The following is a 111,429-nucleotide window of genomic DNA, read 5'->3' as shown; positions in this document are numbered from 1 at the left end:
GAAAAAAGGGATGAATGCTACTGTGACCAGGATAGGTGGCTCCACAACGTCACTGAGGATTGTCAGGTTGGCAACAGTGGGAGATGCTGAGGGAAGGGAACAAATGGCATGAGGAGAAACCAGGAACTTCAATGGAGGAACTCAAGCTCATCAGTCAACTGCAGAGACAGCTCTGTGGCCTTCCCTCACACGGTGGTCCCATCCCAGCTTCATGCCCCAGTGTCATTCCACGGGTGTTGCCGAAGAAACCAGCCATAGTTCAAATTAGTGATTCCCATGGCCCTGGAAGCACAAGTCACCACATGCTCACCTCTGACAGAGGTTACCACAACACCATCAGTATCGTTGCATGCTGATCTGAGGCAGTTGTCCAGCAGCACTGGGAACTGGAGGAGAAACCACGCTGCTGAGGGAGTCAGGGCAGGAGGGAGGAGAGACAGAAAAAACCTGAAATTTGGTGTTTTCATTTGCTTCTTCTTTGATGTCATTTCCAGGGCAGATATCCTTTCTGCATTCTTTTACAGACCATGGTAGTAGACACTTTTTTCTCTACAGTCAATGCTCTTTCTTGGCCCAACATCAGGACTCTTGCCAATGGCTGCGGGGCAGAGAGGGTCAGTTTGTTGCTGGTTACTGTTGTACAAGCATCAGCTGGTATTTCCCTAATATGCTCTGGTTCTCAAGTGTCTTTGAAGGTGAAGGTCTACATTTATTGAAACTCAGGTCTACATTTATGTTCCTCTGAGTAATCTGCCAGCATCTTTGGTGTTCATTTAATGTGGACTTTGAAGGACTCACGATAGTCCCAATAATCAGGGATGACTTGTATTTCAGTGTCCTGTGGCAGACCTGTGCTTAATTTCCAGTGATGCTAGTACACCGTGGGGAGATGTCTAGAAGAACTTTCTAGCTATGAACTTGAAGTAATATAGAAAGTGGGGCTGGCCTGTCTGTAAATGTTGCATTTTAATCTCCCAGTGGGTCAAGCTAGTCCTGTTAAATGTGGGCTGCCTTTTAGGGCTTATTGTTTGCCCACAGCATCTCTGCATGAGGGCAAAAGACTTCACTTGCACACAGCAAATGGAAGAGGTTTTCACACTTAACAGCAATAAATGAATTTTGCATTTTAAAACATGCATCTTTTCTTTAGACTCACTGAATCAGATCTTTGATCTAACACTGCTCCCCTGCACTGGCAGGCCAGCAGGGTCTATCAAATCACCTCCTCCACCCTTGCTGCCCCACTAGTCATAGAGATGCTCTGCACCTTCTGGGACTGCTGCCTGCCTTCACACGTCTGGCAGAGGACGGACAAAGTCTGCATGGTGGAGACAGAATGAGCTGAAGTGAGGGGAGCCAGGAGGTTTGTGGAACCTGGTGCATATGAGGGCCACCCTCCTTCCAGTGTTGTGTGCTGAGCACTGAATAGAGATGCAGATCCTACCTCAGTCAGGATTCACGGGGACTTTGTGGCTGCTAGCAGTTGGCTGAGCAATGATTATGTGAGGGGTACCTGGTCGGGACTTGTGATAAGGTGCCACTCCTGCTGATATGGCCGAGTCAAACTCCTGATTGCTGTGGAGAGTACACTGTAAATATAGGTGTGAGGCAACATAAAACAAATGTGATTATTACTGTGACAGGCAAGAGACGAGGCATCACAGATGTAGAGATCCTCGGGAAAGAAATTTAAAAAATGAAGATAAATCAGTTTTACTTGGATTCTTCCATGGAAAGGACATTTAAATATAGCAAGCAGGATGTTAATAATGCTGTAACTTGGAAGCAAGAACTAAATAAAAAGAGAAACTGAGTGCAAGCAAGGCAGGAACTGAAGAACCACTAAACAAATTACAGGAATCCCCTTAGTCTTGCAACTGAAAGCCTGGTCATGAAGCTACTCATCTCTTATCTAGCATGTTTTATTTGATAATTTTGCTTTATTTGGCAATAGATCAAGGACTTCTATAGGACTGGAATAGTCTGGGTTCTTACTACGGTGCCTGTCCACGTGCCATTGCTGGTGTAACAGTGGCCTCTGAGCCACCCAGAGTGGCACTCAGCAGCCTGCCAGCCAGCCTCAGGGACCCAACTAAATCGCCTGAGGATGCTTTGATGTTCAGAAAAGAAATACATTCGCCATGGCAGCAGAGAGCTGGCAGTGGCACCAGTGATGCTGGTGAGGGCTGGAACATCGGGGATGTTAATGTTGGGTGGCAGGAACTGAGTGCTAGCTTGCCCTTGGCAAGAGTAAGTGGTGTTTCAAAAGCTATAGGCCTCAAAGAAAGCCAGCACAGCCAAGTGTGGGGATCACCCACAAGGACTGGTGAAGCCTCGAGGAGGGTGGAATGGTGCCTTTTGCAGTTATAATGATTGCAGGTTTTGCTTCCTGGAAGTCCTCTGTGGAGTCTCTTGCTCCTCTCCTGCTGTCCCTGCATCCTGCAATTATCTGCCCGTTGCAGTGAGATCAACTGGTACGCAGGAGAGCAGCAGGTCTTATATAGAGCTGCAGGGCATGTCACAAGTCTGCATAAAGTAGGCAAGCTGGGGTTGCCAGAAGGCCTCATTGGATGCATTGTCATTCCTTTTTCGAGGGGAAGGTGAAGGTGGATGTGTGAACTGGATGTGTGAACCGGGCTAGGTGTTTCAGCCAGTGGCACACTCATTGGAGTAGCCCTGCAGGTTGGCTGGCATCCGTAGGTTGGGCTGGGCCGGATGGCTTATTTTTAAAAGTGGAGCTATTATGCATATGGATCTATAAGTGTGTAGCTTTAGAAAGCAACCACGAGGACAGCATTTTCTGAGTCACAGGTGTTACTGGAACATAGTTGCATGCAACAGCAGCCGGATCCCTGCCCCAGGCTGCACTTAACCTCCCCCTGCCCTCCAGACCAGCCTGCAGCTAGGGCTCTCCTCCCTTAGGTCCACGTACTTGCTCATTCCTCCTACCACTGCTTTCTTTCTGCACAGCATATTTGCCTGGTCCTTGCCTCTTGTTCCTCAAGACCCAAGTAGATCTGCTGCAAGCCGATCCTGCTCACTGCCTTACCTGGCTTTTGCATGCCAGGTGCTGTGGCCTTCCATGGCCATTCCCAGCACTGCACCCAGGCACCCCCTCCTCCTACCCCATGCTGTGGCCAGGGGAGCCTGCGGTGCTGACATTGCCAAGCCTTTTGGAGGGTTGAGAGCGCTTCATGGTAAGGAAGAAGGCAGCAGCGTGGATCCGCGGGGAGGGGGAGGGGAGCAGCCTGACAATCCCCTTCGAATTATAAACATATCCTCTTTAAATACATTTCTAAGGATAACATTTGTATTACTGCGTCCTGTGGCTGCTGATAGGGCCCTGCTTATCGCCTTGGTCTCTCCTCCTTTCTCTGGGCCCTGCTGGGAAAGGTCCCTATCTGAAGCCGAGCTGGCAATCCTCCGCCAAGCAATTGTTTCAGTCCAGGGGAAAAATTAATTTCTGCCTATCGTTAATTGAGAGAATTGTGTGGAGAGCTGGGAGGAGGGCTGGCGGGGGGAGTGGGGGATGGAGTGGGGAAGAGAGAGATCGTGTTATTAACAGTGTCCCTTTCATAACCAAATACCCTGATTTTCATCAGTGAGATGAGAGGCTCATTACAGCAAGAAGGTGATTAGAGAACTTGGAGGAGCTATCGGGCTAAGCAGGAGAGTGGCAGGGAATTCGGGAGGGACTCCCAGCAGAAGGGCAGCCGCACCAACCAACCATCCCCTCTCACCCTCACTGCCATCTCCTCCACCCCTCCTCTCCCTGTCAGCCCCAGTGATCCCCTACCCACATCTGAGGAAAAAGCAACGAAGAAGTTCCAAAGATCAGCAGTTTTAGTGGCTGGAGAGATGCTTTATGTGGTGGCAGAGCCTGCACACTCATAACCAAAAGCCCACTGGAGTTGTTCAGCTCCTAAAGGGCCAGCTGACAGCTTGTCTTAAACACCTTTCCCTGATGGCCAAAGAAGATGATGCACAAAAGTGTTGGCGTCCCTGCCAGCTCTGTGGGGAGGTCATGCATGGCTATTCAGTGTCTCTCATTAGCTGGTTCCTCAACAGGTGGCTAAAAACTAGGACCCCTGACTGTCTCACTCACAGAAATGGCATACAAGTGGAAGAAAACTACCCCAGACTGTACTGTGATCCAGCTTTTGCACCACTCTTTCCATGCGTGTTTCCTTCTGAGATATTTCACCTATTTTAGAGGTATCACTGCTGTGATATAACCCACTAGCCCCCAAGCCATCTCATGCACCTTGTTTATGTCTTCATGAATTTGCTGTCCTTCAGCTCACAATCACTCCCCTGACAAATAGCTACAGAATCCCCTTGATTCCTGACATTGCTAGAAATAACTTTCTCCTCTTTGGGAAGGTAAACAGCCTTGAAAATTCATCCAGCCCGCATAAACACTAGGGGATGGGACTAGGATAAAAAGTTGAACTCCTCCCACCTTGCATGTGAATGATGCAATGAAAAAAACCCTATCACTTTAATCTTCCTTCTTTTTTCAATATAAACCTTTGGCATCCTAGACAAATTTGCAGTGGACAGGAAGATAATAAAGATTCTACTAAATTAGAGTAATCTATCTAACCCATTACTACCATAGTTAATATTAGTTAATGCTTTAGTTATTAGGATTTTTTTGTTGTTAGTCTATTACCAATGCTGTACTTAAGACTGTCAAAAATCCTGTTCTGAGATGACAAAGGGGTCTTTGGCAAGGTCCATACTGGAGAGAAAAGCTGCAACAGAGAAGTCAAGGTGTCAGCTAGGCAGCCACAGATTGAAAAAAAATTATGGGGACTGAACTCTCCTCTTCCTTTGACAAAAGCCATTCCTCTAGGCTCGGGATGAGGTGCAGATTGTCTCACTCTGTAGACTGCAGGAAACTCAATCCAGCATGGCACTTGCAATAAATTGATGTGAAAACAGAAATACTTCTCGTCTAGATCATGCAGGAGAATGTGAAGGCAGACAGAAGTGCTCACTGTCACAGTGTATGGAGTACTGCATAAAGTAGCACAAACAACCTCTCCTAACTCCCACCCCAGGCAGATCTCCTACCTCTTCTTAGCCTAATCCCATCTACCCATGACCATGTGTTGAGCTCTAGTAATCTCCAGCTCCTCTGGGAGATCCAGACAGAAGCAGACCCTCCACACAAGGCAAGGCCTCCCATTTAGCACCAAGTTTCATTGCTGACAAGTAGAGGACATGTCCAGGAATATATGGTCTCTTGGAAAGCTAGCTGGAGGGCAGAGTGGTCACCAAGATCCATTCAATCCTTAGCAATTTCTCTTCATTCACTTATCCCCATGAGACAATTACTGGCAAAGAGCAAATTGTTAATAGACAGTTAAGAGTAGGCCCAGAGCCAGACTTAGAAATCTTTGAAGCCAGAATGATTTGTGAGAGTCTGTATATTTAGCCCTTCCTCTTTAACGAAGTGTCCATTTCTTCCTGATTTCTCGTGCAAATCACCAGTAAAATGGAAATGGAGAAGAATGCTTGTCATAAATATTTCATGTGTTGAAATTCTGGGTTACTCATGTCATTGTCTTCTAAAGATGCTGAGGGCTTAGCCTTGAATTTCTAGTATCACCAGTCAACTAATGAATAAAGCAGAAGATCCCGTATTAATAGGTAGCTCTGGTCTAATACAATCGATCATAAGGCCAACATAGGCTTCATGCCAGCCCCTCAGCTAATCTGACCTCTGGCCAGAGGGGTTCTGGAGACAAAATACAATAGCATGATAGGCAGCCTGACCCAGGGACTAAGCACTCAATCCTGAGCAGTTGGACACAAATGCCCTCTCGCCAAGCCTTAAACAGCTGAGACTCCACAGATGCTACTGTAAGCTGGTAGCCTCCAGCTTTGGATACCCAGTCTGAGCTATTGTTCTGCACTCACATAGCCCAGGTTGCCTTCAAGTGGGGAAGTCTAGGCCTTGCATCTCAAACCAAAAATGATCAGGCATTTGCAAAAGCCTCTGCTACTAGTTGTTTTCTTCCTCAGATGGTATTCTGCCACCAACTTTGCAAGGCTGCAGCAATGAGGTCTGAGGAAGAGCTTGTAGGGCTGTTTCTCATCCTCTCTCTCTCTCTGCAGCCCATCAGGAAGTAGAAAAGGGGAGAGACTGCACGGTCAGCCTCCCGCTAAATCCATCCCAATTGATGGCTCTGAAGTGTCAATTATAATGACTAGAGTGGAATGAGACTGGGAAAGGGAACAACTGGAATATGTAAAAGGAACAGAAAGGGGAGGTGGTTTGGGGAAAAAGAGCCAAGTAGTGACAGTGAACCAAGGACAGTGACTGAGATAACACAAGAAGATGGATGGGAAAGAGAAGAGAGGATTACAGCTTCTCAAACAGGGGAAAGCGCTGAAAACGGGAAAAAGAAAAGACAGAACTTAAATATTACAGTGATATAAGAGCTACACAATCATTTCATTAAATGGGTCAGTGAGAAAACAACACAGAAGTTGATAGATAGTATACAAAGAGACAAAAAAAAAAGGCAAATTAACAGAGGGAAGGTGAGGAACCAAACAAGACAGTACATGCAGCTTCAATGCTACTGAGCTAAAATGACCAACGTTCCTATTTATTATTACTTTCTTGGCCATCACCCTGTATCTAACTTCTCTTTGCCTCTATGTGTTTGGTCCATCAGCATGGAATTCAAAAGGGACAGCATGATTATTTTGACCACGTTTCTGTACTATCATACATTAGTCTAGATCTTATAATGAGTCAGCTATAAAAAAGAGAGCATAACTGAACCCCACCAAAGCATGTGGAAGTATTTCAGCAAGTAACAAGAAAGCTCCCTCACACACACGGAGCTAGTCCTGCTGAAACCCTCCCTGGTGCTTACACTGCTTGGGCATTGCTGGGTGATGTAGAGAACCAAACAGTGGTTAGGTGGAGCCCTTGGAGAGAATGGGATGAGGGTGAAAGTGCTGAAAATCAGTTCATAGGGCAACTCCGAGATGCTCAGATGATCTCAGGTGTTCCAGGGAGTCCCAGGGCAGGGCAAGGTGGGACAGACCCTATGCTGGTATAGGGAGCATGCACTTCCCAGCATCTTTCCTCCAGTTCTGCACAGAGAAAGAAGTGAGATTAGCCAAACTCATGGAGTGAAAGAGAGCATGACACCTGTACAAATAGGGACAGGAAAACTGACAGAGCTGCAAGCAGAGAATATGAGAGAATTTCGAGGAAGAGTTTGAAAAACAGAAATGTGACTACAAAGAGAGGAGAGTAAGGGTGAATTAGACAGAGAGAGATGGAGACATGGGCTGTAGGAAAGAGCATAGGGGGAGAAAGGAGGGGGCAAAGTCCGAGGCACTCAGTGAGTTCAGAACAATCTCCATTCTCTACAGCGCTTTCTGTTTAAAAAAATAAAAAAGGAATGATGGAGAAGGGGAGAGAGTCAGACAAGTTTAATGATGTGTGTTCAAAGCTCAGATTGGAAAAATGACAGAGAAAAGCAGCCTGTTTCGGCTCTAATAAATTGTTCTTTGCTGTAAGAGACGCCTGTCGCAGCATTAATACAGGGCCCTAATACATGGGTCAGGGTTAAGTAATTTTCTCCGGCAACTTAAGCGAATAATGAAGCTGGCAGCGGCTAGTGGCGCAGTGGGAGAGATGGCCCGGGCCGCCGGCACTTTGTCTTCATTTATTATGCCAGCTCTCATGATTTGGGTACTGGCTGCAGCGACGGGAAGCCTCCGCCGAGGAGATATCGCTTCATTTCGGCAAGGTAATGAAAGCTGGGATGGGGGGAGGATAAACCAATTTGCTGGCTGACATGGGAAGGAGTGATTTGCAGACCTGGGTAAGGGAGGGGGGCAACCAAGCGAGAGGAAGCACAAGGCTAAACCAAGGGGGGTGCTCAAGGCCCTTCCCTGACATAATGGCACTGTGTGTTTGTGGGGAGGGCAATGGAGCAGGATCAAGCAGGAGGGGATGGTGGGGCTGGAGTGCAGCACATGTCAGGACCTGAGGGTGTGGGGACTAGGGAAGAGCCACCAGGAAGAACAGTATGGGCAGGAGAGGCTGGTGGAGGAGGAAGCAGCAGGAGCAGGTCCAAGGGCTGGTGGAAGTGGTTGGTGGAGTAAAGTTGAAGTAGAACAACATGTAATGGTGGGATGATGGAAGACAAGCAGAGAGCAGCTGTGTGGGGGAAGGCAGGCACAAGAAGCAGGGTGAAAGGGAGAGCAAGGGATGTTGTCCTGGCACTGTGGGGAAGGAAGACCCTCACAAGCAACTTGTCTAAGGCATAGACACTCAGGAACTGCAGTTCTGGAGCTCACTGAAGTTCATCCCCAGTGAACCCATCACTCCTCTCACGAGGAAAAAACTCCAGATAAAGCACAAGGCAACCCTGCAGCCACATCCCTCCCAGGAGAAGAGCAATCCACCTCCAAGCCTACTTCTTCAAAGCAGATTAGCAATGACCAATTTTGTGGCTTAACTGCCAAAATGTGGGTTTCACTGACCAGCCTGTCACTCTGACCAGACTGTTTGCCTGCTCACAGTCCCCTCTGATTACTCCTGCACTGCTGTCCTCTATTCTCAACCTGAGAGGATATATGCCTAGCAGCTAGGATGCCATCTTTTTCCCTGCTTTAAAATACCTGCATTACTCAGAGCACATCCCTACCTCCTTCAACATCCATGCTCCCCACCCCTGAAACAGTGAAGGGAATGGAGGGAACAGAGCCCTGGCAGAGTCAAGTCTGGGACTCTTACACTTTCCTTCCCTCCCCCTCCTCTCGATGTGGGTTAAGGATTTCCAATAAGGACCAAGTGTTGGAGGCTTAACACTGCAGTCTCTGGAGAAGCAGGCCAATTTCACACTAATCTTCCCCATGAAGGGAGAGAGCATCGGAAGCAAGAATTACATCAAAGAGAAGTTAATGCTGAGAAGCAGACGACAAAAAGGAGCTGCTTTCAGTTTCAAATGAATACACACAGCTGGATTAAGAGATCAGGCAGCTCAAAGCCTGTATCACAAGCTTTGGTACCCAGGATTTAGCCAGCAGGGAAGAGTTCTGATCTGGGGGCTCTTTTGAAAGGAGAGGAGGGTCTTTATGGAGCACTGCAGGTATTTGAGAAGAGCTGGGTAGAAGACAGGGAGGCTGATCTCTTGGTCTGGCCTCCGCTGACCTCTTCTAATAAACATCATGACAGACTCAGATAATGAGATGGGTTTGCGCAGCCTACATAGCTCCTGAAGCCTTTTGGTTGGCGAGCAGTTACCCTGTCATTTCCCCCTGCCCTGCACAGCCCTCCCTCCCCCTTCAGTCTGGGGCATTGCAGTTGTGTGGGGAATAGCCCTCCAGGTCCTGAAATGCAGGCAGTCCTTTCCCTCGTGGCAGGAGGTGCGTACAGCTTCAAATGCAACTAGCAAAGGCAGTTGAGCTCCCTGTAATACAAAACGCACCCTCCGGAGGAAAGGAGAGTAGAGGGTGATTGCAGTAATGTGTCTGTTGTCCCATTTTAAGTGGTGCTGAAGTGAGTCCCAGTGCGCTCCCCCCGCCGGGAGGCTGACAGGTGTAAATCCTGCGATGAATGAAGGCACCGAGCCCTATAAAGCTGGTGTCTCTCCACGCATCTCCGCTCTGATTGACTTGTCGGCTCTCTAAGGCTGACTCTATCAGCTCCTCGCTGCCTCCAATTCCAGGTGTGATTTAGTTTGGAGATGAGAGGTGACAGTTAACATTGGTACTCGTCAGTGTAGATCAGACGCAGTCACACTGTCTTCTCCTGGCTCACTCCCTCGCCTCCTCCCCCATGCTCCCCACCCCTCTGGTATCTCCCACTCCTATCTGTTGCTCTCATTCTCCCTGCCTATCCTCATCCAGTCCCTCTGTTTACCACCATATCCTTTTGCCTCCCATCACCATTGCCAGAGCTTATCGTCAGTAAATTCTTCCCTTTCTCTTGTCTTTTCTGTCCCAGAATAACAGACTCCTAATGCCTTCTTCAAGGAAACTCCTCTCGTACAAAGACTAGGAACAGCTGTTTTGGCTTGTCCTTTCCAGTCCCCTGGAAAGCTAAGCAAGCAATATCTAGCAAATGCTCTATTTGCCAAATTTAGCCTATTTCTCCATTGATGGGTTGTTCATTCGAGTTGAATTCTCTCAACTGTATTTGCTGTTTGGAATTCACCAAATGGTTTTGAGGAATGAATCTGGGCTTGAAGACAGAAGAAAAGAGGGATTTTGCACTTGGTGTGCGAGATTACAACTGAATTGTTTGGTGTGGAAGAGCTCTTTGTAGTCCATATGCTGTAATATCCTACAACAGCCCTACAACCAAGGTTTCTGACACAAATGCTCAGATTTCACAGCTGAAACTCCTCCTTGATTTAAAATTTTCAGTTCACCAAACATTTCCTGCCAATACCCACTACCTATAACCCTTATGGAAAAGGAACACAAGGGAAAGAAATCCCACTTTTTATTAGAGTTAATAGTTGCAAAAAATCTTGGATGTATTCACACAGCTCTTTTTAACCCAAGTAACTTTCTACTCTATGTCACTCTTGGTCTCCCATTTCCCAATCACGTTCAGTTTCAGTCCCTAGTACTTTAAGCGACAGGATTTCTTTAAGCCACACTAAAAAAGGCAACTGTTCCAGCATCACCAAATCGGAGGTGACTCAGTGGACAATACATTGGTTAGGTTCATCCTTTTCAGTTCCCAGTCCCCACCCTTCTAATTTTCAATAACTTTTGTAGCCGATTCCCAATGAGGTATAATCTTTTCTTCTTTTCCGGGGGGTGGTCACCCATCATCACAGGCTTCACTGTACCGGAGTTCACTCATAAATTTACAGATTACTTAAGCTGGAAGAGACAGAATGGACATTGTAGGATGGGCTGAGAATCCAAAATGACCTTGACAAATTGGAGAAAAGGTCTGGAAGAAAGGAGGGAGGTCAGCCACAGCACCACAGTCAGCCATCAGGTAGGAATAACACAAGCAGTTGCAACTATACAACTAAACGGAAGGTGAGAGACTTGCAGAGCCACATTGCCTCAGCACAGGACATAGCACATGCATGTTGCACTTGGAAGTGATAAAGGAGATCGGCTAAAGCTCCCTTAGCATACTCCCTCTCCAGTACATCTGAGCCTGAATAATCAGCTGTGCAATCATGGGTCTGGAGAAGAGTCAGGTAGGTAGCAGCACTATAGAAATGGATGTAAGGAGAAACAGTGGGTCACAAGTTGAAGACAAATCTCCATGCCACGCTGTTGTGAAAAGGCAAACAATGTACTGGGCTGTACAAACAAAAGAACAGCCTGTAAGGCACAAGAACTAATCCTTGTGCTCTCCTTAGTGTTAATAAGGCCTGAGCTGGACTTCTTGGCCCTTCCTTGTTCCTCTCTGGACACTGAAGTTCAAGAAAAAAAGTGGACGAGCCAGAAGGACCCAGGGAAGTTAAGCAAGAATGATCAGAGATCTAGAAAACCTGGCCTGCAGGGAAAAGGCTGTAACTGAGTTTGTTTAGTCTAGAGAAAAAAAAGACTAGAGGAGACATGATGGCAATCTTCAAATACATAGCAGGCTGCTTTGAAGAGGCAGGGTCTTTGGAGAGTAGGAGAAATTGTAGCCTTAAACTGCATCAAGGGAGATTTAGAAAGCTCGAAGAACTTTTTAGCTATATGTATAGTGAAGTCTTGAAATAATTTGATTAGAGAGGTTGTGGTAGCACCGTAATTTTTCTTGAAGACCAAGTTAGGTAAGCATTTAGAAAGAATCACATAGGTATCTTTGAGCTGGATTAGATTAATTTTCAGCATTCCTTCCTGCTGTATTTTCTCTGAATCTGCAAATATATTGATGACACTCTTCAAACATGATAGGGACTACCCGTAACACATAGTCCCTTCCAGAAATAAACCTAGCTGAAAGTCTGCCATGGAGCCATACTAGCATGTGAATTATAATAATATGAGGCATTAGCTAAGTCCTGTCCATGCTTCCCAGCATGGCTATGACAAAATGAAGCAGAGAGAAGAGCCGCTATACATGTGCCATCATACTGCTGAGAATCTGACAGAGTGTGTCCTTTTCTCTGCATGAAAGGCCAAGATGCATAATTTGGAGGCTGAACATTGCCTGCTGCAGATATTGCTGAGTTTTGTGATTCTTTCTAAGTTTAGGTAATTTAATGATAAATTAAGTTCTGAGCCCTTGAGCTTCAATGAGGTGTGACAGTAGTTCTGTCCAGGACTGGTGAGAAAGACAATGTTTAGAATACATTTATCCTTTAATTCAGACTGCATGAATAATATTTACACTAGTTTATTCAGTGATATTTTTCCTCTAACCATAAATTATTCCTCTGGCTGCCCTTAGAGCCAGACTAGTGTGGAAATAGTAATGATATGAGAAGCTGCTGAGGCTGGTTGGTTCCTTCTTGTTTGGTCTGTTTTGGATTGGTTTAATTTTGTTTATTTCAGGTAGCTTTTGCTCTCTGACATCGGTATGTAACCACTCATTCTCAGTAACCAGGAGGCACCATGAACAAGATATATCCCTGGCCTGTGGATCACCAAGAAGTTCCATCTCTTCCTCTGAGAGAGGAATAGAGAAACTCTGACTTACATATTCACCCCTTGAGTCTGAAGGGCTGTCATTCCCTGTTGTCCTGGTTTTGGCTGGGATAGAGTTGATTTTCTTCTTAGTAGGTGGTACAGTGCTGTGTTTTGGATTTAGTGTGACAATAACAGGCTGATGTTTTAGTTGTTGCTAAGTAGCGCTTATCCTAAGTCAAGGACTTTTCAGTTTCCCATGCTCTGCCAGCAAGCAGGTGTGCAAGAAGCTGGGAGGGAGCATAGCCGGGACAGCTGACCCGAACTAGCCAAAGGGATATTCCATACCATAGAACATCATGCCCAGCATATAAACAGGGTGGAGTTGGCCGGGAGGGGTGGATTGCTGCTCGGGCATTGGTCAGCGAGTGGTGAGCAATTGCATTGTGCATCACTTGTCTTTTCTTGGGTTTTATTTCTCTCTTTTTTTTTGTTATATTCCTTTTCGTTACAATTATAATTATTATTGTATTTTGTTATTATTATTATTATTGGTAGTATTATATTTTATTTTACTTTAGTTATTAAACTGTTCTTATCCCAACTCACAAGTTTTACATCTTTTTTTTGATTCTCTCCCCATCCCACTGGGAGGGGGGAGGAGTGAGCAAGCGGCTGTGTGGTGCTTAGTTGCTGGCTGGGGTTAAACCACGACACCTGTACTGTCAAAGAATGCTAGTCAAAAGCTCAAAGCGGCACTAGGTACAGCTGTCCACATCACCATCCTCCAACTACAAAAGTTTAGGGGAAGCCCTTAGTGGTGGGGCACATCTGCCTGTTTCATGAACTTGCCTGTGAGACACTGATGACAGCCACTGTTAGAGGCTGGATATTGAAGTAGATGGACCACCTGCCTACTCTACAGGGGTATTCCTGCATCCCTCGATTCTGAGGGCACAACAACACAGTACTGCGTGTTCTTCACCACCTTCCCACAAATAGTCCAAGGTCCTAATACTAAACTTTAGGCTTGTCTATAGTGAGAGATACCCATGCTATCCGTGGCTCACCAAGACAGTTTGAGTCACTGAAAACATGGGAACTGGAAATGCTCCCATGTATACTCTTGGAAACTGGAGACTGGGAGCTCTCAGTCCTAGCCTAGGGAACACCTTGATGAAGTGGTTCCCAGTTACAAGAAGAGCAAACTAGAAATTCAAGTTTAAGTGATGGAGCCTTAGGAAGACACAAACAGAATCCATAGGAAAACTCTGATACCCTGGAATTACCTAAGTCAGATCAGAGACAGAAACAGTGAACTCTCTGAAATGTTCCCATGGATCTTCTCAGTTCTTGCCCCAAAGCTCAGCAGCACTGGAGCCTGACCATACTCATGACTACACTCACTGCTAAGACATTTCTCAACATCATCTTAGCCTCTCCAGCCCCTATCTGCCAGCTAGCATTCTTAATCTTCCCATTGTCAGAATCTAAATTATTTCTGTCATTTATATGGCTATATGACAGCTGTCTTCCTGTTCCATCCAAAATCCTCTTCTCCAGGACAGAGACATGTACCTCTCAATCTGTCTTCATCTACTTTTTCCTCATTCTTTGCTGTGCTGAAGATCCCATCAGCCAGATGGAATACCTTCAGCCAGAAAGGGAACATTCAAAGATAGCCTGCATGGTGTATCTTGGAGACTATTTACCCAGGCAGCCTCATCTTGTCCACAAAAGGCTCCAGACGGGGGAATTGCAGAGGGAAATGGGCAGTGTCAGCACAGAGCACTGGGTGACTGAGCCTGCCAACTTCTCTGTCAAATCACCCCCAGCAGAGCACACATGCATCTCATTTTTGAATGTCTGAAGGCACTCTTGTCTGTGTTGTGTTGTCACTGGTGGGATGCAGCAGTAGAGGGAACTTAAAACATTTTAAAGTGGCCAAAAGGCTCTCCAAACAGAGGGCTGCTTCCTGATCCCAGCAGAGATCCCTGCAGCTTTCCAAATGCCCTTTCTCTCTTTCTGGAGGCTAGAAGTTCAGTTTGGGGAACAGACCAGGCTTTACACTTCCTAGTTTCTCTCAAAAATGGAAAGCCCCTGCCTCCCATAACCCCACTGCCCACTCTCGCCTTGTGTCCATCCACTCCCCCTCCCTGCTCCAGCACCTCCCTCCCCACCTCCAGCCTGGGTGACGATCCATGAAAGCCCCCAGCAGTATGTCACGGGAGTGATAATTACATCCTCCCGCTCGCATCATGCTGCCTGCTGCTGACCTCTCACCCCTCCTCTCTTTTAATCACCCCCTGGCATCAGTCACTCTGACAGGGCAGCGGCACGAGCCACGTGACCTGTCAGCCTGGGGACATGACTTATAGGGCCCGGCTGGTGGACAAAGGGAAGGGAGATAGGCAGCATAAATCTCCAGGGCGAATAAAAGAGAGTGATGGGGCACTCTGCCGGGGCCTGCGTTAGCAGATTCTCGGCCTCTTGTTATTCAGCCCAGAGTTATGGTGATGAGGAAGTGGCCGAGAGTGACACGCGCTGGTCCCAATCAACCTCACGAAACCTGCAGAGACCTAGAGGAGCCTTAATGTCACGCATGGCTGGAGAGCCTCAACAAGGTAGGCTAGGGCCGGGGGAGCAGCCAGAGCAGTCCCCAGCCACCAGCGGCATCTGACCAGCAAAAGCTTCAGCTGTCAGAGCAAGGCACTAAGTCACACAGAACAAGGACAGGGGACCCCAGAGTTGTACCTCTTCATCTCTGCTGAGCACGGCTGCAGCAGGATTTGCACATCAGAGCAGCCACCGCTGGTTCAGGACACAGCTTTCTCCCCAGCCAGCACACTCCTCCAAGCTCCCCACCAGTCCTCTGCTCACCTGCAGGCTCCCCTGCCATATATCTCCTTTCCACCTGCTCCCTTGCACTCACCTGTTGCTTGGTAGGATGAAATTACCGGTGCATCAGTCAGCTGCTGCCATTATAAAGACACAGGACATCTGGGGTTTCCACCAAGGAGCAGTCCCCCATTGTTCCTCTTGGGACTGCAGAGACCTTTTACTCCTGTACAGGGCACAGGAGGGAGTATGGTCCACTAACACCTGCTATGATGGGTGCTGCAGTGGGCAAAGGGCACGAGAAGGACCTATCTGGATCATCAACTCCATCCTATGACAGTCACCACCCAGGGCCTCTACAGGTCATCTTGTCCCCCTCATCCATATATTTCTTGGGAGGGAAAGTGGCAAGGGAGAGCTGATGTTCCCAGTAGTGCTGTAACTCCCCTAGTACCACACCTTCAGAGAAGAGAATTCCAGGAGCTTTAACCCAGAAGGTGTAGGAAGGAGAAGGAAGCCCAGAGATAAGAACTGGAGGCAGTTTTGAATATACTGGAGGAGAAATTAGGGAGAGGGAAATTTTAAGTACATTTTCTTTCATTTGTTTGAAAACTGAAAGTGGTATCTGAAATTGTAGCTCTTCAGCTGAAAGCCATCATGACTGAAAACATCAATGACTTTCCCTTGTGCTTCGAGGAGCAAAGTAATGAAGCCCATTTCCACCTTTGGGTCCAGTTGTTTCTGACTGAACACAAGAAAGGTAAAACCCAGTAACCAGGAGAGATTTGGCTCCATAAACATCTTTATCTGGGAACCACCATGTCTCAGGTGCTTAGAAATGTGAAAGCACTGGGGGCAGAGTGGGAAGGCACTGTGCAGACCTCTTACACTGGCTCCCTGTCCCCATCCTGTCCTGCGCTGGCAGTGGCTCCTCTAGACTTCACGTCTCATCTGCACAGTGAAAACAGCAAAGCCAGCTACCAGTGATGTTGGCTGTTCATGCTGTGCAGAAGCACCACCTTTCACCATCTCCTCTTGCACTTCCCTGAGACTTACAAACTCACAGCACTTGCAGTGCTGCAGCAGATACCCTCTCATTTTTAAGAAATGATGGTTGCTAAAATGAGAGGTGTGTCCAGGCAGTGATGGGTGAAGGTCTGCTTGTGCCATTCCCTGGGCCAGGACCTGCTCTTGTACGCCAAGATGTCCCCACTCATGTCCTAGGTGAGGGGCCCTAGACAGGGCTGTACAAACCGTACAGCTCAGTGCTGCTGTCACAGCTAAATGAGGGGGAAAAGAGAGATGCTGAGACCTGCTCTTGGACCAAGCAGAGGTCTCAGCACAGCCACAGCAGCATCCTACACATATCCTGTACCCTCCTCCCCAAGCGAGTGCCCACTGCTGCTGCCCTCCTCGGTTTTCCCGTCTCTGCCTGCAGCCCCTCATACCCTGCACAGCACAAGGCACGGAGGGCTGCCGCCTGCACAGAAGAGACTTCATCTAGGCTGGGACCTGGAGGCAAAACTGCTCAGCCCTGGAGATGAGACTGAACAGGGCCCCACACTTCCCTCTCCATCCTTCCTGAAGGCCTCTTCTCTACCAGCGACTTCCCTCTGGGCCGAGGGGGAAGCCCCGCAGCCCCCAGCCTCCTCACCAGTTGGGTCCTAGCCTCCGAGACAGGCGCACACAGCTCCCTACCCTCCTCCCCCCCATCTGCCTTTTAACGATGATGGAAGCTGCTGTCAGCGTGCAGCGACAGTAATAAACACTCTTCTTAATAACACAGGGTGTCCCTCTTATTAAAATGAATAGACTTCGGTGGTGAAGCCAGGCTGCCTGCCTTGCAGCCTGGTGTGGACAGCAACCCTCAAGCAGAGCAGTTTATCTGCTGTAATTACTACAGCAGCTTCGGCTCCAGGACTTTCCAGGTTATGGCACTATACTGCACCCCCAGGCAGAGACACAGGTACATGGACAGATCGAGGTACCTACCAACACATGAGCACACAGAGAAATGCAGGCAGATAATTGCCTGTGTGCCTGCAAACACATACAGTAATCTCTGAGATGCACAGACACAGCAAAGTAGGGTTAAATGTATCCACAGCTAGGCTTTTAGGCATCCTAAATCCCACTGAAACCAGCAGCAGCAGCTGGTGTCACTCTTTCTGCTTCTCTCAAGCATAACAGGTATATTAACACACGTGTGCATAAACCACACTGCACTGAAAGCAGGTAGAGGAAGGCAAATGCTCGGTCTGTGGGTGAGAATCCCCTCCTCCACCAGCTCACAATGTATGTGCTCAATTTTTCCTGTTCCCTGGTCGATGAGAGGTCACAGGATAAATGTATTTCAGGTTTTACATACCAGTGCAACATGTTGAAAAGAGCTGATGTGGCATCTCTTGTGTCCACCCTTTCTGGGTTTTGGATCTCAGTTAACGTACTGGTTTCTCCCCCATGGGGAAGCTGTCCATTTCCCAAGCACCAAATTCAGAGGATCTCTGTATCCCAAGCACTGAATTTCACCCTGCCTGCTGTAGCCAAACACCAAGTTTGGGATTCATGGGATAGGGAAGGAAACCATCTGACATGATGCTTGCCAGTGGTTCTTTTGGAGGTATGTTTGGACTGGCTATTACGCAGCGGCCTCTATGCACGCTTCCTGGCCTGGGAAACCAAAGCATCCCCCTCCTCTGCTGATCTACTTTATTTTCTCAGCCTTTACTAAGCTGGCTGTGTCTGCAAATGTGCCCAGCGCCGACCTGAGGCTACATGTATGTGGAAGAAAAGCTGCACTGGGAAGCACTGTCCTCCTTTGGAGCTCCCTCAAACAGAGATCATCCAAAGGAAAAATCTATCGGAAAGACAAATGACAGTAGCACGTCCTAACACCCACTCTGCTGCCATCTCAGAGCAGTTCTCTGGGCTGCAGAGACCCAGCAAGACCCAATCTGGTCCACTGCATCTCACCCTTCCAGGAGCGAGCACAGAAGAGCAGTCCTCAGCTATTGCATCATTTCTATGCACCTTCAGTGCATTAAGGCTGGTTTCTGCATCACTGTCATCATCAGGCCCCAAACAGCTCACGCCCTCACAGGACTCCACCATTCAGGAACACCTAACTCAATCTCACCTTGCAGTGCTCCTCACAGAAGAGCCTGCAACAGGCAGCAAAGCTAGTGGTGGGAGATTTAGCAAATTTAGCAATGGGGTAGAATAAAAAAAAAATTGATTCATGTGCAGCCAGGAGAAGCAGTTCGCAGGACCTCACCATGAAGAACCAGACTTGAGGTACATCTGCCTTTATTATCTGTGAGAGACTGGCATCTGTAAGCTCTTCTTAGAAAACATTCCTGGCATGGGATATTACAACCTCACTGGTTTTGCTACTGTTTAGTACAGCAAGAGACTAGAGCAGTGGAGCAGATAGATAGAAAAAAAATGAAACAACAGATGAATGAACCAGTCTTTTTCAGCCGGTGACTTCCTGGGCTCAGAAGTCAAATGCATCACAAGAAAGCTGCAGACGTGCCATTTATTCACATTTCCCAAGTCACTCATATGCCAGGTCCTGAATTGTCTGTCTTTCTGCTCAGTGGAAGGTTAGCAAGGATGTACTGGGGGGAGCAGTTGATGAATGCAAAACAAGACAACAGTCTAATCTAAAAGGCTTCAAAAAGGTCAGTAGTGTCCCAGAATCAGTATCTCTAGCTACGTGTGTCGTGGTTTAACCCCAGCCGGCAGCTAAGCACCATGCAGCCGCTCGCTCACTTCCCCCCACCCCTGGGATGGGGGAGAGAATCAGAAAAAAACCTCGTGAGTTGAGATACAGACAGTTTAATAGGGCAGAAAGGAATGAAAAACAATGATAATGAATTTAGTAATACTAAAAGAATTAAACTATACAAAGCAAGTGGTGCACAATGCAATTGCTCACCACTCGTTGACCGATGCCCAGTTAGTTCCCAAGCCGCGATCCGCCCCTCCCAGCCAACTCCCCCAGTTTATATACTGGGCATGATGTCATATGGTATGGAATAGCTCTTTGGCCAGTTTGGGTCAGCTGTCCTGGCGGTGTCCCCTCCCAACTTCTTGTGCCCCTCCAGCCTTCTTGCTGGCTGGGCACGAGAAGCTGAAAAATCCTTGACTTAGTATAAACACTACTTAGCAACAACTAAAAACATCAGTGTGTTATCAACATTATTTTCCTACTAAATCCAAAACACAGCACTATACCAGCTACTAGGAAGAAAATTAACTCTGTCCTAGCTGAAACCAGGACAACGTGCAAACTGACTACACCACCTCTGTCAACAGTACTGCCTGGCAGGGCCTGGGAAGGTGGAATGCTCCAAAGACCACTTCCCACCACCAGGACTAGCTTTCCAGATCCACATGGCTCACCTTGCTGAATCACTGCCACCAAGGGTTGCAGGTCAGGTTGGGGGCTGCCGGCAAGGCTGCTAGCCTGGGCTTTCAGAGCTGCAAGCCTGTGTCAGTGGAGAGGGCTAAATCAGCAGAAAATAGCTCAGAGGAGACTGGGGGAGCACTGACAGAGCTCTGAGGGACAGCCTGGCTTTGCAGTCTACCTCGTCCTATCAGTGCCTTAATAAGCACAAACATTTCACCCACTTCTCACCTTAAAAAAAAAAAAAAACCAAAACAGAACAGTCAGAAGAGAAGAAAACAAAGGAGAACCTTGCACAAGAAGCTGAGTATAGGAGCTGGGCAGAGCTAGGAAAAGTTGCAGCACACCCTTCACCCCTGCTGCTAGCGATTTTATGCAGGGGACGTGCAAGCTCAACACGGCAGCAGGGCTGAGATGGAAGCCGCATGAAGTCCACTTGCCCATTCCTAAGGCTGCTTCTGGCATGTTCAGTGCCTGCAAGGCCAGGCCAGCTACAGGAGCTGGGTAACTCCTGTCCTGGACAAAACCACCCTGCAGGACCACTTCTGGGGCCAGAGGCTGCTGGAGGGGTCCTGACACTGATGCATTGCCTGTACAGCGGTGACGGCTGCTGCGTACCACCACATACGAAAAAGAAAACACAGTATAGAAACAAACTTTCCTTCCCTTGCTGAGAAAGCAGTTAAAGTTTCATTCACCACAGCACTGGGCCCAGGCCCTCATATCAAAGGGAAGTGCTGGTGTCTGGAGTCACCAGGCTGTGGCTCATTGCCTGTCACCAAACAGTGCACAGAAAACCCAAGAGGGAAAGAAGCCGCAGTGTCCTGAGCGAACTGTTTCTCATAAACGTGGATACCCCAACTTCTGAGGAGGTCTTGTGCTCCAGGTAGCCTGCAGAGGAAGATTTCGCTTGAGGATGTGGTTCATCTTTGATGACCAATCCTCCAAAAATCTTAGCACCAGTAACACTATTCCCCTCCTTCCACTGGTGTCAGCTCCAAAGCAGCATCAAGTTTTGCTGCTGGTGCTCTTTGCTGGAATGCTGGAGGACTTTGCAGCACCCATCAAGCACAGAGGAGTTGCAGAGGCATGAGCACAGAGGGGCAAGCTGAGACCCGTGGCCAACAGCCTGGCCAGAGGATGAGGAGTCAGGAGAGGACCAGCTCTTAACCAGCTCCTGTAAAGCTCAGACCATGGTTTTGGCAAATCACTTTCTGAGCAGGTGCCTGGGTAGGCTAACCGAGGGTAAAGGGCTATCGATGCCACCCAGCTACAGAGCCCTGCAGTGCTGAGCAGGGTGCTGGGAGGAGATGGGAGCTTGGGAGAGCGGAGCAGCAGAAGGCGGATCCCAGACGGAGACACTCGCAAGCAGCTGACATCCAGAGAAACTGAGCCAGGAGAATTCAGCCCTATGACTTCGCTGGGCTTACATGTTCAACGAGGCTGTGACATGTCAAGAAGCAGATGAAGAAATTATTCTGAGCAAGTGTATTTTTCTCCCATTGCCCTGCAGACAAGCACATACAGATAAAGAGAGACCTCTAGTGATGCTGGAGGGACTCTGCCTGTCCTCCCCCTCCAAGCATCCCTCACAGCCAGAAACGAATGTCTCGATTGCTCTGACTAGTGCAGTAATCACCTTCCTCCTGAGCGGGAGAAAAACGAGGGCTGATCACAAGAATATCTGCTCATCTGCGGGGGAGGTGTAGGGGTGGCACTCAGAACAGGCGAATGATTGTGCCAGACTAGGGGGGGTTCAGAAAAAAAAAAATGAAGGTAAATGAAACGGGCTCATGTCTTGCCCACACCCTGTCTCTCCAGTTGCAGCTGCCCAAGCTCCAGCAGCTTGGAGGGTGGCTAATTGCCAGTGCTGGGAGATGATGTGCAGTTCAGCTGTGATTTGGAACGTGTGCCTGAAGTTCGCATTCAGGCAGAGAGGGAGTTCAGCGGCTGCCAGCTCAGCGTGGCAAGACACAGGAGCAAGGAACAGCAGGTCCCTGGCTGAGCCCAGCCATGCCAGGAGATGCCATATCCCCCTTGCACATTTCTGACAATTGCAGCATCTCGCACTCAGCTGCAGGACGGAGGAGCGCTTTTGGCTCTTGCTGAATTCAGCCTCAAAGCCCCAGTGTCTGGGTGTGGACAGAAAGGATGATGGACTGTGCATAGGGGCATGTTCATGCCGAGAATCCCATGCCCAGCACAGAGAGAAGGCAAGCAAACAACACCGTTCACATTCCCAGCTCTCTGCACCAAGAAGGGCTGGACACAGAGCCAAGAAAAGAGTTTAAGTCTACTCAGACACACAACTACTACATTAAACTTTGCAGGTATGAAAAGGGTTTGAGGGGAGACATGAGGAGAAGAGGCAAATGCTAGGGGCAGACTTGGCTGTGGCAGAGGCACAGCGATTGTGCTGTGCAATGTCAACAAGCAGACAAATAGACCTGTCCTGTCGCTCTCAAACCCAGGGCGAGAAAAGAAGGTAAGGGCTCCTGCCAGCCAGAAGAGAAGGCCTCTCTCACCTGCTCCTGCCACCTTCTCCGCAGCTCTGAGCTGCGATTACTCAATTAGCAGCTCGCGTAGTACCTTCCTTCCACTCAGCGGTCTCTCCTGTTGCCAGCCAGCACGTAAATCAAAAAGGAGCTGCTCTTTCCCTGGGCTTTCTTTTTCTTGTTCTAGTCCAAGCCTCGGTGACCTCCTGTTGGGAGAGGGGGCAGTCGTATTTTGCTGGAATGTTTTATTTTCTGTGCTGCATGAAGAGTAATTGTGGAGGGGAGGGAGAGCGTGAGCACGAGAAAGCATGTGCGCTGCCAGCCAGGCCAATGTCCTTGTCCCACAAGGTTATGGATCCATTTTAGCTCAAATAATAATAATAAAAAAGCCTCATAGAAACAAGGGATTCATAAAACAAAACATGAGCTGGGCATTTGGCAGCAGCTGCCCACAGAATGGGAAGCACACATTCAAGTCTGGAGGTAGACAAACTCTCTGTATCCTGCCAGCAGCGCAGAGATTTCAGGGAGCTGGCAGGGTTTGTGATAGCATGTGCATGCACGTGTGCACACATATATGCAGAGATAGCTGGCACAAGCCCACTTTCTCTTTCCCTGCATACTTCATTGATGTGATTTCAGATACTCACTGCAGCAGAACTCAGAGGGGCATTCAGACTGAGGAGCATATCTGACCCAAACAGGAGCAAGTGGCAGGTGAGAACAGCCTGCATGGTGATCTCCCCCTCCGCCCTGCTGCATCCCAACACGCTTCCCGCACAGCAGAAATGCAGCTTTTTAACAGCTGCATGGGACGCTTGCACTGAGTGTTTCTCTTCCCTGTTTAGAGGACAAACATTATGAAGCACAGAACAACAAAACAGCTCACACCTGAGACAGAAGAGCCTCCCCTGCAAGAATTCAGGAAACTTTGGGGATTTGCAAGTGTTCTGATGAAATCCCAACAGGCATGTGAATATTTCCAAGTGATAAATAAGGCCCTGAGGACCAAATTCAAGACTTTCTGAAAAACACAACAATGGTACACTTCATTTTGTTTCATATACAGTGATGTCTAATAACAGTTACTATTTCTTTCTTGTAACAGGCATGCATGATGCTTTCCTGACTGCAGAGGACATCTCACTTGCTCATTTCTAGTGCATCAGGACAGAGACATTTAGATCAAATGCAAAGGGAGCTGGGATGACTTAAGACTACTTGGCACTTTGGAGGAGTCAATTGTTTACTAAATTATGGGTTAGCCAAAAAAAGTACTGAATAGGTTAGAAATTCAGCCAGTGTTATTGAAAGATAAGATCTATTTCTTCTTGATAGGTGTTCTTACATTAAAAAGCCCTACAGTTAACTAGGGAAGCTGAAGGCAGGATCCAAGCAGTCAGGGGGGATTTCTGAGTTTACTGCTCAGAGTGCAAAGGATCAGACCACTGACCAATGTCCACATCAGCCTAGACTGTAAGTGGCTTTTGCACATCAGCTCTCCAAGCTCAGCATCTCCAGGCTAGAGATAACAAACTGGAAGAGCAAAAAGGAATGGAAACTGTGGACAAATCAGAAATGCTTTCCTAAAAGAAAACTAGCCATCCTTAGTCTACTAGAAACCTCTGAGCAAAATTGTGAGAAAAGACAACATTACCTGGACTTCCAAAAAAATAAAAAATTCATCATCTTGAAGATGCTGCTGATGAAGCTAAGCCGTGACCAGGTAGAGGTGACAATGAAGTTCTGGCATGGGATTAGAAGAGGAAGGAGTAGATTGCTAATCTTGGTATAGCTGAGGAACAGCTTTGGGATACCAGGATGTGACCTCCTAGAAATGCTCTTAGATGCATTTGTCAGTGATTAGCGGTGTGGCAAGATTTGTGGGTAAAACCTAGCTGTATTAGCAAATCCAGGCCAGAGAAGCAGTGAGCTTCAGAGAGATGGATGACAGCAGGCACACACAATGCTGGTGGATGCAAGGCAGCACACGTTCAGTTGCTTTTCTTCATCAGGCCAACTGCAGTTGGCAATTTGTGTCACGGAGCAGTGAGGACAGGCTGCTCCTAAGGGAAGATGAGCTGGGAGCCAAGGGTGATCCCAGCCCAGGCAGTGTCCTCACTGACCAAGGCACAGTCCTGCAGCACCTGAGCACGGCAGGCAGAGGTGGGTGCTGGAAACAGGGTCCATCCACAGCCCCAGACAAGGCAAAGTAATGAACCAGGTCCAGGGTCCATCCAGGGAGTCCCATCAGGAGCAGCAAGAGATGGGGCTGGAGACACTGCTGCAGCATAGGTCTGAGGTCCATCCAGGAGATGAGGCCAGAGACAGCACTAGAAACAGGCAAACCTACAACACAGCCCAGGAAGGGAATGAGTGGCCCAGGCTGAGCTTAAATGGAGCCCCTGGGGAGAGGGAGGGGGTCCCAGGTGACACCACTCAGGGCAGTTAAGGCCTATTGGTGCCATCAGGACCCTGACAGTTTTGCTTAATGTACGGACCCCCTTCACATGGGGTGGGATCATCCACGTAGGGAGTTTGTGTGCAATTGCCCTTCTGCACTAGCTGGCCCTTAGTGACAGCCTTCCTTACACGCTCCTGTAACATCTGTCTGCCTGCACTCATGACAGAGAACATGTGTTCGCATCCCTCAGGAAAGGATTTAGCACCATCCAGGCAACAGCATTAGAAAAAAAAAAAGCAACCACAAAAAAAAAGGTAAAAAACACCAATTCCCTCAAATTGCATTAAAAATTATGCAAATGCATTTCCACTTCTGAAGAATTTAAAAAAAAGGGCATATAATGGGAACACCTCTTACTGTAGTGCATATCTAGCCTGTAGGAGCTGCCGAAGGTGTATGGAGGATGTAAGCCCAGAAGAGGCTCAGACACTCGTGCAGATTAGGGGAACACCCACAGTTATGGCAGCCAGGATTTTAAAGACAACATGTAATTTGTGAACCTTTCTGGTCAAGGGCTTGTGGCAACCACTAAATAGCTCGGGAGAAGGAAAACAGTACTCTCTGGGTGGCTTAGCCCCTGATTGTCCATTATGGCGTTTCTTGGCCTTTTTTTCCTAAAGTCTTCAATTGTGGCCACCCTGAGCACTGGGGAGGCAAGTCAGTTCTCTCTGCCTGGGCAATTCACGTGCTAAGGGAGTGCTTTTTTCCCTCGCACTCCAAAAGGTGCTGCAGGATCAAACAATAAAGTGTATTTTCTGTCCTGAGGAGTGAGCTGTGCAGATGGGAAAGAGCATGAAACCAGGCAGGCGGCCGGGAACAGTGATCAGCAGAGAGCGCAAAGGCAGCACAGGGGCTCGTAAATATAATGTTTTGCTGTTACTTTGGAATGGCAAAGACACATCCTTGTAGGAGCAAAACTGTAGAGATTGCTTTATTATTTTCAGTCCAATGAAATTAGCTGGAATGGAGGGAGAAGCGGGGGAAACAGCGGGGAGGAACAGTGGGGACGGAGGGTCAGTACCACGAGGGTGCCCCGTGCTTGAGGCTGCAGAAACCCCAGTCCCAAACCTGCCAAGCTGGGTGATGCCTTTGGAAGCACAGTGTGGCCGGGAGAATTAGGGGTCTGTCCTCACAGCTATGGCAGGCCCGGCTGGCGCCTGGATGGAGGTCCAGCAGCAGGGCCCCTCCGGCTCGCTGCAGGAGGCCACGGGCAGCCTCCAGCTCCCTGCTGCCACTTCACAGCGCTGGAGCCCCACAGAGCCCCATGCCTCTCCCTGCCCCTTCCCTGGTCTGTGGTCCACCCTGCTCCCCTCCCTGGCACTGAGAGCAATGAGAGCCATGCTCGCCCCATCCATCCACCCCACAGGCTCTGAAGGAAGCAGCACAGTGACTGCCATGCCCATAGGCGCGTTGGTCACTTACTCCCCTACTGCATTTAGTGATTTATTTATTTGATGTAGAAGCCTTTGTGTGCTCCCCCACCCCTTGTCTCCTTTCACCATCTGTCTGTTCGTTTGGAAATCTGTTCCAGCTGACCTCGAGCTGACCAGCGCTTCCCTCTTCCCTCCATCCTGCCATGGGCTCCTCCAGACGTCCCCAGCTCAGCTCAGGGGCTTTTAGCTGACTATGCAAATGTTGCCCAGCCAGCTGGTGTCTGCCTCCCAGAAACACATGTTCAAAAGCCCCCTGGACGGCCAGGGGGGAGGAGGGGGCAAGTCCCTGTGCCCCGGCCCAGGGGCTGCACAGAGAAAGTTACTTAGCCAGGAATTATTCAACAAACAGATGGGAGGAGGGAAGGAAGGCCGGGGAACAGAGAAAATAAGAGCATGGTGCATCCGTGTAAGCGTGTGTAGGTGTGGGTGCATGGGGGTCCCAGGCGAGTGTGTGGGAAGTGCGAATGAAATCACTGTGTGAGGATGGGTGGTGGTGGAAGGGGTGTGTGAGAGAGATGTACAGATCAGGGGAGGATGTTGCTGATGATAGTTTTATGGCCTTTTCCTCCTAATGACATCTTCTGCAGCAGGCAAAAGGGGCTCTAATAGCACAGTATAAAGGAGACACAGCTGTTAGAGGGCCAAACAGCAGGCCCACAGAAACAGCCCCCAAAGAGAGTTATTAAAGCAAGGCAAGGACAGGAGGGCTCATTTCAATTCTTCTTCAAGAGCTCTCTTTTCTCTCCATCACCTAACATGTGATGGTCCACCTAAGATCTCTAGGTCTCCATGGAGGAAGAGGGTGGAGATGCTGAAACTGGAGCTGAGGATTTGGGGAGGGATTTGGGACTCAACCAAGGAGAGAAGAGAGCAGAGGAGCATTGCCACAGCACCCCACCAGGGCTGACAACCACTGTAGTCCATACATGCCCAGCCAGAAAGCCACTCACATGCAGCAGTCCAGCTCACTTGGGTATCTCTGCAGGACACAGGCTGTGACATAGTCATTTCCAGAAGTGCTGGCAAGGAACAGGATTAACGTGATGATGCCTGCTAGGTCTTTACCATGCATAAGGTGAGAGGAAGGCTTGGAGAGAAAAGGACAAAGCATCCATAGTGCCTCTTATGGACCTCCTCAGCCAATTATGGGCCTCCTCAGCAGCTCTGCTGCTGCACCCAAAGACTAATGCATCCTCAGTTTCTCAGGCAGAAAGGAAAGGTTGGGTGTCTGCATGTAATTATACAGGGCTTGGACACTTTCTCCACAAAGTTGAGAAAGTCCATTTCTTTACCTCTTTCAGATGCTCTCCCTCATCTGACTTCAGGTGTCTGGGTGTTTACTTCTGGGTATTTACTGATAACATTTGAGCAGGGGGACGCCAAGTCACATATCACTGCCTTCTCTAGGCTAAAGAAAAATCAGGATATTGGCTCTCAAAATTTAACAAGATTCTTCCTTGTCATAGCAATTAAAACTAGAAGAAGCCAAGGTATCTCTCCCCAGCCTAAATTTCTCCTGTCACAACTGCAGCTCTGGCCCTCTGATAAGGACCCCTTGGGCTCCCTGGGAGAAGGCAGGATGGCAGCTCCAGATGTAGCTGACAGATGATGCTCTTCCTGGCCATAGGCATGAACTGTGAAATGGTGAGCTGCCAGGAGCAGCTTAAGGAGGAAATGCAGAGCATGTGTGCAAGGGAAACCAGGAGATTACAGCATCAATGCAGAGCACAGGGGAGCTGCTGGACATTGGAGATGTCTCCTTTGTGTCATGACCACAGGTGACAAAGAAGCCTGTCCCTGAGTCAAGCCTAATGGTAGAGAAAATGTACACTGTGTGAAAGAAACTCAGGCAGTACCACGTGCTCCTTTCCGCTGAGATTAACAGGACACCAATGAAGGTACCCAGGGCTGAGTTTGTTCCCCAAAATGTGCTTGAAGTCTGGGGTAGAGAGACCCAATGTTCAAGGATGGAATGGACTGGTCCTGCTCGCATCCATGTCCATCTTATCTGGATTTAGAGTTGCTCCCAGGATGTCACTGGATTTTAGAAAGACCCAAGTGGAATATGTGAATGGATACTGCCATTCCTTAGGTGTGTGTTTGATGTGGTTGGGTTCGGCATAAGAAATAAAAGTGGTGGTGGGAGTTTTTTTTTACTGAAGAAGAAATTTGGGTTATTTTTGCACTATGGCAAGGCTCAACAGAGGCAAAGCTAGGGGAAATCACAGGGCAGGTCAGCAGACTATATGAGCATAGAACCAGATCTTCTTGTTTCACATATGCTACATACTGTGTCATTGGTCTTGGTCATCCCAGAGATGATGGGGGAGGTACCTGACAGGCTTAGCTCCTTTAGGATCGGGGCTTGGGCTAAGGGGAATGAGGCAGCCCTTGTTGGGTTGGCTGATGCAGTCTTCGGAGCAGACACTTGTGAGTGCATACTTTGGGCACTATAAGACCAGCTGAATGTCCCTGGACAGTTTGAGGCTGAGGGAAGATCTTCATCACCAACCTGCTGTAGCCTCTCTGGGGCCTTTGACCCAACCTCCATGGTGAGCACAGCAGAAGCACGCCATGACAGGCTGTCAGGAGCACAAGATAAACAGGCTGTACTGAGTTAGTCCAAAGGGCCATCCAGCCCACTATCCTGCCTCCAACAGGCAGACTGGGAGCTGTACTGGAGCAGGGCAAGCACAATCATGGGCTTTAACGTGAAAGAAAGAGAGACTGTATCCCACTTCTTCCAGGGCCAAACAAGCATCAGCTAAGCACAGCACGAAGCCAAAAAGAGCAGAAGTTACTTGCACTCAGTGTGCACCCATTTTCCTCAGAGTCTTTGATAGGATCTTTGTGCCTTGTACTGCAGTCCTCTCCTGAGCATGTCTCGGCAACATTTTTGTTGCTACATGGCTTTTTCCTGGTAACTCTGATATCCTGAGATCAGAAGTCACCCACCAAACAGGGCAAGAAGGAAACCACACAGCTGCATCTACACTAGTGAATTTACCAGGGCATGGGCTCTAGCACTCTTTGAACATGGGCAGGCTCCTGGCGGGATGCTGGTCCTCACCAGCTAGTGCCCTCCCAGGCACTGCCTGGCTGTGATTTGTGGGGGGAGCACAGGCAACACACTGTTCCCCATAAGCAGAACAGAGGCGGCCTCATTGTGCTGTGGTGGAAGAGGTTTGGGACATTTCAGCATGAGCCATGCCCTACAGCTTGAGTTTTCTTGAATATACTTGTATAGGCATAACTGCAGAAGCCCATCGAAGGATACCGAAGGGAGCCCTTTCAAAGAGAAACTCAGAAACTGCAAATCAGTGGAGTGCCCTCCAATGCTCAGTGGTTAGCCAGACCCACCGAGCAAGAGCCAGCACCTGGGCCCATAAATCCTCAGCCTAACCATAAAACCAGAACTTGAGCATCCAGTTTAACACGGACCCAGGGAGTCGTTCTCTCCTTGTGGCTGCCAGCGTGCAGTACTGGCTCGGCCTCACAAGCAGCCCTGAGCCGCTGTGCAAGGGAGCCAGCAGCCCTCCCGCCACCCCACCCCAGCCGAGCGGGGTGCGGGGTCCCCGCCAGGCTCCCCCATCTCCGCGGGAAGGCTGCGAGGCAGAGCGCACGAGGAGGGGGAGCGGGCTGCGTCTCATGTCTCCTCTCCCTTTGTATGTACCTCCTGGTACGATTATTAAACACAAATTACAAAAGATGTGACCCAAACGATCTTTATTTCTTCTTTCACCGAGCGGTGCCTGCAGGGTCCTGATTCTGAATTCCGTTTCAATTACCGATGCCATTTTAACACAAAGCGGCTTCTGTCTGCAATTACCGGCGCTGACGGCGGCGCAGAGACAGCTCCGGTGGCAGAACACAAAAGCCTGGCATCTTCCGCCTGTTTAGAAACTTTCATTTGCCGTGATTAAAGGCAGAAGACGCGGGAGTTGTCTGTCTGCAGAAGTGCACTGTACGCCGCACGCGCTCCTTCCCGGTACAGTCCCTGAGAAACCAGCCCTCAGCACTCACCTCCACGAATCACTCAGAAGGACTTTAACTGATGTTCCAGCCGATATTATACAGACAGACTGACAGAGTTAACCCCATCATGCCTTAGCTTAGCAAGGAAACTCTCTGCTGTTACTGCTGGTAAAGCTGAGCAGCCTGAACTGCAGAGCAGAGACGCCGGTACAGGCTGGGGTGCAGGGCAATGCAAAGATGAGTGTTTTCCTTTTACACTGGCAAGCTAAAGCACTAGTTAACAATTAACAAAATACAGTCTCTTCACTTGCAGCTGAAATGCAGCCTCCTGTAAGTACGAGGGCAGGAAATGCTACATGTATCACCAGCACAAATTAACACAGGGAGAGGTGATGAGGAATCCCAGAGACAAATGAAACTGGTAACAGGAGACACACACATCTGCTGGAGCTGGCAATTACCTAAGACAAGAGGGGCTGACACCTGAAATCCGTGGGGCAGGGACCCAGCTTTGCATCTTGTTGCAAAACCAGCAGCTCCACCAGCACAGCATCACCTGGTTCTCAAGCGGAATTCACAGCGACTGCAGTTTTGACAGCTGAAGTCAAACACAATGGAATTCAAAGAGTACATTTCTGTGCAGCGGCTGCACGTCGCTCCCTGTGGCTGTATCTGAGAGTCCCTGCTCTGCCTCGAGCTGGGGCACTGCCTGTGTGCTGACCCACCGACAGCCACACACAGGCCCCCAGGGTCACCCAGGCCCACGATCAGGGAGGCAGACACCGCCTTTCTTTTGCCCCTTCATCCAGGTTAGTTTTTGCTGCTGCTTCTTCAGTATATGTGGCTGTGCCTCTTTGTCCTTCAGCCTCCTCCACAAGCTCATCTTGCTTGTGCATGAGCCTCAAGCTTATTCTCATCTTCCAGACCCTTTCCTTCCTTTCTGTCTAGCCTCCACCAATGACACCTGCTTTGTCCCCCCCTCACTCGTTTTCCCACACCATCTATAACATACCAACCATTTTCCGTGTGCTCTTTAATGCCACTGCTCTCAATGGAGTTTCCACAGACCCAGGAAGAAGCTGACTGCAGGTGCTGCCAGCTGGTGAGAGGTGTGGTTCACATTTATTTTGTTACCCAGTTTGCTGTTTTTCCCCTTGCCTGTTCCTTGACGTGTGGTTTATTTTTCTCAGGCGGTGGTTTATTTCTCTCTCCTGTATGTTTGTTTGAACACGAGTGCACAGCACCAAGCCCATGTGAGCACTGCAGCAACACGTGCAGTGTGAGTGTGCAGCCGGGGCAGCCCTGGCAAGGCCAAGCCCACACGGCAGGCAGAGATGCGGTATCCCAGGGAAGGCCATGCTGCGGCTCAGCAGCAAGGGGTAGGCGGCTGACGTGCCTCGGCTGGGTTGGTGCGGGCACGAGCAACACTGGCCATGGAGGCCTCGTCTCTCAGAGGTGATGCGGTGCCCAGCCAGAGCTGCCAGCCCAGCTCTGTCCCCTGGGAACAGAGGGACCCTCGGGAAGACACTGTCATCCTTCCCCTTTAAAACCCTCCCAGAGTTTGTATGGATGGAACGAGTCTTGAGACCCCGGGCCACAAAATACGACTTAAACAGGTGGTTTGTCGGTCAGGAAGGTGGTTCGCACCCCCTTGTTGCACAACCCCCGTTTTCCAACAAGTCCCTGGGGCCCCTCGGGCTGCATGGCCCCACCGGGGAGTGAAACAGGGACATTAAATCTCACAACCCCAAATGACAGTGCTGGAAAAGTCTCTGCCCCAGCGGTGGCTGGTGTCCAAACTCCCGCTGGTTTTCCCCATCCCACCCTGGGGCAGGGCAGCATGTTTCGCATGGGCCCGGCCGAGCCGCCGTCCCCAGGAGCCGGCAGAGGGTGAGGAGGGGGCAATTTACAGCCGTGGTTATTGAGTGGTGTGTAAGCCGTTTGTCATGCTGAGCCCTGGCACCTTGTTCTACCTGTGTTGTGCGTGTTTTATTGGTGTTGAGCAGAGGGAGGCCGGAGCAGAGGGGAGCCTGGGAGGAAAGGCACTCAAGTGAAAAATGAACCGAGCCAAACAGGATTGAGAAAGAGAGAGAGAGAGACATGCAGGGGAAGGGGGTGAAGGGGCCAGATTATAAAACACAAGACAAATGTCCCCACTGGCAGCAGGGTTAGGGAAAGAGGGAGAGGGAAGAAATGGGGGGGGGCAGGGGAGGAAAAAGAAAGAGAGAATAAAGACACTGCCTTGTGGCCAGCACTATCCTAGTGGGATCAGGGATGCACATGTAGTCAGAAAAATAATTCTCAGTTTAACAAAGCAAGAAGAGGGGGGCGGGAGTGGAGGAAAGCTACAGATCCAAATGGAAAGTGCCCCAGGGTGTCCAATCTGCTGGGTTTAAAAAAAAAAAATAATCATTTTGCCTCATCCCCCTCCTTCCCCCACCCGGGAGCCGGCTCCTTCCCCGTTCCCCCAGCCGCCGCCACCAAAAGGAGTGGAACCGGGGAGAGAGCAGAAGGTCTGTTTAGAATTTCACATCCCTTCCATCCTGCTCCCTCAGTGCTAAACTTTCAAGACAAAAATCATAAAACGAGGTGCTTTGTTGGTGAGGCAGATTCAGAGATCTTCCTGTTAGGAACAAGAAAGGGAAGAGAGAGACAGGGAGCGAGACAGAGAGATAGCTAGATGGAGGGCTGGCTTTGTGCTTGCAACAAGCCACTAAAGGTGCATTTTTAATTAAATTTATACAAAATGTGTCAGTTTTATCTCTATGTTTCAAACCTGACTCTTTTCTATCAAAGTAAAGTATTGATCTTCACTGCCCCGAAGCTACCTGACTGAATTAAACAGAATAAATAGAAGAAGGACTGAAAGGGCTTAGAAACAACTGCAGAGAGGCGAATGTTTAATGGCTCCACAGTCATTTGCTGCAATTAAAAAACAAAACCGTTTAGAGGGGCTGTTAACACCTTGAAGTCTGAAAATCCTTACTTCAAAAAAGCCCCAAAACAGCTTCCAGGCAAAACATTTTAATTGCCATAAATACTTCCAACCTCAGCCATCACTGGTGCGTGTGCACGTTGTACAGATAGACAAACAGATCCCTGGGCCCAACAGGGCAGAACCCACTCAGCTGGTAAAATATAGGTATGCTCTATACGGCACAGAGACACCTCCAGCCAAGGAAAGACGTGTATCCAGTACGACCCAGATACATACCCATGTTATGTAAGCAAAAAAACCATTTATCTGAGAAGTTAAGGATGGACATTTTCGACCCACACATGTATTCCAGGTCCATTTGCCTAATGTGACGTTGCCTATACTGAACATTATTCTCCAAACCGGTCATACTCAATTGCATGTCATGCAAGTCATAGGCATCTTACAAAGCTCTCTCTGTGCCTGTCTTATGTCACAAGAAGCCGTCACAGACTTTGCACTGCAACCAGTCCCACTCAATTAAGAACTAAGTGTGTTGGGGCTGGAGTACCCTGTGACAAGAGCCTATAGCCCCTGGGACAGACAGGGTCCACAATTTTGTTAAACACTGGTGACCATCATGTGATTTAAAAAAGAAAAAAAAAACCCACATTTGCTTGGTTAATCTTAAAACAGTGTGGTACTGTGTGACTTACCAAAGCCCTTCTGAATGGCCTGTGCATCTCCCAGCATGGAGAAGATTTCCCATCCCTACTTTGTGGTCCTCTTCTGCTGAGCTCAGCAGAAGAACTTGATTTGGGGGACTCTGTACATCAGCAGGCTGAAGAACCCTATCGGCTTCAGACTTCCAGAGTTTGCACTGGAAAATAGTTTGGCGCATTCACAACTCATCCCTTTCCCTGGGTATTTCTGGGACGAGGGGAGCAGGCTTATGGTAGGGAGCCGTTTTTGCAGGAAATTATTACAGTTTCCTATCTATCTCAGCGGGGGTACTACCAGGTGGGCAGTGTGCTGTGCTGTTCCTGGGGAAGGTGTTTTGTACAGAGACTATGAAATTTTACTTTGTGTTTTTGAAAATCTGGAAGGAGCTCTATAGCCTGAAACCAGCTTTTGGTTGAAAATCAAAATAAACAAATATACTGGCCTTGTGCATAATTTCAGTTAGTTAGTGAAGTAACGTGGCTGCAGCACTGGATGGATGCTTGGAGGGGGTGGATTCAGTTCCTAGCTGTGTCACAGTCTCACCGTGGGACCCTGGAGAACTTGCATTACCAGCCGATGACCCTGGTCCCTGTGTATGAAATGAAGAGCATCCAATCCCCCTCACACAGGGACAGACAGGGTCTTAAGTCTTGGGCACCATGGGTTTGAAAGCCATGAAAGTGAGTAAGAGTATCTCTGTGGGGCATAGAGCAATACAGAGGGGCAATACCAGAGATGGCTTTAAAAGAGCTAGCTCAGATCCCTGAAGAAGAGGACCCACAGCACTCAGCTGGGCAAATCCAGGCTGCTTCTCATCCCTCTGGGTTAGATGGAGTTTGCTATCTGGACTAGCTTTGACTGAGCTCAGGTATAGCTACCATAGCCTGAACTATTATCACCCATTTATTTAGCACGTTGATTCACCAAGCCATACAGCCATCTGTACACATAACCCCGCAGGCCACAGGGAGCCACAAGCTTAACTCCAGTTTGGCTTTGGAGCTTGAAGCACTGAGAATGTCGCTTGACTTGGACCAAATTCTTTGGCAATTTCCCAAGGCACTTTTCTAGCTTTGCGAGTAGTTCTGCTGGTTGGGGTAACGATCAAAGCAAGACTTCAGCCTATCACATGGACTGCAAGTCCATCTTTTTTGGCTGATTCAAAATGTCCCACACCACCAAAAATGGTGTCCCTCATCACTTCAGGGCCAAAAACCATCCTGAGAATTCTCCTTACTTGGATCTGAAGGGGGGATGATTTTTGCTGAAGGAGCAGGGTCAGATAATAAAAGCTTTGACCAGTTATTAGTGCGTTAGTTTAGGCAAGTGAACCCTGCATTTTCTCATCTTTCAAACATTTTGTTCAACATTAAGTAATGATGAAAAGATTTTCTGTGAGCAGCAGGACATTTCACATGGAAGCAACAGCATGAATGTCACCATGCACAATTCTTGCCTGTGGTTGTTACAGAATCACTTGTTTTTAAAGGATCTGCTAAGCCATGTGCATAGGTTTGTATTGTGGCAGCTCCCTCACCAACATCTAAACTGCAGGTTAATGTTCATCCCAGTCAGCTGAAATGCTCAAAAGCAACAGAAGCACAGGGACAGAAGCCAGCGTGGCTCTGCTTGACAGGATTTCAGAGCTACACTCTCGCTTGAGCATCAGGAAGTTCTGCCCTATACTCTTCCTGGGCCCGTAGCCTCTCAGGGGTGAAACAGCCCTACAAATCTGAGCCAGTTGCCATATTCTGTAGCAGAGGGTACATACGCATTCAGTCAACGCTGCAACTTGTGCATCTGAAATGAACCGTTTGGGAACGAAAGAATATGCATTTTTAGCGCTAAGGTTGAATACTCCTGCTGCTTACGGCCAAGCTCCTGCTGCTGCACTTCAGAGCGTTTTGCTTTGTTACGGACCCCTGATTAACACTTTCTAAGCATTTCAGCCCACACTCCAGTCACTTTACAGATTGCAATGAATGCAGATTTGAGTTTATGGGTTCATAAAAGTGTGAATTAGCACAACAATTTTCCCACAGCCTATTTGCACAGCCCTTCCTCGAGTGACCTGTCCCTTCAGACAACACAAATATTTCAGCTCAAGCGAACTGCCCGGCGAGGCATTTTTAAGAGACTAGAATGAGATCTGTGGCCCCAGGAAGCAATGCAGGTGGGAGCACAAAGCAGGAGCGTCACTGTGAAGCCCAGCACTTGCGTCTCTTGGCAACATTAGAAAGTGCTGAGAAGCAAAGTCCTTTAGCCCCTGTAGGAACTGCAGTGATCCCAGCAGCCCCGGCAGTGCCACCCATACAGGCTCTGAGCCTGGCATTGCTGTTGCCACCCATGCTAAGCAGAGAGGGGTGAGCAGACCTCCCCTGCCTGTCTTGCACTGGTGCAGTGGTGCCTCTCGCCTGCAGTGCAGACGTAGTCGCACAGCCCTGCACCAATACACTGGGTCAGACACAGAGACCCCAAGACGAGCACCTCACGGCGCCCCAGTGCTGTGCTTCTCCGCACACATGCGCCTTAATCTCTTCCAGCCTCTACTCTGACATCCCATGTCTTCGGGCTGTGGAAAACACTGTCACCCAGTAATCTGCCCCTTTTCCTGCTCTCTGCATATCAGTGGTGTGATCAGTCCTATCTCCGCATGGAGGAGGGGCTGGCTGACCAAATTTCTTTAATTAAAAGAAAAAGGATCAGGTTTATTCCAGATAAGCAGGCAGGATTAAAATAGACGGAAAGAATAGACAAGGGGCAGCTGTCAGCACTCCAGCCAATCCAGCGTGATTATTAATAACGATAAGCAGGAGAAGAGGGCTAATAAAAGGATAATGAAGTGGTCCTGAAAGTGACAGGAGATGGAGCCCGATAAGAGGGCCCGTGGCCCGGAGCTGCTCTGGCCCCAGCAAGGTCTGTGCAGAGCAGCCTGCTGGGGCAGACCCGGGTAGCGGGGCACTGAGAGGAAAGGTTTCATCTCCCCAGGGACCATGGCAGAGAGACTAATGGGCTCAGGAGCTTTGGACGTCCATGTCATGCAGCATTCATGACTGAATCAATCAGGATGCTTCACAGGCTGGGGCCACAAGGAATGCAGGTTGTCCCCCGAGATAAAGCATGGCCCTGGGAGGACTGGTCTCACCAGGGCAGCCGATCATGGATCCCTCATGGTGCCCCACAGCTGGGACCCTGCCTTGGCCCTCACTCAGCACTGCACAGTCCCAGCACAGCCCGGGACTGGGATGCCACATTTTGAAAGGGAACGCAAGCGGGAGAAGCTGCTGAGGTGTGGGGGCAGTTGCTGGGAGAGCACAGAAGCAGTGTGGGGCATCTCTGCCCTGTCTGGGGATCACCCACTGCTCCAGTCTCTCCTGGGTCTGTCAGCTCTCCAGGCCAGGAAAGTGTCCCATATCCCAGACAGTTGTCCAAAAAGGTTGAAGGTTGTGGCTGAAGAAAGAGCAGTCAGTGGAGGGTTGGCTCTGGGTGCCCTTTCCCAAGGGAAAGCTCACACACAGAGCATGGAGCACAGGCAAAGACTGCTGCAGCCTGGAAACAACACAGTGCACCCACCTGCAGGAGCTGGATACAGCTCCTGGCCCTGGTGCAGGTCGGTCGAGGGGAAATAAGGTGTGGGAAGTTATTTCCCGGGACCCATTAAACAGAGAATGAAATCCCACCTAACAGCAAATACAACCTCTGTCCTCTCTGTCCAGGAGAGGATCAAATCATCTGTAGAGATGCAGTGGGAAAGAAGGAAGAAGGAGACTGAGGAGTCAGAGCCTCACAGGAAGCCACAGAACAAGTCAGATGGCTGGAGAAGGGAGGACTTGGTCAGGGAATGCTGTGGGAGGAATGAAGGCTGTTTGGGACAAACTGGATTAGTTTCCATTCAGAGTTGGTCTCTTTCTGTCCAAACATCCCCTTCTCCCTCCCAAGTCTAGAGCGTGTCTCCTTCTTCAGAAGGAGAAAGACTCTGGCCACGGGCTGTGACATCCCACGCAGGCCAGCCAGCAGGCGGGCGGGCGGCTGGGTGTGCGCTCAGCCGGAGCGGCCACGCTGCCCCCACGCTCAGCCACGGGCAGGCGGCGAGCACGGCCCGAGAGAGGAGCGGGGAATATGGGCTCTGGCTCGCGCTGCCTGGCGCTGCGCTCCCGCCACTCCGGGTCAGCGCAGCAGATGCTGGGAGCATATGCCATGAATTAATTCCACTTTCCCTGAGACGCTCCGGCGAGAGGAACGGCGGTGCCTTTCCAACTTATTAACATAGGAGCTCCCCCCCACCTCCCATCACTTTGTCACACTTAATAAAACAGCCAGCCAGAGTCCCTTTAAGAGGCTCCTGGCTGGCAGGCATGCTCTTTAATGGAAAGTTACTGGGTCTGGCTTTTTTTTCAGCTTTTATTTTCTACTTTTTTTTCCCAGCACTGTGTATGCTCTCTCTGCCCCAATATCCCCCCGCCACCAACAAACTGTACTCTAGTAAAACATCTCCACCAAGAAAGTCTATAATCCACCAAGAAAGCCTATAAATATTGTATCTATTACTATAAGCAAAAACAGAGATTCCTAAAACTGATAGGACCTAGAATTAATTTTTCCTTTGTGCACTTCTTTTACTTCGTCTGTGATGAGGCTCACCATTTGCCTGGAGTAGCCTATTGAGCCCTGAGCCTGCAAGAGGCTATCTGCAGGTAGATATTTACACTCATCCAGAATCCCAGCAAGTCCCTGGGTAGACACCCCAGATCAGCTCACTGATGACACACTTCGATGGGTTTGCAGCTCTCCCTCAGCAATGTATGAACAGAGCAGAACAAAGAGCAAGCAGGACACAAGACTGGCTACATTGAATTGCCATCTTCAAATTGAAGATGGGAAACACTCACCAGGTATATGAAAGCCATGGTTCAGTCAGGCACTTGAGGTTCCTCGTTTCTAACCCTGATTCTGCCACAGATTTGCTGCACCTCGCTTTACCCCTCTGTGATACAGGTCTGTGGAGACTGACAAGGCATTATTGCTCTATTCCTTGGCTAGGCACAGCCCAGAGTTCCCAGGAGCCAGGTGCACTGTTCTGAGAACTGCTCTCACTTCTCACCTCACCTGAGGATCAGCCAGAGCTACACCTTTGCAGGTTACAAGAAAAAATTTAGACCTGCCATTTCTTCCTTTGCACAGTCTTTCCACAGGACTTTTCAGAAATGCACGTTCGTGAGGCAGCTTTGTCAGAGCCAATACACACTGGTGCGTCACCACAAGCCAAAAGCTGGCCCGGGCATGCAAAAGCACCTCATCGTTTCTTTTTAGCAAGGAGAGTAACAGGAGCAGGTTCTCCTCTGACAGCACCAAGACTTGAGACAGGAGAAGCAACAGATCTCAGTCACCTTCCCAGCGCTACAACCAAAACACAACTGTGGAAGGAAGGTGGGTGGGAACAGCTTGCTGGAGGAAGGCCAGGAGCCAGACACTCACCTCCCCTCCTCCAGCTGGGGAAGGAATTGAAAAGACATGGAAACAAGTCTCAGTCTATTAAGTTTATTGAAGGAAATTAAAGAGACAACTTGATCACAGTGCACATAAATACTGAAGCAAGGAGAAAATATCTGACAGCGTGGCTTAACTGGGAAGGTGAAAGCATAAGCAGGCTCAGGCAACAGAAGATGAAACTAAAAAACTGAGTCTAGAAATAAAGCAGATTTTGAACCAGAAGGGCAATTATCTATTAGAAAAACTAACCAGGGAAGACTTTCAAATATACTGTCTGCCTTTCTAAAAGACAAGCTAAGCTCAGCCACATCTCACTGGACTCTGCCATGGCCTGTATTATAGCAGGTCAGACTAAATGATCAAAGCCACCTCTTCCCGCCTTAAAATAGATGAGGCTGTGATTTTTTTAAAGCCCTACTCTCAAACTCTGCCCGGGTATTTGCTGGGCTCCCAAGGTCCCAGAGCGGGTACAGGCCTGGCCCACACAAACTTGCCTCCCACCCCAGAGCATCCCTGCCCAGGGCCCCAAGCCAGAGGGGGGTAGCCAACAGCACCCAGCCCCAAGCACACTCCTCTGGGAAATTTTATGCAGCTTTAGAGCAGCTCCTCCAGCATAACATGACCACAGCTCATCAGCAAAGGCCTCATTCAACTCCCACTATGCTTTTGTGCTCTGTTCGCTCCTGGCTCTCCAACCAGCACCTGCTCTGGCCTCACTCCCCTCCAAATTTTATGCATACTCTGTTCCCAAATCATTCAACCTCCTTGCTCCTCTTGCCCCTACCCTGCCCCTCCCACAAACCCCGCTCTTGCTCCTGGCCCCCTCCTCCCCACACCCTGCCTCAAATGGCCCTCCCCAAGCCCTCCCCCATTCCTACCTCTCACTGTCTCCAGGAGGATCTCTGCAGTCCGATGTCCATCCTGCTCTTGTTTCAAGGGGTGCTTACCTCTTCCTCTTGACTCCTGAAGGGCCCCGGTGGCCTCTGAGGGGCTGAGCACCACTGCACAGCCCAGCTCCACTTCTCATTCCCCCCTGCTGGGAGAGCAGCCAGACAGGAGTGCTCTGCCCGCCCAGGATGATCAGAGCAGCTCTTGGAGGCAGAAGATGGCTCTGCAAGCCTTCCCTGAGACAGCCCAGGATTGTTGGTGCAGCGCACAGCTGCTAGAGGAGCAATAGGCTTGGCACGACTTCTGCACGGAGCACTCAGTGGCTACAGTCCTAACTACTGCTTAGTTATCCGCTCTTAATGCTCCATGTGGCCAGCAATGCCACCTCCCCAAGCCCCTAAAGAAAATGCAACACATAATATGCCACATATCACACACCATACCTCAGGCTGGGCAGCCAGAGATGCTGGATTCATAGTTCACCCACTCTTTGTGCCTTAGGCCTGGACGTCTTCAGCTTTTGTGGTCATTGAAAACTGGTTGATTTGCACTGGGTGACTGCGTGGTTTTATGAGGTGACCCAAAAGTGCAAGGCCTCCTATGCTTTGCGACAGTGACTGAAGGGAGGAAGGTGGGCTCACCTCTCAGCCTCCCTTTCTCTCTCTGCACATGTTGTTTCCCTGCCCTCCTCAATAAACCAGAGGCAAGCACAGCATCGTAGTAGGAAGACAGTTACTTTGCTGGCAGGGACATGGTGCAGACACCCAAGTTTCAGTGGGGTGCTGGTAATCTGTTTTGGGCTGCTCCTGCAACCACCAAAGTTGGTCCTCTCTTTCTCAGGGCACAGAAAGTTATGTTCGCTTCATGCTTCAAAGAGGCTAGAGTCTCACTGGAAGCAGGTACCACTGAATAAGGTGATACCAGGCAAGCAACTTATAGGAGCAGTGTGGATTAGAGCCTCAGATCAAGTAGAAGGGAGAGAACTCACACTAGATGGTCCTACAGTTTGCAACTGAGAGGTGAATGAGTGCCTCTGCTTTCTCTGTGATCTTTGAGGGATGAACTGAGCAAATCCATGTCCCATCCCCTCCTCCATTTACCATGCTCTTCCTCTCAGACTGGCTTGTTGGGTTTGTCTGATTTACTAAACTATTTTAGTTTGCTGAATTCCCCCCCCCTCCCCCCCAAAATGTAAGAAGCATTCTAAATTCTCTTTGGCCAAGAACCATAGATGTCACAGAAAAATAAACGCTAGCTCAGCTGGGAAGTTTGTTCGTACCAAAACAGGAGACTCTGCTCAGAGAAAGACTTTGGATTATCCTCCCTACACTGGCCTCCCAAGCTTCTGTCTCACCTAGTTTTCTAGTTATAAGGGAGATTTCTTGGTTGTAAAAAACTTAGTGTCTCCTTGAGACAGATGAGCCTCCCTTATTTTGGTGGCTCCAGACTAGGACCCAATTGCTTCTCTCTTGTTGGTAGAATTGTTTGGCATATCAACTCTGATCTGAAATTTTGCAGAGTACTGAATTCACAGTGAGTTATTTGACCTGTCCTGCTGTCAGTACAACAGTGGGAATGCAGTGCTCTATTAGACGGACCAAACAAGCTAAGAAAAGCAGCACAGCAAGCCTTCCTCCCAGCACCTGCACTGCCCCCCAGAAGTATATAGCAAGATTCTCCAAGGGGGGGACAAGGCTTTGAAGGACAGTGGCCTAGAAGTAACGTTACTGTTTCCTGCAAATAATGACCACAGTTCTACAGGGACAAGGCATTAACAGCTAAATGGGTTTTTCTTTAGATGACAATAAGAGTGGGTTACTTGGTTCCAAGGAGACATCCACCAGGGAGTTACCTTGTTTCAGAGCAGCAGGCTCCATTCTTTCACATGCGTGGAATAAACAGTATTTTCTTTGCAAACTACCTATTGCCTGAAGCTATCTCCGTTCAGGCTGTGATCTCATCTGATTGCAAAAGCTAAGCGGGGTTAGGCCTGGTCAGAATTTAGCTGGGAAACCTCAAGGGAAAGAAGAGGTGCTGTAAGAAGTGGTGTTGGCAGTTTAATAGGTGATGCTGCTTCCTCTGAGTCAATACAGAGGTAATGTTCCAGGAGAGAGGTTAAACTAGCAGGGGATGGCTGGAGGCTGCTGGATGAAATGTAAAACGGATATCCTGACAACTTGTGGCATCTGTTGTGAGGAAGATGGTAATCTTGATGTCCTAGGCAAAAAAATCATATCAGCCTAAGCCTCTCTGATAGCCGTCACTGAAAACCACACTCCATTGTAAGATGGGCCACTCCCATAGAGGAAAGAACGACCATTGCAGTTATCTGCCAAGGTGCTAGTGAGGTGGAAGTGACTGTTCATAAGTAAATATTTTATTGCGTGAGAACAAAAATTCTTATTACAAAATACCCAAAACTTCTCCCAAGCCAGTTTTCCTATGAAGCAAGGTCCTATTTATTTTCATGTCTGAAATAAATTCTCAAATACAAACAAGTGAATAGAAAATTAAAGTGCTAAACTATTCGCAGCGGGTGCATGTACGAGATGTCTGGTGTGCCAGTGCTCTAGGGCATACTGAGGTGGTCCTCTCTCTCAGACTGGCCCAGGTCCCACTCAGTCACTAGTTCTGAGGACACCTCTGTGAAGAGATGGTCCCAATCCCAGCTGACATCATCCTACCAAGAGGAAAAAGACAAACGTGCTGAAATGTTACTGGTGACACCCAAAGGTATCTGAACAATGCCAGACAGTCAAGGTGAAGAGCAAAGAGAGAAACTGCCCCGGCCAGGGAAGTCCCAGATTCAGTAGGCTAGAACAGGAATCCTAGCCAGAATGAAATGTGAATCCCTGCTACAATTTAAAGATGTTGACAGAATTATTCATGTTCCAAAATTCCGTAAAAGACAGATTTTTTGATACTTGTTAATCTTAGATAGTCCCAGGCAGGGCGTAAAGAGGAGCCATAAAAATCTTCTACCCTTCTGCACTTCTGCTGAAGCATCTGCAATTCTGAGCTGCAGAAATCCTTTGTTGCAAGTCCTGAGCTCCTGCTTTCCCAGTTTTACTGAGGTTGTTCTGTCCTGCTTTAAAACATCCCTCTGCCCAAACCCCAAATGCTTTCTATCTTTGCCCTCTGCACTGCCCTGTAGAACCACCTGGAGCTCATGGTGGCTACCAAAAGACAACACACAACAGAACACTGTTTCTGCAGAGATCTGTGACAGTGCTAGGCCCTTCACATTTTCGTTACTAGCTCTTTCATACTGAAGGGGGCCAATCATAGCGATGCCATAATCTCACACAGAGAAAGCCCTATATATCTTTAAAATAATCTGCTGGGGAAATCAAACCTCCATCATCTTGGACAAGCTCCTCCTCACTTCTCTCCTCCACCCCACTGACAAAGGCTTACTTTCCAAGTACAGTCTGAGACACATAAGAAGCTTTTGCCTTGTTGGTGTTCCCACAAAAGAAAGACTCACCTCTCGTAGTTCATGTTCTGGAGCCAAAACTTTCGTGAGAAGCTTCAGGTCAACCTCTCCATCCTATGAACACACACACACACACAGAGTCGCAGTCTTACAGAGAGTGAGAAAGTGGACACCGTCATTTCACCAGGTAGGTCTTGCTAGAGATAGGCACATTTGCCTCATAAGGGACATATACTTTGCCCAGGACAATAGCAGGAGCCTCATCTGTGCAGCAGATACCATACCCACACTATTTACAGACACAAACAAGCATGAAAGCCACACTGCAGAGAGGAACAGACTTGCAGGCAGACTGCAAGTTGTTTGGATATTAGGGCTGTGTATTTTATGCAGCCGAGTATCACTGTGGAGGATGATAGGAGCCTGGAAGGAGAGGGAGTCACATCGGTCACCCCATAGCAACATCCACTTACCAGAGTCTGAAAGGCAGCATACTTCATTAGATCTCTGTCCAGGTCATGGTAGGTCAGCACTCGGTTCACCTGCACACTGCAACCAGAAAGGGTCAAAGTACAAGCCCGGGTTAAGCGTGGAAGGACATCTGAGGGGAAGGGTGGCATGAAGAGTAGTCTGGTGACACCTGTCTTGAGTGTCCACATCGCCCATGTGGACTCTTGAGATGGATGTCCCCAGATAGAAGCACATCTCATTCAGCAAATGAGCAGTCATTGACAAATCTGTGTGCCAGGTTGCGCACATGCATAAAAACAGGATGTGGAGCAACCACGGACTCCCTCAGACAAGATAGCAAGCCAGAGAGAAGATCCACAGACTAGCTGCAAGGGCCAGAAAGAAAACAGGACTGTAGTGAACATTCAAAGAGCCTCAGCGCTGTAGCAAAGCAGGCTCTGAGAGCCCCACCATACAAGCTATAGAATAGCAGGGACTTTGTGATTTCCATGTCTGAGCTGAGTCACAGATATCAAATACAATTTCTTAAAATGTAGCCTTCAAAGAGAAACACGGTGTAGGGGAGTAACATACTGTTGTGCCATGCTTCCCTTCACAGGTGATGCAATACTATAGAAAAGACCTATATTAATTTAATTTCTGTTTGTGTTTGTCCATGAAAATCACTTGTCTTCTATTTCAGGGAGACTATGGATAGAGGAGGAACAGATGGGATTATAACAAAGAGAGAAAACAAAGAAATGAACTCTGGTGAGAGACAAAGTAATTTTAAATTTACTACTGTAAAGTGTCATTCATTTTTGTTAACAGCTATTTAATTACAATAACTACTCCATACTTGTGAGAGAGGCATCTGTGGTCAGGAGTAAGATATCCCACCCCTCCAAATAAGGGTCAACAGAAATCCCAGTCTGCGATCTTGGCAATAGGCCCAACAGAGGAGAGAAGACTTTCCTGATATGTTTAAGATAAAACCCCCAAAACTTTCATTTTTTAAAACTTGCTGGTCTCCCTTGAGCTAACCCCAAAACCACTCTGATAACACCTTCAAACAACAAGATTGTACTTTGCAAATTAACTAGGCACTTGAGTAAGAAGGATATCCTGTGGAGGGCAAAGCAGCCTACGACCATGCATAATCAAAGTGTGTGTGGTAATGCATGTGTACTGGAGGCATTTGAGGTTATACAGGCAACCTTAAATCAAGCAATTCCTCACTTTTGAGAGTTTGATTTTGCAACATCAAGTATGTTACTCTAATGTAGAGGTTTTTATAGAGAGAGAGAATATGTAGTAATTGCTTTCTCTGTGTAATAGGAAACAAGAAGTTTGTACTGTTCAGCTTGGAGTCCTGCTGCCACAACACACAGCACCAAATCCTGCTGAATGGCACTGCTGCTGACATCCAGAGAGCATAAGATAAGATGGAGTTTAATTTCACCAGCCATTTCACACTGCTGATGAGAGCCTCAAGAGCACCTGGCAGAGCTCTTACCTGGGGGGAGCTGCCACTTGCATGGCCAGATCTTCCTCCTGGACTTCCTCCAAGTCAGGGATCACAGGAATGTCTGCAACAAGAGAAAGCAGCAGCAGTAAGTGGGGAGTGTTGTGCTCTCCTCTCACTAGAGACAAAGGTTCCCTTGCTTCACAGATATGAAACAGCCTGTTTCTTATTAGAGGAAAACACAAGAGTTATTTAGCAATGATTAAAAATATATTGTTTAATATTAAAACAAGGCAATAAAGCTTTGAAGCTTGGGGTCAAAAGAAATCTTGCAAGAGGAGCAGATTTGGACTGGGTAGGACTCCATAGGCCATGGACCATGCATTTGAACACAACCTTGAAGCTGAAAGAAGCCAGCTGCACTAAACCCTACTGCCTACTTGCTATCATCCTAAGACTGGCAGGAATTTGCTTCTTATGAGATGTGTTATCGTTTGCTCAGCTCAGCTGCCAGTCACCTAGACTCTGTTAGAAATGAAATGCGGGGTGCAAAATGAGAGAAGCCATGTAAAACTACACATTGAAGGAGCTGCTGGCAGGGCCTCAGGCTGTGCAGAGGCCTGTGACCTTCCTGATAGCTGAGGAAGGAAGTGCTGGTGGTCTAGCAGATACAAAGGCTAGGGAAAATGCATCTAGTTGTAATGTCATAAACCTTTTCATGATTTCCAGTGTGACCCTGGAATGGCTGATGTCTGGGTCACTGGGTATTCCCAGCACAAGGACTATGGCTACTCCACCTAAAAAGGATACTAGAGACAAAAGAATGGAGGAGAGGAGGAAAAACTGGGTGTACACTGAATCCTGCTGAAGGACCAAGGCTCTGACAGCATTGCATGCTTTTTGTTTTGACAAAGTGCTGTAAGCAGTTAGAGATGGAGAGCGCAAAAAAGGAGAGAGGAAGAGAAGGGAAAGTAACTGGAGGTGCAAAGCAAGGACAGAGTACACCAGCACAGAGCTCCTTTAAAGACTCAAGGCCACAAAGGCTCTCCAGAGACCCTAAGCCCTCAGACCGCGGAGAAGCTGGTGGTTCGGCTCTGGGAAGAGGTTTCACTTGCACAGTGCGCGGGCAGAGCTGGCCCCTTCGGCGCTGGAGCGAGCAGGCTGCTCCCGGTTCTGTCGGCAGAGCGGCCATGCTACTGCTGGATGGCAGCAGGCAGCTGGGCCTGGCTTTGCCCGGTTTTGCAGCCCAGGCTGAGACGAATATTCAGGAGCTGGAGAGACGTTCCCAGCTATGGCATTCAGGGCTCTGGGCAGGGTCTTCCTGAAAAGCCCCTTGTCCGGCCGCCTGTCAGAGCTTCACAGGCTCTCAGCTGCCCTCTCCCGCTGAACGTCCACTGCGCATCCCCCCAGCTCGCCGGCCGGCAGGGCGGGAGGCAGCCCTCGCCCAGCTGCGGCAGGGCACGGGTCAGCCCGGGCCTTGGCACAGTGGCCATTCGGAGCTGGCCACACAGTGGGATTTCTCGCTAATTGGCTGCCTGGCGGAAGGCCGAGCGGGACAGGGGCTGCCGCGAGAGCCTGGCCACAGCAAAAGGCAGTGACAGCTTGGCCGGCCTCAGCAGAGCTGTGCCTTCTAGCTCCCCAGCCACCCAAGGAGCAGGTGCCTGCAGAGTTGGAGAGCTGGCTCTCCAACTACGGCAAACTATCCAAAGACATTTAAAGGGAAACTGCAGCAACACGCCCCAGGCTGTCCCTTAGACGGAGGCGGCACGTGCAAGGAGTGCCTCACCAGTGCATCGCTGGGCATTTGGGGCAGATCTCTCCCCCCTCTGCTTGTCAGGACAATACACAGTAGAAGCTGCTATCCCGCTGGCTCTTCCCTGCAGGGGCTCCCAGCTCTTGGTAAAACTTGTAGCAAAATGCAATTACGGGACAAAAACATCTCCATGGACAGACAGACTGACCTGTGGAGGCAGCTGGTAAAACCTGCTCAGTGATTATGTGGGAGAACATCCCTGTATATAAGCAACAAAGACCAAGGAGGGAACAGACTGGTCCAAGGGGAGGAATGAAGCACTGTGCAGAGGTGCCCTGTTAAGTCCAGGCAAACGAGCATGGGAACGAGAAACAGTCTAATCTCTCCCGAGCTAATTTATCTTTTTCAGCAGGAGACTATGAATGTTGCTCAGCAAACACAACTAAATGAAGAACTATCTGGGAACAGAGCTGCTCTCACCCACGGAGCAGCATTCCCTGTAGCAGGAGGTCAGATCCTTATCCTCTTTTGACAGCAGAAATGTGGAAGGTGTTTGCAGCAAACTGAATTTCTTCACTCAGTGCTCATTTTGGCAGCTATTTCTGGGGTCTCCTCTTCCCAGTTCCCTTTTGCTTTTGTTGACCTCTTTTTCCACTAGAAAAAAATGGTAAACTTAGGGCCTGGATCAGTGATGTCCCTTCCATTTTGCAGGTTCCCAAACACTCCTGGATTCTCCAGTGCTGATTTTATCTCATTGCCATTGAATTCCATGGAGAGATTCCCAAACCCCTTGCAGAATGCTACCTCTACTCTGTATTAGCAAAATCCAGGCAATCATGTAGAAATTCTTTCCAAAAGAAATTCAAGGCTCCAATATTTTATAGACACTTTGAAAATATTTCAGACAGAAGATCTGGAAACGCTCTGGGAGCTCCTGCCAGCCTCTCCAACAACGGCCAGCGCATGCTTGTTCCTACTGCAAAGTGCGGATGATGTGTCCATTTCTAGGCAGAAGCAATGCCCTTTAGGACTGTCAGAGACTGACAGGAAACAGAACAAAAATGTCACAAATTCTAAGAAAATATCAGCTCCCCAGGCTAACTGCTATCAGTGGCGAATCAGCCCTGAAATATTTGGGTCTTTATTTCACTTGTTACTCATAATTTCCTCTTCCCTCTGCCAATTCCCATGGTGCCACCTCTCCACAATCCCTCTCCCGTCTCTCTGTGTACAGTTTGCAAAGTGTCTCAGTTCTCACTTTATCACCAAGGAGCCAACCTTTCCCCTCACTCAGTCTCCAGCCCCCTAATTGTTTTTGTTGCTCTTCTTAGGACTTATATCTTTTTTTTCCAGTAAGCTCTGGTAACACAGCCAAGTCATGGCACTATGTCAACTGCAGGGGGAAGAAGCACATGGGCTATTGTGCTGCAAGAGTGCAGGCATACACTCTACTTTCAATATTACCGTTAGCTGCAGTGAGGCTACTTACATATAACATTAGTACCTGCAGAAATCTTTGCAGGACCATATCCTCCCACACTTGTACTGGAGCTTTTTCCCAATGACAAGGTTACATTACAAACGCCCACTCTGTGTGCTTTGCTCTGTGACACACATTTTTCCCCCCCTGTTCATTGTGGGGGCTTCAGATCATTTTCCATAAGCCTGTGTTTTTGGTGCAGAATCTTGACACATACTTAACCGTCCAGGCTCTCATGCCTGAATTCAGTGCCCATGTAGGTAGACCTAAGAAATGACTGCACAATGTACCTACATGCTAAGGAGCTGCCTGTGTGCAAAAGGAAATGCTTTCACAGCTACCAGGTCACTGCAATGAAGTGAACAAATGGCCTGTGCATTACAAAAAGAAAATGTTTTGCAGCTGAGAAGAAGGGTTAGCTTCAAAACCTGGAAACAAAAAGTGATTCTCGGCAGTCTAGCTCTAGGGGGGGGGAAGGTTGCATTACTCAGCTGCATTTTGGAGGAGAGAGCAGCTTCCATAGTCTTTAATACCAACCGATTTTAATCACAACTGTAGGCAAATCTCAGAAGCAACATGAAAATCTTACAGCTTCAGCTGTTCTTCTCCCACTTTCCTGCTGACTTTGAAATCAGAACAAACTGATATGACAATAATAAGAAGAAACATTAAAATAAAAGTTGAGTTACTAGTAAAAAATTTTAAAAGGGGAACAAATTGAGTACAAACCATCTTACCAACCTTGGTCTCCCAGCTGGCCTCTGAACACTCTGCTGCAAGGTACTGTTACCTGTGCCACCTCCCTCAACCAGTCTCCCCCAGACAGAACTCCTTTGAATCTCCATTTCATATGGCGGATAACATTCCCAGAGTGAGTACTCCTAAAAATCACACTCACTCTCCCCCTGAGAGTGAGTATCCTGCTTTCATTTTAGCTGAAGGGAGGGGAGAATAGGTAGACACACACATCAGGTAGTGTTTTACAAGCAGAAGAGATGAGTGTATGCAACAGAAGATGGAGGGGGGAACATAAAAACTTAGTGCATGCAGTGACCTTAAGGAGGAATGGATGAGGCTTCTCTTTATGGCTCAAAATGACTGGGAATAGAGTAAGACAAAGCCTTTCCCCATGGATTTCTCAGCCCATAAAGAAACAAGATATTGGCTTTAGAAACTGCTCATGGTAGAGATGTGAAAAACTCAGTGAGCACCAAATACTAGGTGACCAGTGCAAACTCCCCTCCATCTCCCAGATGATGGTGAACAAAGAATGAAACCAAAATGAGTGTATCCATGCAGAAGTTAAGGTGGGGTAGGAGACACCAGTACCAAGTGTTGGCTAACAGGCGAGTTATACTGCACCAAACTGATTGTCTCAGAACATCTAAGCCCCAGCATATAAGTAAGAATAGTATTTTTGTTACAATAGCTGGACTGGGCTAAGTCTTACAAAAAAAAGAGCTTCATGGCCAAGTTATGGCAAGACATCAATAGCATAAGGCAGAAGTGTGTGGATGGTAGGAGGAAAAGATGGAGGGGAAAGACTGAGGGTGACCCATGCTACACGCAGATAGCCAAACAATAAGCCAGGAACAGCAGCTTTTAAAGTACATGCAGTAACCATCACCTTTTTTACCTCTTAGCAAATAACTTACTGACAGCTGAGGAAGACAACCACAGAAAGCAACAAGCAGGAGGTAGAAGAAACTGCACCACCTTAACACCCAGTTGCTCCTGCAAGTTGGTGAGTTGCACTTGCCTCCCAGGCAGAGCTGATTTTTGGTTTAGTAGCAACACCTGCAGGCTGGGTCCCTTAAAATCCTGCAAGCTCACAGTAAGATCTGGTCCTAGCCCCAAAGAACTAAGTTCTCTGTTAGATACAAGACAGCATGTTAGCAGGGACAGACAGAATCTGTTCAAGGTCAGGCAATAAATCAGTGGCAGAGCTGGATCTAGAAACCATGTCCCAGGTTAGGCCTGCAGTTAGCAGTGTGGTTGCCACTTTCTCCCTGAGCTGCTTTAAGAGTCTCCCGAGCCAACACCCTGATACCTAAAAAACATGACTCCATCTCACGTAGTCTGATTCACTTCCCCCAAGTGGGTGAGCATTTCAAAGGCCAGTTCAGAGTGGACACTTTTGTAGTGGGGACCGTGCTGCCCTCCCTGTCCACACACCACCATATCGAGAGAACACAAAGAGGGTAGTGGCTTCTGGAGCTGGCAGTCCCCTGCCACTAAGCAGGCATAAGAATGAAACTAACTTTAGTTTAAGTTGCTTGCTCATAAAATGTAAAACTGAAATAATTATAGTATCTCTGCTGCTGCAAAACTTTGTTTTACTGAATGCTGTTACCTTCTACATCACGTTTGGGGAATTTTAAACAGGCAAATGGAAGAAGGTCTGATTGAAGATGAAGTTAAGTGAAAGAAATTGGTCTCATTTAGCACATGACAGGATTCATCTGTGTTCCCAAGTCCACTGAGGTAGCATCATGGGCGTTTCATATTCATGAGCTGCTGCGACACTGTGTCCCCTCATTTACAAAGCACCGTGTTCAGCAAATTCTGTCCCTGTGGACACTCCGTGCATTTCATGGTCTTGTCAGAGAGACATCAAACACTTCAGTAACCAAATACCAGAAAATGGCTTTAATTAGCGCATCTCAATGCAATAAATAATTTTTCTCTCTAAGTGGAAAAATGGAGAATTAAAAAAAACAAAAGAAAAAAGTGGAAAGCAACAGGCAAAAAAAAATCTTCAAAAAAACATAAGGAACAAGGGACACAGACAGCTTCTGCTGAACACACAAACAAGCTTGAAGCCTCTTGGAAGCTTTCTCAGGAGAGCAGCAGGCAAACGGAGAGGATAAAGAACACTTCTTTGGATGCTTGGACATTAATTTCATAGGGATGCCTTTCCCTGACTGAAATTGCCCTACTGGTAGGCCAATACGGAACAGCATACCTGCCAGATCAGCCAGCAGGGAGGTGAAAACAGCAGAGCGAAAAGCAGGCAGTACCACAGCTACTAGGGCACTGCCTTAAAAGCTGAGACAAGCAGAAGATAACATGAGTGTCCCATGTCCTAAAGCACCCTTTTGAGAAGAGAATGGTAACAGCACAACCTGGCCAAGCTGATGGGAAAAGTCACACAGTCAGTGGGTGCTAGAGGATTCACAGGATCTAGGGGAGGTCATGCAGCAGATTCAGTACTGACCCTCCTGCCTTGCCTTAAAAGATTATGCATTTGCCTTGCATCAGAAAAAATAATTTTTTCTTCAGCCACCAAGCTCTGATGATACTGTCAGCGAGGTGGCTGACTGGCTGGGAGGACGGGTGGTCCATAAGACACTCTACTTGCTTCAATAGTGTTGTGCTTTCACAGACTGCTTGGCATGGCATGGCTTCTTCCTCACCTGAAAGCTTGCTGGGGACAGGCTTCAGGCATATTTGCTACTTCCCAAGGCTGCTACTGACACAAAGCCTCTGCCCAGTTTCAACCCCTGGGAAGTGTGAAGAGAGACAGGGCACAGAACAGCCCCATCAGATGAGTTGCTGGGCTCAGTGCAGGGCTTCAACAGGCAGTAATCCATGGCTTGTATTGTGCAAGAAGAGCAGACACTGATGGCTTTAAAGATGAGGAATCTCTTAATGCATAGGTTTGTTCACCAGCAGCAGAAGACAGGAGAGACTGGAGGCCAGGCTCAGGACCTGGAGTCCACCATATTTCTGAGGTTATCAGCATTTAGAGTGGTAACACACCTCCTAGCCTTACCAACAGCCCCCTGACAGAGCACTATGCCTGCCCTCCTTTTCAGTAACATCTGTTTTCCTCTTTTCAAAGGCTGTTCCCTGTTCCTTTGCAGTATTCCCCTGCTGAAACACACTCAGAAGGTGGTGGGGCAGCAGATGAGAAGGCATGAGTTGCCCAGGGAGGGTCTGGTGAACTCAGAAACACAAAACCCTCCTCAACAATGCTGGAGATGAGTGATTTTGCATTAGAGCATTACTGTGGCAGGGAAGGCAGCTTCTCAGGATGCTCCTGTGGAAGTATGTTCGGGAGCAGGCGTGTCTGATTCTATTTCATCCTCTTCATGTTATGCTGGAAAAACAAGACAAACTACATTTCTTTTATGCTAAATCCTTAGGTTTTTTATTTTTTCTTATATATATTTATTAAAAAATGCCTCTTTGATCGGCAGCACCCATGACATTTCCACATCCAGCAACTCCTCAGAAGCCTCCCTCCCTCCACACAAGGCCACCGCTGCTGACAGCCAGCCGGGTTTGATCAGAGCCACTCAGAATCGGATTTTCATAAGACAGATGAGGAATCTTACTGCTGCTCTCTCTCATATCAGATGAGAAACTGAGGGGGAGGGGGGACGGGTCCTGAGGGAACGACACTACAATCAAGGGCTACGCGGTTCTCTCTCTGTCCCTCCACTGCTGCAATTTTCAAAGGAGTTTGCCTCAGGCAGTTTTAAATGACGGTGTCTCAATTCTGTAATCATCTTTCAAGAGCTTTTTCTTAAAGGGTATTTTAGGTAAACCTAGTCCGTCAACTACACTTACGGACTCAGCAATCACAGACCCAATATGACTGTGTATCTACCATATCGCAGAATTTAGTGATGGAAGATGCTTACCCAGACCATCATTTTCAGCCCCCAACAAGCTTTGTGTGCTCCCTTGCAATTAAGCTGCCCACTGTCCCTTGGCCAGCGGTCTGCTGTTTCAAATAGGACTTCAGACGTATCCCTTGGGACATATTCTCTGCTCCCCCCTGCCCACTGTGGCTGTTCATTCCTTGAACACCAGAGGCTCTAGATTACAATGCCAGCAGTCACTGGAGGAGGTCAAACTGGCCTGGACCAACAGCTCAGTGGAGACCATCAGGTTGGGCTGAGTCTGCCCTTCACTGACCTTGCACAGAGACTTGGGGTAGCGCATTAGGGGAGCAGCAAAGGGTAGGACTGCAGTGTGCTGACAGAGCCACACACAAAGCCACAGCGCAGAATCCCAGAAACTCAGCAGTCACTGTCACTCTCTGCCCCAGGTCCCTCTCTTCAGCCCATTCACACCACTTCCAAAACACCATGTTTTTCACTCCGTCTCCATTTCACTGATGCTCAGAACTTTTCGTCCATTTAGCCTTTCACAAACCACTCCATCACCGCCTGCTGAGCCTATGAAGTACCCACTGGCCACCTCCCTGACTATTCCTGCAAATTCCGCCCTCCTCTTACCCTCATGCTCAGCCAATGCAGCTGTCCTTGCAGCTCATGGCCCCTGGAATCCACCAGCACTTTGTGTGTTCTGTAAAAACAGCAGCTCACCAGGGAAGCAACTGGCAAACTTTATCAGGAATGACAGAGCCAACAATAACCCACACCGTGCTCTATTCTCAGCTCTTTTTGGAACAATTTTATCATTGGTGCATATTCGCATGCAGCTCAAGAGGTGTTTGATATTTTATAGCTGTGAATTCCAGGTGCCAGATATCCTGTGAGGGCTGTCTCCCACCTGACAGACAGACATCACTCCCCAGAAGGATGTGGGGCCCATGGCATATGCCCACTTCCTCCTCTGTTGTGCACAGAGCCTGGACTCCTATCCTGTTCAAATGCAAAGGAGCTGCTGGCACATGCCAGAAGGGTAAGAAGTCCTTCTAGAGATTTGACATTGTATAGAGAGGTCTAATCGTCAGCTCTGCTTACTTGAGGAGGCTTCCCAGCAGGCAGGAAGGGGTTTTGCCCTGAGGGCACAGATCTAGTGACTATCTCCTGGCAGCTTTCCTCACCTGCAGGTCAGGTTTGGGTTGTCTGTGTAGCATAGTCAGGCTTTCATTTCAATCAGCTGTCTCATTCACACACACTACCTGCTTTAAAATAACAAGCCGTTGTTCCGGCAGACAAAGAATCACACATCACATCCCAATCCTCCAAGAAAAGCTCTGTTCTAGGAGCTAGGCATCCCAAGGGTAACAGAGATCCAGGGGGGAAGGGACTTCTGAAGATGGGGCAATAGTCTGTGGGGGGAGGATAGCTGGGAGAGAGATGACAATCTTAGCTAACAAGCCTCCACAGAGTGCTGAGGAGAAAAATCCAAGGGCAATGTAGTGAGGAGACAGGCATCTGGGGGAGTGCAACTCAGCAGTGCAGAACTGGTGGACAAGAAAGGAACAACAAAGAAACTTTTAGCCAAAAGGACAAAGCAGTTTGCTGATGGGGGGAGATGCCAGCATTTCTCACCCCAACAGGAAACAGCCCTTTGTAGCTGCATGCCAGAAAGAGACACACAAGCAGAGTAAAGCCAAATGAAATGTCCAAGCAAAGTCGAAGTGGAGACTCTACTGCCCTGCTGGAGAAAGGAGCAAAGGGAGGGGAAAGCCCTTCAATGTGAACTTGGTTGTTCTGTCTTCCCTCCCACCTCATGACAAAGAATAGTCTGCACTTGGGAGAAGCTCTTGGCTGCTACAGAAAAGGAAGCAGTGCTCTGCAGATAGCACTTTTTAAATTCCACTGATACTCTCACATCTCCCATCTCATGCAGTTTCCCTGCCATACAGAGCTCAGTCACTGCTGCCCATTTCCCCTGTTGCCATGGACAGAAAATTGAGCAATTACCCTTAAACTCCTCTCTCTCAGATTGCCCAGATTGCTACATACACAGCATTAAGCCCCCAATTGCCCCTGGCCAAAAGTGACTCAACTAGGCCTGTCCTTTAGGAATTAAACACTTTTGTGTTGCTTGTGAAGGTTTATTATTCCTCAAGTTGTGATGCATTAAATCCTGCTAAAGCAGGTTTCCCACCATCCAGAGGACCCGGGCCCCCCCATGACAAGGTTCAGCAGGACACACATCCACCTAGCAAAGGTCCGTTATCCATTTGCTATGCCTGTGTACTAGCATGTACCAGTGTGTGTTCAGGAGGATGGACACTAAGCTCACAGCGGGTGCTATAGGAAACCCCAATATCCATCAACTAGACACTTCATACCTATTTCTGGAGAGACACTGCACTTTTTCAAAACAGCCTTTCCAGCCTGGAGTTTTACAGGAGCAAATGGTGCTTTTAGTCAAACACAAGTCTTTGCTTTCCTATAACTCAGAACTGGTTCCTCTTTAAAGTGGCTCTCTTGTCCTGGACTAGCCTCTATGAAGAAGAAATATGGATTAGAGAAAATTAATTTTGAGCACGACCTGAGCCAAGGTACTTCACTGCTAGTATTTCAACAGTTTGTATTGCGCAGTATGGATGACTTGCACCTTCTGGGTTTCCCTGTGCAACTGTAAGGAATGGCTGAAATTGTAGACAGTCCCATGCATGTCCCTGTCTGGTCCACCCACTTACAATCTCCCATATTACTTCAGTCTTTCCACACAGCCTGAGAAGCGACTGTCCTTCTCTCCCAAACTCCCATGCAGATGAGGAATCAGATGCTATTATTTCATGCACAGGGTGAATGGCCAGGAGCAGTGAGAGAATTCTACTTTTATTTCTGAAACTACAAGGCATATTAAGCTCAAAAGTCTCCACTTGGCTGTACAACCTTTCCTCCATTCTCCTCATGCCAAACTGGGTTCTCTCCAGGCCCTATGCTTTTTTAACACTTTCTCCAATGGACTCCAAATTCTGAGCCTCTGGGTGTTACTGATGTACAAATGATCACAACTGAGGACATTTCAAATACACAAGAATACCTTTTTAAGGGCATATAGTTTTGTCCTTCATTCTGCTATGAAAAGGTTGGATGGGGGACAAACAATGTTAATGGAATGGTACAGCTCAGCTTTCTAATAGGTTAAAGAAAGGCGATCCAAATGTATTGGTTGACAGCAGCAATCATTACGCAACTGCGCCTGTTCATATTAAGGTGTACAAGCTAACACATTATGCAGCACAAAATAACCGTGACCCATCCTTGGGGATCCATACACCAATGTCTTGATTTTTGTATGTTTAGAATCTGAGCTTTACTGTTACAGTTAAGGACACAAGCCCAAGTGCAGTTCTGTGTGAAGGGGAGGCCGATGTGGCTCAACTTACTGCACAGCCACAGCATACTACTCCCTGCCTTCTACACTGAGCAGTTATTTGTATCTCTCTGCTTATTCAAAAAAGTAATTTTATTTAGGTTCTGGAGTTTGTTGATATGTCACTTTTCTTCACTGCAATTTCTGAGCCCACATAGAAAACTCCTCTCCCAGAACAGCTTGCTTAATCTCCCTGTAGAAATAGGACCACAAGCATGCAATGCACTGATCCATTTAGAGATTTTCCATATGCAAATTAGATCCACCACCCAGTGTATCCGACTGTACCAGAAACTGCCTGGGTAGGAACCGTAATCAGATTAGTGGGATCTTTCTTCTAACACATAGATTTAATCCAAAGCTGAACTCTGGTTTGCAAACAATCCAAATTCAACTGTGAACCATAGGTTAGGCACAGATAAAGAAGTGAAGTGTATTAGGACTTGCCATGTCTTCATACCACATTCTGCATCAATTCTATTCTGTATTTGTTACCCAAGGTCTTGGAGCACTAGAAGTCACATGCTGCAAACATGTGGCAAGCATTTTTATGCCTGGTTAGCAAAGACAGTTATCATACGCTGAATATAAGACCAAGGTTCAACTAGAAGGACAGCACGTATGCAAACAGTCAAAGAGCTGTTCAGAACAGACTATCAGCCTCAGTGACATACGCTGAAATTTAAGAAGCCCAAGAAACTTCCCAGGGGGAAAATTAAGTCTATTCTGAAGATGCCAATGCTATAAAGGTGCCACTTCTGGCAGTCATATGTTGCAATGCTTAATCTGTCTGGAAGACCCAAATAAGTCTTCATTTAATCTCATTAACCATGCTGATGTCTGATCCTTTGTGACTCCTGGTAATTCTTCTGATGCTTGGTGATATTTTACAGATGCAACTTTTTATACACTGTATAAAATTTATACACTGTATAAAATTCTTAGCCCTTGAAAACTGAGGTAGCTCCTAGAGACTTTAATGAATTTCTATGCTCCCCACAGTTCTCTAGTGCTCGTCTCAAAATTCATACTGTGGAATTTTCCTGAGATTTCTCCTGGCTCATCCAGTCCTAGCAGAGCAGGTGATATACACTATAAAGAAAACTAGTGCTAAGTCAGGAGTCCAGTAGATTTCACAGCAGCCTGCACAGGGATGGGATGGGATTACCCACCAATGCCTATGTTTAGCTTATGATCTATGATCTTGGGTTAGGGCAAGCAGATTTTTTAAATTAAGAATTCCCTCATGACAGAGACCTGAAGCAAGCGGTGCAGGCACTTGTCCTGATGGGAACAAGACAATGATGTTACCATAAAACATGAGAGGCTTTAAGTAGAGCATACTATCACCCAAACTAGGGGACAGCAGTGATTTCTTTCCCTGCTCTTAACCTTTTATTGCTCTTTTAGCTCTCTTTTTGCCCCAGTCCACTATTCTCCATGTGGAGGTAATCACAGAGAAAAGCGTGTCCTTGACACTTCCCTTCTTCCCAAAGGTGCTTTATCATTCTGTGTTAATGAAGAGCCAGAGTTAGACAACAGGTTGACTTCCTCATCCTCCTCTCCATCTCCTTTGTGCTCTCTCCCTCATTCAGCAGCTGGGGAGACATAAGCAGCTCCCACATTTGTTTACCCCCAGGGTGGTTCATTTCCTTGCAATTTCTTACAAGATGCCTCTGCTCACTTTACTGGAGAACCCCCAGACATGCATGAAGGCACTTCTTGCAGTCAAGTAGGTGATACCTTACCTCCTCCATCATCTGATGCCTCCAGGCTCTGCTGTCTGAGACGATGGCTGCAGCAAAACACAGCGAAGAAGGAATTTCAATTGTAAGCCCAGAAAAGCATCTTGTTGTGTCCCCTTCCTCCCCACAAGCCTCATGGCCTGTCAAGGGGAGAGTTCCCAGGTATGCTTAGCCTGCAGACTGACCTTCTTCGATACCCCTCTTTGCTGGACTCAGCAGAAATCTCTGCTTAGAGTGCTTAAGCAAGATGCCTTGTACCTGAAACAAACCCCTAGGCTGCAGACAGTAGGGCCTGGGGTGGGTCTGGGAGGAAGGCGGATGCTTTCTACTTCTTTCTGTCATATGGGAGTGACAGAGCCATCACCTACTCCATATCCAGGGAACTATAGAGTGACCAGCCTTGCCCCATCCCAGGACACATGACATGAATTCATGCCAGGCTCTGCACTCTTCCTAAGTTCCAAATCTTGGTGTACTGGTGGTTAGAGTTGCATGTCCCATCTCCATGAGATCAGATGTAAAAGTTGTGGAAGAAGTCTCAGCAACAATGGGAACTTACTCTTCTACTTCTTCTGCATGCTTTCTTCCTGACCTGCAAGACAAGGAAAGGCTTATGCTTAGAAAAGGCTAGAGAAAATTTAAAAACTGCACCTTTCCCTGTATCACTGTTACAGTGCAAAACAGTTCCTACACCAGGTCTGATATAACACATCACACCTTTAAAGAGTTCTTAGTGACCATTAAACCAGTGTATCAAAAAGTCCCTGAGTGCCTCAGATTGAAGCAGAACCATTTGGGTCCAAAAAGACAGCCATGCCCAGATACAGCAAGAGCCATACTCCCTGATTTTTTAGCTTCTCAGATACTTTTTTATCCCCTCTGCCATCAGCTGCAGGTAAAGCTTGCCTTACCTGAGTAGAGAGGTCGGCACATTAAGGAGTGAAGAAGATGCTATACTTTGTCTACCTACCCCTGAGAGATCAACAGGTCCTTCCTCCCCCTGGTCGTGCATAAAGATTATCTGGTTGCCTTTGCAGGTTAGCAGCCCCACCTGAGCTGGCCAAATTCAGGTCAGACATGCTGTCGCTGCAGTAAATCAGGGTTGATCTGGCTGAGTTAACAGCAGTTCATAATAATAACGTGGCGGGGAGGCACTGGCAAATGGCAGCTCCTTTGCTCTCCACCCCAGCAAGCCCAGAAGTAATTCAGTCCCGATTAGGGACGCTTGTTCAATATTCAAAATGTAAAACATGGAGGTTGCTGAACCAGCACTTTGAAAAGTTAATTAAATGCCAGGTTTCTTTTTAGCAGATACTCCATCACTCACTGATTGCTTTGGCCATTTTGCAGAGTGAAGTTTCATCTCTATGCGTTGGGAATAAATATTCTCCCCTCCCTTGAAGTCAGGGTGCCATGACAAAGAATACATGGGGCTCTCCCCCACCACATGCACTGTCCCAGGACACACCAAGATGTAAGAGAAGTTGCTTCATTGCCTTGCACTGCTCCTTTCAAAGCACTTCCATGAGATGGGACAGGCCTCTCCTCATCTGCTCTCTGGTCTAGCAGGTTATGGTCCTCATCTAGCTCTCCTGCGAATAATCTGCTCTTCTAAGAGCCAGGAGCAGGGCACAGCGGATGTCTAGCTATGAGGAGAAGAAAGCCCCTTGCCTCCACTGCTCTCCCTGGAGCTTGCAGTCTGTGAGAAGCTAAAGATTACACTGAATCGGTGATCTGAGCCCAGTAATATCAACTGCTATAATCAGAACTGCAGCTGTGTAGGTGACAACTGCATCTGGGCTTTCAGCTATATCTGCACCCTTCTGTTCATCAGAAGAGGCAGAAGTGCAATGGAGCTGGGGAATTTAGGAAAGAGCTCTTCCACTGCGGAGTAATTGTCCAGCTCCATCCTTCTCCCCAGTGGCAGTGCAAAGCACTTTTTGTGAACCCCCTGATACTATGGAGAAAGAAAGGGATGGCTTCAGAGAGCCCACCACCAGCTCTCACTGGAGTTTAGAATCTGAGAAGACAGAGATGGAAAGATGATGCAAGATTTATCCTATTTTATCCCTCCCTTCTGCCTTCACAGAACTGCTTCCCACACCCTGTCTTCAGAGCCTTGCCCTCACTGAGCTGAAACATCCAAAATGATGGCTTTGCACAGCCCTGCACAGTGAGATGATTTCCTGGAGGTTCAATCTAACCTCTTCTTAGCATGATCCCATTACTCTTGATAATTGTCCAGCCCCAAATAACACTCTGTTCCTCAGTACTTACACTCCTTCCATCTTTGCTCATCTCCTGTCCCCAGGCAGGAGTGAAACACTCCACATGTTTATACTTCCCAGGAGAGGGTCACTCCTCCTATCCCTGTAAGCAATTTCTGTTTCTTCTTCCTGAGCTCCCTGTCATGACAGGTATCCAGGTGGCCCACAGGGAAGGCAGTCATATGTTAGTCCTAGAGGCAGAGACTACTTCACTCATGTTCCGAGACTTAAAGCTGTCTCAAATTTTCCTTGTTATGTTAGGGAAGGACTTATTCAGGGCAATAAGCAAATACTTCATTATGAAATAGCTGCACTATATTGGAAAAAATAGTAATTTGGGGAACAAATTCATAAACCGGGAGGGGAGAATAGTACTGACCCCTTTAAACCCAGAGCCCAGGTGTTAGAACACTCTCCTGTCAAACAAGACAGTTCCCCCCTCTCTCTGGGGCAAACTAAAGCCCCACGGTCAGCCCCCCCCAGGGAGAACACCCTAGTCCCTATGCCACAGGGTCCGAAGGTGGCAGTGGGTGATGCCAGTCTTTCACGCTGACAGTACTATGGTTTATACAGAGCATGTAAATACCAACGGCACTAGAGCAGGAGCTACAAATGATACTTGTTCTGTTTAGGTGAGACATCCGCTTCCAGTTACCTGCACTAGATATGTTTGTTAATATATGATTTGGAATAGCATTATTTGATCAAACTGGCATTTCAAACCAGCTGATAAGCTCACGGGAGAACTGTCTGGGAATATAGTATGAAAACTCTGGAGCACAGGAAGGAATTGCATGTTTTACACTCTCTGTGGCCTTAATGATTGAGCTATTAGGTAAAGAAGATACCAACTAGCCTACTATTTACTTTCTTTTTTTATAAGGCTTCCTTTCTTTTTTTTTGATGCTAAATTACTTTTTCATTCCTTGTTTCAGATTGAAAAAAAAATTTTTCACAAAGTATGTTTTGTTTGTTCCTGACTAATCTTGCTTTTTTGGCCCAATTGCATTACCTAAATCTACCTAACAAAGTGACCCTGAGAGAAAAGACAAGCTTTGCCTCATGTCCTAAGGTTAAAAACCTTCAAGGCAGTAAAGGAAGTCATTAACAGATCCTCAAAAGGTGCCCTACCTCCAACCCTGTCCATTCCATAAGCTTAGCCAAGGGCTAAGCTATACATGGAGATACTATTTCTGCAGAACCAGTCACCTGCTTGTCTCTTTGCTCTCCAGATGCTATGGGAAGCCCCACAGGCATTCTTCATGAAGTTAGCACACTGCTTTAAGCATCGTGGAGTACCCCTTCCTGAGAACTGGCTCAGCTTATCAATGCCAATTGCAACGTGTTCAGACCAACATTTCATCCTTCAGGAATACCAGGCCTGGGTACGCAGCATCCTCTTCATTCACCACATGGGTGCAGCTTTCTAGTGGCGAGTGAAAGCAGACATGGAAGAAACGAGACCGTAAACTCAAGCCAGCATAGACAGATTTCCTACTCTTTTCTTATGTTCTCAGCCACAAGAAGTGCACTGCCCTGGTTTGTTTGCTCCAGCAGGAGGCACAGCCCAGGGAGGCTACAAGCGCCTACAAAATGAGCAATTGTGTATGAACTATAGATACAGCCACCCAAGTAAGGGCAAACAAAACAATGCAATCCCGGGAGCGGTGCTCAGAAATGCATTCAGTCTGCTGTATTATACACCAGCCAGCCCCAGTTTTTGTGAGACAGCGATAGCTCTGTTTCTTTTGTTTCTTCTGATAAGGCCATTGCATCTGGAGGGCCGAAGAACATGGACCAACCCCATCATCTGGACAGCTCCGTTTAAACTCCCTTTCACTGCAAGGCTGTCTGTGCTCCCAAACATAACCAAAATCCCAGAATATTCCCTCTGGCTTTGGCCAGCTGCTGACACCCCCTCTATTTCAGGGTGTTGAATAGCTGAGAAACTGGGCAGAAGACGCCGACAGACCCCATGTAACCCCATGTTATGCAACTCCTAGTAGAGAATACCTGTCTCTCTCCTAGCTGTGTCCTGGGGCAGAGGATATAGATCTGATCTCGCTCTTGAGTGTTGTCTTTGCTCAGTTCTGGCCAGCAGGAATCCTCCCTCCACATTAATGAGAGGGGGTTAAACCTCAAACCCAAGGCTTCCCCCCCCCCCATCCCCTAATGTACAGCTGAGCTGCCTCTGAGCTGCCTGCAACTTCTGTGCTGAAGGGTGAAAGGCAGTTCTAATGTAGACATCATCTCTGTTAAACTGTTTCTTTCTCATTTAATGGACTACCACGGAGATCTAAATGGAGATAAAGTAGCAGGGCTCAGAGAACAGCCAGGATGCTATCTTTATGCAGCATGACAATGGGCAGTGGTTAATTAGACACCGTTAACCTATTTTAGCAGGGGACATAACTGGGATGAATGGGGGGAAATGTCCTTGAAATCTTTTAATGTCCACAGCTCATGAGAGCTCTAGACACACTTGCATCCTGCACCGACCCACAGTCAGGTGCCAGGAGGCCAGTGCGCAAGATCCGAGGCTCCCTTCTGCACTCCCAGGGAGGCGTGAGGGCGGCAACACAGCTAAGGAAAAGGGAAGCAATTATGGTGGCTTGTTAAAAGGAACATTGAGGCGGCTGGACAGGAATGCCCTGTGTAGCGTAGCGGGGGCGGCCGCCGAGGAAGAGAGAGGGCTAGGGGCGCGGGCAGCCCCCTCGCCCGGCCCGGTTGCCCTCTGCCCGGGCGGGCAGCTCTCCGCTGAGGGCCGTTTTGCTCTCCCCGGCCCTCCCGCACCTCGGCGCAGCGCCCTCCCCGCTCCGCCCCGCCGCCGAGGGGGTCAGTGCCGCCGAGCCGGCGCTGCTCCGGGCCGCGGGGCGGGCCCCGAGGCGGCCGCGCTCCCCGGGGGCCGCCCGCCGGCGCCGCAGCACTGCCGGGCCGCGGCCGCCCTCTGCCGGGCCCCGGCGGCGTGGCGCCCGGCCCGGGCTCCCCGCGGAGGCTGCGGGTCCCCGGGCGGGTCCGCTGCCGAGCGAGGGGGTAGGCGAGCACCGGGGCTTCGATGTGACTGTTTGCAAGCGGCCACACCTGCAATCTGCAGGGGTTGCGGGCTGTCCCCGGGAGGGTGGGCGCGCACCGCAGGAGCGGTGGGGCCGCCAGTCGAGATCGAAGGGTATTTTAGGTATTTTACGGAGCCCTGGCAGCGGGGGGAGACTTTCATCTGCCTGCGTGTTGGCGTATTTCCTGGCGTGTCTCAACCACTTCTCTTTGTGAATCACGTGGAACGAGAAAACTGCTTCAAGCTGCCCTCTTGCTAAAAGAATGAAATGGAAAAAAAGGGAACGTCCTGATGTTCAGGGATACACTTTGTTTTGAGAGAGTAGGGTGATCAAAGGGCGAGCAGAGAGATGGATTGTGTGCGCAGGAAGCTAGTCACTGGCCAGCGTTCTGCCTCTGTGCTTCCATCCAAAACCATACCTATCCCAACGCCGAAGGCTTGGCTCAGCCCACAGGGAGACATGAAGCCTTTTGCCTCTAGGGCACAGACTGTAATTCAGGTCTAGGCCTGAGGGAGATAAAAAAGGACATTGTACTCTCTTGCTCAAGTATTTTTTTAGTGCCCATCACCACAGTGAGTGGGCGGTGAGCTACGAGTTGCAGCTTGTTCAATAGCCTAAGGCACAACTAAGTTACACATCCAATATGACGCAAAAGTGCTAACGGATCAGTTCTCCCAGCTCTCCAAGTGTGGGTCTTGGTCACTGCTTGTTTGCTGAGGCACAGAGAGAGAAAAACACTCATCAAAGCTGTATGTAAACTAGAACTGCAGCCCGTGCTGGAAAGCACTACCAGCAGCTGTCTTCTCAGCTATTCCATTGCACCTTCCTTGGGGCTCTGATCAGTTGTTTAAGTTTCCATCGCCTCTCCCAGGACTGTGGCAGCCTGGAAAAGCTAGAATTGCCTTGATTAAATCAGGGAGTTCAATCTTCACATCTCCTAAAATCAAGGCGAGTTTTGCCACTGACTTCAGCAGAGCGAGGACTACTATGAACCTTTATTTCTGTCATAGGATGTCACCTCACAGCCTGCCACTTCCAAGCCCTGGGGCACATGGCTATCTATATCTCCACAACGGGATTTTGGACAGACACACGTTTTTTTAAACTGTAATGGTCCCACCATCCACTTTCTGGCCCCTCACAGGCTCCCTGGGCTGCCTGGACCATATATTGAACACACTGCCCTAGAGCATGGCACTGGGGGAAGAAGGATGCAGCGATGAGCAGGCATGCTCTGTGGGACGGGATCTGACAGACGCTGCAGCTAGCCGGCTCCAGCTGAAATGGGCTTGTGAAGCACTAATCAATCTCTAGCAGAAGTGGTGTTGTTTCTCCTTATGGCCTAATATGTGGGCTTGCTTAACAGAAACAACAAAGGAGGAAAGCTCTGGCAAGCGACTTTAGGAACTGGCACGAAAGAACAAGCTGACAGAGAGAGTTCACGGGGGTCACTGAACCTCAGCCTACTCACTGCATCGTCCCTGTAACAGATGTTCTCAGGGTTCCCCCACTCGCTCACTGGCAGAGAGCTGACCAGCAGAGCTGTTCAGAGCTGCCACTGAGCAACAGAAAAAACAACAACGCTCAATACAAATTCCTGCTGTGTGGGAAAACAGCATTGCAGTTTCTAGAGGTATCCACCACACATCTTCGGTCCCTGAGAACAGGAGCTCCTATCCAAGTGATCACGTCTTCGGTCTTCAGTAAGCACCAGGGCCAACTCTCCCACCAAATGGCTCTTGAGGTTACAGGAGCATTTCAGTTTCCATTTAAAGGGAAAAGCACACTTCTGATCCTCATGGTTACATGGAATAACTGACTGCTAAAGGAGACAGAACTAGAATGCAAAGAAAAAGTATCTAAGGTTGGTTGTTTTTTTTTCAAATCCCACAACAGAGAACAAACTCGTGATTCTGAAGTACCAGGCCAAAGACTTTTTGTGATTGGCCTCACTGAAAACATTTAAATTAAAAACACTAGAAAGAACTAAGTGTTTATTACTGAATGGCACCTTGTGTTGTCATCTGAGAGCAACAGCTTCTGAAAGAAGATATTTTAAGAACTTGGATTAAAAACTTGAGAATAGTGGAGGGGTTATATGGGGAGGGGGACTGGGGGAGGGGGAAATAGGGCCAAGCAAGTAGATCAGGTCATCTTAGGTCTCTTTCCACAGGTAAACTGCATTAAGCTAGACTTCACAGCCAATTTAGAGGTGACCTACAAAGCCAGACAAGTTTTTAGCCTTGGCTTTGACAGATACAAAAGGGTTGCAAGTTGCATGTATTCTTCAAGAGGGTTTTGCTTTTTTAAACTAGAAATATTTGGGACAGCAAGGACAGTATCCCCTGAATTTGCTGGTAAATTCCTTGGAGATGCAGAGAACTAAGGAAGGAAGATGCTTTGTCCTCAATCAAAAAAATCAGAGACTTCGCCCTGAGCACACCCTGCCACCTCAGCAGCTTACATGGACTGTTACCAAAATGTCACACTCCTGTTTCGTTTTTGTCATGCAGGCTTCATTTTCTAGGGGAGCAAGAGGCTACAATCCTACTAGTTCTTCCATTGTCCAGTGTCTTTCAGGAAAAAGAAGTCAAAGAAAACTTCACTAACAGAGAAAAAATAAACAGAAATCTAGCTTAAAAGAAAAAAAAAGAAAAAAGGAAAAAGAAAAAAAAGGAAAAAGAAAAAAGCAAAAAGCAAAAAGAAAAAAGAAAAAAGAAAGGGGAGGGGGGGAAGCCCAACTCTTTTTCCAGGCTCCTCTGGGCACTGCAAAGACACAGGAATGGGCACAAGTCTAGCATTTTCCCTTTGCAGGAAACCCTTGCAAGTCACACTAAGCAGGATTAAAAGGAAAAAAATCCCCCATCACAGCCATGGTACTGAGGGATTCTCAGGTGACTCTTCTGTCTTTTAGGGACTTTCCTTTTTCTGCCAGTTATTTTTACTGAGTCTAAACAGAAACACCAAGGAGAGCTCACCCCAGCAATGACATGGAGGGACAAGAGGACAAGAGCCTGTTAGCATTCCTGGAACATCCAGTCTATTAAAAAAAAAAAAAAAGAAAAAAGAAAAAAGAAAAGGGCGGGGGGAAGAGAGAGGAGGAAAAAAACCCACCCTGGGCCTGCACGTTGCAGCTTACCGCCATCTTGATGTCCTTGATGCGTGCCGATGGCATGGAGGCGGCTGGCACCAGATCAGCCCAAGAGAAGGAATGAGAGGCCAATGGAGATTTATGTGAGGAGAGTGAGATGGACAAGGTAAAATTGTCAGGAGGAGTTGTTAGAAAGTAAAATATATTGTGACAATTCCACTCCTGCCGTTCATCAATAAACTGACAGATCATTTAGTGTCAATTAGGAGTGATAGATGGACAAGTCCCCATGATCCTGGGCCAAAATTAATGGCTGGGAGGGAGAGGGTGATTGAAAATGACGGCTGACATTGAGAGGAAAGTCCTGAAGGTCCCCAAGGGGCCATTACTTGCCTCATTCCCTTGCAGATCAATGCAGGGACAAACCCAAAAACAGACACTTCAAGACAAAACTTAATCAGACTTCCTTTTCTTTCTTCTCCTTCTAAGTTGTGCCCCCTCACTTGGCAGCCTTGATCCTTTGTGCCTATACTGTTCAAATCATTGAGGACATCCACAGATGGCTGCAAGATGCAGAGTGAGACTTCCGTCTTCCCCACAGCCAGGAGCCTGGCTCTGTTCCTAACATGGCAGTGTCATAGGGAAGCCCAGCCTGAGATTTACCTCAACACTATTGGACTGGGAGTAGAGGGCAGAAGCAATGACACAAGCTTCCCCCTACCATGTCAGATAGAGAAACTCATGAGCACTTTACTACTCCCACTTGCAAGACAAGGATGGCTAGAGGTTCTATAAACCAGGCACTCTCAGGGGTCATTTTGTATAGATAAAACACAGGATAGTTTAAGCCCATATTTTTGAAACAGGAGGTTTTTAACTTTACTTACCTCTAGAGACCTTGAATCATAAAACCCCTTAATCTCTTAAATAACTTTCCTCGAGCTCCAGGGTGCAATCTCACCATTGCCCACCCTCCAGAGCCCTAAACGATATCTACACAGAGGCTGGGTTACCCTGCTGTAAAGGTCACCTCGACTGCATCCCCTTCCTTCCTACAGGCCCTTAATATTCACCTTCTTGTTAAATGTATTCCTGGATACAGTACCACCACTTCTGTTCCAAAATACTTCAGCATAGTCGTTTTCCTAAACAAGCCTTGATTATTCCTACTCTGTATGACCTATCAGTCAGAAAGGAGAAATTTCAGTTGTAGCTGGAGTACCTGTTGCTAAACTGCCACGATCCCTGTAGAAGAAAGGAGGTACACGTCCAGGCACTGGAAGGGACTTCCTACTGAAAGCAGCACTTGCGTTTGCTTGCAGGGTCACCTGAAACGAGCTGTGTTTATTCCACAACAACCCTAGCTGCTGCCTGCAGAACTGTATGAATTTTAAGGGGCTGATTGAAGGACCAAAGGGGATCAAGGACCCAAGTAAACTGGAAGTGTCCGGAGAAGCAAAGATATAAAGATACTAATACGGAGCAAAATGGAAGAAATTCTATAAGGAAAGTCAGATAGATGAGATCATCAGAAGCTGGAATTAAATGGATCCTGGAAGCACCTCTCCTTTGTCAAACCCTCACCAGTATGCAAAACGGAGTTCCCTTTTCCTTTCCCATTGGCAGGCACTTTGTGTTTCTTTCTTCTGATGCATGAGATAACCTGACAATAAACCTCTGCTTTGCTTGCCACAAGTGTCAACACCGATGTCATTAAGGACATCAGCACGGCGTTCAGAATGGCACTTGGGCTCCATCCAGTGGTTAGAGAGCTCCTTCTGTAGCAAAACCAGCTGTAATTACTATTATTTATGTAATCTCAGCAGGGTACTAGGCCCCAAGTGGCTGCCCAGGTTCTTGGCTGGTCCCCTTTCCTCTAATACTGGGGCTAGAATATTGCCGGGGCAGCAATGTGACTGCCTCTTCTCATAGACTGTGATCCTTCTCTCTGAGTACAAATGTAAATAAATACAGCAGATTCAGGTGCAAAGGGCCGTGTCAGCAAGGAAAAAAAGATTCTTCTGTCACTACTTTGCACCATTTATTTGCTGATTGCAGAGGACCAGTCTGAGGGTTTGCTCAGACACTTACCTGCAGTCCTCATCATTATCCAGATATACAAAATGGGACTTCTAGCAATGACAGCTGTTCTACAGAGGTAGTGTGAGTCCAAAGTAATCTTTCCATGCTTGACGTTTGAAAACTTATCAGTAAAAGAAAGCATTTTGATAGTTCTCGGGAATTTAAATATCTGACACTTGTAAATGCTATGGGAACTCATGATAAAGTACTTTATCTTACTTGCACACCATCTGTGCAAATTAATTTCAAAATTAATTACAGGTTGGAAAACTTTAAGGGCCCTCCTCCTCCTCCTATCTTGCAACAGTCTGAGACAGCAGTAGTCTGATGGAAAGAATCAGCAAGATGGTGGGAATATTTGCAAGTTTACCTAGGTATGACAAGAGCTGGGCAGGTAAGGGACTAAGAGGGAGCAGCAAAGGTAGAAAAACAGAAAAACAGGTTGCAAATTAAATTCTACTTTAATGTGCCAAATGGAAACAAAAAGAACAATTTCAAGTGATCATTTCACATTGATAAGGTTCTGAACTAGAAATACAGCAGAAAAGAGGTTAAGTATCCCTGCAGGAAAAGCAACAAGTGTGCAGTTGCAACTGGCTGAATCCGTCAGAAACAGAACTAAAAGCTTAGACCTCAAATGGGGAGAGAATAACACATAAACAGCTACAAGATCATTTCACAAGTGGCTGCAGTATCCCATCTGACCCACAATACATTTACATAACACAGAAAATCTAACTGTAGCCACTCTGCTCATCCTTCCTTTCTAAGTAAAAAAAAAAAATCACAGATTTTAACACTGTCAGTTTTGAAAACCAAATTACTTAAAGCAGTACAACTCCCAAGTGTAGGCTCAGTTACACTGGCATAAAAGTGCTTATACCTACATCAGATATATCAATAGAAGCATGTTATTCTAATTACATCTACACCAGTGAAATCGGAGCAAGTTAACTTGATGGGCTTCCAAACTGAGTCAAAATGGTTGAAAAGCTGTGGGGACATAGAGCCTGAACAAACAGAAACAACAAAGCTACAGCAAGATTGGTATGACATCAGCCGATGACTCAGACTTTTCACATGAAGGCTTCACTCTGGGATATGTCACAAAGACAGCTTTACAGGCCAGCATCTCAGACTTTTTTAAGGGAGAGAAGGAGAGAGATCAGCTTGGGGACAATACACAGCTGAAGGAAGGAAAAGGCAGGGGAACTAGTTGTACAAAATCCTTGTACCTCATATGACTAAAGAAAGTCAGAACAAACCTCCCCTTCATAAAATTTATTCAATAGAAGCTCTTAATACAAATAAAAAGAATACTATCATATATGACATAATATTGTATGCATGACTGAGCAAGGGGCACATCTTCATCTCATGTCCCATTGGGCAGGATCTCACAGGTAGAAAGGTCTACAGCCCTCCATCTCCTGTTCTGCTTCTTCAGCTGAATTGCATCCAACCTCATAGAAGCATTTACTCCAGACACCTGCTATATCTGTAAACCATGCAATTGGGATGCTGGAGAAGCACCAGTGATAGCTACTGCTCCAAATTTGTCAGATGAGGCTAATGTCAAACAATGGAAAACATCCTAAAGTAGCACATGGCACACTGCTGTTACATTAGGAACCTGTACGCTGTTCTTCAGGGCACATTAGGCACAGCCCTGAATAACTGTATTACCTCCAATCCAGTCCTTCACCTAGCCAACAATTATATAATTTATTTTTCCTAAACAATGCAATTCACCCTTATTCTCTGCTGTCGCATTTCCATAAAGCTTCTGCTTGGTCCTACAAAGATCCAGGATCATTGGTGGCATTTTTTTATAACCCTGAGGTGGATGCATCTTTGCAATGGCAACTTCTAGCTTCAGCCAGCCTATGAAAAATAATACCATTATCAGAGTTAAACTGGAGAGGAACAGAGGGAGTTCAGAATGAGATCTTTACTCCTTTGCTTTACTCCAGTCTCCAGATTTTCAGCTGATTTATTCCTGAGAGACAAAGAGTGATAATTTTCCCAGAAAAGTACTGTTTTCCAGAAAGGCTACCCCAGAATATAGACCACCTTTCTCACCTCCCAAGAAACTTTATAACAGATTTCTGGATGTCCTCTCCCATTCTCAAGGTTCCAGGAAAGAAAATACATAACTTTTCCATAAATCAGAGTGCCTCCAAAGTATATGTCCAGACATACACACTCTTATTATAGGCCTTAATGCATACAAGCAATCTCACACCAGTCCATGACTGAGCCCTTCAGCTCTGTGAATAGGAAATACACCACCAGCGTAACTTTACAGCTTGAAAAATAGCAAACAGCTTGAAACCAAGTCATCTCCTCCCAGTCTGAACTGTCCTTTAGTTTTCATACCCATTCTATTACCATGTCCAGGTATTTCCTTTCGCTTAGGTGTCCTTCATAAGCATCAGGCTTCTCAACCTACACTCTACAATTTGTATACTTTTTTCCTCCCATCTCTTCTTGCTGACCATCTCCATCCATCTCCATTATACCATAACCCCATACACACATAAACATTGACAAATTTCACCTTTACTGTCAAGGCTGATCACTAAATCCTGAACTGTTCATTGCATTCTTGTCAGTGGGGCAGTCATGTGTCACTCTCCTGGAAAGGACGCAACCAGTCAAATCCCCCCCTCCCAGCTCCTACGTTTAACATGCTTATTACGTTCTTGACTCGTTCTAGTTACTGTACCAGGTAAGGAATACACTGCCGCTGGCAGACAGTGACATGCACACAGTTCTGAGCCCTGCCAGGCCAATTTATAAAGAGCATTAGCCAGCAGAACCAAGCAAGAGCAATACTTCAAATGGGTTGAAGGAGTTACAATGATAGTGGAGAGACAGGCCCCCTACAAGATCCAGAAAAACTGTTCCAATGCCTGTGACAGCAAAGCCTGACTAGTGATGTTCACTTAATCCATGCCTAAGCCCCTCTTAATAAGGAAAGATGTGAGGACTCACTTGGTAGGTACCAGTACAGGATCATCTGCCCAGCCTCCTTGCCGGCGTGGGGGTTTAGGTGGTGGACCCTTTAATAAAGAGAAGAGACACGTTACAGCCAGCTCCAGTCAAGGCGAAGTCAAGCCAATTGAGACACCAGGTCCACGCATACTAATGTAACACTTTACCAAATAATAGATGGAGAGATAGTGTTTAAAATGCTGCTTATTCACAAAATAAAAGGAAGACAAATATTGCAGGACAGGTTTTTAAGCGTCTCTGTAAGCAAAAGATGTATCACTCTAATCAGTATCTTGACAAGTTTCAGGTCTGTGTGCCTTTGACTTGTCCAAGACACACAGTACAGTAGCAGACTGATACACAGAGGATGCGCTCTCCTGGCAAAATATGGTTCACTGGGAACTCGTTCATTACTGCTGCCCACATTTCAGTGGGAGGTATCACGTTACATCTTTCCTAGGGTACAAGTCAGCACGTTTTAGACATCTTGTTTTACATGAGGAATTGTTCCTAAAAAGTGTCTGCTTTTGTCCACTGCCTAGAATAGGAGGTTAGATGCCAAGTTCAGACACAGCCAGCCATACCAAACACCTCTAAATTTAGTTGAGATGAATCCCACCACTACCACCACTGAAATGCTGAAGGGGAAGTTCATCTGGAGCTTAAAGACACTCCCTGCTACTTTCTTGCATTGTCTTGTGTGGCACTCTGCCACGCGGCAAGAGAAAACACGAATTCAGCTTGGGGCTTACCATGGGAATTTTCAAAGAACGGGGCCATGAATTCTAACCGTGTGGGAGCTGCCTGTTGCCTTTTGCAGTTTTGGGCTTGGTTCCCCCTGCCTGAAGCACCTCGTACAGCAGTGCCTTCAGCATTTTGCGTGACAGGCAGTGGTGAAAGCAGAGGGGCAAGGTGAACCCAGTGGATGAATTTCAGTTTATATCGTTCCCTATTGATGGTGCCCAGTGAGGGAAGATGGGTTACAGGGACCTGTGAAGGGACCATCATGAGAAAGGATGATTGGGTAAAAGATGTCCCAAAACAGGGAAAAATCATAACTGCAAAGGAGTCTAAGCTGGAGCGATGGTGGGGGGACAGGTGGCTCCCACAGCTTTTATTAAGAAAGGGAACGGGCTGGGTGGCTCCTGAGGATTTTTGACTTGTCAGAGGGGACCTTGCATGTGTGGTGAGGTCAGCTCTGAGCCAAAGCCAAATTACCTCTTGCCACAGATGAGGAAGGGGTTGAGCTAACCCCTGATGGTAGGGGTCTCCCGTGTTTATTTCTTGAAGCAGAAGCATTGTTTGTGAGTGTGGGAAATGAAGAGATGCTGCCAGAGGCAGCCGCTGCCTGCTGCAGGGAAGGGGCACGACCCTGCATAGCTCCCTGATAGGAGCAAAAATAGTCATCCTCCAAAAATAAACAGGGAGCAGGAATGAGGCAGGAGCTGCAGTCCCAAAATACCAGCTTTCTTCGGCAAAGGGAGCACAGGAGGGCAGAGGGACAGGCAGGGAGCGTGAAATGCAGGAAACAGCCTCCTTATATGGGCTCATCCGCAGGGGACAGAGCTCAGTCGACTGGAATGACCATGTCACAGAATGTGAAGCCTTCAGGGGCCCAAGTGAATGGAGTTTTCTGATCTTTAAATGATTCCCCCAGATTCTTAAGATGCCAAGCCAGAGAAGAGGCTACAGTGCCAAAAAAGGAGCATTTTGAATTCAGTTGATCTGGACACACCCAGAGCCCAGGAAAAAGGGGAAAAACACTCCACATATGGGCGTGCATGCCCACATAAACATCCCTATTCCCATTACACACACCCCTACCTCAAAAACACACTCCCTCCCACATGGATCCTTCCCATGCAAACAACCCTCCTCCCTCCTCCTCTCGCACCATCCCTCTGATATCCAGCAGGCCATGGTCCCAACACACAGCCTCACAACTCCTCGCAAAGGTGCATGGAGTTACACAAACATCACCAAAGAACCTAGGCCATAAGGCTGAGGGAAAACGCAGCATTTCCAGGGCGTTCCAATGCACCTGCAATTTAATTCCCTCATCATCAAAACTAGCCTTCAGATCAAAGGTATCTCAAGTGGGGCACTCCAGATCAGAGGGTGATGAGAATGACTGCCCCAGTCTTTGCACAGGGCATGACTCCATGGCATCTAGGGGTTTAATTCCAATGTCTTGCCAATATTATAACATCTTCCCGTTGATCACACGCACCAGGCAACCCTGAATATCTGTCAGACCCTGACAAACACCTCACATATACCTACAGGTCTTCTATTTCTCTTGCAATGAATCAGGTAATTCTTTTTGAACTGCCTACAGGAGCACTAGCAACAGGAAAGGCAATGTTAACTGTCAGCTGAGGATAAATAGCTTTTCTTTGTTAGTTGCCTGGAAAGTGCTGTAATAAGGTCACATGCCACATGCACTTTTGTCAAGTAAATAAACTTACCTTCTTATACTTTCACATTTCCAAAACCTCAGCATAATTTACAATTGAGAATGCAATGTCATGCATTGCCATAATATGGTGAAAGGTAGGGATGTTGCAGCTGCAAGCAAGAGCTTGAGGCAGAAAGCGGGAAGAACGCCAGCCCCAGGGGGAGCAGAGCAGAAACAGAGGACATTGTTCTTCTGTAATGGAGCAAATGTGCTCCTGAACACACCTTTTTGGTGAAAAAGACTGGGGGCTTTAACTTGTTGGTACCTATGTGTTATATTCTGGGCAAGATTTTTATGTATGTTCCCAAATGCAAAGCTAAGCTATACACCCAAATGGTTTGGTGTTCAAAACACTGAGATTCCACCAGCTCCTGACAACTGTTCTCTCTCAGCTCTGGCTGCTCAGTCTCCTTCACAGCATTAACTACTTGCTTGCTGTGGTTTGCTTTTCCACTTAAGTTTTGTCAGTTATTTATCTCCAGAAGATTTCCTCTACCTTAGTTTCTGCAGATCATCCACTTTTTCAAGGAACACTGCCATGGTCTGAGCTTTTTTCCCCCCCCTCAGAAATTCTGTTCACCATTTCTGTGATGGCACTTTTTCCAGTATTTCTCAGGCCACCTTCCTTACCAATACTTTCATACTACCACCATAATCAGTATTTTATCTCTCCCTTTGAAAAATGACTGGCCTGAATTCCATCTCTCCTGCATTAAAGTAGAAACTCTACCTTCTTCTTTATCTGTAGTCAGGCCTTTCTTATCAGACAGATGTAGAATTCTAATTTGGCTTCCCATTAAGGCAGAAATTTCCAGGCTACTTGTCAGATCACGTCTGCAGTTCTGAAGGTGCTAGCTGGATGTTGCTTCCCTCATGGAAGCAACTACCCTGTGTGTCTCTGGATCCTCAGGGTCCAGCAAAGTTTCTTTTAGGACCTACCATGACACAGGCAGATTACAGACCTGTTGGGTTCCTCAGATTCTCAGGCGGGTCTGGAAATACAGATTAATTTACCTTCATCAACATGACAACTCCTCTGAAACAGCGAGCACTCTGTGCAGGGAAGCAGGGACTCAAATGACATTGACAGCATGCAACAGAGGACACGAAATTTTTCTGTCACATAATATATCTCCTGAAATGTGTGGGATCTATGTTCTGCCCAATATACAAACACTGTGAGATTTTATACAGTATGTAGGTGCCTTGTTTTTATCCAATATTGACCATGGAGCAGAAAGAAAGTATGGCCAGTCTTGAGTTTTCTCTTCTCCAACAAGTTGCCTGAGGCTCCCTTGACTGAGGAAAAGCAAATCTCCACAAACAGGCCTGATGAATTAGTTTTGACTGCTGCCAATTAAGGAGCTGTAAGTCAAATAGCCCCACTGCTTCCAAGCAGCCACATAACACTTACAATCTATACCGATCTCAGAGCATATATGATATGAAAAAGGCCTGAATCCCCAGATCTATGCAAGCCTCGGCTTTTTGCAAAGAATAACCCATCTCTGCTAGCCCTCTTTATCATGTCCACAGACGGTTCAAGTAGTGCATCTGATTTTAATGAATCCCCTCCAAGGAATTCTGCATGTCTCAAATGCTTAGCAGAAAATACTGGATTTCCATTTCATCCACAAACTGTCCTTCTTCATGGTCACTGACCTTCCTTTACTAGGGAAAGTGCTATTGAGACAGAACAAGTTCTTGGGAGGCTTCAAATATTCTCTGTCATCTATCACAGCAGGTAAAGGAGCAGCCCATATTGTTAAACAGCTATCAAGAATTTCTTCCCTAAAACAAGGGTCAGCTATCTAGCCAGCTTACATGTGCACCTGCTAGGAAAGCTGTCATATTGCAGCATTTGGCACCTTAACCCATCTCAAGTTACTGCTCTCCCCTGCATAAAAACAGTGAAGCAGCACACAACAATCTGATTCTCTGAGCAGGGGGTTACCAGGTAGAATACTCTCACAACCCACAGTTACAGGGAAGTGCCCCTCCAGCCCTCCTGGGCATGAACATCTCTCCAACAGTTTGCTACTACCTTGTGCTACGTACTGTCAGACATGTTCCCATCCATCTCCACCACTCCTACAGTTCTTTTGTTGCCTTCAGGTGGGTCCAGGAGCACTCAAAGCATGAAATAAATGTGTAGAAAAGGAAAAGCTTTTAATAAAATTATTGTCGATGGCATTGTCCCTAATCCACATCAAGGTAGCCAAGCAGGGAGGATACTACTAGAAAGGCTTGGAAACATGGCTGACTAGAAATGCTATTTCAGTTGATGTCATCAAAAGGCTAGTAGATAAGCTCAGAAAGCTGAAAATAACTGCCCTGCTGGCCAGCCACTTGGGGTGCACGGGAGAGAGGCAGCACAAGGCCTTGGGGAGCTGTAGGCCATGCAGTGCTGGGGCTCACACTGGGGAAGTTGGCCTAATTAGGGAACAAAAGTTCAGCTGCATTTTTGAGATTCCTCCTGGAGAATCTGGCCAACTTCCAGCTAAGCGGTCCCCAGGAACAGGCTGGGAGTCCAGCATTTCTACAAGCAACCAGAAGACCACTGGAAAAAAAGAAGCAATCCCTGTAAAATGGAAGCAGGTAAAAAAGCCAGTGCTTCCTTGGATGCTGGTTGCCTTTGGTGGAGGGTGTTTATTAGCACAATGCAAGAATCCAAAGATGACAGAAACTCTGGGACATGGAGAGACAAATTCAGCTCAGCCCAGGACAAACACGCAGATGGGAGGGCATTCACAATGTGCAACAGCTACAGGAAATTCTGCCTCAGAGAACCCTCCCAGGTTCTCAGAGATGCCAGTCACTTCAAGAGCTATCTACTGCCAGTCCATCCCACTCCCAATTGCATGCCTAAGAAGGCCAAACTCTGGCAACATGCCATATATGAAATGCAGCTAGCCCCCCGTGAAGGCTCTCCTACAAGCTGAAGATCACAGGGGAGAACAGGATGCTAGAGAAAAACAACACAGTCAGACCATAAGGTCTTTGGGACAGGAACTTTTTGTCCAGGTCACACACCAGCATTCTCTAGATCTTACTGCAATGCAAGTTGTAGACACAAAAAGGGCTATAAGGGACTGCATTGCAATTATACATGACTTCTTAGGTCATGAACTCTCTGAACTAGAGTGGCTGGACAGTGCCAAAACCACCGTGATTATTTTTACACAAATAAGGTCCCCCAGTAAGCAGCCAGCTGAGTGCAGCCAGTACTGGGCTCCTCAGTCGCACGTTTCTAAGTTTCAGCGGATGTGGGGAAGAGCACGTGGGGGGTGGCTGCTGTGCAGATCCAGACCGGACCAGGCAATGGAATGAGAGTTTGGAGCTGGGTGCCAACCACTGTGCAAGGGTAAGAACTGGGTCAGGAAAATACCGCTCTGATTAAAGGCCCTGATCATATCAAGCCCCAGGCCATGTCTACACCACAGGTGCAGACACACCTGCAAGCAGGATCCATGTGAGTCAGCTCGAGTCTGGAAACAGTCTAGCTTTAGGTACTTCTGGTAACCAAGCTGGTACCTCCCGAGGTAGAGTGCAGGTTGCTTCTCAACAGGGGATCTCTGCATCATTCTGCACTGTATTTTAGGATGCAAATACACTCACTCAAACCACCCTATCGAACTTGACAACCTAGCCACATAAGGCCACAGCTGGCTTCACATTTCAGGTACTTAAATTTTTTTGTTGGAAGAACAACTATCAAACTTTCATTGAAAACAATTGTTCCTGACATGTTGTCTTAACCTAAAAAGCAACAGCCCATTTTTCCACCCAAACTGTTTTAAAAGCACTGGGAACTAGAACTACAGAAGGACTTGGTTGCCCCCTCTGGAAAGGTCAGATCCTCAAATCCTCTTTCCAATTGTTGCCTTAAAGCATATCATCACTCAAACTTTGAGTGATATGGAGCCACAGGTCAGCATCCACCTAGCTAAAAGTCAGAAATCAGGTGCTTTCCCCGCTTTAGTCCATGAAGGACCTTGAGACTACCTATGGCATGTCTACCGAAGCACAACTAGAGAACAAGGTCCCAGCTGGACTCATTAGGACTGGAACAGATGTCTTCCCACCCAAATGTTGTGGCCTTCAGTTAGAAAGTCCTTCTCTGGGGCCCAAAAATTCTTTCAGTTCCATCTGCAAAGCAGAGTGGCTTCAGGAGAAAGGACTGAGAGCCTTCTCAGACCCAGAACAGCTCACAGCTTTGTCATTATATATAATACTCTATAGGGAGGTCGGAAACATTACTTGATATGTCTTTCAGGAGGAGGAAGAGGACAATAAAATCAGTATCTCCCAGCGTGGAAAGGAGATGATGAGTTTAATCTTTAAGTTTATGTATAAAGCATGCAGCTTCAACATCAAAATGAACACCTCCATCCCTGGAGGTCCCCGAAGGCAAGGAAAAGCCCTGCTCCACTGCTGAAGGCTACAAAACACAGGATGGGGATGAGGATCACTCACTGTTAGTGCAGGGACATGTGCTCCCAGAGCTCTCAGAACAGGGCCAGAACTCCACGGAAGGACAGGACTTCACACACACTGCAGTCCCCAGGCACTCTTTACCACCTTAATAGATCCACAGGCCCATCCTGAGATTCTCTACATACCACACAGGCACCTAATACAGGCGGTGGATTTTGCTATGAGGATAAGGCATCTAAATCCCCCTGTGGATCTGCATTTAGGGAATCCCCACAGTTCGTCTGCATAAAGCTCTAGCCCTCCTTTCAGACAGGAACTAAAGCAAACTAGAGTAGGGACTTCTCCAAGGCCCCAAAGCAAATCCGTGGCAAAGCCAGGAAGCGAACCCAGCAAAATCTTGGGTCACAGCCATGTACATACTCCTCTTGCCTATTCTGCCTCTACAAATTAACTGAGAGATTAGGATACACCCTTTATTATACCATTGATCAGCCTTACAGCCTTTGGCTAAATGTCCCAGGCAGCCTTGGAAGGTGCAGCCAAATCAGTGATTCAACTGGCAAAAATTCAGATCCAAGATGAGTGGTTTGCCAGGGGATGCAAAAGAAGTCTCAGAGCAGGCAGATGGCTGGAGGGCAGGACTTCAGCAGGTACGTTCACATCGACAGCCCTGATGGGGCTGTTTTCTAGTATTCAGGCAGCCACAAAGTATCTTCAGCGTGGCAAGAGGAAAGGGACCAAATCCAGGAGGAGTTCAGATTGTAACACTCAGCACAGCCCAAAGGGAGTTCAGAGAAGGGTTACATGAGCCATCAGGGGGACGAAGGGGCCAACTTCGGACAAATGATTCAAGAAGCCAAGTATTTCAGCTTGGCCAGGCAATGACTAAGGGAGGGATATACTGCAACAAGGTTTGGATCACACTTTATAATATAAAGTTCCACTAATAATTGGTTTGGAAGAGATTTATGATACAATTAACAGAAGTTTGTAAGCATATAGTATTATAAAGTTACAAGCAGCTTACTGATCAGTTAGATTTCTCAACACTCAGTTAACCATTTTGTTACCCTTCACAGGCATCTACAAACGGAAAAATACTATAAAGTGTGACTGTGATGCTTAAGAGCATAAGCCTGAACAAAGGGTGCGGGAATTATCCAAACAAGAGGGGTTTCAAAGCAGGGATCACTTCATACTAAGGAAAATCTCCTTGCCAGGCACCATTGCATAACATCCCTGAAGCAACAACAATTGCTCATGCGGAAGAGTCACATCAGTTTAGTTATTTTAATGAAATTTAGCAGCCAGGAACAAGAAAGCACCTGTGGCACGTGACCAGCCACCACTCAGTACAGCAGACCTTGGGAATCAAGGATTTACAGCACTGTATGGAGGTGGAATTCATTCCAGTGAAATGACTGTAAGGACTGGTTCCAGTGAGGGGGGGAGGGCGGAAGTTTAGATCAATTATCAGGAAAAATTTCTATTGGGTAACCAGTCCTCAAAACTATACCCATGAGTGGGAAATCTCTTTGCCTGATAAATGGAAAAGTGCTCTGGGCATAGTCCTGAATCATCCATCACTGACGAATAAACCCAGTGGATCTTTCCTACAATATCATCTCTAGCACTACCAAGAGAAAACTGAGCTAATCTGAATAGTCTTGATTCCTTGTGATGAGCATACCCTTCTGAGGCCAGTATTAATGAGATGGGTGATACAGGTTTCTTTTCTGGGCTTTAAGTTTCACAAATTAATCTACTATGCTACCAGTACTGGGCTGGTGCTTCAGCAGAAGGAATTAAGAGTACAGAAGAGGATGCTTTAATTGTCTAACATATACAGAGAGCAACTCTAGCCAGGAAAAATTGGGCAACACCAATTCCATGGTTAGGAAGAGTGTAAGACAGTTACCTCAAAGACTTTCAAACAGAAACAGGTACTAGTTCTCCAGTTGTTCTGAACAGCACCACCCTGGCTTCTAATGCCAAATGAATGCTGACATATATTTTAGCTTTGCTGCAGGATGAGAAAGGATATGTGTATGCCTTTTCTCTGTATAACGGGAGCCTGGTAAGAAGCACTATGCCATCCTATTAACCACAGATATTAGCATTCCAGTGATGGTGCAATAAAAAGGAAAGACTCATAGAAAATACAAAGGCACATCCTTGTTATTACTGGCTGGCGTTCTCCTCTGGGGCACAAGCAAGACTTCATAATCCCTGAAGACAAGTTTTCATGTTGTGGGAGCAAGCTAACCATACTGGACAGCAAATCTAGGCTCAGTCAGGTTTTGTACTCTATTAACTAATTGCTGCCCTGACTTTTAAATGAAAATAGAGTATCTTTCCAATGGCCACATATACATCTGTGACCTCAGAACAAGATGCAGCAGCTGATAAGAACAGCTGTTACAAAGATAATAAAAAAACCTGTCAGCAATAGGAACAGGGGATGCAGAAAAGGCACTGCATCTGAGGCAAACTTTGTCTTATTCTCCAATACAAGAGACCCCTCTTAAGGTAGTCTCCAGACACATGAATAGGTTAGTCCTACTAGTCCCCTTCAGAGGAGCCAGATCTACCTAGAGAGCCTCTAGTCTTACATGGTCAACCTTTTCCTCAGGGTCTTCATCCTAGAAGGATCAGGAGGGAAAAAGAGAGAAGTTAAAAAGGAAGAACTATGGAAGCCTGCACAAAATAGCTTGAAGATTGACATGAATGGCTGTCCTGCAGCACATGCTTTGCAACCTTACTCACTTGAACAAAGTACAAAGTTGATCCCACCGTTTTAAGATTCTATATTCACAGTCATTTATGCATACACCAACTGTGATACTATAAAGCAGGTCTGTTTGACTGCAATGGCAGGCAAGTCTGCCAGCAGTCAGACCTTGAAAAGCACGCTAAAGGGAAAAAAAAAAAACCCACAAACCTACAAATGAGAGCAAGAAGAGAACAGACTTAGTTCCCTCTCCCTATAGCATGAGAAAACCCAAATTATTCAGGTGCATAGGATGGTAGAAAGGTTTGTATGGGTAGGCTCTGCAACCATGCCAGAGACCAGAAATGATGCTGGACCCGTCATACTAGGGGGTTATATACTGTAGCAGGCTGCAGCCCTTTTTTCAGGAGCCACTGTTTCTTAAGGCAACTTCAGATCCTCCACTGGGAGCAGGAGCTGTAGCAGTTAGCGTAAGATAGGCATAGCTGACAACAGTGTTAGCTTTAGTAGATGAACTTTAGGCAACCCTATAGTATAAGGGAGTAGCTTGGTTATGGGGCAGATGAGTAAACTTAAGGAAAGCAGCCTGTTAATCACTGTGAAAGCTGCAAACTGGTTGAGAACCTTTCTGATGAGCAGACTGACAGCACCAGCAGTGGCGACAACCAGTTGTCAGGCACCAAATGCAAGAAGGAGGCAATTAAGAACCCGGTAATCTCTACGCTACCCTAGAAATGACAGTGTTCATAATCACTCAGGGAAAGAATCTAGGCTATCCCATGACCGTGCACCAGGAGTACGCACAGGATGGCTGGAAACACTACGCTAACCCACCTGACTTTTCTTCTGGACTGCATCATCTCTCCTGTGGAACAGGGAAGCCATGTGATTCATAAACTGCATATATCTCTGATTAAAGTGGTTTCGTATCTGAGTCCACTTAGTGTCTGTGCTGTCATCTGGTCTTATGGTCTTACCATGACAGGAGCAGAGGGAAGCTACATGCAGGTTAGGGCAGCTGGGGTACAGAAATGTCCATATCAGTGAGCAGCATAAATGAAATCAGATTTTCCCAACTGGTGAAATCTGTTGGAAGTATGTATCTGTCAGCCAGGGACCCACTTGTTCCCACACCCAAGAGCAGAAAGGCTTCTGCGGGGCCCAGCATGACCTAAGCTTCTCTGGATGTACAGAGCCCAAGTGGTACAGGACTCGCAGTAGCACAGAAGGAAATCCAGCTGGACAACACATGTTGGAAAAGCATTTAAATAACCACTTCTTTGAGCAATCTTCCACGTGGATTTCACCCTCAGCAATTGATTTGTAGTTGTTTATTCACTTGGGTTAGATAACCAAGTCCTATTTAAACGATGCCTGGATGTCAGCCTGAAGAATCACTGCCAGGCGTGTTTTTAAGCTGGGTGGTGGAAGTCCAAACAGCTGCTTTGCAAAATTCACCTGTGGGAACATCCTTCCAACACGCAGTGGAGGTGGCCCAAGCTTTTGTCTGTCTACATGAATCTATCCTGAATAAGGTATTTTTTACAGCACAGAGGCTCACTTTTTAACTATCACCCAAGGACCACAACTACATAGGCAAGCTTAAAATATCAGGTAGGACAACAAGAGAAGAACAACTTTCAGAAGTGAAAGCACAGAGCCTTTCCCCAGGCTTTGGTGAAATGTGGGGAAGAGAACCAGCAGGGAACTTAGATGATTATTGGGCAAACCCTGATATAAAGTGAAAGTGAACCTGTCCTACCTGTGTGGAGATATCCTCAACATAGTCTGGAAAACCCTCATCCTTTAGGCTGACATACTGCTCATTAAAGCAGTCTCCACTCAAAGGATCTACAAAGTGCTGCCAGAGAGACGCCGACAACATCATATTGAGATTGTAAGAGGTAGAAACCAGGGAAGTCTTGAACAAGGTCCCAAAGGAATCCTGTCACTGTAGGATGAGGAGAAAACAGACTGTGGAAGCAGGATAACATTACAATATTTTTGCATACTGACTTCTTACAGAACAGCAAATACTTCACTCTTGCTGAGAGGAGACACAGAAAAGGAAAAATTTGCTGATACATTTTAAAAAAAGGCTTTTCCACTCAGCTTTCCAAATCAATCTTCTCAAGAGCTCCAAACCTGGCCAAACAGCTTCTTTTGGTGGATGTCATCAAGCCAGCATTCAGGCTGTTGGATGCAGTGATGTTAAAGCCAGGAAAAAGGTTTGACTTTTATTCTATAAAAGTGTCCAAAAGTCCTGGTAGGATGGGACAGCAAAGATCTTCAACAGATCTCATTATACGATCTGCCCCTCCCATTATACAAATAACATGACCAGCTTGAGTTTGTCCCATTTTGTCAGAAACTTGATAGCATCAAGATGAATAAAAAGTAACACATCAAGCCAGGGGATGGGAAAGGCCTCCCAACGGAAAAATGGATACATTACCCCTCTGAAAATGAATGTTTGAAATGTGGAGTTCTGGCATGCAGCAAGCAGATTTATCTCTAGGAATTCCCATTTACAGCATATTCCCCTGGGTGCCCAAGAAGTGCCTGCCGATTTGCCAAGGAGCTCCAAAGGCCAGGAACACACACAGCCATTGCTGCAGGAGGATGCTGACTGCACCAATTACAGCAAATAATCATGTTCCTTCTTGCCTCATGAAATAATACACAGCTGCAGTGTTGTTTGTTAGTACTTGTACTTCTGAAAAGACAGGAATGCTCTGCATGTCACATGGCAGACGGTGAGCTTTGTGACCCTTAGTGAGCCCTTTGAGGAGACAGAGGTCTAAATTTGAAGGTAATGCAGACACTTCCACACAGGAATGGGAATTATCAAATAGAGATTTGGGTAGAGGAATTAAGAGATACACCACTACAGTTAAGGAACTTATTGTGGGAGACATATACACACAACCGGCACTGAAAAGATACTAAGATATCATACTGTTTTCATAGAGCTTTGGGGAAGTGTATTAGGCTACAAGGCACAAGAGATTGCAGTTGTGCCCTAGGAAACAAGGTTTTAACAACACATTTGAGAGAGAAGACACACAGTTGAGGAGATGTACCATTGTTTGGAGTCTCTTTCGGAAGACAGAGTCCAGGTCAAGGAGAGATCAGCAGTAATCTGATAAGATCTATGCTCCAGGTCAGATGATTTGCCTATTGACTTCAAAACAAGGATCTTTTAAATTATGTTAAATGAGTTGTTCACCCCTCAAAGTGAATGTCCTTGTAATAAGGCCAAATGTCGAAACATGGATAGACAGGTACTTTTTGCTTCCTTCAAGCAAGCTGCTCTGACTGGAAAACACTTCCTGGATGGTTCTCAGTGTCATGAAAAGACCAGAACAATAGCACAAATGGTATGTTCATACCAGAAATTTGAGCTGGGTGGAAAATGGGTAGATTGACATGGAATTAAAAAAAAAAAAAGTCAAGGTGAATCTTAAAACAGTTTTGAAACTCTGAGGAACTACTGAGGGCAGAACCACCACCCTGAATGTGAAACTGCACATGAAGGTGTGAATATGGCAAAGGTTTAAGACAAACCCCTTTGTCTTCAAAATCAGTAATACGAATAAAACCTCCTATGCTGAAATTAATTACATGGGGCCTCCTCCACTACTGCCAGTTCCAGAAAAAAGTACTGTTTTTTTTATTTTGCGTTTCTTTTGGGAAGGTTCCTTGAAAAGGTTTCAAGATGACCAGATGGCTGAATGAGACATCCATTGTAACAGCTGACCCCACCACTTGGAGGCAAGCCAAGGCCAAGCTTCCAGAAAAGTAAAAGGTGATTGCCAATCTAGGGTGAAGGAAAGAACAATATTACTTCTATTAAATGCTTACTTTGGTATCAAATATGATCGTGTATGAGAAGCCTCCAATTCTGGAGCAAAGGAAAAGGCTGAGGATTATTTATAGTGGATTTTGTCTCTTCTCCAGTAGCTCCAAGGTTTTCAGTTAACAGCAACATTTAGCAACAAAGAACTGACTGAAGGGAGACTATTGACACAAACAGTTCTTCCTGGTGGTTAAGATCCAGTAATAACATATTTGAATCTTGTAAGGCGTGGAAGGCCTCACCCTTCTGCTGCTGAAAAGCTCACTGCTTTCAAACAGAAGACTGTAACTATTTCTTAGTCCTCTCCAGGGGTGCCCCAGGACTGGAGCCTTTATGATCTCTTCCCAGCTATTATAATGGCTACGATGCGAGACACACCAAGGACAACTGCAGTAAGTTGCAGTCAGTCAGCTGTACCCCTACATCACGCCCCGGTCTCTTTCTAACCAGGGAATCAGTCCATGAACTAGGACGGCCAGTTCCAGTAAGAGAACAATCTGACAGTGAGCCACCCTAATCTGGAGGCTAACCAATGATTACACCCACTTAAACCACCAGCTGGCTTCTTTAAGACTTTCTTTACCTATGAGGCCCATGGTTATTTCGATTTCTTAAATTACACCTTCTGCAAACTCCCTCACGGAACCCCTCCTGAACTCCTGTAGCATACCCAAGGAGGGGAGAATGCCTAGGTGGGAGATGATTCTCTGTTATGCCTATCAAGAGAAAAGAGCATACTTTCTCCAGAAAAAAAGCCTGTTCTATGAAGTGTTACTGTAAGCTAAGCCATAACAGTGTATTTTCAACAGCATCGCAGGGACTCCAAGGAAATATCCCCCCACAAAACCATTTCGGCACAGATGGCCGGGACACAACTACTCAGTGTAATAGGAGAGTTTTGTCACGGCACAAGGATCAAGGAGTAGCTGCTCCCAAGACAGAAGGTCCCAGGGCTCTGAGCACAGTAGCCTGAAGCACAGCTGGTGCCAGGGTGGCCAGCAGGGCAAAGTGAGTTTGCAATTTAAAGAAGCCAAGAATATGGTATGCTGGAGACCACGACGGGCACTGCAAAAAGCTAAGTATCGCCTCATTTAAACAAATATCACTGTCAATAAGGTGGAAGTCTGATGACCCTTTTGTCCATCTGAAGGTGTCAGGGAGCAAAATCTGTATGTCATTTCTCGACAAGTGCTCCTTCCAGCAGGAGATGCCTGTGGAGAAGCCATGCTAACATCAGAGAGCAAACTTCCAGGTAGAATTTGACCATTCTGCAGCGCTAAGCAAGAAAGTGAATCGAAAGGGTTCAGAGCTCATCTTTCTGGGTATTAGAGGATGTTGCCTCACTCTCCTGTGAAAGAGGAGTTCCAGACCATCTTCTGCCTTTTGAAGACGTACTGACAGAACAGACTCTGAACATAAGCTTTTCTCCGAAACCAAGTGGGAACTGAGTTTGCATGTTATTACCCACAAGACAAAGTCTCAGATGCTGCAAAGCTGGCTCCTAGCATGACCTTTGTCGCCTGTGCACAGAGGAAAGGAAAAAGAGTGTCACTATACAAACTTGATACTGACCATCTCAGACACTGTACTCTGGCTCTAGCAAAAGCAAAGTGCAAAAGTCATCTGCTTACCTGTACTCTGTCTTGCTACCACAGATGGTGCTGAAACTGGTCACAAAATGATGTGCCTGCTCATATGTTAATTCCCATGGAAGATATGCATGTACAGGAGGGAGAGGCCCCAAGTCTTGTTAGATACTACTCTCCATACCTCACACGTGAGAAACCATAGCCCCAGATACAACCCTGTGTGAAAACTACACATCATGCAGAGGGCAACACCAGGAAAGGGACAGGGCAGTCACATGGGTCTAACGACAACTGTCACAAGCCACAACTGTAACAGTCACAACTCTAACGACAAACTTCAAAGGACAGAGCACACCATGTGGGAAAGAATCTCAGAAGAAAAGAAGAATCCTCCACTGGAGACAGCAGCAGGATTACAGACAGGTTCTCCTGACAGGACACCCACCTCTCCAAGAGAAGCCGACGTGGAATTCTTCCTGCTGAGATTTTCATCCGGAAGGAAGTCCTGGCGGGCTCGACGGCCCATCTTTAGTACCTGTAGTGCAGGGGGAAATGTGAAGGAGCAGAAGGCACACGGTTACTGACAAAAGCTGCTTCAGAGCAGGGGGGAAAAACACAAGCAACAGCTCTGCAGGTATGCTAAGCCCTGTAAGCCCTGCAATGAGACACGTTCCCCTAAACAGTGCAAAAGCATTACCAGCTGCAGGTGTTAACCCTGCAGCCGCCTCCCAGCCCGCGGCCGGCGCGTGGGTCACGCTCCTCGATCTCACCCGCGGGCTGCTCAGCCCTTCCTGCTGCACGGCGTCCCACAGAAGCCTAACCCCGCGGCGGTACCCACGGAGAGCCCGGGCAGGCCTCCCGGGGGACGGACGACACCATTTCCCCGCCTCCGCCGCCGTGCCCAGCCCCGAGGCTTCCGCCGGCCGCGCTCGCGTGCGAACGGACCGCAGTGAAAGACCCCGGAGCCCCTGCCCAGAGAGACTGGGACTGGGGCTGGGGCTGGGGCCCGGCCCCGGCCCCGGCCCCGGCCCCGAGGCGGCCGCTCGCGCCCCGCGACCGTCAACGGCCAGCTCTCGCCGCGGGCGGCAGAGCGGCCTCGCCGCGGCCCGGGCCCGCTCACCCCGGCGACGCCCCCCCGCCGCGGCGCCTCCGCTCGCTCCGGCTCAGCCTCCATCCGCCGCCGCCGCCGCCGGTGCTTCCGGCAGACAGCCCGCCCCCGCGGCCCCGGCAACCGCCGCCGCCCGCAGGGGCCGCGCCGCTGACCCCCACCGCCCCGCGGGCCTGGCCTGCGCCGAGTCCGTCCCTCTCGTCACTGCGTCCGCCCCGGGTGCCGTCCCCGCGGGGCCCGGCCTGCCCCCGTGGGGGCCCCACGGCCCCTGAGCGCCCGACCGCTCCCCTGCCCGGCCCCTTCCCCTTCCAGCCCCTCCGGGGCAGCCCCGCTCCCGGGGGCCTGGCCCTGGAGCCAGGGGCAGCCGGCAGGCCGCACACCTCGTAAAGACTGGCTCAACACAGGCTGGGTATTCCTGCCAAACAGCCGGCAATGAGTTACAACACTGGGTACTCCTGGTAGCCATATAAATATCCAGCCCCATTAGCAATCTTAAAATCTTGGCCTGACTAACGGTGACAGCGGTGCTACAATTTCTCAGCGCAATACGTCATGTAAGTACTCTTTTATCAGTTTTTAATTTCACATGCAGTAGGGGCAGGTTAAAAACAGCCTGCCACTCTGTCTTCTCCAGCCCTTTACTGTATACGCTTTTTAAAGTTCCCACTAAGGCAGGTAATCCCAGCCTTGTAGATCTGTCTCCTCATAGAGGGTCTTGCCAAGTCTCCTGATTGCTTCTGATGCTCTTCCCAATCCCCTCTAGCTCTCTAACACTGCTTTCCAGACGGGGCAGCTGGTCCCCAGAGCGCTCGGTGGAGGCAGTCCCAAGGATCAAATATAAGCGCAACGATCATTACACACATGCCTCTCAGGCGTAAGTTGTGCAGAGATTTCCACTGAGCTGCATAAAATGACCCCTGGTCCCTTTCTTGGCTGGACAGATGCATAGATTAATTGTAAATAGATCTGTTTTTAGCTCCACATGTTAAATAAACATTCAGTTCCCCAGTGCTTTGTCCGTTTGCCTGTATTTTTCTGGTATCTCTGACATTCCTCACAATCTTCACCCATCCTCACTAGCCTAAATAATTGTCATCCATTTATTCTGCTGCTACAATCAAGAATGGTACCACACCACAAACTACACTGTTTACACTTTGCCATGATGAAAATTGACTGTGTAACCCTAAAGTTTTAAGCCTTCCAGGAATATCTTTTACTAAAGGCACCAGATCTCACTCCATACCTGCTTAGCTTTAGTAGAAGCTCATGGGCTGGCTGAAGAACTTCAAGAAGTCTACATAAATTGTGTCAAATAATTCTCCTTTTTTCCATTCCTTACTGACATTTTCAAGTAGTTGCGCTGTGACTGTGATGATCTAAGGATTAAGTGAAATAAGATTTGTGGGCAGAGGTAATAACTTTTTATTAGACCAACAGATATAGCTGGAAAAAAACATACAAGAAGTGTTTCTGTGCCTGAAACCTTGTCTGTTTTTTCCAGCTGTATCAATTGGTCTAATAAAAGATACTATCTCCCTTTACAAACCTTGACATGTTCAAGGAATTCAATAAGTGAGACGTGATTTTCCTTTTTTGAAGCCAGGCCGGTTAGGCTCTATGAAATTATGATCTTCCAGATACTTTGTTCTTCTCTTTTAATTACAGATTCAAGTATTCAGGAGGTAGAGAGGGCAGTTTTCACCTAGCCCCATGCTTCACCACCAGGGCCACGGCAATATGGCCCTGCATTTCCCACTGCCCACCCACTCCTCTGAAGAGCTGCCGCAACAGTGCAGCCACGCAGATACCAGGAGGTGGAGGGGACTGTAGCCCCCAGGTTGCAGTAGCTACTGCAGGATGTCCGAGTACAAGCGTACACTTAGCGCTGACCTTCTTGATCAGAAAAAGAGCATCCTGAAAGGAGCGTGATAGCGTCCAGAGCAACATCTGCTAAAGCAGGAGGGCATCCCTGGGGCGGGAATCCTTGGGTAGGAGTGTATTGCCAGCTGCGGCCCCAAACAGGTAAGCGAGGTAGGAACAGTACGGGGTGCCACCCTGGACGGACAGATCACGAAGCAGCAGGACCCATGGGTTCACTCGTCTGGAACTGACCCCCCCCAGCCCCTCCTCACAATTTCCCCGGGTCCCCATCCCAGACACCACCCCACTAGCACATCCCAGCTCCCCCCCAAGACACGCTGTGCCGCTTGCTGCCCACCCCAGTGACAGGAGTCTCAGGCCGATTGACGGAGGGTGGAGTCCACGTGCGGGAAAGAAAACATTTAAGCACTGGGGGAATCGAGCCTTGCCTCAGAACTTTATCTTCCGACTTCAGAGATTCTCGATGAGAGAGAAGAGCAGACGTGCAGAAAGAATGAAACCTAAAATCTGTCCTGCCGTGAGTCCCTCTGGACTCCTCCACTCATCGGAAGGGGGTTTGTGACCCACCCTGACACATTTTTGCCTGCTTGCGGAGGGCAACAGGGGAGAAAGAGTTTTCATCCATCGTTTCACGTTGTGGCTAAAATGGACCTTGCTTGCTTTAAACGTTGGGCTCACCTTTTCTGAAGAGCTTAATTCTCCTCTGCCCTACTGGTGACACTGCAGGCAGCATTTGGTCCTGGGCCGAGAGCAGCCCCACTCAACTGAGAAGGAGACAGTTAACAGGACAAACGTCTGGTGCTGCTGTGGCTGTCTAAAGCCATTTTCTGTGCTTGCTTCCTGTCCAGTTCAGGTCCGTGGTGCCAGGGTTTCCTTCCCTGTGTACGGTTTCAGGCGTATTCTCAGCTCTCAGTCTGCCTTACTTGTTCAGTTTTGTCCTCACTATAAATCACACTGCTGCCACCCCCTCTCATCTGAACAGCAAGTAAGAACTACGCAAGCATTCCTTGCACGGACAAGTTCTCACACCTAAGCATGGACTCTCTCCATCTGGTTTCAACCCAAACCCAATCACGCAGAATAGGACTAACAGAGTCCCCCACTAGCACTGTTTGCTGTTGATTACTCCTTGACCTGACCTGTGAATAGAGCTTGTGTCTGGTCCTCCTTCCACGCAAGAGAAAGCCGGGAGAGTCTGGGAAAGCAATCACACTTGAGCACTCCCACATGCCTCTGGTCCTAGACCACCTCTACAGCGAGGGCACACACGCGTAGTTAAAGCTACCGCTATGGTGGAAAGCCCACATGGTAGCACTACTGTGGGAGAGAACAATGACCACCTTATTCAGAGCGGCCAAAGGTTTTGTTAAGCAGCTCTCTGGCAGCAGTAGAATTTATGGGATGCAGGGCAATTCCAGTAGCAACCAGTGACACAGCGCTGCGCCTTTCTTCCTCACCCAGTCCTCACGTGAGGCGGCCAGCCAGACTCCTGATTTTGACATGGGCCAATTCATTGAAAATATTAAGCTTCCACTGGGAAGCAAAGCGCTCAGCGAAGACTGCTGCTGCCGTAGCCTGCTCCACACTAGCAGCACACTGGCAGCTCCAAGCACCTGAGTTTGATTTTTCTGCACTTTTTTCTCCACGCACCTCAAAGTATTTACCCCATCTCTAAGGGTTTTTGGAGGAGGGAAACAACTGCAAATATTCCGTTACTTGTGCGGGTTCCAGGACAAAATCACCTAACAATTGCAAAGCTTCACACAAGAGGTTCCTCCCTCTGGAAGGCGGAAGGGGCTTTGATAGGCAGAAAAGGCCCACGCATTTGCCTGTCTTGATCTCCATGAGAACAGACGCTGTTCGGGTTACATCAGCCCCAGCTCAGACTGTCAAACCCCGGTCAGGGTTGCCAAGTGTGAAATATTTCCTACGGTACTCACACGTTCAGTAGCCCTGTCGGGTTCTCCCTCAGCCCAGCTGGATTCCAGCGTGTCCAAGACGTACAACCTGTTAGCGACTGCTGCTCGCAGCCACGTCAGACCATGGAGCTTCCCCACTTCTTCTCAACCCAGAGAGAGCAACGTCCAGAGCAGAAAGTGAGTGGCCCAATACTGGAATCGGCACCACACCTACATCCTTCTTCTCCACTATTATTTCCAAGCAGTAAGTCCCCACTGTCAACTCGTAACAGAAAAGTCTGCTCTCAGCCATTAACAACATAACCTTACATTTTGCACTATTGCATTTCATCCCATTTCTACTGTCTCAGCCATCAAAATTGCCTACCCCCTCCTATAGGATATCCCAGTCCTCCCCTGTATTGACAAAGCCTCCCAACTTTGGATAGGCAGCCAATTTCATTAGCACATCCATTTTGGCGTGCCAAGATCATTAATGAAAACCGGGCCTGGGACCAGCCACTGGGGAACTCTAGTAATCTCTTATAATTCCTGTACTTATCTCCATCTTAACTAATAACTCACCATGCGGCACCGTAGCAAATGGATTACTGAGGTCCAAAGCAATCACTTCTACCGCATTTAGCATGACCTCCAACCTAACGCAGGGTGGAGGAGGTCCCAGAGCAGAAAAGCATCCAGAATTCATTTCAGAAGTGCCTGGGGAGCTCTGGAAACATTCATCCCAATCTACATAAAAATATTCCATGGATAGTTAACGCCAGCGCTCAGACTTTGCACCTTACTCCAAGTCGTGATTCGCCTGACATCATCTTAGAGCCACTAGATCTTGTTACATCTTTGTCTGCTCCATCAAGGAACTCAAATTCCTCTTCCCCAAGCAAAGCACACGCAAACTGTGAGCAGCTCATCCTTCGGTCTCCTCAGAGCTGCAGAGAGTGGGCTCACCGGGCGTCCAGCACCCCCAGCTGCCCCATGGATTTCCTCTGAACCTCTTCCACACTCCGTGTCTTCAGTGAGCCGCTGGCCTCCGAGCTGGCAGTGCTCTCCCAGCCCCAGACCCCTGAACATGCAGGCAAGGGAAGGCTTCCCGCAGCCGTGCCCGGTGTTTCCAGCCATGGATGAGCTGCGCTGCTGCCAGACACCACCCCCGCCAGGCGCCGGGGGCCACGCGTCCCCGGGGCCCACCTCTCCCAGAGCAGAAAGCCCCCAGGACTTGCTTCCACAGAGAGCTCTGCCCAGCTCCCGCCTCGCCCACAGCCCCGCAGCAGCTCTCCCTGCCGCGTCTTCCCAATGGCACGGCCAGGCCGCTGGCTTCTTCGGCGGAGCGGCCGGTGCTGCCAGCGGCTGCACTGGGTCAGGAAGGCACGCAGCCGCCATCCCGCCCCAGACCTCCTGGGGCCCAGGGGTGTTCGGCTCCCGCTCTGCGGGCCCCCAGCAGAAGGGCCGGGTGGTGGGGTGGGGTGGGGAGTCCCTGCGTGCCTGGGGCAGGGTCCAGGTGAGGGCAAGAGAAGGGTGCTCGCTCCAGGGGCAGGGAGGAGGGAGGCTGGCGTGGCAGGTGGCCATGGTCAGGGCACGCCCCAGGAGAGGAGCCCGCACGGGCCCAGGTCATGGACCCAAACCTCAACTGGGGCCGCTGTTTTGTCTCCCGCCTGTGGCCCTGGCCCCCTCCGAGGACAGCGGGTGCCCGAAGCCGCCCCTTCCCCTCAGCGAGGGCTGCCACGGCGGAGGACGCCTCTGCGCTCCGGTGGCCCCCTGCCTTCGGGCCGCAGGGCTTCACCCTGCCTGCCCGCTGCCCTCCCTCGGCGCCCGGGGCCTCGCGGGGCCCGCCAGCCCCGCCGCCAGCCTGGGCCCCGCCGGGGCCGCCGCAGCCCCTCGCCCGCAGCGCGGCGCCCGGCCCCCGCCGGCCGCCCGGCCCCTCCCTCCCTCGGAAAGAAACCACATCAGGAAAGTATTCGGGGTATTTTTAGCCGCTTTTTATGCGACTTCGCAGCTGGAAACGGGAGGGGCCTCCCCGCGCCGCCCGCCAGCGCGCGGCGGACCACCGCGAAGGGCCCGGCCGCCGCCGCCGCCGCCCCGCGCCCGCCGCTGCCCGGGCGGCGCCAGCAGGGGGCGCCCGCGCGCCGCCGCGGCGGCAGTGCGGCGGCCACGTCGGAGGGCGCGCGGGGCCGCCCCGCCGCGGAGGGGCCCGGCCCCGGGGCGCGAGGGGCCCGGCGCCGCCGGCCGCGCGGGGGCGGCGGCGGGGCCCGGCGGGGGGCGGCGGCGGCGGCGGAAGAGGGCGGGCGGCGGTGGCTGCGCGGCTGCTGAAGCCATTAGCGTGGTGCTGCGGGCGAAGGCCGGGCTTGGAGCTCCCTCCCCCGCCCGAGCCCCGTCCCGGGGACGTCATGGGAGGGAGGTATAAAATTTCAGCGGCGAGGCCGAGGGAGAGGCAGTGTGCGCGGGAGGGGCGGCGCGGCGCCGGGCAGGCCGGTGCGGTGCGGTGCGCGGCCGGGGCACGGTGGCCAGCGGAGCCCGCGGGGGCAGCGGGCGGCCCGGCGGCGCTGCTCCCGGCTGGGCGGGGAGCGCCGCGGTGCCGCGCTCCCGGCCGCCGGGGGTCGGGCACCGGGCGATGTAGGGCGCGGGGCCCGGCGGGGGCATGAATGGTGCAGCGAGAGGGGCGGGCGCCGCGCTCCCCCCGCGGCGGCGGGGCGGCGCGGGCCGCTGACACGTGCGGCGGCGCGGCGCGGCGGGGCGCCCCCGGCTCCGCGGGACGCGGGGCGGCGCATGGGGAAGGAGCCCGGCGCGGCGAGGCACGGCGCCTGCCGCTTCTCCTTGCGGAGCGCTGCCAGCTCTTCCTGGAAGTCCTGAGTCGCGCACGGCGCAGTGAGTTCATGCACCTCCTCGCCAAGCCTCAGCCTGCGGGATCTGGGGAGGCTGCCGCCAGCACACCGCCCGGTCCCCCGCGCCCGCTCGCCGCCGCCCGGGGGTCTCTCCCGGGGGCCCCCTCCGCCGCCCCCTCGCACATGAAGATGTACGTGCAAAGGGCTCTGGTGCTGCTCTCGCTGCTGAGCTTCGCCACCGTGAGCCTCTCGCTGTCCTCCTGCACCACCTTGGACCTGGACCACATCAAGAAGAAGAGGGTGGAAGCCATCCGGGGGCAGATCCTGAGCAAGCTGCGGCTCACCAGCCCCCGGAGACCGTGGGGCCGGCCCATGTGCCCTACCAGATCCTGGCCCTCTATAACAGCACCCGGGAGCTGCTGGAGGAGATGGAGGAGGAGAAGGAGGAGAGCTGCTCTCAGGACAACACCGAGTCCGAGTACTATGCCAAAGAGATCCATAAATTTGACATGATCCAGGGCCTCCCCGAGCATAGTAAGTGCTGGGCTCCCCCCGTGCCGGCCGGGGTGCCGCTCCCGCGGGGCAGGCTGCCCGGGACCCCGGGCGCGGAGGAGGGGCGGCCGGCCGGGGCTGAAGGGCGCCGGGCCCCCGCGGGAGGGGCCGCTTCCCCGGCGGGGCGGGAGCGCGGAGGCGGGAGGGGGCCGCCGCGGCGGGGGACGCGTCTCCGCCTGCCTGCGCGCTCCGGTGCGGAGACGAGCGGGGGCGGGGGGCGCACGCCGCTGTCCCGGGGCCGGGGCGGGGGGAGCCACGGGGCGGCGAGCGCCCGGAGCACCGACGGGACGGCGCGGGGCTGGGCGGCGAGCGGCCCTGCCGCAGGTGGAGGAGGTGGGCGCTGGCGGCGGCCGGCGGTGGGTCGCGGGGTCCGGGAGCAGCATCGGCCCAGGCCCCAGCCGGGAGCAGCGAGCCAAGCCCGTGTCTAGAGCCCTGACATCTGGGGGAGGCGGGCAGGGGAGGGGAGAGGGGAAGACGTGAGGTGGGAAGGCAGGAGGAGAGGAGGCAGCTTGGGTCTCGGGGTGAATGCTGCGGACTGGGCTAGGAGGAGGCGCAGGTCTCGTGTTTGGGTGACGAGCAGGTAGACGGACTCCTCCCTGCTGAAGCTCCGGCAGCTGCCGCAGAGATACAGGCAACCTGTTTGGTCTGTGCAGCACCCGCACTGGCTGTAGAGAAGGTGGCGAGGCACTTGCTGAAGAGACTGCTGCTTGGAGGACGCCGTCAAGGGTGTTACGCGGATAGTGTGAGGGTTCAGAGAGCGAGTAGAAGATAACAGGGATGCTGAGCAGGTGCAAAGCAGACAGTGATGCGAAGGGGATCCCCAAGGGAACACAGGCATTGAGGAAACATGACAGATGTTGAGCAGGTGTGGAGCAGATGATGAGCAGGCCCAGATGCGGACACTAAACAGATTCAGGTGCAGAAGCTGAGCAGATGCAAAGACAGAGACTGAGCAGTCATGAACCCCAAGCAGATTGCAGATGCTGAGCACATGTAGGCACAATCAATCCTTTTGGTCTGTGCCTAGGATTCCTTAGGATTGGAAGATGTTGGTGGGCATGCAGTCATACCACCTTCCAGGGTGTCCTCCTGTGATGTAGTGCAGTCTTGGGGACATGATTTGAACACCAGCAGTTCTGGGTAGGAGCTGTGACTTGGTACAGGCAGCCTCAGAATGCAGTTACTCTGCCAGGTTTATGTTAATCTTGACATATGATGAGCTGGAATAAGAGCTACAATGTGGTAATGCAACAAATTTCACTGAAATCTCTAGCAGACTGCACTCCATATGGTTATATGATTAGCTTTTAGCTCAGGAGACACCAAGACTCGAGGAACAGAAAGTGCACAGGATATAGCAGCTTACCGGTATTTCAACATTTTTGACCTACTGAAGTGTCATTTGAGAAATTCTAAAAATATATGGGGAAACCAACTGCCTGTGCAAAATAGTACGGCCACACTATGAACTGGTGTGTTTTGGGGAAGGACACTGGGAAAGCACCACAGCGGGAAATGAAGTCAGAGGAGTGGATTTGGATAAAGTAGAGGGGAAAGAGGAATGAAGACATGTGGTGCACGAGAAGGAGCAGTGAGGAGGTACTGTGGGCTGGGGAAAATTCCTGTGGAAATGAATGAACCTGTCCCATGTCCCCATAGGACACTGGAGCAAGGTGCTGAGCAGCGGGTTCAAAAGACCCAAGTAGTGCTGAGATTGAATTCCTGGGAGTGGGCAGTGTAGATGCCACCACCCAGAGAAAGAGGGAACTTTGGAATTGGGTCACACTGGGAGAGACTAGCTCCAGACAGGACATGGTGTCAAGAGACGCACTCCTTTTGAAACCTGGGGAGTATCATCGCTTACACCATGGCTGAATTTGGCCCCGTGTCTTCAGAAGTGGCTGATGTTCAACTTTCCCATGACTCTGTCACTGTGCCAGGTGGTGATCTCAGAGCACGCTCTGAGCCAAAGCCCGTCTCCTCTCGGGGGGGAAGGGGAGGACTGCTCCATTGAGGGAACTGCGGGGATGATACAGAGAAGTCTGAAATGTGTGCGCATGCACACTCACATGCACACAAACTGTCCTAGCTCCAAACTATTAGTCAAGCGGCTCATTGGCTCAGAGAACTCATCCTTCTCAAAGACTTAAGGCCCAAAAGTGAGGAGAGCTGAGGAGCAAAAATAGCAGTGGGGAGAGCCCCATCCTTCTAGGAAGGAAGGATATTCAGGACCAGGTTCCCTATCCCTACTCTGAGCTGTTTGGTGACTCACGGAATGGTCTTCTGCTGTGCCTCTCAGGTACATTGCCTGAATTATAAGGGACTTTCTTTCAGAGAATAACTCGCTCTTGACCAACCATTCACTTCAGGGATCTCCTAAAACTGATGGAGGTTCAGACCCCCTTAAGCACTAACTTGGTTAGGTTCAAGCTCAGAGAGCATCTGCAACGGTCCTGCAAATGGTTTTGCTTACCTTCCTGAGGAAAAACAGATGCCATTTTCCAAGCCAGCTTGAGAGACAAGGCAATTAAAGCCATGGGTCGCTGGGGCCAAGCATCTCTTCCCTCCAAACCTGCCGCCTGCAGAGTTCCAGAAGGATCAATTTTTTCTCCAAAATTATGCAGCTTTGGCGTGAAACACCTTGAAGTACCAGTGATATAATATGGAGTGAGGCAATACCTGCTCACAGACAGCCTGCCATTCCTTGACATCAAATTCTTAACTGCACAGCCATCAGCCTTCTTGGGGCCTGCCAGAAACAGCAGGATTGGCAGCATGTGGAGAACCTGCACCTTGCTGAGAGCAGCGGTAGGAAGAGAGAAGCTCCCAAAAGAACCTGCTCCTTGTATCACGTTGCCCATGCTAAGAGGCTCCTGGTCTCACCGTTTGTGCAGTCAACAGCTCTGGGCTGTCTGGGCTCCACAGTAATAGCAGGGTCTGATCGTGAGGATACATCCTGTCGTGTCAGACGTAGCCTGGCATGGGTGCACAGGGTGTCACAGATTCCTTGTCTCCAGGCTTGGTTACAGCCACTGAGTGTTGTGGACTGGAAGAGCTTGTACGAATACTGCCTCCAGGCTTTGTTCCGTGCTGGTAGGTGGACACGTCCGGATTCCAGTGCGATTAACACACCTGAGCTGGGACTGGACCAAGTTCCCTGAAAAATCACCTCACCTCCTTTGCCTGTGACATCTTGCAGAAAGTACTTTGCCCCAAAGCAGCCAGCTTCCTGGGAGTGAGACCTGTATCCTGGACACCCTGCTATGAGAAGCAGGCTCCAACCTCACAGTGTTCAGAGTGAAACACAGAATGCAGCTCCATCTCCCCATCACAGAGGGCTTGTTCCCAGGGTATGAAGGGAACATGAAACTTCTTCTTAGGGAAGGGAAGATAACTATTACTATTTCCACTAGGAAGGTCTCCCCAGACACCAGCACCTTGCTGGTGAAGTAAGTAGGTAGAAGGCAATGTGGGGACAGCAGGCGAAATACAGTAGATACAGTAATCTCTTACCACCGTGGCTGCCTAACTTAGCCAAAAAGCTTAAGGAGATGATAAACAATAAATTATTTTGTCTCTCATCTGCACTGTGCTGTAGGACTGGATCTGCAGTCTCTAAATAGATTGTGAGATAAAGCACTACTGTTGGAAACAGATACTGGGCTAGACTGACCACTGGTTTGATCTAGAAAGGCATTTCTGATGATTACTGGGACACCCCTCGTGGACAGGCAGTCAGGTCTGAAATGGAAGGGCAGGCTGTTAACAGCACTATTAATAGGGCTAGGAGTGCAAAACAGCTTAAGGGGGTATTAAAACACAGTATCTGCCTAGGTCTAGGACACGGAACAGTTATCAGTGTTAGACTTCAGCTAGGAAGGTGCCTTCAGGCATTTCATGAGATCAGAGCTTGGGTTTTCTGCTGTGCTTTTCTGTGGCATAAAACCTAGAACTGGTCACAGTGGTGGAGTCCCCACAGTGGGTGTCCTCCTGTGGCTCGGTGTACTCTTTGCACTGCAGGGTTGTTGGGCTGAGCATACCAGCTCATGGCTGCAATGGGGTCTGGTCTCTTGGGATTATCCATCTCTTCAGTAGCAGCCAGAGACTTTCCTGTATGGGAAAGCTATTCCATTCAGTAGTACAAATGACAAGAACCCTTCCAATTAAAGCCCAATGTGAGCATCTGGTCATTAGCTTATTCAGTAAAACTTCAGCACCCTAAGAACACATCCTTGTAAACTGGCAGGCTCCTGCTTGCTGATTCTGAGTGTAGCACAAGAGGAAGACCTTCATCTTCATGGAGATGACTCTGGAACTGCATCAGTGTTGCTCAAAGCAGAATTTGGCATGGGAGGTGAACCTCTGTGCTCAGGCGCTGTTTCACACTAGCCCATCTTCAGAAGCTGTTTCCCTGGGGAGACAGTGGTGGTGTTGTGAAGAGAGGGGCCAACTCCAGGAATCTAACTTGAAGGTTGCTTCAACTAGGGCTTCTAGCCTATCTGTCACAGGCTGGAACTGTGGCTGGGAACAGGTGATAGTTTTTCTTTCTGTTTCTTTTTTTGTTTAAAAACAAGTATCAGCTGACATGAGAGCCCCATGTTGCATTGGACAACAGTCAGAGGTCATAGGAGAGGCTCTGTAGGGCTGCAAACAAACCTGCATGTGGGTGTAGAGCAGGAGCTGCTGTGTCATGTCTGCAGGAAACCTTAATGATGCTAGAGCCTTGAAAGCTAACAGAGGTCAATAGGAGAGGAACAACAGTGATGACAAAAGACTTTTCCATGGGACCAAAATGGTCCCACTGAAGAGAGGCTTGTTTGCTCTTGAGGGCACTGTTTTGGACCTCATAGCTTTTACCTACTCTCTTTTAGGCATCTGTGAAATGGATTTTTCTGTTCAGCAGGCACACATTGAGGCAGAGAATTGCTGCGTTATTTCCTGCCCATGTGTCTGATCTCCGCAGGCCTCTCAGCACTATTACTCTGTCCTTGAAGAACTCTGTATCTAGTACTATTCCTGAATTCTTTCTCCAGGTTATGAGTGAGAACTGATCTTAAAACTCAGTTCTTTCAGTACAAACTGAATAGTCACTGCCCCAAAAAGTCTTCCACACCTCATGCTTTGTGGACATTTGGCTGGCTTTCATTCTAGGAGACAATGTAAACGTTTGTAAAACCAAGATTCAATGGCAATGGGATCACCTCTATGTGCCTTCACGTCTCCATCATGAGCAGTGTCACACCATCATCGCTATTGGGAATGGGCCCCACTAGCTGCAAATGAGGTTGCCCCACTGCCTTGGCTGGGGTTGTCATTTTGGATGCAGCAGACTGAGCATTAGCAACATTTGATGAGCAGAGTTCAAAGAGATAATATTAAAACTACTGTGGTTGATCTCTATTGATTCTCTGGCTTGTAGCATTGAAATAACGGTGGCAGTAGGGGGAAGATTTTGCAAAATGTTGCAATGTAAACCAAATTTGAGTGAATTCATCCTGTGTTATCTTTAGCTAGATAGCCGTGCTTCACAGGTGGCAAGATGTTTGAATGACAGGCCTCTCTGCTGGAAAGCTCTTTCTCAAAAAATATTTATTTGAGATCCTGCCCCTCTGACCTGTGGTTCTCAGTCTTTCCATCTTTCTTTCTCCTAGATGAGTTGGGCATTTGTCCAAAAGGTGTCACCTCCAATGTGTTCCGCTTTAATGTGTCCTCAGCAGAGAAGAACAGCACCAACTTGTTCCGGGCTGAGTTTCGGGTGCTGCGTGTGCCCAACCCGAGCTCCAAACGCAGCGAGCAGCGCATTGAGCTCTTCCAGGTGAGTATTTTTCTCACCTTCCCATGTGCCTGAGCCTAGAATAGCTTGGCTCCTTAATGGTTGCCTCAACTGATATGTGCAGTGCCACAGAAGAGAGAGAGAACAAATCCCATGCTGTACCCTAGCCTTATTCCAGCATATGCAGTGATGCAGTCACCTTTCTTTCCTTTTACAGTGTGGTGCTGTCCTTTCCCCACTCACACTGGCTGGCTGCTCTGGGCACCCTGGCATGGTGCCCACTGCAGCTCTTTGCTGCACTGAGAAGCGGGTCGGAAGGGGAGCCCTGACCCTTCTGTCACATCTGCATGCCTAGGTCCTTTGGCAGTTTTGTTCCTTTGACTGTCGCAGTACAGTTGGTGCCAATCCAACGGGTGGAGCTCTCTGTCTTGTCACTGATTTACTGGAAAAATAATGCTTGCTTTCAGTGTTCCCTTCAGCAGCAGCTCCTCAGGGGCACAATTTATGGCACTGTTAATTCAGGTACTTATGTGGAGTTTGGTTTGAACCCACGGACTCCCCTGGCAGAATAAGGTCTGGTTCCGGTTTGGAAGTGTTCTTAGGCTAGGCTGGACCACCCAGCTAATGGTACAGTTGAGCATCCAGGCGGCACATTCTCACAGGCTGGTGTCTGTACACTTTGCAGTAAGAGTGCAGCTAAAATTGCCCTGTGGCTGGTAGCTCTTGAGGACTTCCTGGAATTCAGCTTCAAAGGTCAGAGCTATTCTCCACCAGATGACTGAACTGACAAGGAGGCAATCCCAGAGCTTCGCCATAGGTTCAGTGCTCTGTGGAGTGAACCTGGGGCCCTGCAAGAAGGAACACTTTGCATAGGCTGTGGCTGTTTGTCTGGAAGCGGGAACAGATGTCAGAGCAGGGGGAGAGGTCTCCAAACCTGATCAGCCCTGGCGTGTTTTGATAGAAGTTGAAGAGTGTAGGACACATGAAAACACCACAGTGTAGGACTCAATAGGCTTGCTGGGCAAGGGACCTGTGGCAGGATGCTCTGTTGCCCACTGCTGGTTCTAGTCTGAAATCCAGACCCACATCCCACAGGTGTATACAGAAACAAAACCACCCATTAGATCAATTGCCGTGTGCTTCTGCTTCTGGATCTGTGCCCCGAAACAAGGATGAATTGAGAGAGGTGGGCTGCTTAGGACACAGAAATGAACATTGTGTAGATCTCTGGAGTTCAGGTTGGTTGTGAAGCATGTCCTTCTCACCTGTGTCAGGGCACTCCTGGTGTCTCACTTGCCAGGACCAACCTTCTGAATTAGTTTTTAGCAAGCTGTGGAAGAAAAAAAGACCCAAGGCTATCCCTTCCTTATGCGCGGCACTGGCTGATTCTCTCTACCACTCCTTCTGACACAGATCCTTCGGCCGGATGAGCACATAGCAAAGCAGCGCTACCTCAGTGGCAGGAACGTGCAGACACGGGGCTCCCCTGAGTGGCTGTCCTTCGATGTCACCGAGACTGTGCGTGAGTGGCTTCTGCACAGAGGTAGGGGTCTTAGCTGGACCGGGTGTCAAAGCATCCACAGAAATGTGGATCAATGTTGACAGGAGTATCTCTCTGCTCCCCTTTTTTTCAGGAGCTTGGCTCACATAGAGGACAGGTTCTTTCAGTCTGAGAACAAGCCTTCCCCCAGGGAGCTACCTCAGCGCGTGATGTTTCCTAGATTCCTAGCTCTGTCCTGGAGTCCACACTGTGTAGCTCCTCTGGAGGAGGAAATTGTTTTCACTGAGAGATGCTGGAACTTCTTTTGGTTCTTTGATTCTAAGCCCAGAGGGGACTCCTCTGCTTGTTTAAACTATAATCTGTAATACATAGAAAATGAGGATTGCTCTGGTTTAATTTTCATGTGGACTAGAGCAAATCTAGTAGGGAAAAAAACAGCAAGGATCCTGGTTCCTTTAGCTGTTCACAGCTTGGCAGGTATAAAGGTGAGGAAATACCAGAGGCTGACACACCTAGACAGATGGAGGCTTTAGCACTGCAGAGAACATACCTCTGCCACCACTGGGCAGCCCAACAGATAGTTATGGGGCAGCTCCCAGCAAGAACACTGACCCCATTCACAGCTGGAGCATAGGCACCATGACTCACAGCTGGATTGGCCTCACAGATAAAAGCTAGGTGCCACTGAAAACTGGAATGCAGGTACTGGCAAGCAGCTGCTCCCTGGAAGGGTAAGCTGTGAGCTGTAGGCTCCTCCTTTTTCAAGCAATCATCTAAGTTGTGTCCTGATGGCTGAAGTTCAGGGCTGGAACTGCAGCGAGCTCTGGGCAGGCACACTAGCTCACAGGACATCACACAGTATACAGCGCTTAGGAAAAAAGGTGCTAGGCACCTTGTCAATGCCTCGGGGAGCCAGATGTTTTAATTCATGACACAACGTAAGAGAGGAGCTTTTATAAGAGTCTTATGTTCCCTTAGTCAGGCCCACACAGCATGACTGGTCCAGGAAGTTATTATGAAAATAGACTTGCCTCTGGAAAGTCTGTGTGACTTGGACCGCTAGCAGTTCAACAAAACAGGAGGTTGCAGCTGCTGAGAAAAATGCTTCCAGTGAAATTACTTGTCCATATCCAGCTCGCTCATTTTCACATCTCTTCTTTAGACACTAACCAGAAGCCAGATAGTAGACAGGTACTGAGGATGGCAAAACTGATTTAACACAGACACCACAAGCCAGCTCTTCAAAATACTTGTTTTCCAGTGGAGCTTCTTGAAGCTCACAAATGCTTTTGGATGCTGAATAGCCTAAAAAACTTAATCAGGAGCACCTTTCTCACCTGCTCAGGAAGCTCCCTTTAGCAAGAGCAAGGCTTTCGGCACAGGTGAAGCCATGAGATTCTGCTTCCCATTCTCCTTTCCAAGGCAGCTTCTGTTCCCCAACTCTGATAGCATCCCTGACTTTGAGATCGACCCACAGTCTGGGAGTTACCACAGTACATGTCCTCAGTGAAACTTCCCTGCACCAGGAGCTGTCCCAGCTGAGGAAGACTGTTTCTCACAGAGTCATCTTCTTTGCAGAGTCCAACCTTGGCCTGGAAATTAGCATACACTGTCCTTGCCATACTTTTCAGCCCAACGGAGACATCTTGGAGAATTTGCATGAGGTCTTGGAGATCAAGTTCAAAGGTGATGAAGAGCTGGGTTAGGGGATGCTGTTGGGGAAGGGAAAGCCTGGAGTATCTAAAGAAAAAAACGAGGTCTTGCTTTGCATATTTGAGCATTTTATGCTGTGTAACATTTGTCTTAAAGCATACACATCTGGGTTTGCATGTTGATTATATGGGTGTATCCACTTTGTACATGGGTTAGAAATGGAAGAAAGTAAGTGCAGGCTGGGTGGGTTTGCACAAGTGTCTGCAGAAAGGAATAATTTTGTATTTCCATGTCTCTCTGGGAAGTTCAGCTTGATGCCTTCTCAGATTTCCACAGAGGCTCTGCTTTCCAGTTAGGGTGACTGAAACACAAGGAAGTCAGGCATCCTGTGTGAGGTGGCCCAGAGAGTCAGTGGCTTGGCTGGCCTAAGAACTAGGAACCTCCTGGCTTGCAGCCCTGGGCTGCAGCCACTGGCCCCCACAGGCTCCATTTCTGAGGCTGTCCTGCAGAGTGCCAATGATCTGACATCTTCTTTAAACCATTCATCTTCCTGCCTGTCCTGGGACTGAAGCCAGGAGTGAGTGGGATGGATTAATGGCCCCACCAGCAGTTTGCAAATGGTAAAACAGGTGGCCCGTAAGCCTCTATTTCAGGCCTGCAGCAGTCAGATTCACCAGGAGTAAAGGGATCCCTGTGAGGGAAGAAGTCCCAGAGTAAGTGGACGTGGTGCCTGAATCCCTTTCACCCTGGTTCAAGGGCAGGAATGAGAGTGTTAAATGCACTGAAAAGTCGTGTGGCATCTTCCACTTCCACACTGATTTCTTCTTTGTGGATCCTGTTTTTCTCTGAAGGCATTGACAGTGAGGATGACTATGGCCGTGGGGACTTGGGGCGCCTGAAGAAGCAGAAAGACTTGCATAATCCCCACCTCATCTTGATGATGTTACCCCCACATCGGCTGGAGAGCCCAGCGTTGGGAAGCCAGAGAAAGAAACGGGCCCTAGATACCAACTACTGTTTCCGGTGAGAATCCTGCCTGGAGTGACCAGGTCCCAGGCCTGAGGTGGGCAAGCCTGGCGAGACTCCATGCCACCGGGAAAGGCTGAGCCCTCCGAGGGAGTTGTGGGTCACCATGGTGGCACAGAGGCCACATGAGGAGCACAGCTCAGCCAGCTGCAACTTGTGGTGTCCAAGAAGGGGACGCTGGCCAGCTCAGCAGAGTCACTATGTGCTTCTGGCTGAGCTGCTGGCTAGAGGGAGACTTGCAAGCAGCTTCCTGGAGCACAGCCTGGGCAGGGACCCACAAGCAGCCCCCTGCTAGCTCCAGGTGCCGGAGAGCAGCCGGGTGCTGCTGTGGGCGAGCAGGGTGCTGTCTCCCTGGGCGAGTGGCCAAGCTGCCTGCTGGCAGGCACAAGCAGTGCCAAGCTGCTGAGCTGCCCGCCACTGCTTGCCTGTGCCGCTCCTCTGCACTTGGCGCAGGCAAACTCCACATCCCACTGGGAACTGCTGGTACTAGTCCTGCTCAGGAAGCTGCATCACGCAATCGCATATAAGGCCCCTCTTTAGATTCACTGTGTTTCGATACTGTGTTTCAGGAACCTGGAGGAGAACTGCTGCGTGCGTCCTCTGTACATCGACTTCCGACAGGACCTTGGCTGGAAATGGGTCCATGAGCCTAAGGGCTACTTTGCTAACTTTTGTTCGGGCCCTTGTCCGTACCTCCGCAGTGCAGACACCACTCACAGCACGGTATATCCAGTATATTATCCTGTCAGGGCTTGTGGCTGTGACTCCCCCTTCCTCCCTAAGTCTGATCATATCTGGTCTCTTCAAAGCAGCAAAAGCAGTTCAGATCAATACTTACAAAAAACTGTCCAAGGAAACTGCAGAAAAGAGTCTAGGTGGTTCAGCAGGGAAAACGTGCTTCCTTTGGAGTCAATACCGAGTCCATGCTTCCAGCCAAATGTTGAGGAGGATGCTGCTGCTGTCTCTTGGATAAGATGTGAAACAGCAGGACTGATGGTTTTAGGGTACTTATTTGGTAATGGCTAGAGTATTAACTGAATTGTTCACATCAAACATCAACTCTGGTAATTATCTTCTGCCTAAATTTCTCTGCAGTTTGCACTGGACAGAGGATTTTTCTACACTCTGTGCCAGGTTGTCATGCAAAACTGTTGTGCCATGGCACGCAGCTGCCATCTGCTACCACGGGGCAGCTGTAGCCGGAAAGTGAAGGGAAATCTGCGTCCACGTCCAGAAGCGAACACAGCCATGCAGTAAGCTCTCCTTTCTGCACAAGCATTCTTTCCAGCTGTATAAATCCCACCTGACCTATGGCAGGGAGGAACCTACTAGGCACTGAGATTCATGAGTAAAAACTGGCAGAAAGCAAATGTCTTTAGATAACTTACGCATAACCTCTGTTTAACGTGAGTACACCAGGCAGTCTTTGGGAAGAATACCACCTGAGCCTGGCCACTGTCTAGACTGGAAGAAAATAAAAGCAATAGAAAATCACAGGCACGGGAGAAGTACCAAGGGGAGAAGACAGACTAAGGAGCAGGCAGTCCTTCGCTGAAGCAAGAAAAGCCAGAGGAAAATCCTGTGCTTCTGTCCACTGAAGAGAAAAGGTGGCAATCCAGACAATGCAACAGCTCACTAGCAACTTAGCTTCAGGTTTCACTAAAAAAGTTAGTGGAAAAAGCAGATTTGGCTGAAGAATAGATAACTAGGTAAAGATGATATTGCAGAAAAGATGCTAACATTTTCTTGACAGCTTGCGCGTCTGCACAGCAGCAAGGCTTGCTGAAGCTCAAGGACTACTATCAGTGGGAACAGTCGATCTATGGGAATGAAGGAGTGAACAGATGCTGGGCATTAAGCACAAGACAAAGCAAGGGAACGAACAGCTTTGAAAGGGTAATGGGCATGTAGCTTTACCATCTGGTTGTCCTGAGCAGCTCTCTAGTAGATAACTGGACAGAATCAGTGTGAGAGAAAGGAGATTTTAGAATGGTTCCTAATGTTCTGTTCTTGAGCAAGAAAGGAAACGATCAAGTGTTAAGGTCAGCTGAGTGATCCAAGAAACCTTTAGAACAATATAGCTGCTGACAGCTTGCCAGCACCACCTAGGAAAAACATGGTGAAAAGAAGATTTCTCACCAGTCTGTTTAACCTACTGTCTCTGTTGAGTAGAGTGGCCCCAGAGCACGTGGTACCCCTGTGGTACAGCCAGGGGTACTTTGCTCAATATCCCAGAGAGCTTCTACCAGAATGACTGCGATTACATGGATCTGGATGATAGAACAGGATGTTTCCTTAGCACCTCTCATCCCCAAAGACTGTAAAGTATTTAAAAGACAATGTGCCAGACCCTGTTGTTCATACCAGATAAGCACTAATGAGACCACAGTAGTGCAGGTGAGATCATGTTTTGGCCCCACAACTCAAGAAGTTGCTTACCGCTGAGAAGCAGCCACCTCTGGCAAGAAACATGGCAACTGTTCTATAGCGGTTACATGGCTGAAGTGTACAGTCATCTGTGGGCTGGGGCCAGCTACCAAGAGGAATCCAGTGGGGTCCTACAGGACACTCTCCTAGCTCCAGCATTATAGTATAATGACTTGGAGGATGGAGTGGAGGGAGATAGCATCAGACAGTTCAAAGCTGGGAGGGAGTTGTGGATACTCGAGAGGATTCGCATCCATCCAGTGCTATCTAGAGATGTTGGTTGAAATAAGCAGCACTGATGTTCTTTCTTCTGGTTTCTTTAATGGAACCCAAGACAACGTGGCCCCAGGCTGGTTACACCCAGCCTTGTTAAAAGCAAAAATTGTGACACTATCCACCATACCAAATTAGAGATGAAAGGAGACAACTACTTGCACTCCTTCGAGCCTGAGGCATCAGCCACAGAGCAAGGCTACTACAATTAAAAAAAAAAAGTCTTAAGAGTCAGGCCAGGGCAGGTGAGACCCTTTAGAAGCAGGCCATGATCAGGAAGTGATGGGAGTATTACTCGCCTCAGGGAAATACCCTCTGATAAGCATAGTCCAAAAACCTAGAGACCTGTTGGCTTTGCAGTCCGTTCCTGTCCTCGCCCTACTTAAACGTATTCCTGACTTTGTCACCACATTTACTTTATTTCTGCAGGTGCTGGGCTTATACAACACGCTGAACCCTGAGGCATCCGCTTCGCCCTGCTGTGTCCCCCAGGACCTGGAGCCGCTCACTATCTTGTACTATGTCGGAAGGACCCCCAAAGTGGAGCAGCTCTCCAACATGGTGGTGAAATCCTGCAAGTGCAGCTGAAAGGCACCCTGGCCCACCCAAAGCCAAGAGAGAAACTGTCAGCACCCACTCTCCTGCTCCCAGGCTAACACAAAAGGAACTTGGGGTCAGAGACTACGCATGCTGAGGGCCGAGTGCCAAACCCTGTGGCTTAGGGTCTGGCAGCCCTTGGGGATCTCTTCTGGAACATTTCTTGGTCTTGTTGGCATGTCATGTTCCTTCTGGGAGTTACTTTGGTGACACGAGGGCCACACTCTCCAAAATGGCTGGACAGTTGGTGCGGAAGAGAAGGATAGGGTGGAGGAACTGCTGTGTATTTGAATACTGGGTGGTTGAGCTGGAAGAGCGAGGGAATGAGAAAGAGCAGGTGAAAGGGGGACTGGAAATGGGGAGATGTTGTCTATTCTAGCTTTAGCTATCTTAGGACCTCAGCCCTCCCCACTGGCCTGAAGAATTAAACCTTTCCCCTGTAGGAGGGAACCCTGAAAGTTTCTTTAGAGAAAGAAAATGCACCAAGAAGGGAAGCTGCTGAGAGAAGAAATGCTCAGAGATACACTTAGACTTTTGTTCCTCAGAGCTGTGATCCAGGAGTCCTGCGACTGAAATCTGATCCAAACCTGTAAGTTCAGTTGGCAGATCCTGGCTATTGGTTTCTAAATGCAAACTGCGAGGCTCCCAGCCAGCCTGCTGAGGGTGGGCAAATACAAGGAAAGAGGGTGCTGAGTCCATTTTGAGAGGGACTGATGTCTCCATTCAGCTCTTTTCCCTTCCTGGAGTTTCTGAGAGATGGTTTCTGGGTCAGGGCAGGAGCAATATCTGTGGGTACCTGAATATTCGGCCCATTCATTTGTGAGCTGATACACCCTGAGGACCTCTTGTCTGTTGTGGTTTGTGAGGTGCTTTGGGGTGTTCTGCACCTGTTCTGCACGATGACCTGAACGTGGCCCAGGCCTCACCTGCCAAGACTTAAAAAATAGTAATCTCAAAAACATTGTAAAAAATAAATATTTGGGGGGGAGATGCTCTTTTTTTCAGAAGCAAGTTGTTTGTTGGAGGGTTAGATGGTTTGCTGCTTTTAAACTGCTACTGCTGTGGCATACTCAGTCTAAGATCTTTCCCCTTTCCAAAATGTCTCTTCAAAGGAACAGACAGAATTTAGGTCAGCCAGAGAGCTCCAGAATGGAAATTCCTTGGTACCCTCAAACCGTGCCTGGTGTATATGTACCCTGTCCCACCCTAGTCTTTCAGACATGTACATCACCTCTGGCATCTGCTTTTGATAGATTCATATAAAGCTCCCCTCAAATGTAGAACACTTCCAACAATACTGTTTAAATAACCAGGGCAGTGCAGTTGCCACAGCTGGCAAATGTCCGATGTCCATTTGAATCTATATGGTCTGCCAGTATAGACTTGTACACGCAGGTAAATAACACACCCCTCCTCCCAATTTACCATGAACATTGCAGATGCTCATAAAAAGCTCATAGATGTTGCCCAGGCAAGAAATGAATGTACTCTTAAAAGTACGGGCTTTTTCAGCCATGGATACTCCCAAAGATAAAAATCTCCAGTGCCTGCATGCCACATGAGACTCAGAGGCTGCCTCTCTGACTCTCCAAACCACAACTACTTCAAGTCATGTTCTAGAGACCACAGAGGTTCCTCCCTGTCCCCTCCCAATTCCTGGTCCCCAGCAACTGAGTGTAAAATGACACCTAGCTGGTTAATCGCTTGTGGCCAGGGCTCTCGATGGTCAGCTCAGAATTCAGCTCTTCCATCAAGCCCTTCACAATAGTGGCTGCTTCCATATACCTCACGTGAGGCTGCCGTAACATGTAATCTCAAACATCTTAATAAACTGTAAATAACCCTTCCTGCAGCATCACCAGCTGGCTAGAGGTTAGCAAGGGTGGGTCAGTGGAGGGAGCCTGCCAACTTGTGTGACATTTTGGCTGGGGCACACATGCTCTGATAGAGGCACTCCCCAACACTTAGCTTTATCCCTTTCATCTCTCTGGGGCTCCTTGACCTGTCATCGGATGAAAGGTGCACCTCTGATCAGTCCTGCAGCATTACTGTATTACTGTGCCCTGTACAGCTCTCCATGCCCATGCTTCCCCCCCTGCCTGCCCAAGGAGGGAGCAAATAAATACATGACTACATGCTGATAGACAGGCCAGAAATTTAGTGGCTGCAATGGGGGGGTGGGGGTAAATCCAGATGCCAATTGGCATAGGAATTCTCTCTAATCTTTTAGCAGGCAGCCCCTGGGGAGGTTTTGGTTTACAAGCTGCAGTCTGTTCTTTGGTCATTGTTCTTCCTGAGCCCTGGGCTGGCTCTGCTGCCCATCCAATTGAAGGGCTTCCTTGCTAGTAAAGGGGGGGGAAAAAAACCCCAAGGAGGGGGAGCTGCAAAGAGCTGAGCTAGAACACTTGCACAGCTCACAGTCCTACGTGGCACTTGAAGCACGTCAGAACCACCCACAGATTAACCCTGGCAAGCCCCTTGAGGTGGGGTCTGTCTTAGTAGCCCTTCTTCACTGCTGCTCCTCAGTGGCAGGGACGGGTGGCAGAAGGACCAAGCCATTTGTCTCCTTGGAAAGGAGGCAAAATGGCAGTGGAACATCAGGGGAGAGTCTTGGGGTGTCCAACCAGTAAGGACACAGGTAATCTCATGGGTACAGTGATCCTTGAAGTCAAACAGACACATTTCAGTTACTGCTTCTCTATCCAGCCTTCCGTTTCCCTAGCAACATTTGAGAATTAGATTTGTAAGACAGGATCT

At 48.7% G+C, this 111,429-nt stretch overlaps 2 protein-coding genes across 3 annotated transcripts; one reads left to right on the top strand and one right to left on the bottom strand.

Moving 5' to 3' along the window:
• Positions 1–42,596: 42,596 nt before the first annotated feature.
• IFT43 (intraflagellar transport 43) lies at positions 42,597–88,314 on the bottom strand. 2 transcript variants are annotated; one of them, XM_050897689.1, is made up of 10 exons: positions 88,261–88,314; positions 87,586–87,675; positions 81,574–81,603; positions 72,067–72,134; positions 59,136–59,168; positions 58,580–58,626; positions 45,610–45,682; positions 44,117–44,192; positions 43,695–43,757; positions 42,597–42,887 (listed from the first exon to the last, which is right to left on the bottom strand). In XM_050897689.1, the coding sequence occupies exons 1-10, from the start codon at positions 88,312–88,314 to the stop codon at positions 42,777–42,779; spliced, it is 645 nt and encodes a 214-aa protein (XP_050753646.1). In that variant the 3' UTR covers positions 42,597–42,776. The 2 variants fall into 2 exon arrangements, with proteins under 2 accessions (XP_050753646.1, XP_050753648.1); XM_050897691.1 differs by lacking the exon at positions 81,574–81,603.
• Positions 88,315–94,614: 6,300 nt separating this feature from the next.
• Positions 94,615–109,241, top strand: TGFB3 (transforming growth factor beta 3). The gene is given in 8 exon segments (XM_050897895.1): positions 94,615–95,213; positions 95,216–95,404; positions 101,074–101,237; positions 102,609–102,738; positions 104,275–104,382; positions 105,201–105,372; positions 105,945–106,098; positions 108,505–109,241. Coding segments are annotated over 8 exon segments (1,599 nt in total). The 5' UTR covers positions 94,615–94,690; the 3' UTR covers positions 108,664–109,241.
• The last annotated feature ends 2,188 nt before the right edge of the window (positions 109,242–111,429 follow it).

Source organism: Gymnogyps californianus, chromosome 5 (assembly GCF_018139145.2).
Source record: "Gymnogyps californianus isolate 813 chromosome 5, ASM1813914v2, whole genome shotgun sequence".
NCBI lineage: Eukaryota > Metazoa > Chordata > Aves > Accipitriformes > Cathartidae > Gymnogyps > Gymnogyps californianus.
The sequence above is the reverse complement of the archived record's forward strand: the minus strand, read 5'-3'. Positions and strand labels throughout refer to the sequence as shown.

Excerpts from the sequence above, each read along its gene's own strand:
- IFT43 (XM_050897689.1), bottom strand. The coding sequence starts at position 88,314 with ATGGAGGCTGAGCCGGAGCGAGCGGAGGCGCCGCGGCGGGGGGGCGTC. Across the intron at positions 59,169-72,066 it reads CCTGTACTGGTACCTACCAA|GTCAGGAAGAAAGCATGCAG; the intron begins GTGAGTCCTCAC and ends CTTGTCTTGCAG. Across the intron at positions 45,683-58,579 it reads GGCATCAGATGATGGAGGAG|ACATTCCTGTGATCCCTGAC; the intron begins GTAAGGTATCAC and ends CTCTTGTTGCAG.